This window comes from Sceloporus undulatus, chromosome 4 (genome assembly GCF_019175285.1).
Source record: "Sceloporus undulatus isolate JIND9_A2432 ecotype Alabama chromosome 4, SceUnd_v1.1, whole genome shotgun sequence".
In the NCBI taxonomy this organism is placed as follows: Eukaryota; Metazoa; Chordata; class Lepidosauria; order Squamata; family Phrynosomatidae; genus Sceloporus; species Sceloporus undulatus.
In genome coordinates, this window is record NC_056525.1 from 109,045,838 (window position 1) to 109,151,151 (window position 105,314).

General features: G+C 39.3%; 3 protein-coding genes across 5 annotated transcripts in view; all 3 read right to left on the minus strand.

Annotated features, from left to right (window-relative positions):
• Positions 1-2,804, minus strand: part of RWDD3 (RWD domain containing 3) — a 30,444-nt gene extending 27,640 nt beyond the window's left edge. The window contains exon 1 of the mRNA XM_042465494.1: positions 2,698-2,804. Within this exon, the coding sequence (XP_042321428.1) occupies positions 2,698-2,785 (88 nt within the window). The 5' untranslated portion in view covers positions 2,786-2,804. The remainder of the gene's footprint in view (positions 1-2,697) is intronic.
• Positions 2,805-9,664: 6,860 nt separating this feature from the next.
• LOC121929639 (holocytochrome c-type synthase) lies at positions 9,665-22,978 on the minus strand. Of its 2 annotated transcripts, none has more exons than XM_042465401.1 (7): positions 22,830-22,978; positions 20,256-20,407; positions 18,474-18,610; positions 15,892-16,040; positions 13,495-13,614; positions 11,297-11,383; positions 9,665-10,713 (listed from the first exon to the last, which is right to left on the minus strand). In XM_042465401.1, the coding sequence occupies exons 2-7, from the start codon at positions 20,359-20,361 to the stop codon at positions 10,515-10,517; spliced, it is 798 nt and encodes a 265-aa protein (XP_042321335.1). In that variant the 5' UTR covers positions 20,362-20,407; positions 22,830-22,978; the 3' UTR covers positions 9,665-10,514. The 2 variants fall into 2 exon arrangements, with proteins under 2 accessions (XP_042321335.1, XP_042321334.1); XM_042465400.1 differs by having other exon boundaries at positions 13,486-13,614.
• Positions 22,979-36,540: 13,562 nt separating this feature from the next.
• Positions 36,541-73,616, minus strand: TLCD4 (TLC domain containing 4). 2 transcript variants are annotated; one of them, XM_042466209.1, is made up of 7 exons: positions 73,523-73,616; positions 55,801-55,966; positions 53,297-53,386; positions 50,612-50,670; positions 48,646-48,740; positions 43,249-43,322; positions 36,541-37,834 (listed from the first exon to the last, which is right to left on the minus strand). In XM_042466209.1, exons 2-7 carry the CDS (start codon positions 55,956-55,958, stop codon positions 37,519-37,521), a joined length of 792 nt encoding a protein of 263 aa, XP_042322143.1. In that variant the 5' UTR covers positions 55,959-55,966; positions 73,523-73,616; the 3' UTR covers positions 36,541-37,518. The 2 variants fall into 2 exon arrangements, with proteins under 2 accessions (XP_042322143.1, XP_042322144.1); XM_042466210.1 differs by lacking the exon at positions 73,523-73,616 and adding an exon at positions 60,169-60,234.
• Positions 73,617-105,314: the final 31,698 nt, after the last annotated feature.

Sequence of the window (105,314 nt, forward strand, 5' to 3'; positions counted from 1 at the left end):
AATAATAATAATAATAATAATAATAATAATAATAATAATAATAATAATAATAAATTTATTTATATTTTCCTGCCAGGAGGACCAAGGCGGGATTACAACCTAGTATAAATATACAATTACAAAGCTTGTCAATAAAATATAAAAACATATAACAATTAAACAGTTTAACAATTAAAAAACACATGCAGGGTGTGTCTACACTGCAGGGATAATGCTGTACAGTTATTATTCATGATATTACCTTTGACCCAGGTTCTTTTTTAAAATTGTTTTAAGAAAATTTTTGAAATTTCATTTAAATCAAAACTTTTTAAAAGCGGGGTTTTTAAAAACCATGGCAGGGTGGCTTTTATATGGAGTAGCAGTGTTATTCAGTTATTTAATTCTAATCTTAATTTAATTTTTAATTCTTTTAATTCTTGATTATTTAATTTATATTTTATTACAGTATGGTTGGGGGAGGGAGGGAATTAATGGGATGTATTTTAATTGTATGTTGCATTTTATATGTGTTTTTTTACCTGATGTTGTAAGTCGCCTCGATCCTATGGGAGAGGACGTGGACAAGCTCCCTGGCTGTGTAAGAAGGACAACCTGCCCTCTTGACCCTTGCCCATCTTGGCTGACTGTTCAGGGAGGGGATGTAATAACAACCTTTCGGGAGGGTTCATTTCCATCAGCCTTAAAACAGGCCATAGTGAAGCCTATTTTGAAGAAACCCTCTCTTGACCCCCACCAGTCTCTTTATTACCTTTTTTGGGCAAGGTGATTGAGAGGGCAGTCGCCTTCCAACTCCAAGCTGTCTTGGATGAAACTGATTATCTGGACCCATTTCAAACTGGCTTTAGAGCGGGGTTTGGGGTTGAGACTGCCATGGTCGCCTTAGTTGATGATCTCCGTCTGAGTATCGACAGGGGAAGTGTGACCCTGTTGGTGCTCTTGGACATCTCAGCGGCCTTCGATACCATCGACCATGGTATCCTTCTGGAACGCCTGAGAGAGTTAGGTATCGGGGGCACTGTGCTCCAGTGGCTCCAGTCCTACCTCTTGGGAAGGTTCCAGATGGTGAGGCTGGGGGACTGTTGCTCTCGTAGAAGACAGCTGACATCTGGCGTCCCTCAGGGCGCCATCCTGTCCTCCATGCTGTTTAATATTTACATGACGCCGCTGGGAGAGATCATCCGGAGACATGGAGCACAGTGTTATCAGTACGCTGATGACACCCAGATCTATCTCTCCATGTCTCCGACTGATTCAGTAACTAAGTATGGCACCTCTCCTCTAGACTCCTGCCTGGAGTCAGTAATGGGCTGGATGCAGGAAAACAAACTCAAGTTGAATCCAGAGAAAACGGAGGTACTTGTGATAGGTACCCCAAATCCAGACAGAGGAATTTGTCATCCAGTCCTGGACGGGGTCATACTTCGCAGTTTGGGAGTACTCCTGGATTCATCCTTACAGTTATCATCTCAGGTGGATGCGATGGCCAGAAGTGCTTGGTACCAGCTTCGGCTGATACGACAACTGTGACCCTGTCTGGACCAAAAGGACATTGAAACAGTAGTACATGCACTGGTAACCTCACGCTTGGATTTCTGCAATGCGCTCTACATGGGGCTACCTTTGTACCAGGTTCGGAAGCTTCACTTAGTTCAAAATGCTGCAGCCAGATTAGTCACTGGGATCCCAAGAGCGGACCGCATAAGCCCAGTATTAAAAGCTCTTCACTGGCTGCCCATGAGCTTCCGGGCTCAATACAAAGTGTTGGTTGTTACCTATAAAGCCCTATATGGCTTGGGCCCCAGTTACTTGAGGGAACGCCTCTAATCCGCCCCACACTCTCCGAACAACAGGCAAATATTTACTGGAACATCCTAGGGTGAGATTGTCTGTAACTCACCAATGAGCATTTACAGCTATAGCTCCAGCATATTGGAATAAACTCCCTGAAGAGATCCGTCTCAGTCCTTCCCTAGATGTCTTTAAGAAAGCATTGAAAACTCATTTGTTCTGCTTGGCATACCCTCCTGATCCTTCATAGAAAGAAAGAAAAAATTACCCTCCTATCCCTTGATCCTCCAATGCAAAGTGTATTTAAAATGTTAATTTGTGATTGTGTGATTTTAAAATGTTTTTATAGGATGTTCTTTTCTCCTGTTTGCATTTTATATTGTATTACAATGTGTGGTACATCTGTACTGGAACTTGTAAACCGCTTTGATCTTCCAGGAAAAGCGGTATAGAAATAAAGATATTATTATTATTATTATTATATAAATAAAATGTATTATTATTATTATTAGTATTATTATTATTATTTATTAGATTATGCATTTGAACTCCTGTATGTTTTCAATCTTAATTTTATACTGTGCTAACTGTGTTGTTTTTAATATTTTTTTAAAAATTGTTTTTAATTTCATTTCATTTATTCTGACAGCAAAACAGAAAGCATGAATTGTAATCTTTAATAAGGTCTTGTGAGCCGCCTTGGGTCCCGTTTTGGGGAGAAAGGCGGCATAAAAATGAAATAAATTATTATAACATTATATAACATATAATATGTATTTATATATGATATATCCGTGCCCCACAACAAACTCCAACTCCCAGAATTCCATAGCCTTGAACCAGAAAGAGAGTTAAACAATAAACCAGCCTTTCTCTGGCTACAAAGGGGGGCTTCATCATCATCACCTGAGACTGCCAGGACGTCACACTCTTCCCTTCCGCAGTAAATGGCGCTCAGGGCAGAGAGCTCTTCCAGAGCCAGCTCAGACATCATGGACGACGACCATGCAGAGGGAGCATTTGGCCACGCGAGGGCGCTCGTCTGCAACGTCCTTTAGGAGCCAGTGAGTCCCTATTTGAACTCCACCTCCCAGAATCCCACGCTATTGGCCAACATGGCCGAGGCTTCTGGGAGATAAAGTCCAAAATCTCTTAAAGGCACACAGCTTTGGTGGAACCCCTGCAATTGAAGGCTGCCACCTATTAATGAATGGTGTTTAAAGGGCGTAGCAAAACCTAAGGTGAACTGCCCCTGGGCGTCCTCCTTTTCCCGGACGCGTCCTCCATCCCTGGAGGAAGTGTCAAAATATCCCATGATGGCAAAGAGGTATGGATTTGTGCAGGCTGCCACGCCCACCTCTGCGTCCTCCTTTTCCCGGACGCGTCCTCCATTCTGGCCTACCATCCAGGAGGGGGTGTCAAGCTGTCCTCCATTTCGAGCCTGGCTAAGAAGCATCAATTGATATGTATGTCTTATTTAAACTGTTGCATGTTTTAGTTAATGTGTTTTTAACTGAAGTTGTGCATTGTTTGTTTGTTGTTGTTTGCCACCTCAATCCATGGGGAGAGGTGAGTAAGACATCATCATCATCACCATCATCATCATCATCATCATCATCATCACTATTTAAAGCATCAGATTTCCAAGCTTTCACTTTAAAATATTGATATAATCTTTAATTATTGAATGCAGCCTGTCTGCAAGAAATATTGACAGAATAGTGAATACAATCAGGCAGCAAAAAAAGGAAAGGAAAAAGGAGAGAAGCTGTCAAAAGTATGGTTACTGAGGCCTTACTCTTGTACAAAAACATAGCCCCAAACTTCCCTTATTCTTTCAAGGCAAACTTTTCCTCCCACGGCATTTTAAATAGACACCCTTTCCTTCTTCTTCTTTTAATGCTTTGTTTAATCCGTTTTATACATTCCATTTTTTTAAAAGCAAGTCAATGTAAATGTCTTTTATACTGACACTATCTAAAGACACCGAGGCCCCCATATACAAGTTCTTGCACTCTGACATTTGGAAGTCATCAAACGGGACAGCATAATGTCAGTTTGATATTTGTCACACTATGCAAATATCAGCCGCGTGTCAAAGATCTAAATCCCATCTAAACGTAATGCTTCCTCCTGTAGCCACAGACTTGTGAAAATGCTAAATATTTAAATCAGAGATTAATGTCTGTTCTTGGCCTTCATATTGTGGAGATATATATATATAATACATGTACATCTTATTTGTCCTTTTAAATTGGTGTGTGTTTTAACTTATGTGATTTTAGCTAACGTCGTGTGTTTGTTCATTGTTGTCGTTCCCCACCTTGATCCTTGCGGAGAGGCAGGTAAGAAATCATCATCATCATCATCATCATCATCATGTGCTGATGCTTGTGGTGCATAGAACACCCAGCTGACCAATCAGAAGGCAGCTGAGGACCGGCCAATAGAATGTGGGATGGGACATTTGATAATTCGGTGCTGACAGAGAAGAATGTCAGTTGGGATTTGGCAGTTAGGGTTCTGCTGAGTCCAGTGAGTGGACCCAGTTTTATGAGTTCCAGAGGGGAACTGAGGTTTAAATCCAGTGTGAGGGGCTTACAACCTGATATATAATCCAAGTTAGGGTTTTGGTTTGAGACCAAGAAGGGTCTGTTATGTCCAGTGAGGGACAGTGATAGAATCAGAGTCTGAAATTGAGAGACTCAAGAGATAACTGAACTCTGGAAGAGGGTTTCAGTTAGTTATTATCCTGCGGGATACAATAGCCGCTCGGTGGCTGAGTTAGTCAAAAGAGTTGCCCAAAGAGGGACAGGGAAGTCCTGGGGTGGTTAAAGAGTATCTGGGAAAAGAAGGATATCAGTAACGAAGAAAATATAGGGTTGGAAATGGTTCCTAAGAAATCTAAGCCACTACTTAGTCTAAGAATGAAAGAGTGCAAATGTAACTGGGGCGGGATACAGACCGCCCAAAAAGGGTGGCCTGCCGGTGGCTGGATTTCTGCTGGAGGGAAGCCTCAGCCGCCAAATTGCGAGGCTTCCCACTGACGAAAAAAGAACCTGCAAAAAGTGGGTTCTTTTTGCGTCGCACTTGCGACACCCAAGTGCGCAATTGGCACACTCATGACATCACAAGCGCGACGTGATGTGCGGGTGCTATGCGTCAATCATGTCGTAATGGAGGCGCCCATGTAGACAGGGCACTGACATTTTCCTATTTGGGTTCTCTTGTTTTATAGCTATATCTTTATAAGTAAGCCAGGAACCATTTGGTAGTTTGGAGTCTCTAAATAGCACCTCATTCAAAGAACTCATTATCCCAGAAATAACCATTTGCACAAGGTCAGCCAGTGGGTTTCCGTGGCCAAGCCAGGAATCGAACCCTGGTCTCCAGAGTTGCAGTCCAACACTCAAACCACTACTGATTATGTTAGAGGAAAACTGTGTTAGAGGAAACTATTAGCAAAAGTTTTATTTGGAATTTTTATTTGCTGCTATACAAGCAGCCAGCATATTTCTTTGAAGTGTAAACTGTATTCTGCAAAGGTCAGAGGAGATTTAAAAATGTGTAAATATAGCTTTAATCTCTTTCTCATGCTCCTGAACTTCACAACTATCTGATGGTCTACCATGGCATTTGTGGTGTTAATGCAATCACAATAGCCTCATCTTGTGGAATTAATTCATATCTACAATTTGAGAAAGGTCAGATTTAAGTCAAGCCCATCTGCATCTTCATAAAGTCTTAACTGCAGGTTTTATTTCATACCAAAAAGGTGACAGAGCTCTCATTTTCATAAAAAAATATGTTAGTTTGCAGGGTAGAGTTAAATCATTTTGATCTGAGCAAATGGCATTCAGGTGCTAACATATTCTTCAACGTCCTTAGAAGCAAAAACGCATCAGAGGCCCGAAGCAAGAAGTGTATACCTTTGGTGCCAATACAAGCAGGGTGTGTTCTGAATCAAATGCCTCTGGTTATAGAAAGAGTGAAAATAAAACGGAATCATAAGAGTTGGAAGGGATCAAAGAGGTCATCTAGTCCAACCTGATAGTCCTAACAGATGTCATCCAATCTTTGCTTAAAAGGCTCAAAGAGACTCCACTACATTTTGAGGCAGCATAGTTCACTGTTGAACAGCTCTTATAATCAGGAAGGTCTTCCTAATGTTTAGGTAGAATCTCTTTTCTGTGGTTTGAATCCATCGCTCTGTGCCCTAGTCTCTGGAGCCCCAGAAAACAAGCTTGCTCCATTTTCAATAGGACATTCCTTCAAATATTTCAACACGGCTATCATATCACCTCTTAACTTTCTCTTTTCCAGGCTAAACATACCCAGCTTCCAGACTGCTTCTCATAGAGCATGGTTTCCAGACCTTTCATAATTGTGACTGCCCTGCAGATCAAGATGAGGGGGTGGGTAACAGGTTTCTGCATGCACAGCCCATGTTGAGTCACATCTGCATTATTGGACTGCTTGCTCAGTTTCACTAATCAAATGTATATTTTCATGTGAGTATGCATCCCGACTAGGGCCACTAACTGTATTTGGCAACAGATAGATCAGATTTAATAGTCTATAGAAGGGTTTCTGAGGGGTGAAGCAGATGGTAAAAGTAAAGCAGTTTCCAGCTACTTTGATGCACACCTCAAAAGCGCCTGGAAACCACACCAAAGCCAGGCTCCAGGCAGAAAAGACTCAAGGCAATAAATATGCATCTTTGCAGCTGCATATAACACCCCAACACAAATGTGGGCTGCGGCAAAGAAAGAAAAGTGCAACAACTCGAATGGATGTAATTACAACGTACACTAACCAGACAGTACAACAGAGGGGCATTGGGTGAAGGGGGCATGTGGGTGGGTGGGGGGCTCCATGATTGTGATTTACCAATGTATGACTTGCACACCGATGCACCAATGCCCTGAACCAGCAGAGGATCACACATGCGAATGTGTGGCCAATCAAAAGGGCAGCCATGCAGTGGAATGGCATCTGGGCAGACATGAGAGGTAGTTGATTGCAGGTGATGTGTTTGTGTGATGGTGCGCCTGTGTGGCAGTGATGCAACAAAAAAATTACCCAGCGGTGCAGCTTGACGCCATGCTGTGCAGTTGGTCCGTGTTTATTCGGGTTGCCTTCAGAGGAGGCCATGCGGCAGTAGGGTTTCGACTCACTTTTGGAAAAATAGGAAAGAGCTGCTTTTTCCTGCCTATCAGCTTTGGCCCTCAGCTAGCATTCCCTGGAACACTAGGGTTCCATGAGAAGTCACTAGAGGTTCAGTGACAGATTTTTCCCAGTTGTAGATAATCCAACCAGGGGTTTCCTGAAACCGGAAAATTAGTTCAAAACCTCTTTCGGAATAAAAAAAATTGAGAAAGGCTGATCTATAGTAAAAGAAAAGATCAGTCTGAGACTATAGGCATACATATACTAAATTACTCTTCTCCGCCTTGGTGCTCTGTGGGATTGCAGTTCCCCGACACGTTTGGAGGGCACATAATGGAAGAAGATCAATTTCAGTTAACATGGAGACGTATCCTTCTCAGCTTTCAATTGTTTTTCTAAATATGGTTTATGAAGTTCAGGGTTGGGGAGCAAAAACTGGGAATCATCCAATGAAATCCACAAGAAAAACTGGCAACCCATCTCAAGATACTAAAAGATGGTCTTTTTATTAGCCAAAAAGCCCAAAAACAAAGCTGGCTATATGACCATCAAAGGAATGGAATGTGTTTATAAACTTTGTTTCTTTCTCTGTGGAAGTGTGGGTGAGGGGGTATAATAACATACAGAAATGTGGATTACTCACATAAATGTGGATTACTCTTGTTTAGATGTAGAGCCTGGTACCTCCCAAGAAGTAGTTTAAAAAAATAAATGTAAAATATGTTGTTTCAATTAGTCCCTTTTAAACAATATTGCATCATAAACAAGTCACCATGAATCACACAGATCACATAGATGCTGAAATTGTGTTAGTAATTTACAACATAGGCAAGGGTTACATCAGCATAAGTGTTTTTCAGGTGCTTTACCTCCCGGTGCAAGTTCCCCTCAGGCTGTAGAATGATACCTAGATGACACCTGGGAGCAACTGGTTTCTCCCTTACTTCCAACAGCCATTGACTGGCCACAGTGGGAGATGCAGAAGGAAAGCTCCCTCTGACTTGAATCCATCCCTTTTCGAGGTCGTTCAGACGTCGTTTTTCATAGTGAAATGATGAGAATAATCTCACTCTTGCATTCGGGGTTTGTTATTCACACTATGGAACCACATCCCTGCACATCTCTGAGAGTATGGTTGTTCACACATGCTGACACTCGAATAAACATGGACTTGGCGGTGCAAATGTACTTGAAACACATTCAAGGTATGCAGAGCTTAATCCCAGGTCTATTCACATTGGTTATTCACACTGCCAGCAATGCCCATCTTTAAAAAAAAAAAAAAAACTCGGGGTGGTAGTGGTGGAATTGATTACCCCAGGTTAAATAGGTTTTTTAGCAGCCCCAGCCCAAACTTAATCAGGTGCATTCAGGATACATGTGAACAACACAGATTCAACGCAGATTTATCCTGGATTATTTTCACTGTCTGAATAACACCTAGATCTCTATACTGGCAGGGCTTTATGGTCCAACAGTGCCAAAGAGGACCTCATATTCCAGAACAAAGTGCTCACCAGAGGAACAATCCACAATGCATTGGGTTATATCCCCACAGACCACTTCCAAGGCAGGAGTCACATGTTTTTAATCATTTCCTTTGACTCCCTTTCTCCTCGATCAGTTTTAAGAGAACGTAAGGGCAGATAGCAAAGGGCTGGAGCAGACAGGCAGAAAAAACAGCTTTCTGCCCATCTGTACTGGGCCTTATTCATTGATAACACACACATACACACACACACAAAAAAAAAACCCATTCAAAAGCATTAAAAGAAATCACACTGGAACATCAGTGTCTGCTCTTAATCAAAGCTGAATAACTAAATTGATAAAAATATTAAATCTGTGAATGGACTGTGCATGGTATGACATTTTTATTGTGTTTGTCAAATTCAGCACCCATTAAAATAGCTACAACAGTGTGTGTGGGGGGGGGGATTTCTTCACAGGCCTGTGTAATTTAAACTATAATTTGTTGCAGTTGCCTACACTGAAAAGTACAAACTGATAGTTGAGATCCATTAATAACCTCCTTTGACAAATTCTTTAATTTAACCTGCAGTCAGCCCTCAACTTTCATCAGGACTAGGAACATAGGATCCCCATGAAAGAGGGGGGGGGGAAATCTGCAAATATAGCGTGCTATTTTTTTTTAACCTGAAATACCACTTCTCTAGGAATTAAATGCCTAGAGAGAACATATTTTTGAGTCATGTATAGGGCAGTAGCAGAGGGGATGGTAAATACAGAGAACCACACATAATCAAATCCACAAATGCTTAACCCACAAATGGGGAGGGATGACTGTATATTCAGGAAAGTAGTATGAGAACTAGTCAGATGGCATCTGATTGTTTTTAATATGTTGGTCAGTTTGTGGAATACATGCATTTGTGCATAAACTGCAGTTATGTAATGGACAAATAGTCTAGGGAAAAGTGCAGGTCAGGCTCAAATACTGTATGCTGGTAGGGAAGCAGAATCTAGTGAAAGTAACAGGGGAGGTTAATTCATCTTCTCACTGCATTCCCAAAGGATTTCAAGAATACCTGCTCCAGAAGTCTGGGAAAATATCTGTACCAGGTTTTTAGGCAGTTCCTAGGGCTGTAAGAGTGAGGGAAGGGGAAGCAGGTTCCATCAAGCAGGCCCTGAAACACTAATGCCATGTTAGATTTAGGCATTAGTGTATAAATCAAAACACATGTAACCTTCTAGATTTTAATTACACTTTAGTTGTTGCTTTTATATCCTGTTTTTGCTATAAAGTATTATTTCCAAAATCATGCCTCCTTTCAGATAATTACTGCAATTCAGAACAGAACCTCTCACAGTAAAGGCATAAATTCTTGCAAGATACTCTTCACACCAGAAGAGGTGAGTGTGCCGGCTTCCCTGGTTTCGATCATCAGGAAATATTCACACCAGAACATCTGCTGACACACAGATATAGCACTGGAGGTGAGCGTGCTGGGTACGCTGGTTTTCATCCTCAACAAGCATTTACACCACAACATCTGACATGCAGATAGAGCACTAGAGGTGAAAGTTCTGCCACAAGAGGGAAGCAATATCCAGCAGTTTACAGGAGGAACTTTCGGATTACAAGGCTGTTCATGGTGTACAACTTTTACAATGTAAATATCCACACCCCTTAGTGTAGTGCTGTTGAGGGGCTGCATGATTTTCATGCTTTTAATAAAATAAAAATAAATTCTTGGAAGATACCCCTTATTTAGTAACACATTCCCAATATCTCCATTTTCTAGCAGTGATGCTTAAGTCACTAGCTTGAATGCCTTCTGTATATCCTTTATTGAACTATATGGTTTCAATAAATTTTCCAGTTTTAGTAGAACATCACCAAAATAGTCACCAAAAATGGAGCGCAAATGCACTACTTTTTCTTTGAAGACCTGTTTAAAGAAATCAGTTTGCCCCACAACGGCAAGCACAATAATAAAAGTGTTGTCACCTTAATCTAAAGTCTAAGGTCCTTGCAACACCACCTTTAAAATAAAACAATCCTAAGTATTGTTCATAATGGACAACATTATTTATGAAGTCCAGCGCCACCAAGCCACCTTCATTCTGTCCCACACAGCAGTCAAGGAATCAAAAGCAGGGCGAACATCCAAAATGGTGAACTGATAGTTCTTATCTACTTCTCCTCCATCATAATAATCAATGACGTATCGGACTTCTGTTCCACAGCGGTTAACAATCCAATCATGTCTATCAAAAGGCAGTTCATACCTGGAAAGAAGTGCATATTGTAAGGAGATTGAAACTAAAGTAAGTAGTCCAGATATATAGAATCATAACTATAAAACCAGAACTTAGAAATGTATTTTGGGGACTATCAAAACTTCTACTCTTTAGTCAGCACAGCCATCAAGTACAGTGGTACCTCGGGATACGAAATACCCAGGTTACGAAATTTCCGGGATACGAAAAAATCCCATTGGAAATAATTGTTCCGGGTTACGAATGTTTTTCGGGTTACGAAAAAAAATTTTGGTGCTTTTCGGCGCTTTTTCGCACGAAACGCGGCTTTTCCCCATTAGCGCCTATGGCAATTCGGCTTACGAAGGCTTTTCGGGTTACTAAAGCGGCCGCGGAACGAATTAATTTCGTAACCCGAGGGAGCAGTGTATACTCTTTATGCAATTCCGCACACTGTAGTCCAAAAACATTTTCAAGTTCTAAGATATCAAACATTAAAGTTAAGGTGAAGTTATATGTCTCACTTCATTCTAGTCATTGTACACTGAATACAAAGATTTTAAGTCTTAAAACCTGTTTAAAAACAGATAGAAATCTATTTTCCATAACATACCCCATCCAGGATCGCATTCTGGCTCTTGGTGAGTACTCTTTAGATTTACCTCCAAACCGAACAAGAGTTGGCCCACATGGGCACTCCCTGAAAAGTTTCAGAAACACACAATCAGCAATCTAGGCAAAACTAGTGTATTAAAAAGGACATGAAGTAGAATCCTGTGTCTGCCTACTCAAAAGATCCATTTTAGTGGAGAAAGTCATACTCAAGCATATACTGGATTGCACCCTTAACACAGACCCGGAACAGATGGGCAGGAAAAAGTGGCCTGTACCTGCTTTTTCCAAAAGCGGGTCAAACCTCCATTGCCCACTCCCAAGGCAAATCAAATAAACACTGGCTGATCACAAGGCACAGCATTTTTACCCCTGGTTAAAAAAAAGCTGTTGCCTTTTTATTGCAATACATGGACATGGTTGCACAAGCACACTATCTTCAATAACCTCCTGTGTTTGCCTAGATGCCATCCCATTGCACTCCTGCCTCTGTGATAGCCACACTTGCAATGCTTCGCCCATACAAGGAATTAGTGTGTGAGTGATACATTGGCAAACCACAATAATGGAGCCCCCCCCCACACACACACACATGCCCCCTTCACCCCATGCCTCCTGTTTGTGTATGATGAAATTACATTTGTTGGAATGGTCACTGCTGCAGCTCCAAACTCACATCAGGGTATTTACATGCAGCAGTGAAGATTAACATTTTCCGGGCTAAATCAGAATATCCCAGCTTCTCTTTGTTCCAGACCCAGAGTGTGACTTCGGTCCAGTTTTTGCTTTCAAGATGTGTGCCGTTTTAAACACCCCACCTTGAAAGTGATTGAAAATTGCTTTATTTGCCCATCTGTTTCATCCCACATTTAATCAGAATGTGTGCCTACATCACTAAGCAGCCAACAAACATATTCAGGGGCCACCATGTTGGACATATAGCAAAGTACAATAACATCCAAAATCCACATAACAGTTAATACCTTTATAAGAACAACCAAAATGCAAAAATACATTATTTTTTATTTTATCTTTCTTGTGTATGATTTTTAACACTTTTGCCTGACTTGTATCATGTATTTTGTGCATTTTGGTTGACCAAATAAACCTATTTTGTGGATTTTGTATGTTACTGTACTTTGCTATATGGCCAACACGGCTAGCCCTGAATATGTTTCCTGGATGTGAAGATACTGCATTTTAGATGCTACAGGTCAATCCTAAAGAGAGAGCCAATGGATTGTGGCTTTACTATCTGAGGTTTCTACCTCCAACAAAAGTAAAACCTTTTTTAAAGTGAGACAACATTTGGTATGTTTTACCAAAACAGCATCTAAAAATGTCCTAATGCAAAAGCATGGATGCACCTCTCAAGAGTTTCTATGTTCTCTGCCTAACAAAGGGCAGGTTCACTACCTCAAATTTACCATTAGTTCACCATCTCAAGAAGAGTAAGTTCTATGGTCAAACTAACAAAGACATTACATTCTGTGAATAATTTTAGCATGCTCATATTTTGTTATAATTAGCCACTTTAGAGAAGCCCAGGCAACTATTAAACTGTTGAGAGATGGGTGGCTAGAGGGAGTTTTCACTAAGATGTACTCCTGTTGCTGCTACAATCTTGGCAGAAACTGTCTCCCCAGAAATGTTGTGACCATTTACATTTTTTTAAAAATGGGGTAAGTTACCTGCACACACAGAATTAATATCTTGTGTGGGCTGGTCTTTAGATGCTAAAGGAACTACTTCCAAAATCCGAGGACCACTTGTAGTAGCTTCCAAGAGCTATTAGAGGACAAATTGTGGGAATTGTGTGGCCCACAATTTGTGTGCAGACCCCAAAAGCCAGGCAAATCTAAGATATCTAACTGAAAATTTGCAGCCAAGTCAATTATGTGACCAGAAATTTGTGCCCTTGTATGAGGCAAAAATTGTGCCTTGCATCCGTAACGGTCGTCCATCTCTATTCTAAAGTTGTAGAGCAGGCAAGCAACACAATTCCAAGGGTAAGGCTAACTAATGCTAGTGAAATTCTCTAGGAAAAACCCTCATCAGTTCCTCATTCCTGTTCTTCTTTCAGAACACATATAAAAATCAGAAATTACTATTATAACAAAATCCAAATTCACGTGCATAATTAGTTTATGACAAGATTTTATACCACAATGTGGAGGAACATTTTAATACCATACTTGCCGAGCATGAAGTGCTTCCCATTTTAAAATTTCTTGCCAAGCCTGCTCATTATTCTTATTATGAATTTTTATTATATTTGTCATATCTTCAGGTTTTATGTCATCATCTTTCCACCTCCATCTAAAGAAAGTAATATTGGAGATGTTAGTATCAGAGGTAAACTGTTTTTTATAGTTTCATGTTTCTGTTTTTTAATCAGAAAAGCATGCTAACGGAATCTTATAGGATAAAATGAAATTTATCATCTCCCCATCCTCCTTTCATTGCATGAAGAAATTACAGTGCACCCTTCCCATTTGCAAGGAAGGGAAGAGAAGGGAGGGGAAGGTTCTAACCCCACCACACACACACACACACACACACACACACACACATATATGGGAAAAAACCCATACATGCCCCAGCCTCATTATAATCAATGGGAGGCAATGCGTGACAGCAACAGACGCTTGAGTCCACGAATGGCTAACCCATTGATACAGCAGGCCCACTGTACAGGTAAAAACAATATTCACCAAGTAGGTACAAAATTCAAATACAAGAAGAGTATTCAGTTCTAAGCATCTATTACTTTATCACCAAAAAAACTAGCAGGCAAGCCATTGTATAGCTTTTGTTTCTTAAATCAATTATGCATTAGTCATGACTAACTTAAGCCTCACTAAATTTAGTGGTTATAGTTTAAGCATGACTAAATCTGATTTTAACATTCTGTATTGTTAAAACAGTTGTCCTTTTTTCAAAGGCACACAGTAATTACATACTAATCTCTCACTCTTGAAGATCAAAGGTATTATATTTTTATTTTAACATATTAAAAGTTATTTCCCCAAATGGCTCCCATATGGCAAATAAAGTAAAACATTTTAAAACTATGAAACCATGTACTATAAATGTAGTTATTGCAGAATCCCAGAAAACTGAAAATTTATAGCAAAATTACAACAATAAATCAAAAACAATTCAAAACCAAAGGAACAATTTATAAAATATCATTTTGAGTAAGAATAAAGCCATAGAATGGGGCCATGCAGTCATTGGGGAGATAGAATTTCACAATCTAGGGCACATGTTCCCAACCTGTGCTCCAAGGAGCCCTTAGGGCTCCACATGCACTTAACAGGTGCTCTGCAGCCACTCCAGGAAAATGATAGAAATAAAAATTGAATGAAATTAAAGAATAAGAAACAAAAATAACACTACTCCTAAACACCATTAACTTGTAAGACATAGGGTAGGCCTCTTAGGAGCTCCACCATAGAAATTGATTCTAAAAAAGGGCTCTGCAAGTTAAAAGGGTTGGGAACCCCTGATCTAGGGGATCTCAACTATAGCCAACACAGCTATAGCCAATCTAGAGAATGGTGACAGATGATGAGAGCTTTAGTCCAGCAATATCTGGATGGCCATATCAATGATCCAGATATTTTGATATCTTGTCCTGTATCACCACTAATCACAACTTCTGACAGCAGCAGAATATGACATAAGATCTCCATAATCTCAGCAGGGGTAAAGGAGTCTCAACTTTCAAAGGACAATGGTCCCTTACTTTCTTAAAAGATGCAGTCTGCAAAGTCTACATAATTCAACTATTTAGCAAAACTTGAAGACTCCTTTTGCACAACCAATCACTAGTAGGTTAGAAAACCTTTACTGTAATCGTGCCTAGATTGTTCTGCCCACACCCAGTAATTTTATTTAAAAATAAATGTTTGCAAGCTTAATCCTATTAGGACACAGCATGTATATGATTTACAGCAGAATTCTGTGCAAATTTTTCTAAGATTTAAGTATCACTATGTTCCGTGTGCTTAATTAATGCACAGATGGCCATCTGTGGGGTATGCTTTGATTGAGATTTCCTGCATGGCAGGGGGTTGGAGTGGATGGCCCTTGTGGTCTCTTCCACCTCTACCACTCTATGTGTACATCTATCATTTGATAATGTCAAGTGAAGATATTGTTCATTTGCCTCTGGAGCCAGCTCATGCCCCCAAGTCACTTGGATGCTGCCCATCTTGTAAACACCACCCCTCCAAACTGACTTGAACTCAGCTGAACCTACTGGTATGTTTCGGCCCACAGTTTTCCTATCACCTAATATATGCTTTCTCTTAATAAACTGATAATCTAGATTTTGACTGGGAGTTGGCAAGTGAAGAAAAGAGGCTAGAGTAATAGTACAGAGAAGAATACTGCAAGAGACAAGAATAACAAATGATGAACATGAATTGCATGTACTTAGGTTTTTGTGAATGAGTCCCTAATTCCAGATGAGCTAGTTAAAAGATGACAAGGAAACACTCTTTTCATGCTTTAGTACCTTCTTCACTTCTACCAGCATCACTAACTGCCCTGTAAACTGATATAAAGTGTCACTTGCAAGTCACATACCCTTTTCTAAGCATTGCATTCCAAAACATCTGTTCTGAAGGATAAACCCATTTTTGTTCAGAAAAAGCTCTAGGAATAGAAGACTCTTCTCTCACTGTAGACAACGGAAATGGTTGATCAGGGGATGGAAGCTGATTAGGAGGTGGCATCTAAGCAAAATAAGAAGAATTAGAAATTAAGGCAGTGGATAATCTGCTGGGAAAACCAATTTATCTATTTATCCAGGTACACTCCATATACAGTGTATTCAATACATCATTTAAAAGGTTTAAATCCAAAGTTTTAAATATGTTTTGTCTAGAGTGCTCCAATATCTCAGTGTATTTGTCACTTACTATTCAACTCAGATAAGGTCAAACCAGTTTGTACTTGATGGTGCCTAATGTAAGTTGCTACTACCATAGAACTATTTCCTTTATTCCCTCATAGATAATGGTCTTGGACAATCAAAGATGAGGCAGCCATACTAGTTCTACTCTACCTTTCTCTTTTAAGTGAAGTGGTTTTCCAAACTATTCTATTTCTCTGAATTCTATCAGGAATAGTTATAAAGATTCTACAAAAAATGTGAGCAAAGGGAGGTAGGATGCACAAACAAAACAAGTTAATAAACAAATAAGATTACTGTAATTTGGGGTTACAGACAGGTAGGAAAGAGGAGGGAATAAAAATATGGTGACTCAATTTAGATCATTCATATAACAAGAGAACGAGATGGAAATGGGTTATAAAGGTTCAGTTTCTAATCTTAACAGGGCCAGACCCAAGTATGTCAGACCAAAACAATAATCTCTACAAAGGTATGCATAGTTATTTTCTACTATCTGAACATTGTGTTACAGATATAAACATCTCATCCTGATTGTTAATTAGAATTTACAAACAGACCTTTTAACGTTTTAATCTTTTTATGGAGCATAAGTTATTTGTTATAGATACACTTGAGTTATCCTTTCCTGACTGGCTTTTTCAGGACATCTTCCTTCTAGGACCTTTTCACAGGTATCAGCTATTTCACAGAATCACAGAAATGAAAGAGACCACAAAGGCAATCTAGTCCAACCCCCTGCTGCACAGGAATACACAATCAAAGCACCCTTGACAGATCACCATGCAGCCTCTGTTTAAAAACTTCCGAAGAAGGAAACTCCACCAATCTCCAAGGCAGCATATTCCACTGTCTAACAGCTCTTAATGTCAGGATGTTCTTCCTAATGTTGAGGTGGAATCTTTTTTCCTGGAGTTTGAATCTATTAATCAATGCCCTAATCTCTGGAGCGGCAGAAAACAAGCTTGCTCCATCCTCAATATGACATCTCTTCAGATAAAATTTAAACATAGTTATCATGTTACCTCTTAACTTTTTTCTCCAGATTAAACATACCCAGCTGCCTAAGCCACTATTTACAAAGCATGATTTCCAGACCTTTCATCATTGTTGTTGCCCTACTCTGGACATGCCTCAGCTTGTCAATATTCCTCAGAACAGAACACAATATTCCAGATGAGTTCTGACCAAAGTAGAATGAAGTGGCACCATTACTTTCCTTGATCTAGACACGTTACTCCTATTGATGCAGTCTAGAATCACTTTGACTTTTCTATTTATTTGCAAAGAGTACTGTAGAGTGAGATTCTAGCCTACTAGAATGTTCAGTTCTCTCACTATGAGTAGCAATATTTCTTCCTCTAGCTAAAGAAGTACATGTTTTCCTGGAGTTTCCAGAGCCCAGCCATAAGGCTGGATCTCTCACCAATGTACTGAATACAAGGACTAACAGAACCATGCATGCTTTTAAGGATCTGCTTATATCCTATTCTTTTAAAAGTAGAAATGTTAATCATCCCAAACTAAGGATCTCACAATTGTGTCACAAAATACCCTCCAATTTTCAAGCAAAGATGTCCTTTGAAATCAGGCAGAATCAAAAGCTCAGCAGGCTGACATAATGAGAAACATTTAAGCACTTGTTTGTGTTAAATATAAGGACACAAGTAACCTGGTAGGAAAGGTATGAAAATCAAGGGAGTCATAATAAAAGAGTCCCTTATTTCAATGTATATTCTGGCAGAAGAAGAAAAGAAGATGCAGTATGAAAACTGGAGTTGCCATCTTGTACAGGGGTCATTAATCTTATTACTTAATGCCATGAAAATGGCATCAAAATTATGATATAGGAATGACTATGCCTCTAATGAAGATTCTATATGCAAGAATTATACATAACTGAAGAACAGTACCCCTTTAAAATGATGGGACTGGTGGTTTCATAAATAGCGGATGTAAGTATAGTAACATTTGAAAGGGCTGTCTACTTCTGAGACCAGCCAAGTACAACAATGAAATTTTCAACAGCAACATGAGAAAGGCTGTCTTTTCAATTGAAGACTCAGCACTTGTCTGCACTGCAGGCAAAGAAGCTCAGAGTGTTCTTAGTTCACCCATAACTGAAACAATATTAAACTTTTATTAAATTATTTTAACAGCAGCAACAGAAATACATAAAAATAGCCTTCAGTCTTGTAAGGTTTAAAATATCACTGTATTTGATAGTGCCACACTTAAAAAATCTTGAACGTACCATATTTCTAGGATCAATTTTCTCCTGTGTTTGAGAATTAATAGGACAATCCACATATTCATATGCTCTTTCCTGATGTGGGGGAACAGATGCATTCTGATTCTCATCAATACCAGGTTTCATGTGCATTGGACAGCCTAAAACAAAGAAAAGGAAAGGATCATTCATGCAGTAGAAATGAAATTTAAAGGCAACTAAATCAATTCTCCCCCCTCCCACATAAGCCCTTACTTCAAACTTTCCTGCAGCTGTTATTTAAAAATCTGAAAGGTGTGGGACTAGAAATGGTTTGCAAGACAACCTTCATGGAGAGCGGAGCATAGATATGTTGACACTTCTTGAGGTGGCTGTGATGAACTGACTCACAAACCAGCCAATCAGAAGCCAGAGACCCTAAGCCAATCAGGTGCTGGCTGAGGAGTTTGAAGATTCTGCTTGGCAGTTGGGGAACAATAGAGTCCAAGAGAGGACTGTGTCCCAGAGTTCCTGAGGGAACAATAATTTGGTAGAGTGGGGTTTGATTACAGACCAAGAGAAGGTCTAGTGGTCTCAAGAAGAGACAGTAGTCCAAGTGAGAGTCTTGTCCTGAGAGACTCAGGGTTAGCCAGACTCTGGAAGAGGGGTCTCGGTTGATTAATATCCTGAGGGATATCAGAGCCTGAGTGGCTGACTTTGGTTTACTACTGAGAGAGAAAGTAGTGAGATATCTGTAACTAATTTGCCAAGTACAGATACAATAACAACTGTACTTCAAAAATACTTAATATACTTCTGTTATTCAAATAAACATTTACTATTGTTTGAAATAACAGCTTGGCCTGAGTGTTCAAAACACAAACACATGCTACTGTATGTTAAAGACCGGAATAGGAGTAGATTGTGGTGTGGAGTATATCACAGTGGCTTACAGTATCTAGATCAGAGGTAGGCAACACTTAAGACCTTCCCTACTGTGCCACCAAATTACTCTGCTGCACATGATGCTTCAAAGCACACTAAACAAATGTCTGGCAGGTTGGTGAAAGGAAGTTCAGATTGGAAAATAAGTGTTTAGGAATATAACTCCCCTAATGTGCCCTGTTTCACAAAAGCATCTGAAGTAGTAGAAAGAGGGCATGCAAGGAGTTTTCCCTGTAGACCTTTATGTCCAGCAGAAACACTGAGAAGAGAGCCAGGTTAAAGTCTCTCCCTCTTCTCAGCAGTTCAGAGGAACTTCCGTGAGGTGAGGAAAACTTTTAACCTCAACCACATCCCAGTTATTTTATTCAATATCAGTAAGATGGGAATGAACTATGCTTCCTCCTTACCAATGTAATAGGGTGCATGTGGCAAGACACGAAGCCCCCAGAAGCTGCCTCCCCCTCATCTAGACCAAGCACCACTGACAAACTGAAAATAATCTAGAAGCAGCCTTCTCACTGCATTTCGGATTCTCAGCACTTTTGTGAGCTAACATTCCTCCTGCAACTCAAACTCTAATGGGATTTAGTTTCTACAAGTCTATCTATGGTACCTCTCATAGTTAAGAAATGCTGCCTCAGTTATAAAACTTGCAAGAGTAATACCAAAATAAATCCTCTGCAACAGACAGAACTCAGTAGCCCAGTTCCTATGGTATATGTATGGGAATAAAACCAACACAAGAGGAACAAAGTATGTAGAATAGGTTAATAATATTGTTTAAAATAATATTTTTAAAAGGAACTTCATTATTTGTGAAAGATTAAATAAAACTACTGGTACTTCTCAAATGCTCAGTTGTTTAACTGAATGAGCAATTACCTTCCATTTTCTTTTGGTGCATTGGACATTGTGAAGTTGTAGTATTAGGCTGTTCTGATGTATTTGCCTGGAGTGCAATAGATGGATTGGATGCAGACAAACCCATGTCAATCTCTACTTCTTGCTTAAAATTAGATTTCTGGGCAGGGCATCTGAAATTGAAAGAATAAAATTTTGGTTTCTTAGGGGGAGAAAGTACAAAAATCAGAGAGACAACTGCAAAGAAAAATAAGTAGATATTTATTAGTTTCTAATTTCATAAATAATAAAAGAAAAATTATGAAACAGAAACAAGTTGCATAATTACCGGCAGAATATGGCAAGCTGGCTGCTTTCAGATTGTGGTGATATAACCCACTGCCATTTATTTGTGTAACTGCAACTCATAAATGTTAACTGTACCTTATAATGCCACAGGCCTGCAAGTAACTATTTTGTTTGTGCTCAAAAAGGGGGGAAAAAAGAACTACCTTTTTATAACAAGTATCAAATATTAACTGAAACACAACCACAGCATCAGCACTACAGAACTTTAAAGTAAGCAGCTATAGTCTGATACAGTACTGGCACAAGATATAACTTTAGTTAATATAAACTGTAGCTGGGTGGACAGCTATATGAATTCTGGGAGCCCCACAAGTCACTTACTGAACTCTGGAGGGCTGCACATATACTCAAACCCTTATATATCCCAACCACTGGATGTATTTTTTAATTGTTTACCTCTTTGGGTGCCTCTTTGTACCATGTTTTGGTCCAGTAGCCAAAACCATGGCCAGACAATCCCCTGGAGAGCACTCACACGGGGGCATAAAATGGGCCCACACCCATGGGCACATGCCACCATTCAGGCCAATGGGCCTTGAATACAGGCGAATCTCCATTTTTGTGGCAGGGTCCAGAATGGATCCTCTGCAAAAATGGTGGGGCGACTGTAATTAAAAACAGGACGCAGACATATTGGCCTGAATTAGTCCCAAATAAAGTAGACCCACTGAATCAACTGTTGAACAGTGAATCAGCACTAGGTAATCCCCACTGATTCAATGGGTTTAATCTTCTCAGGAGTACGGAGTAATCTTCTCAGGAGGATTTGGCATTTTCAGCTACTTCCTTACATTTCAGAAAAAAATGGTTAGGGGCTTTTTCAGACCTTAAAGATGCAATGGCCATCAATACAGGAATTAATTACAAGCCAAACACAGCATTCTGAATGTGATTATGGGACACACTGACCTTATGCTTTTAAGAAGCAACTTTGCAACATATGAAGAAGCAAGTCATCTCTGCCAAAGAGTGCTGGTGCCTCCCTCACCAAACTAGAAAATCCAGGCTTCTGTAGGATGGAGCCTAGGCTGTGAAAGTGGCGTCAAGCTACATTATTGATGCACTACGGGGTGGAATTAAAATCAGACTAAGACTCTTGGACTCCCTTTCCAAGTGGTTGTGTTGGTTGGGGAATTCTGGGAGTTGTAGTCCAGACGGTAACTTCTACAGGCTGGGATAAAAATATGTTCAGGGGAATCAAAATTGTGTGCTGGGGGGACTTCACCTTTTGAACTGGTGAGTGTCATGCTTTTGTTAAACTGGGGTGCTCTCCAAGGTGACCCTGGGCAGACACTACATGAGTTCCTATTACTGTGCAATAATAGTATCAGTTGCTGTTATATTTGCCCTGGTGTGAACATAATAGTAGTTGGTACTGTTAAAAAAGGAGCAAGATAAAGAGGGCAAGCATATAGCGATGCAAGTGTTGGACTACAGCCCCGGAGACCTGGGTTCGACTCCCTGCTCAGCCCTGGCAACCCAATGGGTGACCTTGGGCGAGTCACACACTCTGAGCCACAAGGAGGGGATGACTTGAGGGTACACAGCAACAAAGCTAAATGACACATCCTTTAAACCTCAGATGTACGCAGCACGTCTCACAAAACTACAAGCCCCAGAATTCCGCAGCTGTGGCAGTTAAACGGTGTCAAACTAGATTATTTCAGCAGGGCGGATGCAGTCCCTGTCAGCTGTTATCCCGTTTGATAACATTTGAATAGGTTATCCCATACTCTTTGAAAAAGGCCGGCATGGTGTAGCAGTTTGAGTACTGGACTACGACTCTAGAGACCAGGGTTCGAATACCAGCTCAGCCATGGCAACCCACTGGGGGTGACCTTGGGCAAGTCACACTCTCTCAGCCTCAGAGGAAACCCCACGATAGGGTCGCCATAAGCCGGAAATGACTTGAAGGCACACAACAACAGTAATAAATAATAATAACAATAATTTTAAATTATTTTAAATAATAAATTACTATTATTATATTAAAATTATTATTTTAAATAATATTTTAATTTATTTTAAATTTATTTTATTTGTAGTAGATTTTAAATAAATCATTACTATTATATTAAAATTAATGTTTATTAATATTAATAACAAATATTCCTATTAAAACCATGGGAAGTCATTCCCAGCCAGAAACACTGAAGTCTCCCAATGGCCCTCGCCGTTCAAAACAGTGACCGCAGAGCTCACAAAACGGCTCCTCGCGCTCCCCTCAACTAACGACCCTCCACTCACCTCTCCGCTTCAACCTCCGCGAGCCATGCGAGGCGCGCGCCCTCTCTCGCTCTCTCTCTCTCAATTCTCGCGAGAAGACTCTACTGCAGGATGAACTCATAAAAGCGACTGTGTGACCGCCAGGGGTGAGGAGAGAGATGATTGGCGGAACTTTGGGGGCGGGACCTAGATTGAACCGGCCAATGAAAAGAGGGCATAACTATTGTGGGAGGAGAACGGCGGTTTTTCTCTTCCCCTTTGTTACCATGGTAACCACTGAGGCCAGCTTTCTTCTATCACGACCGTCTGAGAGACTACGGTCCAAAACACGCTGCAGAAACAATGTAGTTTGAGACCACTGGCTCAGTGCTAGGGAACCCTGGGAAGTGTAGTTTTGTGAGACATTTAGCCATCTCTGTCAGCGAGAGAAAGAGCTTTAATGCCACAATAAACTACGATTCCCATGATTCCCTAACACTCAGTCACTCTCAAACTGGAATATTTCCTCAGTGTATTTTGGACCCAAGGGCTGAGTCCGCACTACAGAAATAACCCAGTTTGACAGACATACCCCTTTAACTACCACGTCTCAGTGCTAGGGAATTCTGGGATTTGTAGTTTTGTGAGCCTTTTGGCCTTCTCTGTCAAAGGGTTGTGGGGACACAGCGGCCTACAAATCCCACATGGAACCCTGACTGTTATAACGGTGCCATCATGGATTATATTTCTGCAGGGAACGCCCTCTCTCTTGTGGCTTTAATAAAGAACAATAATAATGGTTGTTGTTGCCTTTTTTTCATCAAAGGGCCTCACATCAAGACATGCAATAAAATACCGGCATGCGCTGAGGCATAACACTATAAATATCAATATAAAGTATAATTAGAATATATAGCATTTAAATTGTGTGTGTATATACTATAAAAACTAGAATTAGAATATATATGTGTGTGTGTGTGTGTGTATATATATATATATATAGACAGAGAGAGAGAGAGTATATATTTACACTGCGTGTGTGTGTATAATGTAGATACACACAGTGTAAATACTATATATTCTAATTATAGTTTATATGTATTGTATGTATATACTATACATACAATGTAAATACTATCTATACATTCTCTCTCTCTCTCTCTCTCTCTATATATATATATATATATATGCACACACACATATACTATATATATAGTATATATAGTGTTTGCCCAGGGTCACCTTGGAGAGGTGCCAACCTGGAATATTTCTGCCATGTGGACAATATTAACAATTAATATTAATAATGTGAAGTCGAAGGCTTTCATGGCCGGCATCCATAGTTTTTTGTGGGTTTTTCAGGCTATGTGGCCATGTTCTTAGAAGAGTTATTTATATACAAATATATAGGCCCTTGCCCTATCTCTCTCTCTCACACACACCCAACATAAGAAGCTTCCCCAAATTCCATGACACATGGAAGGAGCTTAATCTGAGCTCCTCTCTTAAATGTATTTATCTGTGGGGTGTTGGGGTGGTTTGTTTTATTCTCAGCTAACATTGGTTGGTGGTAACATTCAAAGACACAACCGTCTTCGTCTGGATCAGTATAAGCAAAGGGAATCTTATATAGCCCCTTTTAGACTGAATAGAAGAAGTTGGTAGCCTACGCTTTGGTAGGTCTGCTTCCTCGGAGGCATGGAGGGAAGTGTCCAAATCCATCTCTGCATCTGCACTGTAAAAATCATGCAATTTGACGCCACTTTCACTGCCCCGGCTCCATACTACAAAATCTTGGGATTTGTAGCTTTGTGAGGCATCAACACTCTCTTGTCAGAGAAGAGTAAAGATCTTGTAAAACTACAAACCTCAGGATGCCATAGGATGGAGCTACAGCGCTTAAAGTGGCATCAGAGTGCATTCTTTGTATCTACAGCTCTGTCTGCATGAGCCAAATAAACTGGCCTCCCCCTCTTGGCAGGAAGGCTGATGACATACAGCCCAAACCTAGAGTCTGGCACAAATAGACCAGATGACATCTGGCTCATTCAGCACCAAACCCTAGCATAACCCTCTTAGCTAAAAGGTAAAGGTATTCCCCGTTGACAAGGTTGTCTTGTCATGTCGGACCATAGGGAGCAGTGCTCATCTCCATTTTTAAGCTGAAGAGCAAGTGTTGTCAGAGACTACTCTGTGATCATGGAGTCAGCATGATTGCACAGGACACTGTTTACCTTCCCACCAGAGTGGTACCTATTTATCTACTCGCATTTGCATGCTTTCGAACTGCTAGGTTGGCAGAAGTTGGGACTAGTGATGGGAGCTCACCCCATCATGTGGCACCCGGGCTTCAAACTGCCAACCTGCCGATCTCGCAATCAACAGAGTAAGCGTCTTAGCCACTTGAGCCACCCTATTAACTTGCATTAAAAACCTTTCCCTGTTTCCTCTACATCTTCCCGGAGCCCTCTGTTTCAATGCCAGGCAGCTGTTTGAAACACATCCCACTGTGCGCCTGGTATGTCTACCACCTTTATGGGTCATGTGCTCTGAGGTCAAAATGATGGGCCATGCCATGTGGTTATTGCTAGGTGGGGCCTTATGCTGACCTCAGAGGGAAGCAATGCACTTCAGTAGGTGGCAAAACAAGATGCATGTGTGAACAGGTGCCCAATGTCAAATGGGGTGCCTGGGGTAACAGGGGGAGGTCAGGGCAGCTCTAAGGCCAGGATTCTACAGGTTGTCCCCTGATTATCTTGGCCTGTGCAGACAGGACCGTACAAAAGCTTATGCCACAAACATCTTTCCATCTAAAACAGGGGTTCCCAACCTGGGGTGCCCATACCCCAAGGGGTTGTGCAATGGGATTTCAGGGGTGCAACAAAGAGTGGTTTGTGTCTCTGAGTGAGAAGTCACAAGAAGTCATCGCTCAGCCAGCTGCAGTGTGCCATCAGAAGTGGTAGTTAGGTGGTGGTGTTGCATCGATAGTAGTCTCATTGTTTATTTAATCAAAAGGACATAATTTTACCATTTACAATACTGTACTTTATACATTTTTTCTGAACACATTAGAATCTAATTACTCAATGTTGTTTCATGCACTGAGTTAAAAGCTTTTTTTAAAAAAAGTTCAATTTGTTCACCTGCAGTATCCTACATGGTTCAATTTGCAGTTTAAAAATTAGAAATTGGACTTCCATCTTCAAATCTATCAGTTCTTACAGAAGGTATGAATGTTAATCAAACATTTCTGAGGGGTGTGGGGCATAGAAAAAGGTTGGGACTGGGGCCACTGGTCTAAAAGGTTCTACAAAATCCTTTAACATTGGTTGGTTGTGAAAGGGGCACAATTTAGAAACCTATCACATTTTTCATCTTTGATGGAAGGGCTGTGGAACTATCCCATGCTCTATTGTTCTTTAATAGTGTTGTTGTTGTTTTAAAGCTTTTCTACTGTACATTTTAGGCTAGTTATGTTTTAAAATTTTATGCAACCTTGAGTCCTTGAGTGAGAGAAAGGTGGAGTATTAACAACAACAGCAGTATTCCAGTAACCAAAGACACACATTGTTCTAATTGACACAAAATATTTGGGATATCAGGACAGTATCCAGGTTGTATGTACTATACAGAGGAGTGAAACAATCATTACTTCTGAAAGAATTAATTTGGTGCATTAAAAAATGAAGGAAATTTTATAGTGGACAGGGACTACACTAGGGAACAAAGACAGGAGGCCATGTTTTTTGTTGATATGTAACAAAAACAACCCCCAAAAGCCCACCTTAAATTCTGATAGCCTTTTCAAACTAAGCTACTTGATGCAGTTTTTTACTTGCCTTGGCTTTTTGTTCTGTGGTGGCTGCAGACATTTTTATTCATTATGAAATGGTAGCTTGCAGCAATGAATACAATGCTACTATACCAGAGTTTGTGTTGTGCTTTGCGTTTGTCTAGTCAGTTTCATAAAGTGCTCAAAATTGAAAAGTAGTGTGCGTGTCTGCCTACAAAAACAATCACTGCAGTAAAGCAATCTCGACTATGCATCAGCTTTCACATCCCTTATGACTTTGGCTCACTAGGTACTGTACTTAGATTTACAAAATACTTAAAGCTTACAGTTGCAATGTTTGTGTGTGCCTTCAAGCCGCCTGCCAACTTACAGTGACCTCATGAATTTCACAGAGTTTTCTCAGACAAGGAATACTCAGAGGTTTTGCCAGTCCCTTCCTCTGAAAGAGCCTACAGCACCTGGCATCCCTTGGCAGGCTCCCATCCAAGCCAGAGCTGATCCTGTTTGGCTTCCAAGATCAGATGAGATCCAGTGCCTTTAGGATATTTAGGGCCCTTTAGTCCCACTAACTCACAACATAAAGGTACTCCTATTCGTGTCAGTGCTTTTAAAGCCGAAGATAGTAAAATTAGCAAACAGCTTACTCAATGCTTCAGTGCAGATCTAAATTTGAGAATGGCTATGAGTGAGCACAAGAGTTACAGCCGTTTTGAGAGCCTTTGTGGCTGAACAGCTGGGTATAAATATGCTAAATAAATAACGAAGTATAAGCAAGTGTTTATTTTTCCACTCCTGGCCCTTCATACATTTAAATTAAATCTCAGTGTGGGTAATTTACCAGTATGGCATTATGACAAAAGACCACAATGTGTAAAAACCTGTGTGTTACAACAAATAAAAGAAAGAAAGAATGAAGCCATTCACAAGAACACAGGAATACCAGTAAGGAAATACAATGTCATTGATATATGGCTTTATTGTTAAGTCAGCGCGATATTACTGTAGTGCAGTTAGGGAATTTCAGAACAGCATATGAACATGATACCAACTTCCTCCTCCTGGTCTTCCCTCGCATTACACAGCCTCAGGCTGAATATCATATAAGATACACCCTACACTGTACATTCAGCTCAATGATGCCCAACAGGATTATTCAACATGTAATGTGACCTGGGTATATCCCAGGAACACTCCCAAGAATTCTCTGCAAGATACAGGAGTCATACAACATGTTTGTCAGTACTAATAGATGTGGGGAAAGTTTCCTTGAATGTTTGGGAACTAAAACTGTGAAGGCAATAATTGGCATATAAACAATATGAGCACTTTTCCCACTGAAAGATACTTTGGTAAGGCCTGTACAATTTGTCATCCATTGTGACAAGCAGAGCTTATCAGTTGTATTTCATGGGTCAGAAAGGATTAGATAAACATGTTTCTCCTGCCTGCAAAGAAAGGGCCAGAGCAACAGAAGATATCAATACCCAACATCTGAATAAGTAGACTGAAGTCTACAAAAGCTCATGCTGCCAACTTCTTTCTTTCAGTTAGTCTCCAAAATGCTACAAGATCTCTCTACATACTGATTCTATAAACCAATACAGCTATATCTTTGAATTCAGCCAACAGTATGTGGCCCTTTGGTTATATTAGTTTGGATCACAGATAGTAACTTTGGCACTTTACAGACTGCCCAAAAAGGGCGGTCTGATGGCGCCTCCGTTTCCGCCGTCAGGAGGCCTCAGCCTCCAGACGGTGAGGCTTCGCGGTGGCCAAAAAAGAAGCCCCAAAAAGGGGCTTCTTTTTGCGCCGCAGAAATGACGCCACAAGGTGCACTCGCGGCGTAATTTCTGCGGCGCAACATGCGGACGTTAAGCATCTGCTATGTCAAAATGGCGGTGCCCATGTAGAATGGGCGCCGCCATTTTGTATGTGCCTGGAAAGGACGCCCCTTTCTAACCCTAGTACGTGCCAAGCACGTACTTTCCACCCATGCGGAATGGGCCTATGGTATTTTAATTTCTGCTAGTATGTGGCCGTTGAGCTGTATTTAGTTGGATTACAGGATGTAATTCGTTTATTTAGTAAAATTTTTATCCCACCCAATATCACAAAATCTCAGGGTGTGCAGGCATGTAATGTCAATTTAAGCAGTTTAATGCAATTTAAAATTTAAAACTATAACAATAATTTTAACAGATTAAAAACATACAGTATTAAGCATTTTAACAAGTTTGAGAATAATTAAGACCCATTAACATAACAGGTTAATTAAGCTCCCTTAGTATAAAGCCATGTTTTACTTGGTGCTGGAATGAAGTGTCCATTGGGCATCCAAGGGGAAGGCACTCCATGGCCAATGTGCCACAGCTAAGAAGCTGCTTTCCTATCCCAACCCAATACTGTATTTTCTCTCACTGTTAAATAAAAAGACCACTCCTGTCAGACATGAGTCAGGTGTATAAGGAGAGATACTCCTTAGGCATTTATCATTTCTTTTTAAAATGATGGTCATAGTAGCAAAGAAATTACTCAGTTTTGTCAACTGGCTGATGTTAGAAAATTAAAGAAGAAACTGGGTACAGAGTGAGAGTGTAACGTCAGAAACCTTTAGGATGAACTTTAGAGATCCAGTGTTCAAAATGACCCCAAAATCTTATTCGTACCAATTCTGTGGCAGTTATGAGAATTGCTTGGTGCTCTTAGAGATCTGTTTAGTGTAGCCAATAGTGAGTATTGCTGGAAGTTGCAGTTTAGCATTATCTGGAGGGTCACATCTGTTCTAAGATAAAACAAAGCAATGGACCCACAGCCAGAGCACTCCAGTGCTTCACCAAAGTGCAAGGCCCAGGACTCCACAGGACGGAAACATGGCAGTTAAAGTGGAATAATAGTACTTTAGTTCTGTAGCATGAATGGATGGATCCTAGCTTTTCGTACATTTCAGTCTGACTACTACCTTCATCTATGTAAATAGTTACAGAAGTGTAGGTGGCATTGACTCTGATGGCTTTGAGAGCCAGTGCGGTACAGTGGCTTGAGTGTTCGACTCAAGCCACTCCGGATCCCAGGGATTCATTCCCAGCTCGGCCAGGAAACCCACTGGGTGACCTGGGGCAGGTCACACTCTCTCAGCCTCAGGGGAAGGCAATGGCAAACCTCATCTGAACAAATTTTGCCAGAAAAACCCCATGGTAGGTTTGCCGTAGGGTTATCGTGTTGGAAATGACTTAAAGGCAAACAACACAGAGACATGACACAGTAGGAGTGTATCATGGTAGTATTTTAAAACATACACACACATCCAGTTTGTCTGTGGACATAATTCCAAGAAATGGAGCAGAAGAGTAGAAGACCATTTGTCCTCCTGTGGATTTGTTCATTCCTTAATATCATCAAGAGTAGAGAATTGTGAGGCCTTTTCTCCCAACCCCACAAAAAACAAAACACACACAAAAAAAACCCTTTACATCCCCTATTTTTCAGCTTAAGAACCCCTATTTTCTTTCTTTCTTTCTTGCACAAACATTTGTATGACATTTCAGTGTGTGGCTGTTGGCTTTTATTATCTTTAATACTCTTACTGCTGTTTCTGCTTATCATGGTCTCCCATTCACAAGCTGCTTTACTGCAATTTTTATCTTTTTGTTATTTCAGCAGTTTTTACTTGCTATTTTTGTTCTGTTCCTTACTGTTAGCTTTTTTTAAAAGCAGGGAGAGAAACATCTCAAATATAATATATAAATGAAAAAAATTGCTTTGACAAGTGCATTGACTGGAGTATGAACTGAAAACAATCTGCTCCTAGGTCATGATGAAAATAGCATCAAATTAGCAAGCCTCTTAACATAAAAAGTACCACATGCCTTTATAAGATACAACGCCACATTTTTTAGATATATGCATAGTTAGCCAAGGGGTTTAATGGGGCATTTTGAGGTGACTTTGGAAGTTTGGGAGGATTTTCTCTATTTAAAAAAGAGTTGGAAAAGCAAAGAAAAAATAGCTCATCACATTCCATAACAGTTAATGGCCAAAACGAAGGAAATAAGCACCATCAACAAATTACTGCTCAAAAGTAATGATATGTAACCAGTTGCATTTAAAAAATGATGTTCCAAACTCTATGGCAAGTCACACATTCTCTTTAAAAACAGAAAGCCTGTTATAAAATCCCAACATTACTTAAGGCAATGCCAATTGCCTTTAAAATGGTTTTAAGCTACAGTTCTCTTACATGTAAAAGCTACTAATGAACATCAATATGTCTCTACTTACCATAATATGTTCGGTTTCAGTACACATCACTTTTATAGAAAAAAAATCGGAGGAAAAAATGCTGCATTCTCTTCCTTTATTCTTATTTACCAACGCCTTGATTACACATGCAACTTATTGCTTAGACATTATTGCATATACCTCTTGACAAGATCAGTCTACACAAATTTATACAAAAAGCAAGGTTCTCAAATATTGGTGAAGTGCAAACTCATTTATCTGACTCTCTCACAAGCAACTTTAAAGAATAATAAAGCAGATGTGAAGTTCTTATTAAAGTTCAGAAACAGTTCAACCACTTTAGTCAAAGTGTTGTCCCAACCTCTTGTGCCATTATCATCCGGGGGCAATCCACTCAGTGCTGTTGCAGGGTTTCGATTCAGTGCAGTAAAATTCACAGTCAACATCATCATTCCATGTGTGCAATGGATTTTCCATGCTGCCTTTATCAAATTGTGTGCTTAGATTTAGTAAGGCATCTTATCTTGGATTTCAAGCAAGAATTTCACAAGTCAACAGGTTCTCCCATTGCACTTATTTTAGTTTTGTGGATCAAAATAAAATCTTTAAACACTGACGCAGATGATGCAGAATACATACTGCCTGGCATATACATCATCTTATTAAATATGCATTTGGAAGGAACTTTAAAAAAAAGTCATGTGTGTTTGGAGCACATCTGTAAACACACTCAATATCAAATCTGGGCAGGAGTAGTAACTGCTTTTTTAAAGAAAATTCTCCACTACATACTACTTGATTTATATTCCCCTTTGTTTAATAAAAATTACATTTCATTACTGTCATAACCTCTATCTTGTTTTGTTTAGGAGAAGGGTCAAGTTAGACTTGACATCCAGTTCCATAACTGGATCTTCCTAAATATTTTTCTTTTATGAAAAGCAATTGATCCAAGAGTTTGGAAAAAAGTGTTTGAATGGTAGCTCTCAGAATCTACAGTACATATGGTTGGTTGAGGGAATGTGGGAACTTTCCTAAGCTTGACTACATCCACATCAGACCCACTGTACAATCAGCCCTTCTTATACACGGATTTTTTATACACGGATTCAAGCATACACGGTTTGAAAATGTTAAAAAAAAAGTATAAAATTCAAATATCAAACCGTGATTTTCCATTTTTTATAAGGGACACCATTTGGCTATGTCATTTATATTGAATGGGACTTTATACACAGATTTTGTTATCCATGGGGGATCTTGGAACCAAACCCCAACATATAACAAGGGTCCACTGTACTATGCTCACTGGAGCAATTCACTCCAACAGGAAAACCTTGCATGCACACAGACCCATATGTTTTTCTGCTTGGGACAAAAACACCTACAATATGCATGGGGATGGGATTTTCAACTGGAAAATAGCACAGGGTCCACAAATCAGGGTCCGCACATTTTTTAAAAGGAAAAGATGTCAGAACTTTCAATCAAGGGATGTGTGTTGTGGAAGAGATAGGCCTAACAAAGAAAAATAATAACACTGGATGCTCAAACACATAGATATGCAGTAACGGTAAAAGGTAAAGGTAGTTCCTTGACATGAATGTCTAGGTGTAACCAACTGTAGGGGGTGGTGCTCATCTCCGCTACTAAGCAGAAGAGCTAGCGTTGTCCATGGACTGCTCTGGTGGGCATGTGGCCAGCATGACTGCACCAAACGCTGTTACCTTCTCACCAAAGTGTTACCTATTTATCTACTTGTATTTGCATGCTTTCAAACTGCTAGTTTGGCAGAAGCTGGGACTAGTGACAGGAGCTCACTCCATCATGCAGCACTCAGGCCTCAAACTGCCAACCTTCCGATCTTGCAATCAACAGTCAGTGTCTTAACCACTTGAGCCACCGTATCCTAGATATGCAGTACATGTAAGATATTCTCAGCTTTTGTATTTTTTTATTTCATTACTGTCTATATCATGGTCACCAAATGATCCCACTACAACCCTAGGCTTTGCCTTATAATATTACAGTGCACCCTTGGCGTACGCGGGGGATCCGTTCTGGACCCCCCTCCGTGTAACCCAAATGCCGTGCATGTTCAAGCCCCATTCAAGTGAATGGGGCTTGTGCATGCAGCGGCACAGCAGCGCACACACGCCACAGGCGCGCACCCCATTAATCTTAATGGGACGCATCGCCCCACACGCCCCACGTGCTCCCGCACGGCTTTCAGCATATGCTGAAAGCTGCATATGAAGCAGGCACACTGTATTGGATTATTAAGACCAGCGTATCATTATCTACCTATACATCAGAGGCCTGACATCTGCCTTGAAACTTTAATTATTGTTTTAAGGAAAGGGATGCTTCTAAACAGCTCCTTCCACTATCAATATAGTATGATAAAGGTACATTTTGTTGTTCTGTTCTGCCGTTCTAAACTACTCAAGCAAGTCAACTTATTTAAGCAGTGCATCCAATTCTACTATGTTTCAAAGGATTTTCAAGTCAGTTAACAACTGAGGTTCAAATAATTTAACTTTACTCCCCTTCCCCGCAGTACGGAAAATACAGCCATCATGTATCCACTCATCTTTGAAAACAGTTTCTAGGTGGCATGGTAGGCTTTTAAGGGCCAAACTATACATTAACATTAAACATAAAACATGTGGCTATGTTTCAGTTTTTTAAAAATGACTAAATAGGGGGAGATGATTATTGGGACTACTGTATGTACAGAAAGGATATTAAATCCTAGGATTGTGGCTATTTTTTCCCCCTGGGAACATAATTTTGGGGAATTACTGCTATTTATTTTATTTTTTGTATTATATTTTTTAACTTGCAGTTATTTCTCCAAATATTTGAGGTAATGACATCAGAATGAGTCAACAGAAAAGTTCACAATCATGGAGATCAAATCATGTCAACAGCCACATATAGACTTATTATCACACTGCAGTCATCCATGACCTATATTATTAACAGTTAATTTCCTGAACTTCACATTACAAAATTCATTTGACTCAAAATACATGTTTCAAAGAGGAAGACAGCATTACAGAAGAAACTACTTACGCAGTACAAATGCTTCCAAAAAGTGGTCTTCATTGTTTTAGGAACTCAACTCCTTCATGAGTTACCAATTGTATAAAAAGACCTTACATTTAAATAAAGAAATGCTTTTATTTACAAATTAAATAAACAAATAAATAAAACCAAGCAGGCTACACACGTGTGTATCTTACACTTTCTGGTTAATACGATATAATAATACATTCTACAACCTTCCAAAATAAAGTTATTTTAAACTCTTAAAATATGCACAGAAGGACAAACTACATATATAAAGTGCAATCCTATGCATACCTACTCAGATGTAAACCTCATTGAGTTCAACAATTCTTATGCACAGGTGCATAACAACCTTAATGGAGTAGAAAATATGCATGAGCACACTGTGGACATTTACTATTACCTGTCGATTTAATACCCATGATTTGCAATAGCTTCAGTAATAAGATCATCCCTTTTGTCTCAGGCAAATGAAAGGATGAGAGAAGGAAGGGAGACACAAATTGCTTAGATGAATCTCAGTATTAGAGAGAATCTAAATCTCTTGTGAATGAAATCCATGTAGCCCATATTATTTTGAAAGCTCAAAGAGGTCAGAGAACAAAAACTATGAGAGGACTTTCTAAGGAACTTCTTCAGAAGCCAGTCTCCTCCACTATAGAGGGGGGACTTGTGGCTGCTGAAGAAACTTGGTTTATAACCAGAATGTACATAAAAATAGCTTGATTTGTAAGGTATTATTGCAAAAGACACTGCTAACATATTCTGAAGGGTACTTCCCCTCCCACCCAGAAAAAAACAACAACACTTAGTTAAAAGTGACCCACCAAACAAGTTTGGATAGTGATTAGGTTACCTAGATGCCAACTGCTAAGGTATAGATCCTTCATGTTTTAGTGTATCTTGCTACTTCCCTATGAAACACACAAGTATTTTAGCTTGTAACCTGGCCATTCTTTCTTAAAAAGTAACTAAAGGTACCCAAATTTTAGCTTCCTCTGTGGAAAAGGGAAAAAAATTACATTTAATTTTTTAATAAGTAACTCCCCAAATTCTGATGTTGCTCCTTAAAGTGATCTCAGGGCAAACACATTATTGAATCAGTGCTGCAAGAGATGCAAGAACAGTTTTCAGAGGGATGTCTATTATTTTGCATTGGTAACAGCAGCTTTAAGATCACTATGCTAGGGTCATAAAAAAATGTTCAGTTCTATCTCTATGATGAAATAAGAAGTTAATGGATAACAAATGTATCAGAAGTTGAAACAAGGCACTTTGCAATCAAAATGGACAAATCAAATTAAAGAAGACTAAACAGCACCTAAGCCTAAACTATAAAATTGTTGTTTGTTAGGCAATTTCCCCATTTCCAGCTTTTAAAAAATGTAGTTTAGTTGTAATTTGTATTTCTAGGCTTTTCTATACACACAAAGTCCCAAAAATGAAAGAAAAATGACTTATCACTAAACAAACAAACCTCAAAACAAAACTATGGTTTGGTTCACACATGTACATATATCACTTGATCTCTCATCATTTAAAGACTCATAGCTAAGTGTATGAAGGACCATCACTGGCAAACACTATATCTGAAGTGATAAGAAACCCATTATCTGTGATGTTTAAAATATGATGATCCTTCATACATTCTAGACAATACATAATATGCTACAGTCATCAAGTGATGCACATGCATCTATGAACATAGTAAATGCTACTGTATTAATATACAAGACACAAGAATACTAATGTATGGGAAACTGAATTGTCATGACAATATATGTAGTTTTAATGAACTGATAGCAGCCACTCTAGTCTGTTGAATATGATATTATTCAGCAAGCTATAATGATATACAAATACTGTGAGAAAGGGGGAAATGTTCAGTTCACAGTAACTTCTTTAAACCCCTATTATCTAGAAGCCATAGACATGTGTCCTAGAAAAAGAAACGCTAAATGAGAACAGTAATGAAAATTACAGAACAGAAGCATGACATTATTTCTAGGATGAACAAAGGAAACCAGCCTGTTCTCCACAATGTTACTGCCTATTTTCACAGAAATGTGAAAATTAACATATTAGCAGCAAGTTATGAAAAAGGGTATTTAAAACATTAAGACAAATGGTACATTAAGTAAATATCTGATTCAAGGTAAGATTCAAGAATAGAATATATTATAAAATAAGCTGGAGACCATAAATGTAGAGAACATGTATAAAATTAGTGTAAACAAATAGGACTTCAGTAGTCTGTTTTCCTTATAAATATTCTTTTCACTTAGGATTGTATTCAATGGTGTTGCTATTAGCACAAACCTCTGTCACTTCCTAAAACCTCATTTTCATCCTTCTTCAAGTGTTAGAGCCAATGCTTTGGATCTGCCATGTACAAGATGTTAGGACATCAGGCCAAGTTATTGTTTGTACTACTTGTGTTAACAGAACAATGCAGCCTCTTGTACTTTTCCTATTAGCATAACATTGGATACAAAACCTCCATCAAAAAAGAAAAAGAAAAAATGCTTTTATAGGTATCTGTCAAGAGCTGAATGCCTTTAAAGTTTCTCTCTAATGATCAAAACCATCATCAGTGTATCGGTTTTGGAAAGTCGCTCTAGTCTGAAATTAATAAAATAAAATGCATCTATTGCACCTATGATTTTATTAAGGATTTTTCAATTTGATGTGGCAATCTGTTATTTCCCCCCAACTTGCTTTATACAAGGGAGAGAGAGGAGAATGGCAATGGAAATAAACATTTCTTAAACTTAGTGGCTTTTGTGACAATCCACATATTCCAAACAGATGAATGTCCTCTCTCCTTCAGCAATTTACACTCCACAAAACACATAAGGTCCCAATAAACACTGATACAAGAAACTGCTAATTTCTATACTGTTTGTTTACTATGCCAACATATGGTAGAATTCAGATACTGGGGGGCACAGGGAGCTGAAAACAACTCCAGTTATCCTTTATGTATAGCAAGAGTCAGTAGAAGTAACTGGTTTTAAAAAAAGAAAAGAAATCCCAAAGTCTACATATTAATGTAAAATGTACATGTTTATGTAAATCCTAATAGGCCATGTGCATGCACATAAGGCAGCAGAAAATGCAGTAAAAGATTATAGATTAAAAGCAAAATACTTGCAAAAATGTAAAAAAGGTGACAAAAGATGACGCCTCAGTTATGAATACCAAACATTAATAAAGCGGAGGAACATGCCAGGAAAGTTGCTGTATTAGCAGAACGTAAACCAAAGATCCTGACATTCACAGGCTTTAAAAAGACGTCAGTCTAAGAAACCTGAGTGAAAATCCCTAGGAACAGTTTGCGAGAAGAGTTTGTTCCTTCACAGGTTCATTTTTCTATTAAGTGCTTAGAATACACTGTTGAGATCAGCGTATGCAGCATGTTGTTCTTTCCCATTCCACATAATGCAAGTCTTCAAATGAAGTGGCCCTGGATGTCCAGGCAGTGGGGTCAAGGAGAAGGCTAAATTCAAAAGAGGTAATACCTTATGTCCTTAAGAGGAGGTTTTCACGGCAAAAATGCCCATTGTTCTCTCAATGAATCCAAAGGTGCTGTGATATATAAATAGATACAGATAATGAAGCCTTCTAGTCAGATCTGCCATTCTTTAGAGCTTTGGTGTCTCTTTGTCCAATAAGACGCAGAACTTTGCAACAGCCCTTGGTAATTTTGACCATCCACATTAAGTTCATGGCATCCAAGACAATGCAGGAGGAAAACCAGGCGCATTGAGCTGCTAATCCCAATTTGTGGAAAGCTTCTGTTCCCAACTCAGCAAAAACATTGGCATAATAAATTGGCATGACTATGATTCTCGCCAGGAAGAACGCGATTGTCATTAGCAGTCCATTGATAATGTTGGCTTTCGAATCCTTGGCGTAGCCCAGAACTTCAAGGAACCACCTACCAAACAGGAAAGATTAACAGGAATCAAATCAATTTTAAAAAAAAGTTTCATCTATAAATCCTATATCTATCTATCTATCTATCTATCTATATATGGGGGGGGGATCACCTGCTCCACAGCAATCTTATTTCTGAATCCCTGCAGTTTACTATAGATTATTTTGAAGCACATTCAGACAGCTAAAAAGCTTCAAAGATTATTTCTATTAACACATTCAGACCTGCACATTTGAATCATTTTCTTTATAATGAATTGTAATTAGATCAACAGCGAGTGTGCAGTCTTATTTCCCCCGACAGTAGTACATTTTGTAAATTTATTCTCAACAACTGTGTCAAATAAGTGCGGCTTTTTTATTACTGCAATGTGATCTCAATCTTAATAGGTCCAAACTAAGGGAACCTGAGTAATGAGGAGTTGTCTTTGAATGAAATCTCTAGAAGAGAGATGAGGAAAGTGTGGCAGTTCTAGCCACTGTAGCCAATGGTGATATATGATGGGAGTTGCAGTCTATGATCATCTGGAAGGGCCACAACTTTCCCATCCTAAGCAAATCAAGAGTACAAACAGTAGCGTGCAAGAGCAGGTAGGGCTTAGAAAAAGAGAATGACTCATCCTAATAAATCCTATACAATATGGTAGCTCCTTCATGAGTCCATCCCATGCAGTTATGTTGAAAAGGAGAAACAATGAAAGAGTGTAGCATAACATTGGGAATGTCATGTTGGAGTTAAAAACTGAAATGAGATGAAGTGATGGAAAGGAATATATTCCTACTTTACCAAACTGTAGTGGAATAATTGGGTGGGGGGATAAGACAAACTCCCATAATATAAAAACCTGCAATACAGAATGTGTTTTCCCAGCTTGCGTGTGGGAAGATGACAGCAGTCCAGTTTTTCACACCAACATGACATTCTCCATGGTACGTTATACTCTCACAGTTTCTCCTAACTAGAGTTGCATGGGATGGGACCACAAGATGAGCTGCAGCAACCATGCTACTCCACAGTGTACTCTACATTGGCCCTGAGGTAAAGCAGGGTAGTAGCAAAATTTTCAGAAGGACTATGGGGTCTCTGGATTAAATATGCATATCTCATTTACATACAGGCAAGGCTTCCTAGGAAAGAGCAAGTAACGCACAGTAAGAATCTCTTGCTCTTCATATAAGCATGCCATCTGTTTAAACATTCATCCTAAGCACCAAAATTCCTATGAAATGATCCTCCTGTTAAAATTACCCAACATTCACGAAGGAAGGAAGGAAGCTTACATTGGGGTTAGGCTTACATGTCATGCTTTTTATAATTTCTGTTGACAATTTGAAAAGGATACTTGGGTTGTTTACAGAGGTCACTGAGTTAAGAAGTTAAAAATACAACTGAACAGGATAGATTGAGCGTTTTCCTTTTGTTAATGATACAAACAGGCACATAAATGTAAGCTAGTGTTATCAACAATTTACATTAGTGGTAATCTGGTTCTCCTCAAATTTAATGAATTTATACATTCAACTGATGGGACATCAAATCCTTCAGTCTAATAACGTGACCATGTTCTGCATGCATTTGTCAAATAAAGGAGGAAGCCACTTATTTTTGTAACAGTTTGATTCAAAAAAGAAACCTGTCCTGTTCCTTCTTATGGCAATCTAAAATACCTTGATCTGAAAAGTAATTTGCATTCAATAGAACCTGCATAAGATCAGAGCTGAACCTCTCTTTCAAGACCTTTCTGCACATGAGGATGTGGATTTGTTGACTATTCATGTATGTCGGTGTAGCCCTGGGGGTTCTTTTATCATGATAAAATTATAAAATGCGGCTCCTATTTCAAAGAAGCCATTGTCCACAGGATATAGGCTTTATCTACTGAGCTGTTTCATTAATTTATGTCTACTGCTACTGTACGACCTTCTCCTGACATTAAATTCATAGCATGAAGGCTTTTCCTTGTAATTTCTTCCCAACACTGTGTCAGAGAACACCACTACCACCTCCTGAGAAGATCCAGTGGCATTGCATGGCTGCTTTCCTCTAGTACTGTTCCAACTTCAGGAGGATGCGATAGTGCAAAACTAATCCAGAATAGTTTAGGGATTATGATGTTACCTTTGTAATACTATCACATGAAAATGCCATACAGGTTGAGGCTCCCTTATATGAAATGCTGGGGACCAGAAGAGTTTTCAATTTTGGATTTTTGGGGGGTTTGGAATACCTGTATTTGCATTTATGTACATAATGATGTATCTAGTTTATTTGCTAATTAGCTTACTTGCTGTTCACTGCTATGATCTTTGGAATAGCGGTATATAAATAAAACAAATTACTATTATTATTATTATTATTATTATTATTATTATTATTATCTTGGAAATAGGACCCAAATCTAAACACAAAATTCATTTACATTTCATATATACCTTACACACATAGCCTGAATGTAATTTTATGCAATTTTTTTTAAAAATAATTGTGTACATAAAACAAATTTGTTTACACAGAATCATCCAAAAGCAAAAGTATAAGCCTTCCATGAAAAAGTTTTGGTTTTTGGAACATTTCAAATAAGGGCGACTCTACTTGTATTACATTTGTAACTTGGCAATCACTGCCACATGGAATCCATTTCAATGCTTTTCATGGGGCAGTTGCAGTGGCAATGGTTCCCATGTGGCAATGGAACAAATAACAGGCCACAATGTCAGCAGAAGCAGTTAAATTGTCTGTGTTATTATCATTCACTTGTACCAAAGCAAGGAAACACAAATAGTACAACCTGAATGTAGCAAGGGCCAAAGCTCTTTTGTCCTTCACTCAAAGACAATAAAAAATTTGCTTTATCTTTCAGTGCCTACACCACAGAAGATGACTACATCAGGAATGCTAAAAGAATTAGCTTCTTAAAGCTTAAAAAGAAATACAAGAGCTGCTGCATCTAAAAATATCTACAGTTAAAGGAAACTGAAGTCATAAATTATTCACAATAATTAAAAGGAAGATGATGAGTTAGCACCTTCATATTCTAAGTAGCAGGAGCAAAGCTTAACATAAAAAATCTAACTGTCCATTTAAGTTCTAAAATATCATCTATTACTATTTATAGTTACTATGTATAGTAAATTAATTAAGAGTCAAGCTACAGAGTATGGTCATAAGCATACTCTTTCTTTTATGGAACACACAGAAACTAAAATCTGGCTAAATTCTGGTAACCTAACATTTTAAGGAAGTTTTTAGGCTTTACTGATATGAAGAAAAGCAGCCATGCCCAAACTTTATTTGGCCGTTATTTGGACATATTTTACTTGAAAGCTTTGATGCATTTCAGAGGTTATTGTAGCGATAGAGTGTTTAGAACAAAACACCCCTTGGGAAGGAATCAGAGATTAGGATACATGCAAAAAAATTAGGATAGAAATATGCAATTCTTGAAAATAAATGGCAAAGATGCAGAATGTCATCAAGCGAAAGACAGATTTTAAGTATCACACGACAAGGAAATTTCAACTTTGTATTTAAGTAAAAAGCCTTGTCTGTATTTTCAACATTTCTGATGTGGACTTAGGGAGGAAGAATATTTGTCTTTATCTTATTATTTTACTTTGTCTTTATCTTATACTATACTTTCTGTCTTTCCCAATCTTTTCTCAAAATACAGAAAGCCCAACTTTCTCGAGAATGGAAATGTACAGTATATCACACAATATCCCCAAATGTTGAAGTCTGATCTCTGAAGAAGTGTAGGATTTTGCCACAGACAGTGTGACAGGTAAGTGAAGACACCATAGCACAGATTTCACTGGAAGTTTATGGGAAGAGCAGATCCCCTGAGATCAGTTAGAACTAAGTTAGTCATGACTAACCTAAGTCTTATTAATATCATGAGCTAAATATAACTCAATCTGACTCATTATCTTAAATCCTACATTGGGAGAAAGGTGGGATCTAATAAATAAATATGCTGTGGGAACCACTTAATGACCATTAACATAACAACACTGATAGTTAAGTGTTAAAACGCTTTCCCAGATTTTTAAAATGAGTGTCACACTGCAGTGTTGAAATGTGCTATGATTTTACTTATTTTTCAGGATCAGCCTTATTATATAATGCTATAAATATTATATAATGCTATAACAGGTATGCTTATGTTGTGCTTCTTTATTGATATAGCACCATAATTGTTATAACAACATGATGATAATTTTAAAAAATATATTTTTAAACCTTTTCTGGCCACTAACATTTAATCAATAGGTTAGCGGCAGTGTCCCAATAATAATAATAATAATAATAATAATAATAATAATAATAATAATTAGTATTATTATTATTATTATTATTATATTTTAAAAATGTCCCACAGCATTATGATATTCTTCTATCGTGACACTCTTTGTTTAAAAACAACACCGAGAACACTGTTTTAGAATAACTTAAATCATTAGTCTTTAAAAGGTATAGTGTCATAACATTGTCACAAAGGTTGTTGTGAATGCATGCTGAACTTCCTTTCTTCACCCACAACAGCTATGCTGCTCTGACAGACACGTAGACAACAAAGTAAGATGGACATACACAAAAATGCACTCTATATGGGGCTACCCTTGTGCCTAGTCCGGAAACTCCAATTAGTACAAAACATGGCAGCCAGGTTAGTCAATGGAAAATCTAGGAGTGACCGGGTAACACCGATCCTAAAGTCACTCTACTGGCTGCCTATTAGTTTTCAGGTGCAGTACACTACATGGCTTGGGTCCAACCTATTTAAGGGATCGCCTACTTCTATACAATCCACTCTGCACACTCCAGTCCTCTGGGAGGAATTTATTGCAGCCTTTAAAGACCAGATTAACTGCAATCTCCCAGAGGGCCTTCTCTGCAATTGCTCCCATACTATGGAACGGCCTGCCGGATGAGATCCATTAAATTACCAACTTAGACAGCTTCAAAAAATATCTTCCGGCAGACCTTTCCTGGATGAATTCCCTGGCCACAGAATGATTACCCCCTCACACCATGTATTTACTACCACCCCTGCCTATGTCATGTTTATTATTTATTATAAATTGATTTAAAAACTCTTTTAATTGTAATATATTTAATTTTTTTAAGAGGGGGATATTGTAATTTTATGTATTATATTGTATGTGGACATTTTAGTGTGAGTCGCTCTGACTGTCTTGCTACAGAAGAGCGAGATATAAATAAGTTTTATTTATTTTAAAAAGTACGCTTCCAGTAGAGTGGAACATCATTTGAAATTCGACTTGCCGTTTACAACAACAACTGAAGCACTGATTGGGTATGCAAGGAGCTATCTTGCTAGAACCAATCAAAGTCACTTGCAAAGCAAAAGGAAACTTAGGAACCACTAATGAATATAAGAAAATGTCACTTACCGCTGATTCACAAAAGGGGTAGAAAATTCTGCAAGCAGACGAAAATTGGCAAAATATGCCAACAATCCCCTACTCTAGATAATAAAATAAGCATGGACAAGGATCAGAAAGTTTGATTTTAAATCTCAGGAAAGCAATCAAAATATGAAACAGTTGCCAACATGCCTTAATATGATACAGGATGAAATATTATATTATTTAAAATATGCAATTGAGTATTTTTATCAAATAAAAAATTAAGTGTACAAAAGCATACAGAATATTGTTCTGAAACATTAATCAACCCTTTCCCCAAATCTCTCCCATCATCCTACGTTTGTGCATTGAAAAGAAAGTTATACAGTACAGTACATCCTTTAAATATATCCAAGATCTCCAAATGCAGTCCCTGCTTTCAAACTGATTCAAGTGTGTTTTTTTTTTTTTTACAGGACTCAACTGCAGCAGTCTGACACCACTTTAGCTGCAATGGATGTACCTATAGAATTCTAGAATTTGTAGTTTGATGAGATGCTAGAGCTCTCTGGCAAAGAAGCCATTTTGGGTCTCAGGGAAATGGAACTTAAAAGTGGTGTCAAAGTGCTATAACTGGGTAGTGTGAAAGATTACTGGATTTAGAGGGGTGGTTTACATTATTCATCCCATTAGTACATGTTAATGGGCAAAATGAGAATGACATAAACTGAACATCACTTTAAAAACTTTAATCAGCTGGGAGGCTTTATTAGCCCAGAATATAAAAGCTAGATTGTAACTGGTGTAACCTACAGTGAGAACACAATGACAACTTTACAGAAATACCACTGGATACCAGTTGTGTCCAGGAACACAATGCACACATGTTTTTATACCTCTCTCTCTCATATTCGGAGCCATAGGACAGGTTTTTGTGATAACCTCCTAATCTCATGATAAAACAAATTTTACATCCATTTACAATATAAATTTGAAAAAGTGGTACTGGGAAATTATTGCTTGACCCAATGGCATTTATGCTACAGGTCATGCAACACTGACTGCGCTACCTGTCCCTTGTTTCAGAATACTCTCTCCCAGGAAATTTTGGCTGTAGTTTAATCGCACATCTTTTCAGTATTTTCATTTTCTCAAGATCTAAAAATCTTGATTGGTTCTATTCCACTACTTTGAGTTTGTTTGTGTTCTTCACGTATGGCTGTTTTATTGTCTATATGTCTAGTATGTGCAATCCTCATATCCATAGGGGATGCATCCCAGGAATTACCATGGAAGCACAAAGCTGCAAATAGTAGCAAACCCTACTGAAATGAATGACTTCCAAGAGAAGCATGCCATAGAAGCACACCGAAAGATCTAGAAATGCCTGGAGACAAAATATTTCTAGGAATCTCTAGATCCTTCGGTATAGCTCTATGGTCAACCTCTGGCAGGAGCATACTACAGTTTTGCACTGGAGGACCTAGAAAATGTCGAGAGAGAACATATTTTTCAGACATGGGTAAGTGAACCTATGAGTACTAGTCCTGCAGATATGGGGGTTGTATTGTATTGTGTTTATTCATTATCCACCCTATACCGTTAAAACAAACAAAACACAGGCAAGGCAGTGCTAGTAATTGTATGTGGTTCTAAAGTTCCTGGAAGGTGAAATATGATTAGAGATTCTATTTCCAGCTACTGACAACATAATTGCAATATTCAATGGAACAATTCTTGGAAAACAAACCCCTTTATTCTGTTGCTTAAGAACCAAAAATATCCATTTAATAAAATATTTCAGAGCCGTTGTGAGAATGATCAGTTCATTTATCAAACCTCGTTCAAATGTGAAATGCAAGAACTCCACATGAGTTCAGTGTCTAAAAATTGCTATATTTATACTGACTCCTCTAAATGAAGGAAATGTGGTCTGAAAGAAGTTCATAAGACTATGGATCTCCTAAACGTTGGATTCCCCCCCCCCCCCACAACACAAGCAAAGAGAACAGGCATTTGCTTATCAGTAATGAAAGCTGCATAGATGGAATATTTTTTGCCTGTCCAGTACTATCTGAAAACAAGACATGAATTGACTTTCATCCAAGAGCCATAAAAGTTCACTATAATGGGGACATAATGTCAAGAAGTGATGATATGCACTGTTTCAGCTGGAGAAAAACTACATATATAAACAAAATGTACCAGGGACATAATGTCAAGAAGTGATGATGGAGACAAACTACTTTTTATAGAAACAAAACCCCTCTTCAGGCATTCACAACACGTTTAACAAGAACACATGAGGGATGAACATTAGTCCCTCTCCTTTCCTCTGTCTCTCTCTTCATGTGGATACAAACATTGTGAAAAAGGGAACCTCTGGTATGTTTGAAGTCTTTCCATATGATTGGGAACCCTGAAAAATCAAGATAGAGTGGGCCCTTAGGACTGGAGCGTGGCTTTGGCGTGGCTTCTGGACTCTTAGGATGCATGTATCATTTAAACAGCATACCTCCAAAGTGACCCAAAGCAGCTTTATTTTGGCCTATCTGTATGGGGCAATTGTTAGGAAAATCTGGCATGTAATCAGGATGATGAGGTGCACGAGCTTCAAAGTGGGGACAGATGGAATTGAGATTCCTGAGACTGGTTAGGATCAACGAACATTCATTTCAATATGGTTTGCTATTATCCATGGCTTTGCGTTTCCACCCTCCACCCCCAAATGATGACTGTGTATCTAAGAATGAGATTATGAGTTCCTAACTTATCCCTTCTGCTTAAGTGAGAATTTTGAGCCTGTTTGAATATGACAATCTTTTTCTTTCGTTCTTAAGTACGCCTATACTCTTTGAACTGATATACGTTGGAGAGTCCGTTTGCTTCTTAACTCTAAACCATTTACAAGTGATGTGCATTATGATGATACACAATTGGGGTTAAAATATAGTTCAGCTACATAAGTTCTGATGGTACAGTTTTGCAGAATAGTACTAATGGGGTTTAATGTGTGTTCTACTGTGGTAAGTATCGATAACAGCTGTAACAACTCTATTTGTGCAATATTCTTAGTTACCGTATATGCATGAGGAATCAAGGGAGAACAGAAATCTAAAAATAGGTTACACCGTCAGCATGAACACAATAAATCTATTAAAACATATAGCTGTGGCACCGATTATTAGTTATATTTCTGCTTAATGAAAATGTCCCAGTATATTATTTGAACTATATTGCAGGCATGTTGATGTGTTCCCATATTAATATTCCCATAAGAAAACTATTGTCATGAGAAATATTACAATGAAAACATTAAAATGTATCCTTGAGAGAATAAGCCTTTGAATAGTTTACTGTATGTATATACTACTCTGTGTGTGCCTATGCCTACCTATGGTACATACATTTTCATTTAAAATATTTTAAAGAGAAAAAAATCTGTCCACATTTTCACACAAGACTTATACAAATCGTTTCACTGTAATGGAATTTCATCTAGGTACAATAAAAGAAGAACAAAGATACCTTCCCCGCTGCTGTTTCCTTAAACATAGTGGTGGAGAAAACTTTTCAAGAAAACCAACCATTTGTCATAAGGGGTATCAATTGCCAACAGATTGGCTCCACAGTATGCAAACATCTTTGTCTCCTCTACCTACCATTTCTTGATAACATCTTTATAATTTGTCCACATGAAAAGCAGTCACTTGACAGGTTTCACCAGGATTTCAACAACTTCCTACTAACAACCTAAGCCTGAAACAATCCACAAAACAAATTTACTTTCTTGACACCACTGTGCAACTGCACACTGGACTTCTTAGCACCACATTCTATCAAACCCCCACTGATTGCTACACATACATTATTTACATGCCTCCAGTTTCCATCCAGAACACAATACCACATCTATTGTTTACAACCAAGCCCTCTGATACAATCACACCTGCTCAGACCCACAGGACAGAGACTCAAAACTCTTGGATTTACAACTGGAGTTTGTTTTAAACTCCAATACTTGAGTACTGGAAACAAAACCAGGTAATATTAATACCAAGAAAACCATCTACTACAGGACAGACCCAAAACACAAAATGAAAGAACACCCCTAGCTGTCACCCAGCAGGCCATTCAAATGCATAATCAATGAAGTAGAACTAATTCTGGATAATAACACAGCCTGCTCACACCCCTTTATTGGCCTACAGACAGCCTCCAAATCATAAACAACTACTCACTTATAAACAGGATATATAACTTGGACAGACATTCAGGGACAAGACCCTGCAATGAACTCAGATGCCAACTCTGTCCCCACATCTATTAATACAGGAGCCAATAACATCATTCATAACATCAAAGGTACATTTACTTGCTCTTACTCCAATGCGATATATGCCATCTTTTGCAAGCAATGCTCCTGTGTACACTCCACACTGGACAAACCTGACAGTCTCTACACAAGAGGATTAATGGACACAAATCTGACATTAGAAATGGCAGTACCCCAAAATCAACTGCAGAACTTTAATGTTCCTGGACACACAGTAAGCGATTTACAAGTTGTGGCCCTTGAAGAAAGAAATTAGAAAGGAAGACTAGAAAGAGAAATTGCTGAATTGAATTATGTTGGCAAAGTCTAATCTATTAGCAGAATTAATATATTAATATATGTAACTGATATATTATGAGTTATATTAATATAACAGTCCTCACTAATGTACATATAACAAAATGAATCTCCTCAGAATGAGTTTTGAACCCAGAAAAACTTTCTGTAAGCAGATTTATTGTTTTCACACGTCAACACTAACTGGGCACTAAAAACACATGAAAGACCGATATCGCCTTGCCCTGCCCTTTGAAAATTTCTGGCAAGGAACATGATTTGCATCTTTCTGGATCCTATTACATTTTGTCCCATTTTTACAACTGTATAAATATACCTTGCACCTGAGACCTTAATACCACTCAGCACTGCATCTGAAGAAATGGGATTGTATCCACGAAAGTTCATGCTAAATAAAAATCATTTAGTCTTAAAGATGCTGCCACACTTAATTGTTTTCTTCCCGTCCCTTCCTAGTCTTTAACAGCTTTCTGTTTATACTGTTGATTTAAATCTTTTTGAAAAATCAGAGACAGCTTACAGAGAGACAGATGAGTTATCAAATTAAATTAAAATACAAAGCAAGTAGACTTGCAGCAAAACTGTCGTTTTGCCAATTTACTGTCAGAAAGAGAAACAAAATAGGAAAAAGAAGACATCACCTCTTTTCCTTTGTTAAATAGACTGCAAAAAAGCCATCACTTCTCCTATTCCTTGTTAAGCACCATATATAGGTATGGTGGTATATCCATCAATAATAATATTCAACATCAATCATTAAGCCTAGTTATTTACCTGCTATTCTATTACAAAATTAACAAGAAACTCACCAATACAAAATAGTAAGCATACAGAGCTACGAAATGGTGAATTATAAAATATATGTCCCCAATTGCCTTCCAGTTGAATATAAGAAGCAACAAATCTAAAAAAGAAAAAAAAAGAGAGAGAAAAGTTCAGTGAATTTCTGCAATCATATTTTACCTCAAAGCTTTTAACAGTCTGGATGAGGGTGATGGTGTGCAAAGGTAAATAGAAATCAAATCATGCAAAGAGTTAAAAGTGACAAAACAACGCTTCTCTTTATCTATCATTAAAGTTGTTATTGCTGCTGATGTTAACTGCCCTCGAATCGGCCCTGACTCATGGCAACCTTGTGGACAAGACATCTCCAAGACCCTGTGACCCCATTGCTCTGCTTAAACTACACGCATCAATAACATTTGAGGTGAACATGATATGTTCTTCATTCAAAGAATAAAACTGAAAGCTTCTATGCACAGAGCAACTGGATCTAGGTATAAACTCAAACATGTACATCTCATGTTAATAAAATAAACTTTTATATTTTATAAAGTATACAATATGATAATGATATGATAAAAATTATTGTATACTGATAAAATAACAAATAGTTTACTTTCTAGTTCTGCTAGAGTTATTTTAACGCAATCAATTCAGCAAACCAAAGTCAAAAACATTTCATTGCGATATGCCCTCCACAGAGAGGACACATCAAACTATTGACAAGAAAGGTAGCAAAAGACTGGTAAGGAGAACTTTAAAAATATCCTCCCTTTTCATGCCATCATAAATAAGACTTCCCAAGTGCCCTCACAAGAACAGTATGTCATTGGGAAAGAGAGGCACAGGGCTTGGATTGTGGCACCACTGCCATAAAATAGTATGTAGAGAGATTTTGTAGCACCTTTGAGACTAACTAAAGAAAAAATTGGCAGCATGACCTTCTGTAGACTTAAGTCATATAGAATGCATCTGAGGAAGTAGACTTAAGTTTACAAAAGCTCACGCTGCTGAATTCTTTCTTTGGTTAGTCTCAAAGGTGCTACAAAATCTCTCCACATACTAACACAGCTGTATCTTTGAAAAATCTCTCAGTTACTGTGCCAGTCTTTATTTGCTTGAGTGATGTTTACCCGTGCTGTGCCACCATGCTGGCTTGGAACTGTGCTTGTTTTGTTAGGGTGTTATAATTGTGAAGATAAAATTTACCTTCACAATAATAAGAGGCTCAAATTAACATTTTTATCAAGATTAACATCAGCAAACCAATAGCGTCAGTTAAAGCTGAATGATGTTTTGTCATTTGCTTTTCATCAGCCTAAATAGCATCTCACCAGAATGGCCAAAAATATTTTTGAAGCTATTTGTTCAGACATAAAAGAAGAGATGCACATTCACAAATTCACAAACATTGATATACACCTATAAAACAATGTGAGGAGAGGTTCAGTTCTCCGAAGAATTGATACTCAATAGACATCAAGATGCTTGTTATCTGATTTGGACAGTTTCACTTCTCCAGTGAACCAAGAACAGTGGATGCATTTAGAAAAACCAAGCACACCTTCTTGAACTAAAGGCCTTTATTTTCCTTCTCCTTCATTACAAGCCTTGTTCTCAAATAACAGATGCTAGATCAGGGTTACTACCATGGAAGCAGAAGGGAAGTTAGTAATATCTGTTGCTCCAGTCTGAGAATACTTCAGCTGGCAACTGAGTGTTGGAAACTAAATCTAATTGCAAAGTCCCCCTCATAAAAAAAAACCCCAACAAAAAAGCTTATATACTTATAGTGCAATAATGCCAATAATCAAATACAGTAATCCCTTTTCTCCTTAAGCACGATCCGTCTTTACTCATTATGCAAAATGCAAGTGAGATAGCAGTGACATTTCTCCTTTCTAGAGCCTAAATTTCACAAAGGCTAATACGTTTTGTAATTACATGTTGTGTAACATGTTAGTTTTGTACACATACAGTTCCATGCATTACCTGAAATGAGGTAGCCTGTAGTAATAGAAAGGTTTAGTTGCACTATAGAAGCATCACCCCTATAAAAAAAGATAAAATTAAGGTGTAACATTTACTTAACACCATACATAGACACCAGACATACCAGAATATTTTCCTATCCTCTGTCCCTCACTGTGATCCAACTACCCTTAAATCTATGACAGTGCTGTGTACCTGGGGCCTGAATATAGCATTCCATCATTGTATCTGAGGGTGTGACTGAAGTCCACAAAAGCTCATGCTGTAAGAAATTAGTCTTAAAAGAGCTGCAACACAAGATTGCCCTCTCTTTCCATTCTGCCATACTATCATTTTCCTTATTATTTCAGACTTTGCTGCCATTTGCCCATATTTATTTATTAAAAATGTATTTTTTGCTGCTGTTGTTGTGTGCCTTCCAGTTGTTTCTGACCTATGAGGACCCTAAGGAGAATCTATTACGGGGTTTTCTTGGCACGTTGTTTCAGAGGTCTGCCATTGCCATTCTGAGGCTGAAAGTGTACCTTTCCTTAAAGATCTTATAGCCCTCAAATGGTGGTTTAGACCTGATTTCTTGCTTCTTTGGAACAGCAGACTACAAGGTTTCAGCTGCGTCCAACAGAATACAAAGCTGTAAAAAAGAGTGACCAGAGCCTCCATAATGATAATGATAAATATATAGAAAACCTTCAACATATTTTACAGACCCGACAACCATGTTGTCACAATGGTGTGTGCCTTTGCCACCACAAAATGTATGAAGAGTGTGTGTTATTCTTAATACCTGCTTTTATTATGGCATAAACCAAGGATGGGAGTCATATGACCCTCCAGATGTTGTTGGATTGAAACTCCCATCATTGCTCACCACTGGATATGCTGGCCAAGGTTGCTGGGATTTGCAGTCCAACAACATCTGGAGATCCATATGATTCCTCAACTTTTGCAGGCCAGAGTTAAAGTACAACACAATCAAAGGTGACATCTGAGCAACAATTGATCACAGGTACATTAAAATAAAACAGCAAGTTAACATCAAATTGTGGTGATACTGTTTATATAGCTGTTTGCAAAGAAACCAAGTAATGTTCGCAGTGTTACTCAGCTAGAGATTGAGTCTCCCTTATCTGGAATTCCAAAATACTCCAAAATCTAAAATTGCCCACATGGGTGGCTGAGATAGTGACACCTTTGCTTTCTGATGGTTTAGTGTGCACAAACTTGTTTCAAAAATTATTTAAAATATTGTGGAAAAATTAGTTTCAAAATACGTTATCAGGTGTATATGAAGCATAAATGAAACCAATGTTTAGATATGGGTCCCACCTCAAAGAAATTTCATTTTATATACATATGGGACGCTCCTTCTGTGTCTACAAAAATATGAAGCTTCATAATGAATGTGAAGTCTTCTAATTAAACATTATCTTCAGCCACTAGAGCCGAATCTTACATTTTATTTGCTAATCTTGCCATTAGAAACCTCATTGGAAAGACAAAGAAACGGCTATACTTTTACTCCATTAGACATCTTGCTGGAAATGCAATTTCTTATGGTCTTTAAACCTTCTCTTTATTCCATTAGAAACTTGCTGAATCACAGCTAACCACAGGTTAAAGCTATTTCAGAACCCACAGAAACAAGCCCTTCCATTCTAGCAATCGAAGGTAGCTTTACCTTTCAAGTTTTCTATTATATCAGCATTCAGTAAGCTTATTTCTCAGCTTTAACAAGTTGATTAGCCTTTTCTTCCCTGCTCACAGAAATATTTTAACCATGTGACTGAAAAGAAAATCACTCAGCTGCTTCAAATAGTTAGTAGCCACATTTTTTTTATGTTGCCTTCAGTAAAAATCAATAATAGGTTTAATAGCAACATTCATTTTCTGAGACAGACCTCCCCTCTGTTCAAAGATTTCATGTCACCTTCACAGAATTTAAGGGGGAATCAGATGGCCTTAGGTCATTTCAACCACAGATTCTGAAAAGGGGACTAAAATGTAAAATAACTCATGGATCTTATATAAGCTTCTTGCACCAATAACTTCTCTGGGGAGAAAGAATATATACTGTACTATTGGTTTTGATAAACTTTCAGTGCTTCAAATAGAGGTTTTCTTTGCACGTACTTTTATTTGTAGGACTACTTGTTGTTAACTGCTTTTGAGCCAACCTTGACTCATGGCAACCCTGTGGATGAGATATCTCCAAGACTCCCTTTCTTCCACTGCTTTTCTAGCATCATTGTCTTTTCCAATGATTCATACCTTCTCATGATATGGTCAAATTAAGGCAGCTCCAATTTCCTGGCTCTCACACAGAGTTCGGCCTTGATCTGTTCTAGAACCCATTTGTCTGTTTGTAGGACTACACAACTAAAACATTTCTTTAGGTTGGCGTTGCTGGTGCTGAAGCTGTTTAATGATATTTAGAGTTGTGAAGTAATTTTAAAACACTCTGTTAGAAATCCATGACCTCAAAATATTCTTCCCAGTTGCAATCAAAACAAAGATGAAAGCCTCTAAAACACTGCTTCATAAATGACAGGGATTTTTGTACAATAAGTAGCCATAAATTTTTAATTATGCCTGAAGAGATCATTTCTCCAGCAGAACAAATAACAATGTGATGGGGCAAGGAAAGGAGATGGAGAAGAGGGATTTATGAGCAAGAAGATGCCTTACCAAACATGGTCAGCATTAACAGCTTCATCGAATAATAAAATATACATGCAAAATGCTCCAACCACCAAGGCATGGAACGAAGAAACTGTCCTAAAAAGAGACAAAAATAATCTTCATTAGGAATGTACTGTTCTACAACTCTAGAAAGAAAGAAAAAGAACTTTCTGTTGTTATAGAAAAAGAGTGCAACTGATACCAGAAGTTTTGGAAACTCTTAAGGAGATAATGTTTTTAGCCACATTTGGCAAAACCATTAATATAAGCCACAAAGTTTTTAATAAATAAATAAATATATACATAGCAGAGATGGACAAATGTGCCGATCAAGTTTCACAGACATGCAGGCTGTAGTATCCCTAAAAACCTAACCAAATAAATAAATAATCTGGAGATGGTTTTAGGGCAGAATAGAAAAATGTACTGGGGAAAAGGAACATCTAATTCCTGGTTCTACTTGTTTCTATTGTTCTGCCAGCATTCACCTTCAGATTCTCTCTATGGTGTTTAGATTTTATCTTAACAGAAACAGATTACACTGAAGAAGTGGGCTTGAGGGCAGGGGGTTGCCTTGGTCTCTAAGGTTCACACACACCTAAGAACTAATGCTCCAGAAAGAATCTATGCTTCTTCACTCTGTTCAACAAGGGTAGTGACAGTAGCTCTGTGGGGATCCCCAAAAAACGACTCCCATAACCAAAGTGAACAAAGAACTACCTGTGTATACAGGAGCTGTATGCATTCATCAGAGAGGCTTTGGATTTCTGTGGAGCCAGTGGTTATGGTGCAAAAACCATAGCCAGTGGATATGGTGCCTGAAGACTAACATCCAACATTTATTTTTTGGGATTTATGGCATTTTAAAATAGTTCTGCTTGTTCAGTGTTTTGTTTTCTATCTTTCTAATTTCAGTTAAGAAATGCTTTTAAACTTTACATTCTGTATTGCTGTCCTTGTAATGCTTTAATTTGGCATCACCCCAAGAAAAAAGAAAGATGGAGACCATTTAGTATAACCTTAGAAATGTGGATCAATAGTTCTCTTTGAACCACCAATAAGTCCAATAACTAAATGAAATAGCTTCAGAAAGGAAGCTAACAGCATTTTAATACCATCTTTCCACTAAAAAAAAAAATACTACCGATCAGGATAGCTAATTAAAAGTGCTGAGAATAAATAACATTATACCGTTAAATTAATTTCCATTATCAATGAATAACAAACAGCTTGGGTCTACGTATCTACATAAGCCTGACCAAGTTTTAAGGTCTTGGGAAAAGGGCTTTTTCTTGTCTAACCATCATCTCAGGTACACTTGGTGAGGACATAGGTGAGGAATTCTCTCCCATAGGAAGTTTGGTTAGCCCTCTCTTTGCTCTCTTTTCACTATCTCTTTAGTTAGACAGGCTAATAACTTTTAATCGGCTGTACAAATGTGTGTGCGTGTTTAAATGGGGTATGTTATTGTTATTTTCCTTATGTTTTAAATGGTTTAAAATTATTTTTATAAGATAATTGAAATTGGTTTTGTTTTTAAATATGCATTATATTTTGTTGTATTTTGTTTTAAGCTATCCTATAAATTACCTTGGATCCAATATTAGGAGAAAGACTGGATATATAAGTAAATTAAACAATGGAAAGAAAGTTTTAAAAGGCCAAATTGAATATATGAACTTGTTCATGTTTAAGAATAACATGCTGGACCTTAGTAGTCTATTAACAGCAGACAAGAAGGGACAAGGTACAATGTAATGTTTTTGCATAAGTCTTCTAAATTCAAAATACCTTCTTATGGGGTGTGGAACTTTTGATCCTCAGATGTTTTGACTTAACATCTTCCATCAGCCTCATCCGGCATGGCAAACGACAAGAAACTGTGGAAGTTGTAGTCTAAAACATCTGGATGTTTTGCTACAAAATATACTTCTTTGAAATAAGGTAGACAATGATTCGTCAGTTGGTTTTCAACAGAAAACACTGCTTCGTCTTTATCCTGTTCTTGTGTTTTGTAATGCTGGCAAACTAAGCTTTCTAGTCAGAAGCTGATGTTCTGGAGAAAAACTTTGGCTGAAAAGTTTACATGTACCAAGCTGCTATCAAAAAAGAGGGCACCCTTAGTTAATTGGATATGCCTCTCCACAAATGGAAACATATACACATTACATACACAGTGTTTTAAGATAAAATATTTAAAAAGGTAATGATGGTTCAACTATTATTCAACTCCACATAAACTAATCTAAAATCTATTTCAGTGCTTATTTTACTTATTATTTAAATACACTTCCATCTTTATATATATGAAACCAAGGTGATTTCTCTATGAAAAAGTGATTCATTTAACAAAATTCCTACACACATTTTCTTGGAAGCAAGAATTCCCATTTTAGAATTTACAATTTTGGCAAGTGCACTTGGAATCACATTTTAATTATTGTAAAATTGTCTGATTTTATTTTGGTGTTTTTTTTTAAAAAAAAATACGGTTATTTAGAAACATTTACCTTGAATTCCATTCAATCTTCTTCTTTTGGTCAAGATTGTTAAAACCAGAGGTTAGACGTGCAGAAATCCAAGAACTTAGCGAGTGGAAGCCAAATTGAAATATAGCAAAACTGCTAATGATAACAGCCAGATTAAGTTTACTGAAGGTAGCCATCATTTTTCAGCCTGTTGAAAAACACAAAGCGCCTTAGTTCAGACATGTATTGAAACTTTAGTATGTGTAAAGGAACGACAGTGCTAGTTTTAAAATGAAAAATTGCATTAATACAGATACTGCAGTTCTCAACAGCTATATTGTGAGTTGTTGTAAAGCATCCATGCAGTTGCAAGTGTCCCATGCCTGTATAAATATTTGTCCCCTATAGTTTTCTTGAGTTCAAAAGAATGTTTTGTACCCATTATTCTCATCAAAGTTTTCCAAACAGTGTACGTTATCATACCTGCTGTGTCATCCTGTCCTCAAATTATGTCAGTTGGACAGGAAAAAGATTTCCACAAAATTCAATATACAGTCTACCCTTGCGATACACAGACTTCCCTTATGCAGCTTTGAGCGTACAAGTATGGGAAGTGGCAAGGCTGAGTACCCTTTGGGTTTGGCTGGTCAACCAATTGCAAATCCACCTAATAGTTGCATTGTATATCATCATCATCATCATCATCATCAAGATTCAGCCCCAAACTGTTCAGAGCACTGTGTATTTGTTCCTTGTCATGTCACACACTAGTAACAGCACCAGGAAGCACAAATACTGTTCCCAGTGAACATATGTAATCCAAGGACATAGCACAGAAGAGAAATGAGAGGCACAATACCACTACATCTCTATACTGACTCCATTGGTGAATTTTGTCACACTAAGAAAAGTTATATAGCTGTTGTGAACCAACAGACACTGGGGAACAATAGGATCTAGCCCCTTTGAACATATAGACACTGCCATAATTGGGAGGGGGGGTGCACATGCCTTCAAGTCACTAGTCGACTTATGAAGACCTCATGAATTTCAAAGGGTCTTTTTAGGCAACCAATACTCAAGTGGTTTTGGCACTTCCTTCTCCAAAATATAGCCTACAGCACCTGGTATTCCTTTGCAATCTTCCATCCAAATACTGACCGGGGTTGACTCTTAGAGCTTTAAAGATCAGACAGGATCTGATGTCTTTAGGGTATTTAGGCCCACTACTGTATAACTGCTGTTTCTCAAATATTCACTCCTTTGCTTCCAATAAGAACATAGGCACAGGGTCTGTTGGAGCTGCTATTCATTCTCAGCACCATTTTCATGTCTTCCACCTCCCCAGAGACCTTTACTCATCTCCAGTGTCATGCAACCTGTTAGTGACCCCCTACCTCAGTGGGAAAGATCACAGAAGAGCCAACTGATCCTCAGTGGTATGGGCATCATTTTTGCTCTAGTAGGGAACCAGAGCTTTTCCAGAATGTTTGAGACGGCAATGCCAGAGATGCACTCATATGCAGCATGGAGATGCATTAACAGGAAAATGATCTTTGGCTTTAGTCTGTCACATGGTTTTCTCAGGCACAAGGGCTCTAAAGGGAAATACAGGCTGGCAGCCGTCTTCCTCTGCACTAAGGGCAGAACTCCCTCTATCACCATTCAATAAATCTGTGATTCTGTCAGCTGCCTGTGATAATGATGGTTGAAACAGATGGCCTCTCCCACACTTGTTACTCACCCCAAGTGCCTTCACCATGAGCTCACAATAAGAGGGGGCACAGCACAATCCATGCCAAGGCTACATAGGACTATTTTACCCACACAGCTTCATCACTAGAGTGCCAGAAAGAAGTCTTTAGGGCAAGATCAAGCTATTTAAATTCTTTCCAGCACTGCTCATGACATGAAACAAATATGCGAGGAAGGTGACAAACCAAGTTTGTTGGGAAGGCAGAGATTCCTTCTGGAAATGCTTTCAGATTTGGGATGGTAGGGATATGGACAGCCAGCATGGTATAGTAGTCTGAGTGTTGGACTATGGAGATGAAGCTTTGATTCCCTGCTTGAGCATAAAAACCCACCAGGTGATCCTGGGCAGTCACAATCTCTCAGCCTTAGAAGATGGCAATGGCAAACCCCCTCTGAAGAAACTTGCTTATCAAACCCTATGATAGGTTTGCCTATTGGGTTACCATAAGTCAAAAATGACTTGGAAGCACACAACAACAAGGGATATGGGCAGATTTGGTAATATCATACTGTCTCCATGATTATTATTAATATTTATTTATTTATTTATTTATATTCCGCTGAATTGTGCAGGAAAGGTTATCCTATAGGAGAGAAAGGGCAGGGATGGCGATTTCGGTACCAATGTCAATACCATTGTTAGGAGCAGTAGAAGTAACAGCAACAGTAATAGTAGTAGCAGGGGAGAGAGGTCAAGGAGGCTGATCTGGGAAGGCCTGCCGGAAGAGATCCGTCTTGATTGCCTTTTTAAAGGCTTCCAAGGTGGTAAGATGACAGATCTAGTCCGCAGGTCATTCCAGAGTCTGGGAGCAGCAAATGAAAAAGTCCTCTGGGTCACCGCAGACAACCTAGTTTTCCTAGGTTGTGAGGAGACTGATACCATTGACGCCTGAGTAATATAGCAGCGGTAGGGAACATGTGGGTCTCCAGATGTTGCTGAACTGAGCCACCATAGCCAACAGTAAGGGACGGTAGGAGAAGCAGTCAACCACCTCTAGAGAGACAGCCACAGATTCTCCACCACTGAGAACACTGCATGTGACAGGCCAAAATCATGTCTCCCTTCTCCTGGCTTTAGTTTATCACAGCCCTTGGGATGTTGTGATATGGGTTGTGGGTGGAAAGAAGGGGAAGGAATTGCAAAACAGTTTGACAATTGAACAGGTATTTAATTTGAGTTCTATCCAGTTAGAACAAGGAAAGTAAGAGGGGAGTGAAGCAGAGTTCAGGGGAAGGTCTGGAAGGATATAACTCAGCCTAGGGAGATAGCTTTGTATTGTTCATGTTTAAACAGAAATCTTGAAAATAAAACTTTTAATGTTTAGTATATAAGCACAAAAGAGACACACGCTTGTCCCTTTTAAGAATTATTTTAATTATCTTATGAATGGATCATGGAGAAGTGATAAGCTGGGCAACAGGGAAGAAAAGGTTGTGTGGGAAATGAGATCTGTCTCAGAGCTGTTCACAACCGTCTACTTTCGATGGATGTATTCAGTTCACAACAAAGAAAAACTAATCTGTGCTCACCAATCCTGTTGGTTACACACCTTCCAAACCTCCCTAAATTTCTATGCACTGAGTGGAACTTTATCAAATATGTACTAAGCTTGGAAACATTATTTTTTGGACTACAACTCTCATGGCATAATGGTTTGAACATTAAACTACAACTCTGCAGAACAGGGCTCAAATCCTTGCTCAGCTATGGAAACCCACTGGTTGACTTTGGGCTAGTCACTCTCTCTCAGCATAAGAGGAAGGAAAAGGCAAACCTCCTTTGAACAGATCTTGCCAAGAAAAAGACCTAATTGCTTCAGCTTAAGGTCGCCATAAGTCGGAAATGACTTGAAAGGCCACAATAACAACAATCCTATTATGCATGGTGAGGGCACATTTACCACATTTATTCTATGGAATGATTGTCACTGCTACTGTCTAATGCCCCATTTCCTACTATCCCTCTTGGACATTTCATTTTGCTGCTGAGAATCACAATTAATTATCCCAGGATTAAAAATTCTTGCAAAGCTGTAGCCATTTTATCTGGATCACTGGATCACTCTGCCCATTTCACTGACTTAGGCAGGACTTGCATGTTGTTATATTCATATAACTGATATAATTACATTTCAAAATTGCTTACAATCAAAAAGGAAATGTTTTAAAAATTCTACAGACAGCCTTAACAAAACAAGAGAACTAAATGTAATAAAAACAGCAGATAAAACAATAGAAGCAGGAGAGTATACAATAAAAGTCTGAGCAAACAAAGAAGGCCCAGCCTGGCGCCTAAAGCTCGCGAAACTAGATAACAAACTGGACTTGAGTCAGGGCTCCTTTTAAAAAGAGGACCTTTATCTGGTTGTCACTTTCCTAAATACTATCCCAACAGGCACTTGAAAAGGGGCCTCTGATGACAATCCTAACAAGTGCATTACTTAAAGGCAAATTACACAGAACTCAAGATAGTATCTCTAATGATTTAAGAAGTGATTTGAGCAGAGTGTCACCTGTTAGACCAGTGCGCCATAGCCAACAAATACCTGCATTAAAAAAATTTATTGGATAGCCAGGAGCATTTCAGACTCTAGTGCTGGTCTGCAGGTTACAACCATCTTTATTCCCCAGAATACATCTGAGCAGCATCTGTACCCAGAGGCATTCTTTAGTAGTAAAGATGGTGACTGGCTAAAGAATAGGCGCTTTCCCTTGAAGCAACTCTGCGTGCCTGCAGAAAACAAAAGGAAGAAATCAAAGATATAGCTGTGTTAGTCTGTAGAATCAGTATGTAGAGAGATCTTGTAATATCTTTGAGACTAACTGAAAGAAAGAAGTTGGTAGCATGAGCTTTCAAAGACTTAAGATTACCTCCTTAGATGCAAATAAAATAATGACCAAATGCATCTGAGGAAGGAGACAAGTCTAGGAAAGCTCGTGCTGCCTTCTTTCTTTCAGTTAATCTCAAAGGTACTACAAGATATCTCTACAAAAAGACAAAAGTAACTCAAATACCACCAGTGCTGCCTTGTAAAAGGCAAGGGTTGGGAATATCAAAGAAGAAATTGGGGATGTCAAAGAGGACACTCTCTCTACAAAGAGAGAGGAGGAAGGAGACAGGAGAAGAGGAGAGAGGATGCTCAATGAAGAGAGAAAATGAAGAGTCAAACTAACAAGATTTGGAAAGCAAGAGGTGGTGGTGGAAAAGGTCTATGGTGTGACTCAGTAGCAGAGTAGGAGATGTAGGGAGTGTGTACATCAGAGAGGAGGAGAGAGACATGACACACCTATGTTCAGGTCCCTTGACAACTTAATTGTCTTTTAAGTTTTACCATCCACTCTGTGAGATATGTGTTTTCTGAATTTTATTTATTTATTTTATATTTCATCTTTCCCCCAATATGGGGGAAATGACCATCCCACCATGACAACCATTTTGTGACCGCATCCTCTCAAAATTTTGAAAGTGTCCAAGGAGCTCCAGAACATCAGTGACTCCTAATTTAGGACCATGATTTACACACAGCCTTTTCGTGTATTCATCCAAACTTCTGTGTTGAAAGATTAAGATCCCTTATGCTTCCTCGGTTACTGCAATAAAAAGCAAAGCTGTGATTCGACTATGGAATAAATAAACGATACTTAGATTAGATAAATTGAAGAGGTAGTCTTAAAATAGTGAGGAAAGCCATTTCTGGTGCATAGCATTCAACTGGCTACATACCAGTTAGAGAAGTCAAATTTTGCAGACCCTTTTAAAACAAGATTTGTCTAATCTGAACTGCAACTCAATTGTCATGCCATTTACAAGAAATCCATACTTCAGCTTCACCAAACAATAAGGTTTTGACAACATTGAAATATTTCACACAAAAGTGATAATAGTAATAGATGTAAAGAAAACAGTTATTTGGATACCAGATAAAGGAAATGGATACTTTTACAAAAAAGAAATATGGAGGCAGTTAACATATTGTTGCCATGCTTTGAAGACTGTGTGGCAAAAGACAAAATCCATCACTATGCCTGTGAATATCCGTGTGTGCCTTCACGTTGAACACCAATCTATGATGACCCAATGGATTTCATAAAGTTTTCTTAGGTAAGGAATACTCAGAGGTAGTTTTGCCAGTTCTTTCCTCTGAAATATAACTCAGTATCTGGTGTTTGTTGGCAGTCTCCCATCTGAATAGTAACCAGAGCTGACCCTGCTCAGTTTCCAAGATCAGATGGGATCTGGTGCCTTTAGGTTATTTAGAACATTATATTACCATGACTAGGAAGGAACATTTGAATCAGTGGTATGCCCTCATTACATACCCATAACTCCTGCCATTACACAGCAACCTGCCTTTTTTAAAAAGAAAGAAAAGAAAAGATGGGAACAATGATAAGTTCAAAAATAAGCACACCATAGTATATGTATACATTTATTTAACGTACTCCTTCCTACACATGCTGGCAGAACAGAAATGTCCTTGCTGGTTTGGAAATAGTCTAAAGAAGCAGCATGGAAACATTTGCTTATTTATGCACAATGATCAAGTAAGCAGCAGCAGAAAACTGGGGAAGGGAAGTCTGCTTGAGTTTTTATTAAGGGGACACATTTCATTGGCCTGAAATCTGGCTAGAAGTGGAGACACAGAACATGATTATATTACAAGCCTCACTTGTTCTCTTTGATGACACACATGCAAAAGTTTGGAAACGAAATGGACCCATTGCAAAATATCTATACATTCATACTGCCTTAGCTATTTGTTTTAGATCCTACTTTTCACCCAGCAGAGGATCCAAGGTGGCTTATAATTTTAATTAAAACAAAATACAGCTCAAAAATATTCAATTAGTAATAATGAAGAACAAATAAAAACAATTTAGTAAAACAATGCACTAAATTAAAACAGATTTTTTTAAAAAAAAGAAGACGAAAAAGAGGGGGAAATAAAATACCCTCATTAAAAGACCCTTTTATAGTAGCTAGTTAATGGCCCAACATGTTTCTAAATAAAAAGGTCTCTGCTGGTCAAAGGAATTAAAAAGGGGTCAAGTCTGGCTTGTCATGGAAGAATTTTTCATGGCAAGGCATCTCTTTATCATGCCTTCATTGTTTGGATAGGGAGGCTGAAAGAAAGCCTTCCCTCAAAGTTTTTAAAAATCAGACAGCCTCATATAGGGAGATATAGGGCCTGAACAAACAGGCCAAAATAAAGCTGCTTCGGGTCACTTTGAAGGTATGCTGTTTAAATGATGCATGTGTCCTAAGAAGCTGGAAGCTGCGCCAAAGCCATGCTCCAGTCCTAAGGACTGCAGCATAGCTTTGGCGCAGCTTCTGGCCTCTTTAAATGCACGTGTCATTTAAACAGCATACCTACAAAGTGACCCAAAGCAGCTTTATTTTGGCCGGTCTGTTTGGGCCCATAGTCTTTCAAACAGTCTGGATCTGAGCCTAACCAGCTGTGTGACCAGTGATCACACACAGGACTTAATCAGATGGGGAAAAGCAGGGAAAAGCAGGGGTTTAAACAGACATTATCCTGTGAAAATTATGTGATCATGTGAAGATTTTCACATGACATCACAATTAGAGAGAACTTGTCCCAGCAATAACCAAGTAATAACCAGCAACAAATCATTCACAGGGAAATCTCATGGGAATATCCTGGAAGCTGACAGATCCTTTTTGGATCTATTGTGGGGAGGCAAAAAAAAAAAAAAAAAACACCCAACTGATCTGCTCAAATCGCTAGTGGCTTTATCCTGAGGAGTGAAGATTTTGGGGGAGAGGGTTGTAAGTTTAAAAAACTCTCATCCCTGTATCATAAAAGTGAGCTTGTTTGCCACAATTCAGCACAGCAGCAGAAAGCTTGGAGGTCTTTCCTCCACTTTCTCCTTATTTGGATGCTTGTTGATGTCCTTCAGAAGGCTCCTGAAAAATTAAAAGGCTCCTATTGTAGGTTGTGTGAGGTCCTAAAGAGGAACTGGAATTGACTGCAATATTGTCCCGCAAGCCCCATTTGTACATTTAATTAATAAACTCATGTTTTCAGCAGCTGCTTCTTTTGACTCTTTGCCTGGACTCCTCTCTACAGCTCAGCTGCCATCACTATTCCCTAAATTCACAGATTTTTGTCAGGCTGTCTGTGGTTCTTACAAGTACATATGTGTTTTCATTTACACATTTCTGCCTACCAGGGACTTTCATGAACCAAGTATCATTCCCATAGTTTTAGTTGTTTATTGCCCTCAAATCAACCCCGACTCATGGTGACCCTGTGGACATCCATAAGACCCCCTTGACCTCCACTGCTCTGCTCAGATCCTGTAAATTGAGGCCAGTGACCTCCCTGATTGAGTCTCTCCATCTGGCATGTCATCTTCCTCTCTTTCTTCTGCTTTCTACTTTCCCTAGCATTATTCTCTTTTCTAGTGAGTTATGGATTTTCATGATGTGGCAACAGTTTCATTCATCTTGGCTTCAATGGAGAGTTCAGGCTACAATCTATTCTAAGACCCATTTGTTTTGTCTTTTTGACCATCCATGGTATCCTCAGCAATCTTCTCCAGCACCACATCTCAAATAAGTTGGGGAGTTTTCTATTTCCTTTTTTCATTCTCTAGTTCTCACATCCACACATGGTAATATGGAATCGCTTGGAAGATTCTAACTTTTAGTACCCAGTTGTATATCTTTACACTTTAGGATCTTGTCTAGTTATTTCATGGCTGCCCTTCCCATTCTTTTTATTTCCTGACTACACTCTCCATTCTGATTATTGATTGATCCAATGTATGGAAAATCTTTAACTATTTTGATTTCCTCAGTGTCTTGGTAGATCTTCCATGGTTACTATTTTTGTTTTCTTTATGTTCAGCAGTAAGCCTGCCTTTGCACTTTCTTTTACCTTCCTTAGTAATTATTCCAAGTCGGTGATGCCTTTAGGTGGCCCATTTAATTGCTAAACTAATAGTAATACCATGTACATTTCTATACCACTTATCAGTGCACTCAGCACTCTCTAAGCGGTTTACAATGTGTAAGCCAATTGCCCCCAACAAGCTGGGCACTCATTTTACCAACCTACAAAAGGATGGAAGTCTGAGTAGACCCTGGATCCTTGCAGGATCAAACTCACAACCTTGTGATTGTAGTACTGGCATTTAATCCCTGCGCCACCAGGTCTCCTTTATGATAAACCAATTACTAAATAGAAACTAAATTTTCTCTAATATCATGCACTTCCATCTGTCTTGATTTGGCAGGAATAGTTCTGACTAATGCTCTTATTGTCCCATGTTTTCCAGCTGCTTTTAAAATGTTCAGGTTTCTCTCTTATCTTCCCACTTTTGTCCTTTGTCTTCAGCATAGTTCAGTTGCTGCAAACTGTGCTCAAACTGCAAAAATTGACTGTATTCAATTAACTCAGTGGGAGAGAGAGGAAAGGCAGAATCTTGCCCTTTCCAGTAGACTCGGGCACAAGCAAAGAGCAGCAGCCTTTTCTAGCTTCTGCATCTTCCCGCACTAATACCTTTTGCCGTGTTGACAACACTGTGATATTGCTTGATCATGTTTCCTAGATTTCATCCATGAAATGCTGGAGTGCCTGCATTTATCTACCAGAACTAGCAAGGCCAGAGTACATGTGCATACCACGCAACATTTCATACATGCACCAAGACATCAGAGCTTAAAATTTGGGAAGCCTGAATGACTACAATTAATGAGGGAAAGAGAGAAAATGAAAATTAAAGGTAAATAATTAATATCACACAGATGAAATAATGAAAGCCTCAATGTCAACCCAATCTCTAGCTAAATAGGAGCTAAATGATAAATTCTAAGTAAACAAAAGGACGAGGCTCAAGTCAGTCTTAGCAGAGCTTAGGAAAGAAGGGGTCAATATTCTGTTTTTCCATTACGGAAATTCCAGTAAGTTCTTTTAGGCCTGTTACAGGCTGCCAAAATAAAGCTGCTTTGGGTCTCTTTGGCGGTATGCTGTTTAAATGATGCGTGCACCCTAAGAAGCTGCACTCCAGTGCTTAGGAATGGAGAGTGGCTTTGGCGCAACCTCCAGAATCTTAGGACCCATGTGTCATTTAAATAGCATGCCCTCAAAGTGACCCAAAGCAGCTTTATTTTGGCAGTCTGTAACAGGCCTTATATATATTTATTTTCACAGTAACCTGATCTAAGTAGCAAAAACTTAATTTAGTTAGGATCACTAATACATCAGAAAAATAGGCCTCACCTTGTGGAAGCAAGTGCCTGAAAAAGGTTTGTTGGCTTCCCTATAAGCCATTAAATTCTCAGTCAATTAAAATAGCACTGTTTACTAGCTCTGACTGTGAATTTAAATCCCATTTGGTTTGGATTAGAGGAACTCCTATGCACAGAAACTTCTACGTGGGTTTAAGAAGGTAAAGTTGATTTGTCCAAAGTGCAGACTATGCCTCTTGGGTCTAACTGCTGTCCTGCTTAAACCAGAAGTGCATCGTAGAATAATGTGTACTCTCCTGTTGTTACGTATTGCAAGAGAAGATTAGTAGTGATGGGAAAGCTGTCATCTGAACTAGGAAGCTACTGCTCCATTACTGCTCTTTTCATTGAAGCTTGGTAGACTTCCAAGAAAATGGAGGGACCCACAGAACAACTATTTTAAAATCCCAAGTGTGGATTAAAAGTACTTATTTAAGAATTAAAGCTAGATGTATAAGAAGAGATTCCATATAACAGTATTAATACTTAGGCTTCACATTAAATAGGCTCAGCAATGGAGCTTCCTATGTCCCCGGAAAATAGCATCTTGTTAATTAGCCTCCAGGGGCAAGATTACAACACTTGAATATACCAGCTATAATTTCAACAGAAAATCAGTTGAGAGTTTACTCTTCCACAGGGTGCAATGTTCAGCTCTTAATAGTAGGAAATTATTAAGAAATAATTTTCAGAGTGTGTTGAGAAAAATATTTCTTCAAAATGCATTGATTTCATTTGTTCAGCAAAAACCAACATATTTGATTAAATTTAGCTTTTAGTACACTTTTCAAAATAATAAAGTATTTCAAAATTCAGGATGAGGGTAAGAATGACCTCTTCACCAACTCTGTACTGTTAGTACCAGTTTTAACATCTGTTTCTATCACTTGTCAGTTCCTTGTGAAAGTCTAGTGGTGAGATTTAACTAAAATTGAATTACAACTAAAATTATCTACATATTGCATGAATCAACACATATTCTTACTTCTAAAGAAGGGTTGATTTAAGGGGAAAAAATCCATTTCAGCTGTAGCAAGCGGCAAAGTTCTTACAACAATAAATCATGATTGCTTGTTTAACACATTTGTCTTTCAATGTAAAGGACTGCTGCTCTACACCAGATCAATTCAGCTGGAACAATAAATACGCAGAAGCAAGCTTCTGTGCCCAATTTTCAAGTCTCCCATATGCAAAATGATGTTCCATAAATAGTTCTTGTTTGGCTCCTGATTAACATACACATTTATTGTTTTAATTTGGATAAATGATACCTATCCTTTTATGTTTCATTGTATCTAGCAACATGATCCAACATCAATAGATCTGTAGACTAACTATGTAATGCCCTTAAATATCTTTGTGGGCCAGGATCTTTAATGAACATAAGTTCTGGCCAGCTATAAAAGCTGGCTAAAAATGTGCATCCCTGAACTGCAAGACCCACAGTCCTATACACAGAGAGTAAATCCCAATAAACTCCCCTGGACTTCTAAGAAAACATTATAGAACTGCATTGTCCCAAAAACACCCCAGCGAACATCAGCGGGATTTGTTTCCAAGTAACTAGGGGTAAGATTAGATGGTTAAAACAGTAGTGCATTCTGGATCTCAGTGTGGTCATGATGCAGAATGCGCTGCAGTCAGCCTGATGGAGAACCTTATGAGGAAAGAAACAGGAGTGAGACTGTAGTCTTACTGTTTATGGAAATGGTATATTCTCAGACCAACTCTGTGGACTAGGGGTTAAGGCACTCTATTACTGTACATTTGTTCCATTCCTGTCTACAAAGTACAGTAGGTTGCATTGAGGACCTGTATGTCAGTCCATGGGAGTCTCGCTGTGACATGCTACAAAGTACCATCTTGTGCAGGGTGACCAAATGTCATAACCACAAAGGAGGAGAAGGCATCGCAAAATGTTGAACGCTCACGAAAAATGTAGAACAAGACAAAATAAAAGCTGCAAACATGCTCCTTAGTCATGCTCAAAATGGAGGCTATTTTGAAAATCCTCCTGGATAGAAGGTTGAAATATGGGACATGTCTTAGCAAAGGAGGATATCTGGTCACCCTGCATCTTGTATCCTAGGCTTCTTAATACCTACATGAAGCTACTGGGTTTGAGCATTAGGGGATCTGGAACAAGACTGATAACATTTACAATATGTGGACAACATTTACTCTATTTCTGTTACATCCAAATCAGGAAAGATGTCAATACTTGACTGCAGAGGTGGACTGGATGAGAGCCAAAGAGCTGAAGCTCAATCCTGATAAGACAGAGGGACTGTGGATGAGTTTCCCAAGTAAAGGAATTAGGCAGGTTACCAAGTCTGGCTAGTTTTTCATTCCCCCTGAAAAATAGATTTGCAGTTATTAACCTTTATTTTATTTTTTATAGGTGCTCCCAGATACACGACTATCAGTGCAATCTCAAGTGACTTCTATGGCTAGGATTGCACACTAAGAGCTTAGGCTAGTATCTCAACTGTGTCCACACCTGGAGAAGGATAGCCTGGTGATATGGTCTACATGAGGCTAGTTTGGGAGCTGCAGCTTATACAGAATGCAATGGCTCAGTTACAGATCTGAGGTGCCTTACCTCATACATACCCTTGTGTTTAAGGATCCATCCTGTCTACCAGTCTGATACTGAGCTAGGATTAAAGTTGATATTAATATACAAAGCCATACACAACTTGGGCCCAGGTTATCTCAAAATGTGTCTTCCATAGTACCAATTTCCAAGCCTACTGCAATATTCAGGGGAAGGCTCAGTTGTCCATGCCAGAAGTCTATAGCCTATGAATTTCTATCTAGTGGAGTCATGGAGATGGGCCTTCTCTGTGATGATACCTCTCAGGCCTCAATGCTGCCGTATTTTACATGTTGCTTTAGAAAACAAGTATATCTTTTTGCCCCATGGAGCCAATAGTTCACTTGAAATATTTCCTACATTACATTACTGTGTTTTTAATGCACTGTCTCGTTGCTTTGTTTGTAGAGACTTATGAATGTAAGAGCAAGTACACAGTATCCCTAATAAATATTTAACACTGTAATGTTAAACATGAAGTTGGCGCTCTAATTTGAAACAATTACTTATGAGTTAATTTTACATAGCCAATTTGCAAAGGACTAACTAAGCGTCACATGGCATTTTTAAAAAAATAACCGTATTGAACATTTGTTAACATATACCAGTATTATAATACACTAAGATGGGCTAGTAACAAAGAATTACTTCATACATCTGCAAATCAGAAATGGTTCAACACAAAAACACAGTTGTTGTGAAGTTGAAGGCTTTCATGGCCGGCATCCATAGTTTTTGTGGGTTTTTTGGGCTATGAGGCCATGTTCTAGAAGAGTTTATTCCTGATGTTTCGCCAGCATGAAGATGCCAACCACAGATGCTGGCGAAACAGGAATAAACTCTTCTAGAACATGGCCACATAGCCCGAATCTATCATAGGATTTTCTAGGGAAAATTTGTTCAGAAGGGGTTTGCCATTGCCTTCTACTAAAGCTTAAAGAGTATGGCTTACCCAAGGTCAGCCAGTGGGTTTCTATGGCCAAACAGGGATTTGAACTCTACCTTCCTATTGCCCTAGTCCAGTGATTCCCAAACTCTGGCCTTCCACATGTTTTGGATTTCAGCTCCTAGAATCCCAGGCAACTGGCCAAGATGGCTGAGGCTGCTGGCAGTTTACGTCCAAAACACCTTGAGGACCAGAGTCTGGGAATCACTGTCCTAGTCCAACGCTCAAACCATTACTCCATGCAGGTGTCTACAGTGATGCTGCGGTTCTGTTTTAGTATCAAATGCATTTCCCTCTTAACCAAACAGGAGTGGATGGGTGAAGATTATCATACCCAGTTTTTGGTGGGTAAATCACCCACATCCATTCTTTTCTACTATAGTTCTAGAACAGCACTATGCAGTTGTGGGCTGTGGACCAATGCTGGTCCACAAACCACTGGCTGCCATTCCTTGGCAAGTTTCCAGAGGAGAAACAAATAGCTGTAGCAATGGGTACAAATATGGTGCTAGGCCCACAACAGCTTAAGAAGCACTAGACAACTCAAGATTCATCTCCTGTGGGACAACTAGACTCACATAAACAGTATGAAACTGTCCCCAAAGTCAAACTCAATTGCATTAAAATACCCCTTAAAGTTTTGCGACTATAGTTTCTGTACTTGCAAAGCACAGTTTTAGCAGAGTACTACATGTCACCCAGTTGTTCATTAGCCACCTTGAGTCTCTATATTGGGAGAAAGGCAGGAAATAAATAAATAAATAAAATTATTATTATCATAATCATTATTATTATGACTATCCAAACTAAAGCTGTGGCAATCGCTAATTACACTATTAATGAATCCTGTAAGCTGCAAGCCTGTAAGAATACTGCAAGCTGCAAAAGATGTGCATTTTTATTGCAAGTTACTAGAAGATCAACTAAATTTATATGTGATACAAAATATCCTTGCAATTGGAAAACTGGAACTTGGATTGTACATCCTACTTAGTTTTCAAATTGGCTGAGTCTAGACTGCCAAGGGTTTCTGTGGCATCAAAGAAAATGATTAAAGGAGTCCCTCCAAAGCAAATTTGCTAGGGCACCAAGAGAAGCAGAGCAAGTGACTTCTAGTGAGGATACAATTACAAAAGTGAAAAGGTCAAAAGGGAAGGAAGAAAATCCAGGATTCTTTGCCCAATATAATCAAATGACTAATTTGTAAACTCAAATTATGAATCAGATTAGCCAAATTATCTTTTGGACCAGCCTCTCCTCTCCAGACAATTCTCCAAACATCCCAATACCTGTAGCTCCAATCCAAAATTGTCCATATTCAGAAAGCTTTCTGTGCCCTGCAGTCATAAATACCCAAATTCATTTGTTTATTGCCAGTATTTCAGATTCTCAAGATACCTTTTATTATTATGAGAAATTTTATATGTTTATGTTGGCATACAACACACAACGCTTACTCCCCACAGATTTTACATGTCTTTTCAATCCTAAAGTAGAAATACAGTGGACCCTTGGTATCCGCTGAGACCCCCGTGGATAAGAAAATCTGTGGGCGTTCCTGTCCCACTAAATACAATGGAACAATGAAATGGCATCCTTTATATAAAATGGCAAAATGGAGGTTTCCTTTTTGGAATTTCTATCTTTTTTGGAATATTTTTCACAGATGGTTGAATCCATCTGTGGAAACGGAAAGCCAACTATATAAGGAACATATGTACCATAAATCTATGTACAGTTACTTAGGAGTAAACCTCATTGAACCTATCAAGACTTGTTTGTGAGTAAACACGTATACGACTGTGTTGTCAGATATAAATAGCTGCACTGAATTTTTAAATGAGGACGAAACAAGAACTACGAACAATGTTAATTCATAACCAGAAGTGCTTGCCTCCCTTGATTCATAAAATGAAATGAGAATGGACAGCAAGTAAAATACCCAATCTGATGAGCAATGATCAAGCCTTTTCTCATCAAAGAAGACACTACAGCAGAAGCATCATGCAGAAAGCTAAACAGGTTACACAAGTAAAATTGGAGCAGTATACCAGATCTTACACTGTTCTCTATTTAATACTGGTCTAAAATACACTACAGAAATAATCCAGTTTGAGACTGCATTAACTGTGTTGGCTGAATGTTAGGGAATCCAGGGAAATTGTAGTTCATTGTGGCAGCAGGGCTGTCTAACAGAAAAGGCCAAATGTCTCACAAAACTACACATCCCTGGATTCCCTAGCATTGAGCCAGGGCAGCTAAAGCGGTCTCAAACTAGATTATTTCTGCAGTGTGTTTTGGACCACTCTTTTGGTTTCTTACTGTTAAAAAAAAGATTTACATAGGCGGGTTCCACACCGTCAAAAGTACTAGGGTTAAGAAGGGCTGTCCTTTCCGGATGCCCCTAACCCTAGTACGTGCCGAGCACGTACAAAATGGCAGCGCCCATTCTACATGGGCTCCGCCATTTTGATGTAGCAGATGCTTAGCGTCCGCATGTCTTGGCGCCATTATGACGCCGCAAGTGCGCCAATGGCGCTTTGCGGCGTCATAATGGAGCCGCAAAAAGAAGCTGCTTTTTGCGGCTTCTTTTTGCTGCGCGGAAGAGCCGCGCAGTTTGTCCGCTGTGGCTCCTTCACGCAGCAAACACCAGCGCCGGCAGACCGCCCTTTTGGGCGGTCTGTAAAGCGCCATAGGGAACTTTAAAAGTCTCCAGGTCTCTAAAGCACCTTGCAAAAATCCTCAGTGCATCTTTCCAAAGATGCTGGACCACTTTCTCGACAGTATGAAAGGAGCAGCACAGCGCTCAAATCTCATCTGACCCAGGAAACATATCCAGGTTGGCCATCTAGCCAAGTTGGCCCAATGAAGGTATGCCTCTTTTGTGGACATGGGATGCTATTCTACCTGGGCAATAAAGTGATGCGGCAGCTAGCCCCACTCCCTGAACCCAGGGCCCTCTCCTCCTCCTCCTTCTCTGTGCTTTACTCCACCGGACTGCTGTGCCTTCCTGACAACCACTCTTTCTGCTTCCTCCTCTACTACTACTCCTTCTGTTACTAGGGGTTACACAGCAGCCCAGATCTAGAGCAACACCTCCACCTCCTCCTTTGCTATTACTATGCTTGCATTGCAGCCCAGACCACAAGCGACACCACCTCCACCTGCTCTTCCTCCTGTCACTACGAGTTCCATTGCAGCCCAGATCCAGAGCAATACCCCCCAACTCCTCTGCTGTTACTACAGGTTGCACTGTATCCCAGATCGGAGTAATACCTCCTCCTCTACTATGCCTCTTACATTGCAGCTCAGATCCAAAGCAATACCACCTCTGCCCCTCTTCTTCTACTGCTACTCCTCCTGTTACTAGGGGGTGTGTTGCAGTCCAGGCCCCAGGCAATACCACGTCCACCTTCTCCTCCTCTGCTGCTACTCCAGCTGTTACTAGAGGTTACATTGCAGACCAGACCCAGACCCCCTCCACCTGTTCCTCTTCCTCTGCTGCTGCTGCTCCTCCTGTTACTAAGGGTTGCACTGCAGCTCCTATCCTGTGCAATACCTCCTCCTCCTCTGCTATTACTAGGGATTGCCTTGCAGCCCTGACTCAGAGCAATACCACATCCACCTGCTCCTCTTTTTCTACTGCTCCTCCTCCTGTTACTAGGGGTTGCACTGCCGCTCACATCCTGAGCAATACCTCCACTTACCCCTCTTCTACTGTTACTATGGGTTGCATTGCAGGTCAAACCCAGACCACCTCCACCTCTGCTGCTCCTCCTCCTGTTACTAGGGTTTGCACTGCAGTCCACATCCTGAGCAATACCTCCTCCTCCTCCTGCTTTGCTGTGACATTGCAACTCCCACCTGCTCCTCTTTCTCTGCTGCTCCTCCTCCTGTTAGCATGGGTTGCATTGCAGCCCATGCCAATAGCACCTCCACCTCTTCCTCTGCTGCTACTATGGGTTGCATTGCTGGACTCGGACCAATACCACCAGTGCCACCTCCACCGCTCCTCCTCCTGTTACTAGGGGTTTGCACTGCAGCCCCTACCCCAAGCAATACCTCCACCTCCTCCTCCTCCTCTGCTGTGAGACTGCAGCCCAGACCCTGAGCAGTGCCCCTCCACCTGCTCCTCTGCCTCCTTGCCAGGCAGCCCAGACCCAGAGCAAGCAAGCCTCCTCCTCCTCCTGCTGTCCCTGCCTTGGCTCACCGGAGAGGAGCTTGGGCCGTGTCCTCCTCAGGCGCCGGAGGGTCCCGGGGGGCTCCTGGCTGGCTCCATCCTCCTCCTCACTCCTCCTCCAGGCCCACCCTCCTGCTGCTGCTGCTGCTGCTGCTGCTGCTGCTGCTGCAAGGCGAGGCCAGGCTCCCTCTCCGACTGACTGCAGGATCGCCTTACGCCTGCTGCTGCCTCTGCCTTAAAGGGGCCGGACTTTCGCTGCTGAAGGGATTAAGCCTCCCAGCCACTGGCAGCAGCAGCAGCAGCAGCAGGTCACTCAGACATTGTCATAGAGTTACTATCTATCTATCTATCTATCTATCTAAAAACAAAATATTATATATATATATATATATATATATATATATATAGTTGTATATATGTATACATAATTTAATACAAATTTATTTTATATATAAATATATATATATAATTTATAATATATATTATATGTATTATAAACTATATATAAATATAAATTACTTATATATATATATATATATATATATATATACATTATAAATATATTATATATAGTTTTCTCTTTTTAAAATGTCTTTTATTCTTTTAATAACTATCTGTTTTAATATTGTAATAATTTAATTCCTCTTTAACATACTTCTTTCTATGTTTTTCATTGTACTGTTGTTTTTTAATGTTGTGAAGCCGCTCTGAAAGTCCCAGTTCGGGGAAAAGAGCGGGATACAAATAAATATAATAATAATAATAATTGTAATCATCATCATCATCATCCTAATAATTTTTTGTGGTTTTTTTGGGCTATGTGGCTGTGTTCTAGAAGAGTTTATTCTTGACATTTTGCCAGCGTCTGTGGCTGGCATCTTCAGAGGATGCTGGTATGGAAGAGAGTTGGGTGTATGTGTGTGTGTGTGTGTGTATATATATATATATATATACACACACACACACACACACACACACACACTGTATGAACCTGGGTTGGGAAGACTGTTTTGAATCGTAGAATTATAGAATCATAGAGTTGGAAGAGATCACACAGTGTGTGTGTGTGTATGTATATCCCACTCTCTTCCATGCCAGCATTCTCTGCAGATGCCAGCCACAGATGCTGGAGAAACATCAAGAATAAACTCTTCTAGAACATGGCCACATAGCCAGGAAAACCCACAAAAAACTATGGATGCTGGCCATGAAAGCCTTTGACTTCACAATAATAATAATAATTTCCATCTAGCACAAAGTGTCATGCTGCCAATCGTTGCGACATAAGCAATTAGCACAATTGCAACATCATATGCACAACCTAAATGCAGAGTGAAGATTTGGTTAAAGTGAGATGGGGTTTTTTAAATTAAAAAAAATTAAAAATTCAATTTAAAAAAATCAAAAAAATTAAAAATTGGAAATATTTAATTTTTTAAAAAAATTATGGGGCCTCTCCTTTCTCCTCCCACTGAGCTTCACCCCACTCTTAAAGCATTTTAAAGGGAAGTAAATGCCACAGCCCATTTCTGCCAAAAGATAGGTGTTTGAAGAGCAGTGGTGTCACCTGGTGCAGTCCGCACCCCCCTAGTGACCCCACTGCTCCCAGCCATGGATAATAAACCATATTGAGAAAGATCATGGCTTATAAGTGTTGGACGACAGTTCTCAAGACCAGGGTTCAATTCCCCCCTTGGCCATGGAACCCAGCGGGTGACCTTGGCCAAGTCACACTTTCTCAGCCTTATGGTGCACACATGCGCATGCACACAAACACCCCTCTGAAGAAATCTTGCCAAGAATAACCCCATGAAGCTATAAAACATTTAGGGGTAGTTGTGTTGGCCTTATAGCAAATCCAGTAGCATCCAAACAATGATACCTTTATTGGGACAACAAAAATGCACAATTACATGTTCAAGCTTTCGAAGTGACACTGGCTTCTTCATCAGGCAAAAAGGAGAAAAAAAATTGAAGATGTTAGTCGTAGGCCTCCATTTTCTGTTTCTGGTCTTAGTTCAAATGGTAGGGAGGGCTATCTGCAGGCTGGCACCTTCCCTTTTTGGCCATGGGGTCTCTGGTAGCCAAGGAAATTTAATGTCCATTTGCAGTTCAAAGAAGATATTTCCTTGGAATCCAGCATGTTTCCTTCCCTTGTGAAGCCACAGGCTCCTAAGTAGGGAGAGGACACTGGATTTCTCAAGAAGTCTTCATGTTTTGCATCAGGAAAACTATATTCTATTCTATTCATGGGGGTGGGGTGTGTGTGTGTGTGTATGTATATATATATATATATATATATATATATTGTTTTAAAGTTTGTATTTTTAACATATTCTGTGTTAACTCCTAATTGTTTAAACTTTTAAAATAGTTTAAATTTTATATTTATACATTTTAATGTGTTGTTGTTTTTAAATTGTACTGCTTTAAACTGGTTGTTCACCGCCTTGAGTCCCTTGATATGGGGCACAGAAAAGGTTGGGAACCACTGCCCTAAAGGCACCAAATCTTGGCTGCTCTTGGAGGCTACGCAGAGTCAGCCCTGGTTAGTCCTTGGATGTAGGCTCAGTTTCAAAAGAAGGAATGGGCAAAATCACCACTGAGGGGTATTTCTTGCCTAAGAAAACTGTATGAAATTCATTAGTCAGAAGATTACTTGAAGGCACATATGCATACACCATCAATTGGAAAAAACGTGTAGGCAGAAAACAACAATGTCCTAATCATACTTTCCTTCCAGGATGTTTAAAGCTTCAAGGTTAGACAGGTGTCTTGAAGGCATACACACAATGACTATATACTGATATCTTACTGACTATCTGCCAAGGATTATATCTTTGATTGTAAAAAGATTTAATGTGAAGAGTTAATATTTGTAACATATGGACTACGACTCTGGAGACCCCTCTTGGCCATGGACCTTGGATGAGTCACATACTCTCAGCTCCCAAAAATCAATCAATCAATAAAAATGATAGGTTCCAAAGGAGGCAAAAGGAAGAGAAAAGAGAAGAGAGATGAAGCCAAATAAACAAGGCCATCCTCATAAAGTGAGGAAAGGGGGAGGAAAATGTGCCCCCACTAGAAGATGGGGCATAAGGCCTCATCTGTGGGAAGTTAGAGTTGTCACCAGAAGAGCCTCCCTTTGCTTTCCAGCACATATTAGAGGTTACAACTGCTTCAAAAATAATGCTGCTTGTGATGTCTTTTCACCACATACACACATACCGCCTACCACTTGTTTCTTTTTAATTTGCAGTCCTCTGTAAGGGATGAGACAGAACTCTGCTCCTCTTTTGCAAACTTTACAATAATATTATAATAGTGTACACCAGTGCTTTGTTAGACACTTGATGTGAGGGACCAGCAATTATATATATAATATATATATTCCCAACCTGACCATTGGGTACAATGCTTTCTTTCTTTCCTTGAAACTTGCCAGGATTGACCAGGCAATGACTCACAGATCGGCACCAATTCAGGGGCCAGCGCTTCGAGTAGCACTTGCGTATACTATTAATAGACTATATAAACATCAGCTGATGCTATAATAAACCTATACTTCATTATTATATTCATTCTGTAATTATAGTTGTTATTGCAATTACAGTATTGCCATCTTTCTTCTAAAGAGGTCAAGAAATGCATGGGGTTGTCTTCCTCCATTTGTTTTATTTTTCACATCGAGCCTGTAAAGTAGGTTAGGCCGAGAGAGAGAATGAGCGACCAGGCTAAAACCCAAATGAGCTTTATAGATATAAAAATATAAAAGATATAAAAGCTTGAGTCTATTTAATCTGTCAAACTAGCTATTGCACAAAACTGGATCTTTCTGTTGGTTCTTCAGAGTTACTATAAGTTGGTACAACAACAAGCATGATAGTTGACATTTACACAAAATACCTCATCCTCATGTACATACATCATGATAGTTCTTGCAAGTAAATGAACACCCACATACTCTTAGGACACAAGAAGGGAACACTTTCTAGAGAAAGGAGAAAGGATTCCCAAAACTCTCATCTATCCAAGACAGGAGTGTACCAAATGTGGCCCATCAGATGTCATAGGACTGTAAACCCCAGGATTCCTCATCACTTCCTATGCTGATAGGAGTTGCAATCAACAAACATCTGGAGGTACACATTTTTCCCATCTTGGATTTATGGCATTGGTCTTCCACTGGCAGAACAATTTAACACAATATGTATTGCTTGTAACAGTCTGGCTTTAAGTTTCTCTGAATAACATCACAGCTTTCTGTGATTAGAATGGTTATTCTATGAACTACTAGGAATGAGTATTAAATGCATTAAATTTTAAATCCAGGAATGGGGTTTGGAGAACACACATTTTTGGTCATCCAGATGTCTTAGACTTCAACTCCCATCAGCTTCATGACCAATGACAAGCAAGGGCTATGGAGCTGACATCCAAAATATCTGGGGGGGGGGGAAATATTTGAAAGGCCAAAGGTTCTCTTACTTTAATTATTCTATTTACAAAGTGCTTAAAACAACTGTGAATTGACTAATTTTTAGGAGGTTCCTTGAGCATGCCATCCTGGGGGCAGCTGCAAGCATGAATTAAAGGAATATACTTTACATGTAATAGAGAAATCCCGGGTTGAAAAACATTTGGGACAGAATGCTTCTGTATGTAGTAAAACAAGATTCTAATGACCTGGTAGTGGATGATGACATGCTTGGATCCAGGGTAATCTGAGCTTTTTCCTCTGTCCTCTGTTTTTCTTTTCATTGCTATTTTTCTCCTCCTCCGGCAGAAGTAATGCACCATGCAAATTTATTCTTAGCTCTTTGAGACAAGGGGATCTGATTGCCTCAAATATTCTGGTCTCGTCATGTGTCAATATAGTTAATGTGTTTTAATTGCTTTGTAAACGCATGCTCACAGAGAGACCAAAAAGCAGAGAAGAAATATTGTCAATAGCATATTAGATAGACTTCTGCAGTGAAAACTGTATGATGTTAGTTCCCCAATGATACTGTATCATGCTTAACTGGAAGGGACATTCTTTTACAGATAGTGTAGGCAAAACTTCACTGAAATTATGTACAGTATGATCAAGTCAAATCCCTGTATCCTTAAGATTTAAATAAGTGTATTTTACCTTCTTCTGTATAGGTTTTTGGCTACCAGGCCAAGGTGGCCCTCTCCTGGATAGCTTTTGGGTTGCCCCATTAGCTCCTTTTCAAGTTTCTGATCAGGACAGTAATGCTCTTATAAATTCATATTTATAGGTGTTTAAGAATAGATATATTGTATGTACAGCTCTTGCAAGATGCCTTGCCAGCTGCCTTGAAGACGTTGCCAAAACATCTGTTAGAAACATTTTAAATAAATGAAAATACAGAAAAGGTAGTATGAACTCAAAGCTGTACTATTTGCACTCAAACTCAGCTAAAAGGTGTTTGTATTGTCACACTCCTTAAGTAGACAATCATGTAGATCCCAATTATATCACTTAAAAGTATGTATCTGTTCACACTGGTAAGGACAGGACTCTCTAAAAAGGCTACTTAAGTCAACATTTAACTTTTATTTAAAAGTTCAAACTATCTTTCATCCAAAACAGTACCACCAAAGCAGCCAAAACAAAGTATCTGAATGCTAAGATGTTCATAATGATAAAAGAAATTGAGAAAATAAACTCTATGGAGGGGGGATAAATCCCACAAACCACAGCAGGACTAGGCATATAGGTGTCACACAGAGGAAAGGGGAAAAGGAAGAACAGATACTGTCTCTGCAGGGTTGGTCTGCCAAGCTACACCATTCAAGCATGATACACATTCAGATTGTAGAGTGAGAGAAATGGTATTGATTTAAAGAGGGAGAAAGCAGAAAACAAATTATGAAATGGATAAGGAGGGGAAACAAGCAAGGACAGAAGATACGGAGGATGTGAAAGGGGTGTGTGAGGCACAAAACATATTCTAAAGCCTACCCCAGCTAACATGGGAACTGACCATACTGACCAGGCATATTCCAACAAAACCATCACCAGTAATAGGGGTTTTAAAAATATAATCAAAGGACAGTCTTAAGAATGTCATACCAGATATTTTCTGAATATGTTAGTATAGTTGATATACTCATATGTACCAATATATTAACAACTTGGCATCATTTGTCAGAAAATAAGTTGGTTTTCTTTATCATAATAATCTTGGAAACATTGATGAAAACCCTAGAGGGCAGGAGAGTTGTCAGCTTTCCAGATGATGTTGAATGGCAACTTCTTTCATCTTTAGCCAGGATAGCTAATGGTGAGGAACTATGGGAGTTACAGGGCAACAACATCGTGGTGCAAAATGCCCCAGCCCACCACAGCCAGTTACAGGGAGCATGTAGCTTCAATGGCCACTGTTTTTGTTTCCAGGCACAATTCAAAGTGCTGGTCATGACCTATAAAGCCCTACATGGCTTGGATCCAGATTATTTGAGAGACCGTATCTCCCCATACAAACCTGCTAGAGCCCTAAGATCTTCCAGGGAAGGCATTCTCTTGGTCCCAGCACCACCACAGCCTTGGCTGGTGAGGACACAAGAGAGAGCTTTTTTGGTAGCAGCTACTGCCCTCCATGAGAAGCATGGCTGGCCCCGTCCCTGCTTGCCTTTCGTCGGCAAGCAAAAACGGCTTTATTCAGGCAGGCTTTTGATGTATAACCATGGGGTGGCTTGGGTGTTTGTTATATAGGGTGGGTATCATGGTTTTAGTGTGGTTTTAATGTCTGTGATTTTATATTGTTTTTAGATGATATTTTAAATTGTTTTATTGTAATATGTTTTTAGAATTGTTATTTGTGAGTTGCCTTGGATCCCTTTCGGGGAGAAAGGTGGGATCGAAATCAAAATAAATAAATAAATAACCAGCTACCAGCTACTGCTGTAAAGAGTGGAAGCCTATAGTGATGTCTATAGCAAGTGGAAAAGAAATCAATAGGCTTGAGGGCAAAACAGACTGGCAGTAAGTGCCGACATGGGGGTGGCGTGGGAGTGTGGCGGTTAGTTGCCGCATGGCTAGGGATGCCATATCCCGCCTGGGGGCGGGACTTTCTCGGTTTGGGGCGGGTCCACACGGTCCCGCCCCGGTTTGGCCCCGCCCTGGGACACCCCCCCCCCCTGCGACAGACGCCAGGCAGGGAAATGAGCCTCGCATGAGCGAGGCCCGTTCCCTGCTTGGCCTCCTCCGCCGAGGGAGGCGGCCTGGCTCTCCTCCCTCTTTCCAGGCCTCTGTGAAGGCCAAGCCTCCACAGAGGCCTGAAAAGGGAGCAGATTCCTTCTCCACTTGGGCTCCGTTCACGGAGCCCAAGCGGAGAAGGAATCCTCGCCGAGCGGAGGGATTCTTTTTCCTTGGGCTCCATTGGCAAAAACGGAGCCCAAGGGGAAAAGAATGCCTCCCTGGGGGCGGATTCCTTCTCCGCTTGGGCTCTGTGAATGGAGCCCAAGCAGAGAAGGAATCCTCCCCTCAGCAAGGCTCTTTTTCAAATGTAGGACCCAAAAAAAGTAGGTCCTACATTTGAAAATTTTGTCCTACATTTGTCCCGGTTTAGAGGTCCTGACTAATGGCAACCCTACGCATGGCCTGACACTGCCCCCATGTTGCTGGGAAGCTGCATGGCTAACCACAAAGGCGGCAGCTTCACGGCATTTCGGCAGCACAGCATTTACCCATGCTGCACTGCAGAAACACCGAAAAGCCGTGGCAGTGGCAGTAAGGAAGGCTTTTTACCACTTCAAAAAGGAGCGGCATTATGTTGCTTCTTTTGGGGGCAGAAAAACACCAGATCGGGGCCACAACTTGCGTTTGCTGTGGCCCCAATCTGGCGCTCAAAGAGGCGGCATGATAACACCCTTTTAGGGCCGTCTGTTTCGGCCCTCAGTCAGCTTTTAGACAACCCTGAACTACCAGTTGAGTCTCCCTTATCAGGAATTCCAAAATCCAAAATACTCCAGATTTCCAAATTGTCCACATGGGTGGCTGAGATAGTGACACTTTTCCTTTCTTGAGTGTTCAGTGTATACAAACATTATTTCATGCACAAAATGAGTTTTAAAATATTATGCATAAAATTACCTTCAGGCTATGTATAGAAAATGTATAAGAAACATAAATGAGTTTCATGTTTAGAATTGGGTCCTATTTCCAAGGTATCTAATAATATATATGCAACTATTCCACTATCCAAACAAAATCCAAAATCTCTAACACTTCTGGTCTGAAACATTTCAGGTAAGGGAGACTCAAGTTTTCACAGCACCAGCCACTAGCTAAATGAAGAAAACCTCTACATTACTCACAGGCTGAACTGTAATATTTCTATTTCTTCTAGAACTGCACATTCTGTGGATTGCCATTGCCTTCCTCTGAGGTTAAGAGCATGTGTCCTGATCAAGGTCACCCAGTGGGTTTTCATGTCCAAATTGGGAATCAAACCCTGGTCTCCAGAGTCATAGTCCAACACTGAAACCACTATGCCACACTGGCTCACAGCTCAATATTACACAGCCTCTAAAAGACAAAGGTTGAGGGGATGACCCCACCCAGAGCTCCAGGAAGAAAAACAAACTGAAATCCACAGGCCCTTTTATAGCTACACAAAGATCACACATTCATATAGCCCAGAGTGACCTAGTAAGCTAAGTATGGCCCACAGCCTGGAGAAGGTCTGCAAACCTTCTTTCTCCAAACTTCAGAATTTTTATTTTTATTTAAACTGACATTACAGTCGGCTGTCAAAATTTAGTGGCAAATGTTTAAAGTCACTATAGACAATGGGGAAACTGAATGCACTATCATTAGTTGGAAACTCAATATCACGGTCAGTACAATAGGCTCTTCTTGTTCATGGGCTTCCACAGACAGCAGACCCCTTTGTTTTGAATGAAGGCATACACATGTCACGCCATTATAGAAAACAACAGGGCTTGAGGTCTTGCGTGGGTTTTTTTCATCCATGGTGGGGTGCCCAGAACAGTTCCTCCACGGATATGAAGGGACAATTGTACTAAGGGTGGATAACTGGGGCAAGGAGTTGTAGGGGGCTATACCATCACATTTGTGGGCCAAAGAAAGTGGCTGAAAGTAGCTCCCAGGATTGACTGGGGGCCCTCCTCTGTGCCCCACTAGTGAAGTCAATACATTCTGTGGAGATGTGGGAAAAGGCCTTCCCGGGGAGGGTACCCCCCAGTTGTGAAATGTTTTCTCTTTGGCAGACCAATTGGCACCAACACTGATTTCTTTTAGGACCCAAGTAAAAACATGGCTATCCACCAAAGGCTTTGGGGCCTCACTGATTTCTCTTAAATACTATTGAGTGTAGTTTTAAACTCTTTTAATCTTTTCATTCTGTTTTAACTCATTAATTATGTTTTATAAGCTTTTACTTTATTTAAATTATTTTTATTGCTTTAAGCTGTTTTAACTTTACTTGTAAACTGTACTGAGATCTTTTGATATAGCGTTTTGATGATGATGACAATGATGATGATGACAACGACGGTTTTGTTTTTTAACTTCCAGGATCTTTTGCCAGTTTTCAGTGCATTTGCCAGGTGGGGAGGCTCCTTAGAGAGAAGCCGCCACTCCAATCACACTACCTTAAGCTGTTTTTGGCTTCCCTATTAAAAAAGCTAGGGGGGGGGATCAGGAAGGAGGGGGTCTAAAATGCATTTTCAGGCAGCTCACATGCTACACTTTCCACACTCCCTGTCAATATCATAGCCAATTAAGTTCCTTTTAGTTAAATATCAGCAATCAATTTAATACTAATTGAAGTCACTTGCCAGCAGGCTTTTGAAAACCATCAGGCTTTTGAAAACCAAAGGCTTTTAAGGAAAGGGGTTTTAAGAATATCCTTCGTGAGCTCTTTCAAAATCACAAACTCAGACGCGACTACAAGAGCAGACTAGTCCAGCCTTTTGCCATGCAGGAATATACAGCTGAAGCGCTCCTAAAACATGCCCATCCAACCTCTGTTTTAATTGTATTGGGTTTTTAACCTGTTTTTACAAACATGTTAAACAATATGTTTTAAATTATTTTTAGTGTTGGTGATCATTTAATTCTAGCATAATGTTAATTTTTCTGTATTTTGAAACTATATTGAACTTGTTTTAATTTGTAAGTCACCTTGAGTCACAGTTTTGGGGGAAAGGAGGGGCATGAATAAAGAAGATAATGAAGATGATGACTAAGTCCTGGACTAATCTTCATAGCAATCACTTCCCACAGGAAAATCACTAGGAAGTTTCTTCTCTTAGAGAGTGGGTGTTGTATCAGTCATAGCTCCGGATTCATGTTTCAGCTAAAGATGATAAACCAAGCAGGTTAACTTCTCACAGCATTAATAATGGGCAGAATATTGGCTACACGCTTTATCTCATAGCTCAGGTTCTACAAGGGACAGATAACATGCTTTTCAAATTAATTTAGACTCATTTGCTTCCTTGGGGTATGCAAATGAATGAAATATTAATATAAATGTGCCTCAAATTTAAATGAATATAACCCCCTCTTATAAATCCTGCAAGAAGAACCTTAACAGTCCAAAGTCAGAGCAACAACCTGGCACCATCCAGACGTTGTGAATTACAATTCTTACCCACTAGATGTTCCAGATGAAGGTATAGGAACTATAGTCCAAAGCATCTGGAGAGCACCAAGGTGCCAACTCCTCATCCAGAAATTCAGAAAACAAGTTGGCTTGGGAGGTGGGGTGATTAAAAAACCAACAACTACCTCAGCCAGCTATATTCTGATAGTTATAAATCTGATTATGACAATGGAGAAATTTCAGATTAGGTATTCAGCAGGTGAAAACAAATCCCTGCCCTTTTCCTCTACCTCTACTCAGCTTCATTGGTGTTTTCACATCATAAAGATTCAATACAAGCTTCTTCATTTACTTTAGAGAACTTTTTGACTTAGATTGCATCTTCTTTAAAAGAAGTAATATTTTGACCACACCTGAAAAACCCTAACCTAAAAATTAACAACTACAGCAAGGTGGGATAAAGTGTAGGCTGCATGTGCCCCCTAAAAATCTCCAGTATTATTGAGCCATGCATCCATGCCACCAATGCTCCCATTTAAAAGGGCTCCCAGACCTCTAGGAGATGCACATTCCTAAACAATAGTAGGTTGTTTGCTAATATCATCTTTCTGGACAAGGTGCTTGAATAGTAACTCTTGCATGATGATGATTTTCTAGGGACCTTATTGCACTCACTTTTTTCCCATTCTGTTCCTGTTCACAAAGCAGACAGGTTGTGAAACAAGATGAGAGCTGATGCTACCGCACTCGCTGTACCGCTGAATATGTAAACATACTGGAAACGATTGCTATCGCACAGCGGTACTGGAGAAGACAGCATGTTATCATTTTTGGACCTGTCTGTGAACAGATATCACTGCATAGCCAGTTCTCTTCCCAAGCGTGAACTGTTCTTCCCCATTTTTCTGTGCATGCATACTTGTAAAAGGATTGGGCGCTATGTTCAAAGGGAGGACATTCTACATTTTCCCATAGCCTTGTCCTGTGATCTTTGTTGTTATGTCTCTCTCTGTGTATAGGCATATAATGGACTCGTGTATTCTGGGTATCCTTCTCCATATCATGACAAGTTTCTTGAGGATGGAGCAGGAACGTACAAGGAGAAGAAGATTTCTCTCTTTTTTTGAAATGTTGTAAAGATAAATGCCCTTTAAAAAACCTATTTTCAGATTATTAATTGCAAAAAAACAAAATTAAACAGATATATATATGTACATTTTTAAGGAATGGTCCATCTTCTCACTTTATCATTATGTCATCATATGAATGCTGCTTTCTTGGTAATAAAAAAAGAAACAGTGTGGCAATAAAGGAAGCATTTCCACTCTGGATACAGCAAAAGTCTTGGCAAGAACAGTAGCAAGATCATGGAGATGATAGTCAGGGGGGGCGGGGTTTAATGCCATGCCATAACAATGTTCGAACAGGGATGCAATCGGTATGCCATAGATATTGCATACAGTGGGAGTAACAACCTCATAACGTTTTCTGGGAAGAGAGGATGAAATTCAATCGTTGGAGCAAGATGACACCTAACAGAACGGAAAGAGCCCCAGAGAAGAACGTTATGTAAATGAGGCTTTGTGATAAAATCTCTTCCATTCCATTCTTGTTCAACCCACAAAATGTTACACAATACATGTACAATAAAGTCTTAAGATTATTTTCTGTTGGGTTTCAGAGCTTTGTCTTTAAAAAAACAAAACAAAAAAAACTTGGTTACCCTGGAGGATTGTCTTTACCAAAAGGCACAAGGGAGCACAAATGTGTTGACACTTTCCCACTTCTCAGAAGCTTTTGATACTGTTAACTCACTCTGCATACCTCGCACTGTATTTGAGATCTCTATATTTCATATCCCATATTTAGAATCATCATGTTCTTGAGAAGTCCTGATGACCTTTAGGAAATTAGGTCAGGTTCCCAGAAGAAAAGGCGCAAGACCTGAGGCATGTGCACATCCAGGTAAGAATCAATCAAATCTAAATGGGTGTGCTAAGCGCTCCTTCCTTCCCCCCAAGTCATTTCCTCGTATATCTTGAGACAAAGGATCTCCTTGGACCCAAAGCAGGAAGTCAGCCTCACTGCCTAGCCCTTGTTGTGTTCCCAACCAAACTTTCCTGTCCATCCATCCTGGGGATATCCTGATCCAGAGGCTGTTTTTGTCACTGAAAGTCATTAACCAGTTCAGAATCCCATTGTTGATTCCTAGGAAACATCATCCAGCCTTTGTTACATGAGAAGATAGCCCACCGCTTGGGACTAGATTTTAGGTATAACTATGGCCCAGTACAGACTGGCACTATGTGCCGGCCCTGGGACCAATTTTAGGTCTTGAGAGAGTGGAGCATCTGCATGCTCCCAAGACCTACTACGCTGTCTGGGTGCCATTATGGCTCGCCCCCATCCACATGCATGGCACAGCATCCAAATGGTGCCGCACCATGTGTACATAATCAGTACGTGTGAGGGCTCCAGTGGCACCCCGCAAGTGCCCTAAAATAAACCCGCTGGGATCAGGTTCTTTTTATGCTTCGCAGTGGCCGTGCCATTTGGTTGCTGCAGCCTCCTTCGGGGGCAGAAAGGGGCGGCATCTCGCCACCCCTTTCTCCCCATCTGTCAAGCCCCTATGGGTCCCAAGAACCTAGTCTGTGCATGCTCACTCATTACACATACAGTCGTCCCAGACTGCGCTTCATGTATAAAACTGTGCCGCACTCAGATCCCCCAATCTGAGCCATTCCAGCTTTCTGTGGTCTACTCATGAGACATGTAATTATCACCCCCTGCAAAACCCCTCAAACTCTGCTGTCCCATTTTCATGTTTCCATTTTAATTAGTTCTGAATGTTGTGTCTGTGTGAATTGCTATTGTATGTGTATGACTGCACTCTGCATTTTAAAAAAATAAAACCATATTTATATCCCACCCTTTCTCCAAAATTGGGGGTCAGAGCAGCTCACAACATTAAAAAACAGTACAGTTAAAAGCATACAAAAATAGTAAATTAAAACAGAATTAAATTATTACAATATTAAGACAAGTTACATGTTTAAAATAATAAAATACAATTAAAAATATAAAAATATTAAAAAAAACTTTAAAACAATACCATCCTATCCCATCCCATGCTTTAAAAACTTTCTATTTTAAAAAGTCTGTCTAAACAGGTAGGTCTTAGCCTGTCGGCAGAAGGATGACAAAGAAGGAGCCATTTTGGCCTCCCTGGGAATGGAGTTCCATAGTCACAGAAAAGTCCCTCTCTTGTGTCGCCACAAGCCATGGTTGTGATACTGGTGGGACAAAGAGAAGATTGCAGAGCCCGGGCCAGTTCATACAGGAGATATCCAAACCTGGTGTCGTCCTCTGTTATTACTAGTAGATACAGGTGCAAACAGTCCTAAAGTTCACCCAGCCTCTTGCAGAAGTTAATTTCCCCAAAATTTAAAATAATGCTTTCATATTTGGTGAGGACTCCCCAGTCCCCCACCTTTCTTTGAGTAACAATAGCAACAACCACAGTATTCATCCGAATAGACTGTCTGATTACGGTGTGTGGAGGTATTGTTTTGCAGTGATTCAGGACAGCCAATTATAGAAAATATTACTGGAGGACAACTGCTCGTTCTCTTTACAGTTATATGTTGTTGGGGTTCTATCCCCCATGCTATTTAATGTCAACATTAATCTGCTGAAATCTGGATGAAGGTGTCACCAGCAAGTGGAATGCACACAGTTCAATTTCTTTGCTCACCAAATTCAGGTAAATAAGTGTCTGGGCATAGCCAAAGTTCAGATGATTCAAATGACAGTTCAAACAACCAATTAGTATTTTGGGATCTCTAACCATTAAGGAAACCAGCACGTGTGGTGATTTCAGTGTTTGACTGGGGCTGTGTCTACGCCTCAGAATTAAAGCAGTTTGGTACCGCTTTTACTGCCATGTCTCAACACTATGGAAGTCTAGGGTTTTATGAGATATTTATCCTTCTCTGTCAGAAAGCTCTGGTGCCACAGCAAACTACAAATCCCAGGATTTAATAGGATGGAGCCATGCCAGTTAAAGGGGTATCAAACTCCATTAATTCTACAGTGTGGGCTTGGGTTCCTACTCTGCCATAAAAAGCCACTAGGTGACACTGGGCACAATCTCTCAGCCTTAGATGGTGGCAATTACAAACTTCCTTTGAATCCATCTTGTCAAGAAAACCCTGTGATAGAGTTGTCATAGTCAATTAAATTCAACTTAAAGATATAGAACAACAACAATAACAAAACTATTAATGGAACAAATTAGGAATATTGTATTAATGTTCCAAGCTGTTTTTATTCCTATTGTATAATTTCAAAAGTTTTTTTACCTTGCAATTCAACTTTTTCACATTGGTTGTTCAATCAGCTAGTGTTCAGGTGTGATATTTTTGATGAGAGATGCTTTTCTCCTACCATTTCCTTTGTTGTTCATGTGTTTTCCTTTCTTGTTACCACTTTTCTATGAATTCTATGGATTCTCCTTCCTTTATTTAACCTTTGTCTGCAATGATCCTCTCTGGAGTAGTATAACTAAGAATGGTGCCAGTTACTGCAGAGATAGTTAAAACTTCTGAATTTCATCCTGCAAAATAACACATTTTAAAATACAGTGTTACATGTTGATGTTATGAAAACTTTGATGAATTTATTTCGCTTTCAACTGATACCACTCAACAAAAGATGACAAACACAGCATTTATTCCATACATGAAATCCATTCAATTCATTTTCTTGTAATGCTCTCGCTAACCTTTTCCCATCTTCTTTCCATAATTCAGCGGTTCTTTAACCATATTCTTCTGCAAAAGAACATTCCCAGTCCCTTCTCTTCTTCTGAAAAATCCCAGTTCCACCATTCACAAATTAATTGACCTAGAGGCTTGTCTACACTGATGAAAAGGATCAGCCTCACCTTACAGCAGCCACAAGCCAGGCACACAACATTTTTGACCATTTTCAGGGAGGTCACTGTAAATTCACAGGGAATGCACATCAAAGGGCTTTAATCCAATATCTTAAAAATAACTTTTTAGCTTTTTAAAAAAAATCCAAATTTGTATGTGTGTGGCTGGTGCTCAGAGGCAGCTTCAATGTGCAGTTGGGCTAGGAGTGTTTGGTTGATGGGACTGGTTGGGCCCAGCAAGTTTGGTATGTGTCACTATGTTTTCTTATTTCACTGGATATTCAGCCATGAAATCAGTGGTGAGGAGTTAGACTGGGATGCAACCTCACTCTTCCTCACTCCACTTGAGTGCCGCATTTGTTCTTACTCTTTGTACTCCTTCCACTCCAATCCTTTCTCCCCGATCAGCATTGTGTAATCTTTGTTTTTAATTCTGAATGGAGCCCACACATTGCCTGTTCCCCTCAATCATTCTCTCACTCACTTGTAAGGAGATCATATGCACTCCCACCCTCCCAAACCCCACATTATTTGCTCGCTCTTGCAGAGACCTGATATGTACTGTATGTATGGGAGGAGAGGAAGCGTGTGAGATCTCCGCATAAGTGAGTGAGTGAGTGAATGATCATGGGGAGAGGGAATGCATGTGCTCCATGCAATGAAGTAAAAGCAAAGATGACACAATGTTGATTGGGAGAAGATCAGAGGGGGCAGTGTAAAAAGAGGAAAAATAAATGCAATTCTTGGGTGGAAATTAGGAAGAAGGAGAAGATAGCCCGATCTAGCCCCTCACTGTAGAACACATGACTGGGCATTTATCTAAATAAAAGATTAATAAAATACAGTTTTGGTTTTAATTTGTCCATCATGTATGTGTGTGTGTGTGTGTGTGTGTGTGTGTGTGTGTGTGTGTGCGTGCACATAAATGTAAGATTCCCTCACTTATTCACTGGGACAGCAAAGAGGGGAAAGGCATTGATGGGGAAGCATGCAATCAGAGTGCAAGGTAGTCTAGATTGATAGGCAAACAATAACAGCTGTTGCTTGATAGGCTGAATCATGCTGGAAAGGAAAAAAGTGGAGCGAAAATGTGTGGCTGGTTAGGCCGATGTCACCTTGCAGCGTTGTTCATGTGTGGACTTAATGCAGCTGCTGTTAGGTCATTATGGACCAGGAAAGTGCAAGGTGAGGCTGATTGTTTTGGTCAGTGTAGACAACTCCAGTGAGTCACTCACATATCAACCAGATCTCTCCAAAAACTCTTAATCTGACTTTGAAGCTATATGGGGAGCTCCCCCCCCCATTGCTCCTGACTATCTTTATTGGAAAAGATGATACTGATATAAGAAATTATGAAAGAATAAAGAGAATAGAAGATCTCTGTTCCTCCAATATTATCTTATCTCTCTTAGGAGATTATCACACCGGCAAAAAAGATGGGGGCATAGCTGTATGCTCCCACCAATATTGTGTGATAATACGATATTCCAGCAGGCCTTTCTTGAAAATACCTGGCCACCAAAAGAAAGTCCAACCTGTTTACCCCTGACTATGCTGCAGTTATTGTTTGTCTGTTATTATTTTAAGTGATGTTTTAAATTATTAACTGTGTAATTGTATTTTAAGGAGGGTGAGATTGTGGGATATGGAATGTATATTTTAATGTTGTAAACCACCCTAGTTATGTTGCGCAGAGAGGTGGGATAAAAATAAATTTTATTATTTAATGATTTATTATTAATGCTATGATTATCACATAACGTCGCACAACATTGCAATTATCCCACGAATAAAGAGAAATTCTAGCACTCCTTATACACAGAAAATCCCTGTGAATAAAAAGTGGTGCTAGAATTCTTCTTTATTTATGGGATAGTCGTGGGATGACTGTGATGTCGGGCAACATTGTGTGATAATCATAACATTACTACATTATTGACGGAAGCGTACCACTATGCTCTCATCTTTTTGCGGGTGTGATAATCTCCTTAGGCACTCTACTATCTTGAGAACTTAAAAAGAGCTGAGATCAGACCAGAGGCCTATCTATTCCAGCATTTTGTTCACACATGGCCTAGTTACCTATAAGAAACAAATAAGCAGGACATGTGTAGAACAACATCTGCACTATCCAGCAAACAATATTCAAAGGCATACCTCCTCCAATACTGGAGACAATTATAAAGTCAGTATGACCAGTATCCATTGAAAGTTTTACCACCTATGAATTACTTTAATCCCCTTTCAAAGCCATCTAAGATAGTGGCCATCACTACATCTTCAGGTAGATAATTCTATCTGCTGTGTAAAGACTTACCTTCTTTTATATCACTTCAGTCTCCCTTGATTGCCTTTTCTTTATTTGTTTCTCTCCTCATTCAATACTCTAGTTGACTACTTTGGGTTTATGATCATCATTCTCCAGCATGTTCAGAGAATTGGGAAAAGGTACTTCTACATCAAGCTCCGCATTATAAATCCAACACAGAGAGACACTTTCCCCCTTAACTTTCTCAGCTCTAGAGTTTAATCTAACCTTAGGTCAGAAATGCAGAATTGCAAATACAAAGAAATATAAATAAATAAATTCTAAGGATGACTTCTCTTTAACCTATAAATTCCTCTGTGGTTTCTGCAATAGCTAGGTCACATAGTAACGGGAAGAAGGGCTCTACAGAATGGAATAAAAAGAAAGCACAGCATCCTGTGACATCACAATGGCAGGAGCCAATAGGTTATTGCTTTGAAAGGAAAGAAGAATGTTACCTAAAGCAAAAGAAAAGTAGTATCACCATTTTTATAGTAATATTGGGGAAAATCTTTGGGCAGTACTTCAACACTGGCTGATGGGAGCCGCAGTCTAACAACATTTATAGAGTCACATGTTCCCTACCTATTTTATATCATACAAGATATCAGAGCTGGGAAGTACCTAGTTACAAATAAATAGCTCCTTGTACTTTATTCCTTTCACTGCTAATACACATATAACTTACGTTTGTAACTTCAGGGATGATATCAATCCTTTTGGGTTGTAACTGTAACTTTTTAGTTATAGGTTGAATTCCCATATTTGAAATGCTTGGGACCAGAAGTGTTTGGGATGTTGGATTCCCCCCACACACACACACACAGATTTTGGAATATTTGCATATATATAATGGGATATCTTGGAGATGGGACCAAGTCTAAACATGAAATTCATTTATGTTTCATATACACCTTATACACATAGCCTGAAGGTAATTTTATACATAATATTTTAAATAATTTTGTTCATGAAACAAAGTTTGTCTACACTAAACAATCAGAAAGCAAAGGTGTCACTATATTCTGGAGTACTGTATTTTGGATTTCAGAATTCCAGATGAGGGAGACTCAGCCTGTACAACGAATGCTTATGGACTCACTAAATGGTTGAGGAGGAATATCACTAATTTCAAGTGATGGCTCATGCTGTGCCTTATGCTGCTACTTCCGCAGATAAAATACTGTATTTTTACACAGTTTTTAATAAAATGTATGGTATGCCTAACAGACAGACAGTGTCATTTGCAGCACACAATTGCTACAAATTAGACTATTAGATTTTGAAATAAAGCCCAGTAGGTACCAAGATTTTGTACAGAGTCTTATTATTGTCATTCCCATCTGGAGAGCCTTTCAATCTTACTGGAAACTGGTTGACGTTTAATGATTTTACATTAGCACATGCCCAAACAGCTGGTAGCATTTCAATTGAATTTTTCAGGATGCTAATTAGAACATGACTAAGAAATAATGGCTTGTTAAAACATTTAAAGATATGTTCCCATGAAATCCAGCCAATTAAAAATGGTTAAGTAGTTTGTACCAATATATGGGGTTCTCCTGGCAGTTTCAAAGGATTTATCCCTCCACTGTCCCTTAGTCACACTATTGGGGGGGGGGGGGATAATCCTCAGATATGAGGACAGAACAATTTTTTTTAAGTTGTAAAACATTAGCTACACATGTTGCAGGAAACAGGAAAATCACACTGGGCCTAAGGATATCTGCACCTTCCAGGTAAGGAAAAGGGAGTTTTTCACTATGATCCTGAATGTGAGTGGATCATCTTAGTCTATTGTTATGATTTGGGATACCTCATTTTCTACAAACAAATCCCTCACTCCATTGATACTGCAATTTAACAAAAAGGGCAGTCCTCCCATCCCAGTAGCATTTGGCCATTTGTGGAAGTGGCAGACCAAATTAATTATTTTTAAATGAATTGTGTTTATTGTGTTAGCTGTGTGTGTGTGTGTGTGTGTGTGTGTGTGTGTGTGTGTGTGTCACACAGACACACACACACACGTTACTGAACGGACAGAACAGTAGGATCAGGATTGCAGCTACGGTTGTCAAGTGTCCCTTATTATAAGGAATGTCTCCCATTTGAGGGTTTTATGTTCCTTTTATATAGACTGACCGATTCTGGAGTGTGAGCCTTCTCTAAAGATAGAAATATGTCCATCATGCAATTTATGAATGTGGACAACATGATAATTTTAGAGAGAAATAAATGACAACTTTAACTGAATGCAATATTTTCATCAAGGTATCTAGGTGGGACACAGACTTGTTAATAGCTACTTCCAGATTGTCAACCTTGCATGTCATGAATTTCAGTTGTCTCTTACTCCTCCTTTGAAAACCTGGCAACAAGAATAGTAGCAGGTGTTGGTTTTCACCCTTTTCCTCTCCCCTGAAATAATTATAGATTTTTTTTTTTACCTCAGACACTTGTTCTTTTCTTGCTTTGGCAGAAAACCTCTTGTCCACGCCAACCTGAGCTTTCATCCCAATGCAAACAGTGGCATGGGGACAGGGTAGTTTTTAATGGGTTTATGGTAACCCAAATGGGTCATTCTGGTCCACCTTGGTCTCAGTTCTGCTTTTACTGCTTATGGTGGTTGTTTACTTTTTCTTTTTTAAAAGGCATGTTAAAAGGAACCCTCCACAAAGTCCTATTGTGCCATCTCTTCCATGGAGATGACTCCGTTCTCGAAGTCTGAGCTAGTGGAGTATATGCTTTTGTAGATTCAACAAAGCTGACAAGGCTTTGAGTCCATCCCGAAAAGTACAGTGAGCATCTGCTGTCCAAGGACCAGACCATCTAAGTACAAGCTGTAGCAGAGGTTGGCCAACTGTAGCTGGCTACAAAGACGCACACAATTACTGCATTAAATAGTTGTGTCCTGCATCACTAGAAGACTCCCTGCAACAATAAAATCATGGGTCTTAATCTGACAGAAGATTAGTAGCTACAGACTATGGCAAAATAACATTTTTGGGCTACAGAATCATCCAGCTGGCATGGCTGAAGAGGTGCTAAGAACTGTACAAAGTCCAACTAAGTAACTTTTATAGGCTCTGATGCTGCCAAATTTTACAATTCTGCTAAGACACCTTGCCTACATATTTGTATGCAAACATTCCAGACTTGACTGTTGGTTACAGTGAGGTGAGCAAGAATCAGGAGTCATGAGACAAAACCAGTTTGGATGAAGATGAAATAATAAATGAGTGCTAAATGGCAAAGCAGGAGCCTAGGTCTAGAAGCTTGGCTAGCCTGCCTTCTCTTCAGGGTGACCAGAAGTCCTCCTTTTCCACGACATGTCCTACATTTAACTCAGCCTTATTTCCAGAGGTCAGGAAGGAATTGCAAAACATCCTCTATTCTGAGCCACAAAGCTTATCCTTGTGTCATCTGGTGCCTCTAGCTCAATGGATTTATTACTGCCCTGGCTAATGCAAAGGGCCACAGAGAAGACTGTTGCTGATCATGTGGTAGTTTTGGATTTTTTTTCTGATGGAGGTGTGAAAAGGAAAGGAGGATCTGGGTTGTTGAAGCAGATCAGCAGCACCGAGAAAGCGGGTGGCTAAAGTGTGCAGTTTGGATTGAGGAAGAAGCAAGTGATATGAGAAAGCAAATCAATTCCCTCTGGAGTTTGTTGCCAGTAAAGTACAATTTTAAGAATTTGCTTAGCTCAGAGTTCTATAAATATATTGCAAGCCAACGTGGCATTTTAAGCAAGATACATGCATTGGAAAAATATGGTTGAGTAGATAATAAAATATAGTATATGTAATATAGCTGTAAATAAACCATATTAAATGAATTTATATTCATTTATAAAGTCTTTCACTTTCATTTGGTAATGGCCAACATTTTTCTTGAATGTCCTATATTTTGCCATGTCTTGTCCTCCCCAGACACATCCCAAGAAAAGCTTTACTACTGTACTAGCTTCTGCTGATTTCATAAAACACACTTAAGTGATGTCATGCTGATTCCTCATGAGTCAGAATATCTTATCAGTATGGCAGCTAAAACAATCTTTGCCAAAGCATTTCATGTACATAATATTTGTGCCCTCGAGTATGCAGGGCATGTCTTGCTAGATGAACTTAAGAGCCATGGTTATCCACAGTACCCGATTCAATAATGGCCTTATTTTGCAGTCTACCAAGTATCCTCAAGGCTTCCTTATGAATACAGTATATGGTTGGTCTGTTCTACTTAGATGCTAAAAGAGCTACTTCCGCCTGCTTCATATAGCCAGGCTTGCTTTAGGCAAGACAGAACATGCCTTGAACTAGCTACCCGGCAATTACAGCATATTATAATATATAGTAAGAAAACAATTGGCACAAACTCTTGCACATGGCATATATTTTGTTCTGCTGTCACACCAAGCCTGTTTTCCTTCTTTCTCAGAGTTATACAAAGCATCATGAGTTTAACATCACAAGCTGTATGCTAGTCACAATGAAAAAATGTCACAACACTGAAACTCAGCATGTATACACAGACATTACACATTCATACAGACACACAATATGCCAAATGTCCTGCATCTGATACTTTAGCTAGTAGCTGACATGGATAAACAAATGGAAGTTTACGTGCATACTGTACCCATCCATGGTTTCAATTAGGCGCCCTGCCATGGATTGAGGACGTCATGTCCGTGCCGCCCCGTCTAGAGGCGGTGCAGCCGTCACGTCTTCACGGTGGTGGCCATATGGAAGGGCCGCTGCCGTTTAGTGCATGATGGGCACGCACTAGGGTTAGGGCCGTGCGGAAGCACCGCCCTTTTTTAATCCTAATGTGTGCTCGTCACGCACTAAAGTGCCGGTATGTAACCGGCCAATGCTATCTTTCAGAAGTCCTATAAAAAGTGAATGAATGAAGAGTGGCAATTGTATAGCAAACACTTAGTATGGAAACTATGGTTCACCATTATGTTTGAATTAGTCAGTATGGCTATGTTACCCACTAAATTACAGGACAGAATTTCCCATTATTTTATTTTGAGCTTTTAAGTCTGAGCAAGTCTAAGACTGATTTGTCTAAAGGGTATTTTAAAAGCTGGGTATTAAAATTACACTTGCTAGATGTAGTGAGGGAATAGTATCTGAAAAAGATGCTTCTTTATTTAAATGGATATGTGCAGAACCTTTTTTTCTCTGCAGTTTTAAAAACATTTTAAAATTTTTATAGTGTAATATCTCACAAACTGCACAGATTTTTTTATTGTTTATTTTCTCAATTGGGTAAACTATTAAAAAGTAATAAATAATTGAAAACATTGTAGATTTTAGAGATCACTAGCAAAAAATTTTTTTCACGAACAAATGTTTTCAGTTAGTACAAGTGCAGCATATTCTTCTTATACAGTAAAGATGACAGGGACCTGAAACTTTTTCAGTATATTTTATTTCTGTTCTCAGTTCTAGATAGACAGCTCTGGTTCCATGACAAACTACAAATCCCAGAATTCCACAGCATGGAACTATGGCAGTTAAAGTAGTGTCAAACTGGATTATTTCTGCAGTGTGGATGCAGCCAATGTAAAATTCCAGAAAGAGTTCTTTGTATGTACAAACACATACTCTTCTCTTCCCCCTAAATGCATTGCTTTAGATTTTAAAAATCTGATCCAGAGCTTGGCAGGCTGCAGGGATTTTTATTAGAACATCAAGATGTACGAACCACACTGCAAAATCATATGTTTAGAATTAAAGAATTTGAAGCCCAGGAATTTGTTTTGAGTATCCTGAGTTCCAAAGGGGAGGGAGAAAGGATGTGCATTATATAAATGAATAGTGACTGGAACTGAATGGAATCACAGTCATTGCACACAAATATCTACTCTCAGTTACCCAAACTGTCATTTTGTTGCTGCTGCTGTTAAGCAGCTGGGGCTCAGAAATTATTTGCCAGTCTGCTTCAAAATCAGTCAGAGACCCAGCTTGTTATCCTTCATTTATTCTTCATTTTATCCATTGAAAGTAATTTTCCATCCCGTCCAGATGCTGTAATTAAAATGAAATCGATCTTTTTCTTTCTTTCTCCTTCTTTCTTTCTTTAAAAAAGTTCTTCAAGTTAAATGTCATTTTATTTCTCCATTAAGAAGCTTTTCAAAGCCAACTTCCTGCAGCTGTTCCAATAGCACAGATGTTTGTCAGATGTGACAGGAGCATCTCAGATTCAAATCTGCACTCAACCGTGTAGCTGAATAGCTGGCCTTAAGCCAGTTCCAGTCTATCAACCTAACCTACCTTACAGGCCTCTTTAGCAGATGAAGCTTGAAAAATGGAATTAGAGCAGGATAATAGTGTCTGTGGCCATATCTTATCACACAGTGCTGTGTTTTTCCAGTAGCTGGCCTGTAGACAATCCATTGCCACAGCGCTCCTTGTCATTGACAGGCAAAACTGTCAATGCCTCCCAATCATGCTGCTTTTCTTCTGCAGATGCATGTGTGATAAGTGGCTCCCGAGCAATTCTGAGATGCAGATGGTGATGAGGCATGAATGGATGCGATTCTGCTCCTCTTTCTCTTCCCCATTGCTATACCCAAGCAAACTGTTTTTCTTTCATTTTCTTTTTTTTCCAGTTTTTCTTTCTTTATTTTTAACATAATGGATTGCCATGATAGTGCAATTGTGTAATTTCCCCCGTTACCTATCAAAAAAACATTGTCCTTGTATGTGCCAAATGATACAGTGCCTTGTGGAAGTATTTAACTCCTGTTGACTTGAATTGAAATGGAATTAATTGATATTGTTAGCACTGGATGTACCCAATATACTCAACGCTGGGAAGGTACAAAATATGCTTTCTGTGGCAGAAAACATAAGTAAACAAAAATAAACTAACACTTGTTTGCATAAGTATTTATCTCCCCTGAGTCACTACTTGGTAAAAGATTCTTTGGCAGCAATTACAACTGTGCATCTTCAGAAATTATTTCACGCAAACATCCCCAACATGTTTAACTGTCAATGACGGATCTTACCGCACTGTTCTGTGGTTGGGCCATAGGGAGCCTGTATATAACTCAGGTTTGTCCCATAGCTTTTCAAGAATGGGATTTTCCCATTCTTGAAAAGCTGGGATATAAACCCAGGTTGCATATGGGCTTCGTACACTCGGACCATGGGATACTGCTGTAAGATCCATCATTGACGGTTAATGTCGGGAATATTCGTGTGCAATAATCTCCTTCCTATGTTAGTCTCTATAATCTTTTCACATCTGGATCGTGTGAATTTTTTGCCCATTCTCATACCTTCGTACTGTCCCAGTTTAGCGCTCCCAGTTAATTCTGATTAATCCTATGTTGCCTCACCTTTTCAGCTGCTTATGAAATGTTGCAGCTTCCCTTTTCATCTCCTCCTTCTTCCCCCCTTTGCATTTCTTCAATTGCTGCAAAATGAATGCAACATGCAAAAGTAGTTGGCACTCAGTTAAATCAGGAAGGGGAAAAGGAGGGAAGGGGAAAAGAAGGGGACAAAATCTTGCCCTTCCCAGGAGGTTCAAACAGAAGCTAAATGTTACAGCCTCTCCTAGCTTGGGTTCTTTTTGTCATTAGTAGCTTGCCTCCTTGACCACACTCTGATGTCTCTTGGCCACATGTCCCAGTTTTCATCTGTGAAATGTTGGAAGGTATGCATTCTTCATTGGCAAAATTGCTCAAGCTCTGTCAGGTTGGATGGAGACTATTGGTGATTCTCAGTTAAAGGTCTGTGCTTTGGCCCATTCTGAGACATTCAGGTTCTTCCTTCTAAACCAGTGGTTCTCAACCTTCCTAATTCCATGATCCTTTAATACAGTTCCTCATGTTGTGGTGACCCCCAACCATAAAATTGTTGTGTCTTGGTTCCTAAGACCATTGGAAATATGGGTTTTCTGATGATCTTAGGCGACGCCTGTGAAAGGGTCGTTCAACCACCAAAGGGGTCAAGACCCACAGGTTATCCATTCCCAGGTCACTTTCAGCATGAAACAAGTTTTCTTTTACAATATTTGGCGCCATCCATCTTACCCTCAGTCTTGACCAGTTTCCCAGTCAGTACTTGCTGAGGGAAACCATCTTCAAATCACGGTGCTGCTACTACCATGCATCATTGTGGAGTTTGAGTTCTCAGGCCAATGAGCAAAGTGGACTCTATTCAATAACTTGTGTGATCTATGGAGGTAGTGAGTTGCATCAATTCTTATTTAGGTGTGTCACAGCTGAAGAGATGAATACTTACACAACCACCAAGCGCCACTTTGCTTTTGTTTATTTAATACAGGTATTATGCTACAATATAGTTATTTTGCATCCTCCCACTGCTGCATCTCTGTGTACCTCAAGTGGTAACAATGCCCAATAAATTATTCTAAATTCCAGGCCATAATGCAACAAAATGTAGTAATGCCAAATGGGTTGTGTGTAAATATTTACTCGTGGCACAGCATACGAATCTTCAAACCACAGAATCTATATTAAGGTACAGTGGAAAACTCTGATCCCACTCAACCTATGTGCTTCAACACAATTAAAAATGTATTGCACAGATATTACACAATTACCAATAAATTTAACTTGTACAGTGGACCCTTGGTATCCCTGGGGTTTGGTTCAAGGACTCCCCTGTGGATACCAAAATCCGTGGATGCTCAAGTCCCATTAAATACAATGTTACGTCACACATTACATGCCCAAGATCAGCTTGTCCTTCCAAGTTTGCAAAACTTTCAGGCATGCAACAGCATGCTGCTCTTTCCAGCAGAAAAAAGCCTCACACTCTGCTGCTTTTGTTTCCCAGCATTTTCTTGGTAAAGCTTGAGCTCCATCACTTGTCATTTCTGACATTACCTTTTGAAATGTATAAGTGACATACTAGGCTAGTTCACATGTCATGAAAAGATAGAGAACTGTAAGAACTCAAGCTTGCTGAGTATAAGCAGTTTGCTGGTATGTAAAGGTTGAGTCGCCCTTATGCTTGGGACCAGTGGGCTTACACGTTGATTTGGGGAGCTACAATACCTGTATTTGCATATATGTACATAATAAGATATCTTGGAGATGGAACCCAAGGATAAACACAAACTTTATTTATGTTTCATGTACACATAAGTTGAAGGTAATTTTATACAATATTTTTTAATAATTTTGTGCATGAAACACAAGTTTGTGTCACTATCTCAGCCACCTAGGAAAAAAGTTTTAGTTTCTGAATATGTTGGAATTGGCAAAAAGGACACTTTTATGACCCTCTCCCACGCTTTTATGACTGGAAGAGAACTCGAGTGCTTTGACATCATGTGGAGACAGACAAGATAAATGAACTTCTCTCCATTTGTTTGCCGGGCTGTTTTAATGCAATAAGGCTCCAAGAGGAAGAGTATACTGTATAATGAAAAAATAAGAGAATCCAAAACTGATCCTTGTAGTACCGCTACAATTACAGGAGAGGCTTTTGACACAGATCTCTGAAATGAAGCAGAGGAGGAACATTCAAGCAAACAAAAATATTTAAACCAGGATAAAGTGTCTCTTTATTATTAATAATAATAATAATTATTAATTATTGGAAATAATAAAGGGGCACTTCATCCTGGTTTAAATTATTATTTAATAATAATTATTCCCAATTAGTCCAACTATAATTGCAGGTTCTGATGATCCAAGGTGTCAAAGGCAGCCCAAAAATATATGGCTTGTCCAATTGTTTCTTTCTAGGCTGATTGTAGACAGGAAACAAGGCAGAGACTGGACTGGCTTTTTGAACAACACTGGAGCACTTTGTTAAACTATTCCTGTGGCAAATGAAGTAACTGGGTAGTGTGTATCAGAATGCTGACTATACTTGACAACTCATGGTTCCTTGGTTTGTAGTGGCATGTGAATCTGACCACACTATCATAGAACACTGCCAAAGGGATTATGTTTTAATGATGGCCATGGTCAATATTCTGGTTGATTAACTAATGATGGTTACAAAAGCTCACAGTTTAACCCAGTGCTCCAGAGAAGATATTATTTTATGTATTCTGTGTATATCCAATCTCTTTGTCCAACATAGTTGTTAAGTTGGTTTATAGTAAGAAATACCCTATTGTTGTATTAAACCGAATAATTAAAGCAATTAAAAACTTAAACTACATTTTAAAAATTAGGAAATACAACAACAACGTGGCTGTCAAGTTGATTAACAGTAATGTTAAAAAAGGTGCAAAACCTATTTTTAGATTAAATGTTTAATATTAAAGAAATTAAAAACTTAATTTAAAAAATAAAATAAAAATACAATAGCAACAATGGAGCAGCATCATACAACTCTGTTTCCATCAGTATTGCCTAATATCAGTTGGAAGAGCTAGCCTGGAAACCAGAGTAGCACTGTCCCCTGAGCTGATGCAAGACCCAGAGAAGCTAGTTACGTTATTGTGTATATGAGGCAGAAAATCCACCATTCCTAGCAGCAAAAATGCAGCAATAACAGATTACATAAATAACAATTTGCTGCCCTTTTGTGCTATCCAAATTCTGAGCCACTTTATCTAATGGGAATCATTCTTGCCAGCCTCATGATGGAAAGGCATGCCAACACATGAATGTCTTTAGGTCACATGTTCCAATGAGACGAGTATGCATTTGCAGTGTATGTATAAGTGTTCAGATTATTTCTACCCCAGTATAAAAATCACTTTCAATGCTCTTTAACATATTTTCCCATACAAGAGCCAAGGAGAACCTAGCCTCATCCCCCCCCCCCCCATTAGTACTTTCTTTCAAAAACCTGAATCTCAAGAGGAGAAATCCCTGTTCACAAAGAAGCTATTTGGGTGGCGGTTTGTAACTCGCCATGGTTTCAAGTGGTAAAGCTGTACCCAGGTAGAATGAATGTATGCATGTCTCTATAAACAGAGGAACATGTTCTTTTAGAAGGAGGGATGAATCAGTTCTGAGAAAAATTGGAAGATATGAGAGGAGGAAGAGACTGAGCAGAATACAAGGAGCATTTAAATAAAAAAAAACTAACTAGTGAAGACTACAGTATTCATTCAACAGCACCTCTGAAACAAAACAGTGGTAGGATAACATCTAAAGCAATTTTCTAGCCCACGGCAGTGTAGCAGCAACTGGGCCTGAGATGATACACTAAGACTAGAATATAAGAGCAGAACTGATTTATTAGACTCCATTCCCCTGTTTTTTGTTTTATTTTGGATAAAATTGAATTGGTGTGTTCTTCCTACGGTCTCCTTCATTCATTCCCATTCTTTATCAAATGCATTAATGTTTTTCTTCTGTGTTTAAAACTGAATGTAGAATGGGGGTGAGACTATGTGGCCCACCTGATGTTGTCGAACTGCAACTCCCAGCATTCCTCACCACTAGCTATGTTGTCTAGGGCTGTTGGGAGGTGCAGTCCAGTAACATCTAGGGGGATGCACAATTGCCACCCTGATGTAGACTTGCATAGTACTTTTATGAATAGATAAACCCTACAGTTCTTATTTTTCCCTACTGTTTGTCAATCAAGATATTGACTACTGCAACAGAGCTGTGAACCCAGAAACTTGTATAAGCACACATATAACATCATTACATTGGGATATCTATACAAATTAACAGATCACTAATCTAGCCCTATTTAGGCATCAATTTTAAGCAGAGTTGGAGAAAAGGAATCCAAGGGGGTATAGGCCTAGCATGCTGTTCTTCAGGTTTGTTGTTAACTACCATCAAGTCAAATTTGATTTATGGCGACCCGATAAACAGGAGACTTCCAAGTCACCCAGTCACTCCAGTCATCAACAGCTCTGCTAATATCTTGCACTCAGGGCCATGGCTTCCTTGACTGAGTCTATCCACCTGTAATTCGGTCTTCCTCTTTTTCTACTGCCTGACTACCTGACCAAGTATTAGTATTAGTTAACACTAAATTTAGTTAATACTAAAGCAAAAATCTGGATAGAACTTCTGTGCAGCATATACACATGTTGCTTAGATATATGACTGTACAGACCAACAAGAGTAGGCATGGTATGGTGGCTTGAGGGTTGGACTTGGATACTGAGACACCAGGCTTCGAATCCCAGCTTGGCCATGTAAACCCACCGGGTGACCTTGGGCAAGTCACTCTTTCTCAGCCTCAAAGGATGGCAATGGCAAACCCAGTCTGAAAAAACTTGCCAAGAAAACCTCATGAAAGGGTCGCCATAAATCAGAAACTGCTTGAAAACAAGCAGTAAGAACCATTTTAAGAACTACAACAACAAATTTTCCATCTTACCTTTTTCCTAGCTGTTGGACTCTCCGCATTCATCACCATAACTGAGTGTTAGAACACAGATCTCAACAGAAAAGAAGACCAGAGCTAAGCATAGGAAAAACTGCAGCCTTGAAGACCAAAGAGAAAAAGTGCACAGCTTTGGATTTGACCTTCAAGTACACTACAGTGAGTGCTAATAACTAGAAAGTACTTGTACCCTCCCTTGACAATTACTAATTTAGGATGGATGTAAGCTACACTTTTGCCACATTATCTCAACAACCAACAACACTGACTTACTTCTATTATTGTTGCAAAGGAGGACAGCACAGAAGAAATGCTGACTAGCCAAAGAAACAGGAAGCAGCAATTTTGCAAAGCTGTCATGATGAAAGGTGAGAAGGGCAAAAGCGATAATTGAGGCTATAATGCTTCAATGAAGTTGGCACACCTAACTTCATTAAAACCTATGAAATCAAGTGAACACACCTAACTCTGTATATGACTCCGTACTTATTGGGAGTACATCCCAATGATTTCCAGGTGTCCCGAGGTCAGTGCTGCCAGCTGGAAAAACAATTTTCTTGTTTACAGATTATCTGCAATTGGTTGCCTTTTGTGGCTGTCAGTGTGGAAATATTATGCCCAAGTGGCTTGGGTTTGTGTAGGAGGACGGGCTGATATTTTCTTCTGGAAACACACATCCCTAAGAAAGTAGGTGGAAGATCTAGTAAGGATGCAACATCAATGCAAGTGGGAAAGACCAGGGAGGGTGGAGAAAGGTAGAAAGAAGTAAAAAGAAAGAAGGAAGGCAAACAGTTTCATGACATACGTCATGAAAAATGGAATAAACAATCACATTATTAAAAATGATGCCTCCCAGAAATAAAGTGGACTTGAAGGAGCAAACCAGTAGATCTCCTTCCAAATAACCAAGGGATCTCTGATAGCTCATCCCTAAAGCACCGTCAATAGCATACCTCACAGATTTATGTTGTTGTTACCTGCCTTTGAGTCGACCTCGATTCATCTTCTACTTTAAGACATTATTCCCAATCAGGCATTTTAAAATTGTGTTGTATCAACGCACAAGAGTAATGCACTATTCATTCCCCCCCTCCCCACTGTCACTTCTGTCACCTGCTATATGTGGCTAATGATGGGTCTGAAGTACTGTAGAGACCCACTGCCTTCTATAGAGACACCCCATGTGAGTTAGATGTCAGTAAAATCAGGCTTCTGACTCCCAGGGGGGACTTTCCACCAAAGTAAAGGCTCTCCATTTTAGCCTATAACCATTCACACACAGGGAGGGTAACAGAACGAGGGACAGAGAGCTAATGGGGTAAATACATTTCCTTTCCTTGCTGCTATAGGATGTAAACACCCTATAATAAAGACAACTGAACAGAGCTTCCACTTCCCCCTAGTAATTGTTTTTTATTCAAATGAGACAATTTCATGAACAGCATGAAGAATAATTTTTATACAGGTGAAATTTGGATCACTCTGTTGCTCATTCTGCATTCATTATGTGCTTTACTGTTTTGCACAATATTTACAGGAGTTTTCCGGACTCTTGTGGGAAATGAGCAGTATGGAGAGCAGTATGAGCAATATGGAGAGATCAATTCCAAAAAAGTAAGTGGACAGGGGGAAAAAACAATAGCGGTTCAAGGACCTCTGGAGCCAGGGTGAGAAAAATCTTACCCTTTAT

Coding starts and splice junctions, on each gene's coding strand:
- LOC121929639 (XM_042465400.1), bottom strand. CDS start 20,361: ATGGGTTTGTCTGCATCCAATCCATCTATTGCACTCCAGGCAAATACA. Junction 18,611..20,255: donor GCACCAAAAGAAAATGGAAG/GTAATTGCTCAT, acceptor TCTTTGTTTTAG/GCTGTCCAATGCACATGAAA. Junction 16,041..18,473: donor AAATTGATCCTAGAAATATG/GTACGTTCAAGA, acceptor TATTTTGCTTAG/ATGCCACCTCCTAATCAGCT.
- TLCD4 (XM_042466209.1), bottom strand. CDS start 55,958: ATGATGGCTACCTTCAGTAAACTTAATCTGGCTGTTATCATTAGCAGT. Junction 48,741..50,611: donor TACAGGCTACCTCATTTCAG/GTAATGCATGGA, acceptor TTTCTTTTTTAG/ATTTGTTGCTTCTTATATTC. Junction 37,835..43,248: donor ACCCCTTTTGTGAATCAGCG/GTAAGTGACATT, acceptor CCTGTTTGGTAG/GTGGTTCCTTGAAGTTCTGG.